General features: G+C 43.2%; 4 protein-coding genes across 6 annotated transcripts in view; 1 reads left to right on the plus strand and 3 right to left on the minus strand.

Annotated features, from left to right (window-relative positions):
• Positions 1 to 5,077: 5,077 nt before the first annotated feature.
• On the minus strand, positions 5,078 to 96,172 carry USP22 (ubiquitin specific peptidase 22). Of its 2 annotated transcripts, none has more exons than XM_065644739.1 (14): positions 96,008 to 96,172; positions 61,643 to 61,775; positions 55,686 to 55,793; positions 55,104 to 55,148; positions 50,205 to 50,306; positions 29,181 to 29,350; positions 22,350 to 22,497; positions 16,911 to 17,016; positions 15,089 to 15,247; positions 12,794 to 12,920; positions 11,038 to 11,129; positions 9,528 to 9,590; positions 7,511 to 7,660; positions 5,078 to 5,695 (listed from the first exon to the last, which is right to left on the minus strand). In XM_065644739.1, exons 1-14 carry the CDS (start codon positions 96,131 to 96,133, stop codon positions 5,653 to 5,655), a joined length of 1,572 nt encoding a protein of 523 aa, XP_065500811.1. In that variant the 5' UTR covers positions 96,134 to 96,172; the 3' UTR covers positions 5,078 to 5,652. The 2 variants fall into 2 exon arrangements, with proteins under 2 accessions (XP_065500811.1, XP_065500810.1); XM_065644738.1 differs by having other exon boundaries at positions 55,686 to 55,799.
• Positions 96,173 to 112,785: 16,613 nt separating this feature from the next.
• DHRS7B (dehydrogenase/reductase 7B) lies at positions 112,786 to 123,791 on the plus strand. Of its 2 annotated transcripts, none has more exons than XM_065644952.1 (7): positions 112,786 to 112,849; positions 118,282 to 118,457; positions 120,122 to 120,237; positions 120,944 to 121,154; positions 121,484 to 121,576; positions 122,522 to 122,674; positions 122,994 to 123,791. In XM_065644952.1, exons 1-7 carry the CDS (start codon positions 112,830 to 112,832, stop codon positions 123,197 to 123,199), a joined length of 975 nt encoding a protein of 324 aa, XP_065501024.1. In that variant the 5' UTR covers positions 112,786 to 112,829; the 3' UTR covers positions 123,200 to 123,791. The 2 variants fall into 2 exon arrangements, with proteins under 2 accessions (XP_065501024.1, XP_065501025.1); XM_065644953.1 differs by lacking the exon at positions 112,786 to 112,849 and adding an exon at positions 113,184 to 114,356.
• A 3,079-nt stretch (positions 123,792 to 126,870) lies between these two features.
• On the minus strand, positions 126,871 to 135,738 carry TMEM11 (transmembrane protein 11). Its single transcript, XM_065644955.1, has 2 exons — positions 135,665 to 135,738; positions 126,871 to 127,766 (listed from the first exon to the last, which is right to left on the minus strand). The coding sequence occupies exons 1-2, from the start codon at positions 135,727 to 135,729 to the stop codon at positions 127,250 to 127,252; spliced, it is 582 nt and encodes a 193-aa protein (XP_065501027.1). The 5' UTR covers positions 135,730 to 135,738; the 3' UTR covers positions 126,871 to 127,249.
• Positions 135,739 to 138,405: 2,667 nt separating this feature from the next.
• Positions 138,406 to 144,179, minus strand: part of NATD1 (N-acetyltransferase domain containing 1) — a 9,455-nt gene continuing 3,681 nt past the window's right edge. Inside the window, exons 2-3 of the mRNA XM_065644770.1 lie at positions 142,157 to 142,275; positions 138,406 to 141,641 (exon numbers count right to left, since the gene is read on the minus strand). Coding sequence (XP_065500842.1) covers positions 141,525 to 141,641; positions 142,157 to 142,275 — 236 coding nt within the window. The 3' untranslated portion in view covers positions 138,406 to 141,524. The remainder of the gene's footprint in view (positions 141,642 to 142,156; positions 142,276 to 144,179) is intronic.

Consider the following 144,179-nt stretch of genomic DNA (forward strand, 5'->3'; position numbering starts at 1 on the left):
CCAGCTTGAAATACAGCTGCTTTGAGGGAAGATTTTTATCTGACCTGGCTTGGAAAGCTACTGTGGAAAAATACGGGTTTCAACACGTAACTTGAAGTTCTCATTTTCACTAAAGGAGAGTATAGGAACATTTTGCTTGGTGAGAAATTACTCCGGGTAGGAGCTCATCCCCTCCACTTTTTCAAACTTCAAAGAATAAACATGAGTCGATATATGCACAAATTTGTGCTGGGAAAGCATACAGCTGGAGGAAGCATGAGCAGGGAGTTACAACAGACTCTGTCTGGTCAATATTATGTATTTCTTTAAATGTCAGTGTTTTCTTATCACTAAAGAAGGCACCACCTGGGGGGTGACCATGACAAAGCCAGTGCCGTGGGTGATGTGTGATGGTCACAAAGCAGAAAGGACCACGTGAAACCTATAGAAGGAGAAAGTGCAAGAGGGGGTTTAAGGTGAGGACTAGGAGCTCACATGTTGGCCCAACGGTTGGTCCAACAACGAGGCAAAGTTTTGCTGTCTTGAATTGCTCCAGGAACCAACCTGGCCATTCTCCATCTCGTTATGTGCTGCCTCTCATCTCTTCCCTCTGTTCAGTGAAGTCCTTATGCTGCCATAGCACGAGGGATGAGTTTTGTATTGCGCTGCATTCATGTTCAAGGGAAGCAAAATTAGCCTTTTCAAACCCAAAATCTCTTTTACTCAAATGGGTCTTCTGAACATAATGGGTGAGCCCTGAAGGCCACCGCCCCACGGAGGGATGGGGAGAGCAAGGGCTTACCCACGTGTGGGGAGAACCAAACACAGACCCCGGCCGCGCTCTCTCAACCTGAAGACCCTCTTGGCCTCCAGCTCCCTTTGGCATCTCCTCTCACAAGGCCACCCCAGGGCCTCCATCTCCACAGCATCACCTTCCACGGCCTCAGCTCCTGTCGTTTCCCTCCTGTGGAATTGGCTCCAACGGCCTCTGGTCTCACGGTGTTGGTTCCTGTGGCCTCCTGCCCCACAGCCTCAGCTCCCATTGCCACCAACACCGCGGCCTCAAGCACCGTAGCATCATTAGCACCCCAATTCCTCCAAACCTCCAAAAATCTTTTGGCCCCTTGGCCTCCACATGTGCTCAGCCTCCACTCTTTTGGCCTCCACCGTTGCTCAGCCTCCACTCTTCCTGCATCTTTGCACAGACTAATCTCTACATCAGCTTCCCCCGGTCTCCCTGTTTCTGTCCCAGCTTGGCCTTAGTCTTTCTTGCCCTCCCACCATCTTTTGGCATCTGCTCTTGCTCTACCTTTTGTCTCCTACACCCTTTGTTCTCCCCGGGGGTCTCCACTCACACTCCTGCTCATCCTCACACTCCACCTCCCTCAGCCTCTTGTCCTGTCCCTGTTCTCCGACAGCTCCAGCCCCGTACCCACCTCTGCCCAAGCATTTTCCAGCGAGGACAGGGGCTCCAGGAGATGGAAAACCCCCGTCGGCAGACGTGATGCCTCATCATGCTGCCCCTTCCCAGCGCGGAGCTCCTGCGGCCATTTGAGCGTCACCTCCTGGGATGGGCGATTGTCACCCACGGGCGCCCCCAGCCCCGCTACTTGTGCAAAGAGATTCAGAACCTTATTTAAAAATAGGATAGGAACAACTGAATATGTGCCACCAGTTCTGCAATCAGGGCATCTCTTGAGGATCAAGAAGCATCAATTATTCAAACGAGAAGCTTTTAGGGAAACATTTATGCCAGCGCGCACCAGAGCTCACCCCGCAGGCACTGGTGACCGGTAGCTCCTGCTCCAGCTGGCCAGGAGGGATGTCCCTCCTGTCACCACAGAACCCGTGTCCCAGAAACTGGGGAAAATGCTCATCAGAAGCCAAGAACTTCCCTCCGGCCCTGATACGCAAGAGGAGCATTCCTCGCCCTCACAGATGTGCCCTCCCCTCCTCCAGGAGAACAGAACTATTGTTATAGCGTAGGAAAGGTAACGAGTAACAACTTGAACACAATAGCAGTGAAAAATAACATACAGGCTCCCAGGTACAACTGTTAGATGTCTGGAGAGGCCAGAGGAATCAATGGATTTGGGCTCACTTTTGCAGCCACTGGCCAACAGCCCTGATGGAGACATCGCTCTGAATATCAGAGGGACACTAAGTGCAAGACACAGGCGCAGCTGGGACAAGTTAAACCACGTGGAATTATGGGCACGGATTTTTCCAGCAAGAGCATCCACCTGGGGGTGTATTCAATTCTCACATTCCTGCTTTTGCTCAGGTTTTCATTAGGCGGCAGCAGGAGGTAAAGCTTTCTCTCTGGTTGAGCGGCTGAGGGACAAGAAAATATTATATGTAAGGTCATTTTCTGGCTATTTTTGTGCCCGTGCAGAGCCGCGTTCACTGCTGGTAGGTAACAGAATATACATTCCAACGTGAGCCTGCAGCACCACACCAGTCCTTGTTTTCAGTCATTTCCGCAGACGCTTCCTTGCAACAAACCAAGCTCTGCTGATACAACTGTGCCTCAGTATCAACAAATCAACCCCAAACGGCTCCTCAAAATGAGGAGGGTCGGCAGGGGAAGGCAGAGGCAGCTGCTTTTCAGTGCTGTCTGCCGGCACACCGGGGAGGCAGCGCTTCATCAGCCCTTCGTTAGCGTCTCGCTGCACGGAGAGGCGTTCTGCGCTCGGCACTTTCCTAAAGGCAATTTGAAGAGATTTCCGAGCAGACAAACCTCTTGGTTTTGCAGGGAATAAACCCAGTGTGTGAGCTGCGCGGCCGCTTCTGAGACGAAGGGTAAGAAAAAGCTGTGTTTTAAGAAAAAGCATCACGAGGGGCAGTGCTGCTCGTATGGCAGCAGCTGTTCTTCCATTTTTTATGGGTAAAGGGAAATGCTCTCTCCTCCTCGAGCAACCTGCGCTGATTCACCGCCACTGGAAATGGAAACGTGGCTGGTACGATTCAGGGAGGGACAAAGGTGGTGAGACAGAGGGGGGAAAGAAAAGAATTAGAGCTTTTAATATACCAGGAATTCTGCTTTTGAAACCACAACATTGCAATCTCCCACCGAAAACCATCTGCGCCGGTGCAGCCGCAGAGAGCACAGCTCTGTTCACCAGCCACGCACGGGAGGGGGAAAATAAAATAAATGAAGGCTATTTATCTGGCTGGCCTCATCCCTAAACAATCTGTTTCTAAAGGATTAACAAAGCAGACTGCATTAGCTCCGGTGGCCAAGTGTGTGTCAGGGAAAGACGGAATTCATTTGTTCAGGCTCCAGCATCAAAAAAAAAAAAAAGGGGAGAGAAGAAAATCAGGCAAAGGCTCTGAGCTCGCATGGCAGGTGCAGGCGTCCCCGCACAGCGGCACTGCGCCGCCAGCACCGCGCCGAGGGGAACGGCAGCCCTGCGAATACCGAGGGGCTGAGCCGCGGCTCCCGCTGCAAGCTCTGCATTATTAAAACACAGCAGAAAGCGTCATCAAGCATCTGCACGATAGCGATTCGGGGAGGGAGGGACTCCCCGTCCCGCGGGTGCACCCTTCCTTCGTCTGCGTTTCTCCAGCAACGTTTCGTTTTTGCGACAAGAACGCTCAGGTTAAATCTTGCAGCGCCCAATTGCAATGGGAAATTATTTCAAGCGTGACAATAGGAAGACTGGTTACAAAACCAGAGTGCGGGATCGCTTCTGCAGAAAACAGGCTGCCGAGGCAACTCCCACACTGTACGGTACCTTTTTTATGTCTGATTTGGTATTCAGGGTGCTTCAATTAGTTGTCCCTTGTTCCTTCCCTGACGCAGAATCTCTTGATGTACAAAACCACCTTGTACTCTTCCAGTTCGTGTATAAGTCAAACGCAATCCCACCACCCTTTTGTTCAGCTGCTCTTTTAAGATGCTCATTTAAAAAAACAAACAAACCTGCTTCCCTTATTTTCCTCCTATTTCTTCTGTTTATCAGACTGCTTTCCACCTCTCAGGCAGGTTAGATACCTATAACTCATTTCTAGAGCACAATCTTAAAGGTTCGAGCCATCCACACCGCTAAATTGTTATGGTTATCTGGATACACACACAGAGCTCACTGACCTTTCTGGTGTGGCTCTTATACCAATTCATAATAAACTCTTACACGTAGCTCCCTGCCGGCTCCATAAGGAAGGGAGGAAAAAAAACCCACCCAGCTATTTTTGCTTTTTTCACCTCTGCGTTCTGAATGGTTTCTCTCTCGGGCTGCAATCCCGATCTCCTGCGAGCGAAAACACCAGCAGTACCCACTCGTGTGCTGCATCTCGACAGGGCAACGAGCTGCCTTCCACCACAGCGGAGGGGAGAAAAGGAGCAAAAGCCGCATTTGCGACAAGGCACGAGTCGGCTGCTGCAGACACTGACGTGGCGGCTGCGCTGCTGCAAGAAGAGCACGTGAGGAGTCAATAATCCATGCGGGAGGACGCAAGGAACCAACAGCAGCCTAGCAAATACCAGGAAAATGTGGTGTTTACTTAAAACCCCAGCGCACTGCAGACGCGCTCAATAGCAGCGGATTCATCGCTCGATGCTGCCCCCAGCAGCAACCGTTTCTAACAGATGGTATATTTGTCAATACTGAGGGTTTTTCCATCCCACCCCCCTCACCCCCCAAAAAGTGTCATATATACGGCTTTGGAAGGCAACAGGAAAAATAAAATGAAAAAACCCCAACAAACAAACCAAAACCAGCAACAACAAAACAAGCAATTTTGAGAAATTTCAAACTTATTCACAAGATATTAAAAAAAAAAAAAGAACCAAGACCACTCTTACAGTATAAACACGCCAATTCATTCATTTTTACTGATGGTTGCATTTATGAATTTCATTCTCGTGAAAAAAGGGAATAAAAGGAAAAAAATTAAGAAAATAGCTATTTATAGAAAACAAAACAAAAAAGGGCTCAAAAAGAAAAGAATCTGTGCTAATGCTTTTGATGAGCAGTCCGATGGCATTGAATGTTACCTGTGCAAGCAGGCATGCTTGAAAACCTGTCTGAGCACTGCAGCTTCAGTTCCACAATCCAGGATTTCTTTTATGGTTGTTGAAAAAAAAAGAGCCTAATAGTTTCATACTGTATTTATTTAATAACTAAAATTCACAAATAAAAAGATACTTGCAAAGTCCTTTAGGTGTATCATCCCTTCCTCCTCCACTCTACTGCGTTCAGACCCATATGCATAAAAAAATGGGCTTGGATTGTTAAATTTTAACTGTTATATGATTGGTCGTTGGAGCTGAAGCACCAAATGGAGAAGATGCTTTATGGAGATGAGGGTATAACCAACCCTTTGCCTTCCCACACACATTTTGGAGGAACGTAGGAGATGTACCAGTGCCCGGACTCCTCTGCTCCCATTTCCCCCACCCAGAGCATTCATTTTATATTTCCTCTGTTAAGTGACTGACTGTAGCCTCTTTTTTTTTTCCCCCCTTTCTGTCCTTGCGGGACTGCGTACACGTTGGACATTGTTCGTTTCTTACTCCTCAGGCTTTGAGTCAGTGTCAAGTAGGTCCTGTTACAGCTCAGTGCTAGTTGGTTTTTAATGCGTCTTTTCATTTCAGGTAGGTTTGTGTGTCGATTCAGAAGGCTTGCTTATTTTCTTCCTTGTTTATATCTGCCAAGCTGCTGGATAAGGCTATTCATACTCCAGGAACTGTTTGTGATAGAACAGCAAATATCTGCAAGAAAGCAGAGGTACAGTTTCAGCTTTCTGCTCGGCGTTGGAGCACATCAGTATTTCCATTGATGCAATCATAAAAAATGAGGACTATTAGTTTTGTTTTTCTTTTCAATTTGAAGCGATTCCAGGGACATGCCAGTTCTCTACAGTAACCATGGGTGAGGAGGAGGGAAGCCAGCTGAAATAATTTTACCAGCGACTCAGGAAAGGGAACAGTTGTACATCAAACAGTCAAACCTTCTTGTTGCACAATTTACTTTGAACCTGAAAGTTCCGCAAGATTAGATCACATTGGTGGCCAGACAGGCGGCATCTGTTTAACACTCTCATGACACAAAATACAACAGAGGTGCTTTAATATGCAAGTGCTGCTTTAGGGTCACATTACCAAAGCGTCAGGATTATTGCAAACTGTCTGCCATTTACTGTTAGAGAAGGAAAATGAAGAACCAGGCATGTGGGTGAAAACTCGCGTCCCAGCCAAATCCAACTCAAATATCTAATGTCTCAATCTGTAGTCAAATCTGGTGTTTTAATAGGATGAAATTCTTCCTGTCCTTAATTACTTTATGTGTACTGCTACATAACGGAGCCCAGCCCTCAAGCAGTTGCATGTCGGAGGGAACTGGACTCATCTCTACCTGCTCTTCTCACTGCATGACTCTTAAAATGCCTCGATGCACTTTTGAGACTTTTCAATTATTATCCTTCCGTCTCACGCCCTATGCAGCTTCCCTTACACGATGCAGATCTGCTTCAGTGTCAGTCTTTATCTGAACCAGGGAAAACGGAGCTCAAACCAGCCCGTGACGAGGCAGATGGGCAGCACTTGTGTCGCGTGTCCTCTCCTCCTTGCCTAGGGCAGCTTCTTCCAGACATAGCCCAGCCGAGGACCAGAGCCAGTCACTTGTTATTGAAGGAAAGAACACTCATTTTTCTGCTGACCTCAAATGATTTGACAAGGTAACTTGTGCTTTAACACTAAAATTCAGATATTATAGGACTTTTTTTTTTTTTTTTTACTTCCTGGTTGAAGTTCAAAAAGAATGATAAAATGAGAAAATCTGTTAAAATAAAATTACAAACTGAACATCTGCGCCTGCAGCAACCCACGGAAATGTCAGGAATAATTAATGCAAGAACAATAAAGGCTTATCTTTCCAGTACCGAGTCCACAGCTGAAGATGCAAAGTGAAGACTAAGTTGAGAATAAGTTACCTTATTCTCAAAATATATACTGGTCCCCAAAGCTTCCCTCAAATGATGAACACCAAGGTGCTTCCCTTGCAAACTACTGCTCTGCACTCCCAATACTTGTCTAATGCGAATATCTGAAACCATAACGTCAATCCGATATCAATTTAAAGCCATGGGCTACGAAACAGCTGCTGTTCTATACCTGCCTCCCACATAGCCTCGTGACTCTGGTTCACAGTATTTTCTTAACAGCGTTTCTTCAAATCTTTTACACATAGTAATCCAAAGGTTCTGTGGACAAAGACTGGATTGTGTCATGGAGGTCAATACTGGATGATCATATAACTTTGGTTGTCAGAGTCCCTTCTATTAGAGCAAGAAAGTTCAGACACGAGCACCAGCGAGAGACGCTGTTGCACCAGCTGCTGCCCCTCACCCTTCCCCTCTTCTTCCTTCAACAAATCCAGGACTATAAAGCAACAGGCTGAAGCACCGAGACATTAAATATTCAAAGAGAAAAAATTAAGTCTTCTCTATGATGAAAGGGTCTTCTAGCTGCAAGTAAGGAAAACCCAAAGGTCAAGATTTCCTTTCCCCTTCCCAGTTCCCAGCTTACCCTTCACTGTCTAGCACGTCCTTAATGCTAGCCTTGGTGATAATGGCATCGTCGCACTTGAACCACTGGTCCTTGTGCTGCCGGATGAAGCTGGTATAGTGCCCACTCTCCAAGGTTCCCTGGTGATTAACTACTGCAAACAAGGAATACCTGGTGCAGAAAAGAGTTAATGAATACACGGATCAAACAGGGAAAAAACAACTGATGTTTTAGACACATCCATAAACACGTGTAGCAATAGTAAAGGATCTGACTCATCAATAAAACACCAGCTCTTAACACTAACTGGGAAGAGGGCATCCTTGCCCAGGGTAAAGAAACACATTTTTATTTTTCTGTCTTGCTATTACTGCAACGCTCCAGTCTGATGACAGCCGTTGGCTTTACCAATACTGGCTACCAAAGATTTTTCTTCTAAAATACATCAATATTGATGTATTCCTAAAGAGGACCACTGATTACCTAGTCTGACTTCTACTTCCCTCAATTACTTCCTCTAGTGAACCAGAAAAATGCATTTGAGGTATGGGGATGGAAAAGGAGGTAATCTTGAACACAGCTAATCTTAAATATTTCTAGTGATAAACTGCTGTACTCATTATCCTTAATCTGCAAAGTCTGTACCTATTTTGAAAGACTGAATATATTCAGCCTCAAATTCCAGCTTTCAGATGCTGTTGTGCATTTGCCTGCTAGCCTGAAAGCCAGCAGACATCTCTGTTCTAAAGAAAGATACCGATAAAGTTGCCCTTTTTCCTTTCCCCTCCTTTCCTTTCCTTTGAAGTCCTTGGCTCTTCTGTTCCAAGGTAAGATTTTGTTTCCAGTCTTAAATATACTTGTGGCTCTTTGTCAAATGTTCTCCACTCTCTTTAACTCTTTTTTAAAATGCTGTCCTCAAAACTGAGGTATAAACACAGCTGCACAATGGTAAAATAAGCTCTCTAATCTCACTTGATGTTCTCCTAATTATGTAGAAAATTCCCAGAGCTCCTGACACAGTGGTGCCACAACAAGGTACCTGTTCAGCTGGCTGTCTAGGGAGCCACTGACTTACCAAGTCACCCTTTTCCCAGTGGAACCCTTTAATCCAGTTCGGATGGACACCACTCTGCTCCGAGGTGGAGGGCTCTAGGATTGCCCCAGCTGTTACTAAGCAGCCCCAATGTCTCTGCTCTCCTTGCCTCGTCCTCTTCATTGTTAACAACTTCTCCAACTTAAATCATGTGCAAACCTCAACAGAGCTCAGTTGTGTTCTCTTCCAGATCTTTACTAACGCTATTAAACACCATAAATCGAATAAATCAAACGCTACAGGACGACATGTAACACCTGCCTGGTATCTGCCTGTATGACAACTGCACTGGTCAGCTAGTTTTTAAATCTATTGTGTGATTCTGGTTCCTTAATGAAATTTTTAGTGCCAAATAAAAGTGCCTTAAAGAATTTAAATATGCATCAGCACATGACTGTAGCAACCAAACTTGTAACCTCATTTAAAAAAAAGGTTTGTGTGACATCTCTACTCCCATAAAGCTACAGATACTAGTTTCAATTACGCTCCCTTTACATTCTTAAGCGAGCCCTGTATCAGCCTGTCATTTATTCAGCCTGGAATCAACACCTGACAGAGAGAACCCAGAATTACTGGGGTGATGTACTTGGGACTTCAAGTGTCAGTGTTCCGTAAACTTTTTGTCGGTCCTCTGGAACTCCCTTTTCTATTGCAATATAAATTGGATTATTTAAAGGAAACACCCAGCCCTTTTTAATACCGTAGCCATAGCTTTTGCTCATAGACCGATTGCTGGGGTTACCACCTTCAGATCTGAATGTCAGCTGCCGCAAAACCATGAAAGGGCAGGTGATTGTAGGGAATGAAGCTTTATTTTGCAACAGTTCAGGCTTTGCTGTCAAATATGGAAATGCACTTTGCGTTGCAGTATATACGGCAGAGACGGTATCTCCTTCTAGAAGCCAACTACCTCGCACAACAGGAGTCACGGAATGAACCACTTACTTATTATCATTGTTTAGACTATCCGTCGGCTGCTGGTACTGCCCGTTCATTCTGCTCTCTTTACTGCAACACACACAAAAATCCAGTCAATTAAAGCGGTGGCTTCCCAAAGCGAGGAAACAGGTTTTACACGACACAGCCTGTTTGCTGAATCCAGGTCCTTATTCAAAAGCATAACGCTGCTGAGCAGCAGAGAAGCGCTGCTGATTAGGATGCTAAAGGTGCTTTATTTGTTCTCACAGTAACACTACATAAGAAACACCATTTCTCCTCCCGGTCAAGGCTTCGGCGCTGCAAATACAGATCTGTCTACATCAAATGTCCTATCTAAAAAGCTTAAAAACAGGTTAAGAAAAGATTTGTAATTTAAACCTGGAAACATATCTAATTACATCAATCCTTTATCCTGTGATGGGTCAATCATCCTGGCTCTGACTTGTAAATTCATTTTGCGTTTTGACAGCAGCAATAGGATTATGCTGTTGATTTTCATAGCCGATGAAATTCAGATTACTGAGTTACGCCTGCTGATTACCCCATCTATATTCCATTATGCTTGATACCTTTCATCAGCAGAGCCCGTTCTATCCAGGGAGAATTCACCACAGAGGAACAAGGAAGCCCCAAAAATCTATGTATTCTTAATATAACACTACTTAACAGAGCTTCAGGGCTCTCCTTTCTCTCCCTCCAGAAGCAGCATCTACTTTTCTCTGGTGTGGGGCAGGAGGGCAGGCAAAGCTTGAAATTACTAGTGAAATTTTAGCATCAAATAGAGCTCCTGTGTTAAGAGATGCCATGTTTTGGGGCTTTCTCCATTGCTTCAAATATAAGTTAAATTTGAATATCCTCTCGTATATTTGAATGGAATACCTGACAAATACTTGTTGACTGCACTGATTAAATTCCATTCATAAAGGTATATTTGTATAAACGTCATGCCTTTCACTACCTGGGAAGTGGGAGAAATCTGTTTCTGTTTAAATCCCAATTAGAAACATTTCTTTTAAATCTGGACTACGTATTTTCTTCTTGCAGTATTCTCTAAACAGAAGTTGAATGTACAAAACAGAAAACCCCTCAGATTTGCATGTGTGCAGGAATAAAGGGCAAGGATTTTTTTAACTTCAGAATTACTAGGTTAGGCATTAGGTTATGTCTAGTCCACCTAATTACACAAGATGACTGGTTGGTGGGCACTCAGGTGACGGGACCAAAGCAGAGATCTGAGTCTATAAATTTAACATGCAACCAGAAACATGACACACTTTAACAAAAAAATATTCATGTTTAAATAGAAAGCCTTTTCTGGCACACAAAATTCAATCGTTTACCTAAAAATTAGTTTAGAAAAGACACACATTTCAAGGAGGAGCTTACGGCAGAGGGATTGTTACACATACTGTCCTATAACCTCGATTCAAGGATGTTCCACGTTTCATGATGCACGTGCATGAACTGGCAACCAGTTCCATCCAGGTCTTTGGGGGGTTTGGAACTCGGTACCCACCTGGAAGCCATGAATGGTGTCATGTCCAGCTCCAGCGGAAACGAGACATACGTAGTGATCTTCCGCCTCAGTTTGGCTGAGTGTTCAAACCGCTGGAGACAAAGCAGAAGAATTTTGGTTTTTCTTTAGAGAAAGGCTAAGTTTTCTGTCTTTTATAAACGTCCTAAGCTTAGGAACAATAACATGACAGCATATTAGCAGTCAGCAGCCAGGGACACTCCCAGATTTTTTTCTACCAACTATCAGGGCTGGGAACCCCCGTGTAAATGCTAACGTATTGCTAGCAGGAAAATAAACTGCAATTTGTGGTGGAAAAATACAGTATTAATTAGATTGTTTACCTTAACATCTATACACACAAACTTATTCCCAACTAACATTAAGAAAAAAATATATTAAACAGAGGCAGCACACACAGCCTTTACCCAACCTTGTGTTCATTTGTACTACAGGCTATTCAAATATTAGATTGCTGCCTACACAGGCACACAGAACTGGTGACAATGAGAGCTTGCCATCAGATTCACACGCTTAATCCACCCATCCAGTCGTCTCCAGTGACGGGAGTCAAGCCTACACAGGAATACCAATTCAAATTAAGGCAAAAATGGAATATGATTTAAAAAAAAAAAAGCTTTGTCCCTCTGCCAAAAGGAGACTGTTATACACAGCATCCTCTCCTCATCTTCTCAATTGAACATTAAATAGAAAGGGGAACAAATAACAGAAAGAGATGAATGAGCTTCTATTTAAAGGCAGCTTCTCTCCCCATTTCTCAGAAATTCTGCTCTATTTACACTTCAAGTTAATTATTTTCCAATTGTGGTGCCATAACAATTCCCTAGCAACAGATCTCGACGTGAAAAGCTGAGACTTCTGTAATTCTTATCTTTTGTGTTTCTTTTTCACTTGAAACATGAAATGAAATTTGCATTTTGCATGGACAGGACAACACAATCACTTAGGAGAAGTCGTTTATTGAAAAAAAAAATTCAGTCATCTGGATAACACAAATACCGAACTGAGTGTAGGAAAGGGGCTGAGCACATTCACATTGACTCGCCCAAAGAGCAGAATCACCCAGGTATATCTTGCCAACTACTCTACAATAATAAACTAAACTAAACTAAAATGCGCAACATCTGAAGTGAACATCTGAAAGCACGATTGTCCCAGCCATTATGGTCATTCGTAAAATGCTGTTTTTCTTTAATGTAGCTTACACGACGTTAGTGTCATCATCAGATAAGCAGTTCCTTGGAACACTGGTCACAGTAAGAGCTGAGGCCAGTGGTCACCGGTTGCTGCTTAGCAATGAGAGGACTTTGCCGTTCTGTCCCAGGAGACACTCACGACCTTAGATCTGCACTTGAAAAGCTCAAGCAGATCAATGACACAGTTAAATTACTATGGTGGCTGATTCTACAAAGGCCTGGGTCCAGTAGAGGTATAGGGTAAAAATTTTACCATGCAGGATGAGCGTTATTGAGATTGGTTTCTACACTGGTTCAGTTATTGTACTTCCATTTTGTTTCTAGATTCTGACAAGTTAAGTTCCCAGAGACATACTGCAATATAGATAACGTAATGCTATCTTAACAAAAAAGCCTAGCTGGGCATGCAAGCTGTTCTTTACATTAGTTTATATCAGAAAAGATTAGTCAGTGAAAGCCAGAAAATACATCCAGGAATGCAGCTCATCCTCTCAGAGAGGAATACGTGCCCTCTGCTCTGCCTGCCCCCTTTGTGAACTTACTTTGAGATGAAAACAGGCCACAATGGGTAACTTCTTCATAGTGAGTTGTTTGGTAGATTCCTGGTAGCTATGGCAACCACTACATTTGATTTTGGCACTGCTTCCTAGATGTTCTGGCCTTGTAAACCTGAAAAAAATATTAAAAAGCAAAGGGATGCACAAAATGATCTGACGATTTTCCACACAGGCTGAAAACCACTTATTTTACTTATGGGTCACTGGCACCACAAGAGACAGAGTTCATGGCTTTTAAGCGTCATTTTGAAAAAAACCCAACACCTATAATAATGTAAAGTGCTCTGGTTCAGATAGCTAAATCTGACAGTTATCGTTGCTCCACTTCGGAACACTGCGCTGAAATGCATCAGTGTCTGAGAAAGGAGCAAAATACTCGTTCATCTCCTGCAACAGGACAGCTGATTTTCATACAGAAAGCAAAGATCTTTTGTTTTCAAAACCAAAACCATTGATATAGAAGTTCTGAAGCAAGAAGACGAGACTTCTGTGCTCAGCTGCATGCGATGTGCAGGACACTGTTCTAGCTTGTAGCCCTCCAGGGCTGGGATCAAAGCTCCGAGATGGAAGGAGCTGTAAACACAAAGCTCTTTTCAAAACACAGATATCTTCCAAGAAAACCCAAGTGTTGACAACTAGAAAAATCCCTTTCAAAAATTTCAGACAAAACTGCCCAAGGGAGCTGTAGGAAGAGACCGTTACAGAATAGGGAACTGCTTAGAGAAAATATACGACCTCTATGTTCTCACTAAGGCAAAATATCTCTCACTTTTTCAGAAACTGTCAGCACAGAAAAGGCGAGGAGGATGGACCGCTAAGTCTTCTCCTCCAAGTTTAGACTTCCATGGGGCAAATAAACCATCTCCCCAGAGGCTGCTTTACAACTAAGACTTTTGAGATGAAATATTTTGAAAATATAATTGGACATTTTACATTAATGCACTCATTGCTAACCCTACCTTGCCTCTTTCTGTCCATGGTCAATGCAGCCTCCAGGATTAAATTATCATCACAGCCTCTTGTTTGATTAACAAGATTTCCTTTACCCAGCCTATATACCACCATTCCCTGGTTTTGTTTTTTTGATTGGTGTTTGCTGTTTTTTTTTCTTCCTTCTCTCTTAAATCTGTAAAAAGTTTTATCAATTTGTTCTTGTCGTTGCCTGGAATGCTTATATCTTCCTGGTTTTTGTCATATTCCTGCTCAATCCTTCCTTCTCCAAACCAACTTCAAGTCGCGTGGCCATGCTGGTTGACATGAAGTTACACATCTCCCTTGTTTGAATCTAATATTCAACCTGCTGGTTAACTTCTGGGTAAAAACCTAGACCCATCCCCTTTTTACATTAGAGTTCAACTTTTTTCCAAAATCCATACTCTTTGAGAGCATCTTTGATCTTGGTTGTTTTTCCTTCCCTATCATAATCTCTCCCTGATTTTACTAACCCCCACGTCAAAGAAAATCACCAAAATTCAACTGGTTTTGCCTCTTGATGCATTCCTGCATCAGCAATTTCTCATTTGTACTAATTCCCTTGTTTTCTTAAAATTATTGATCTTAAAAGTATAGAGAAAGTTAGAAATCAAATGTCAGAGGCTGTGAATTTTTATTTCAGGAAGATTAGCTTTGTCCTGGGCTACACGTAACCTCTTCCTCAGACAAATATCTTTGACAAACATCTGCATTTGCCACAAGAGGATGACTTTTAGATCTGCTAAAAGAGCCAAGTTAACTGTATATGAAGCCATAATATTCTCTCTAGTTAACTGTTTTCAAGATGCCTAAGTTTCCTGCTTAAAATTATCTTCTCTTTCTGCAAGCTCTATTTCTTTGATTCTTAATGCCATCCCCATAACTAAACTGGCAGTAGCTGACCCTCAGCTCTGCTTAGAGCAAATTCGGATTCATACTTGAATTTAGACAAGTATTAAATGCATTGTGAACTCATTTTATGTGCTTGCTTAGCTGATACAACCAAGAACACAGAGACAGACACTAGTGGTTTTGATCTTTTAAAACAACATTGCCTGGCAGCAGCCAATGTCAAATTTGGTTTTGTGTTGTGTGGCAACTGGTTTTGACTGCTTTTTGTTACACCTACTGTTGCACTGAGCCTTCTTTGTGTTCTCACCTTACGTAAAAAACAAAACATGTATTAAAGAAAATGTTGTTTGGGGATAATGCCGTGACGAAGCATCATTGTTTGGTGCCACGTGGAGAACAGAATGAAGCCAAATTCTTTTTGACCCCACCAAAGATTGCATTTGCCTCATTCCGTACCTTCGCAAGCAGTCTGTGAGCGTGGTGGTGCCCGAGACGTGGCTTTCCCCGTTCACGACGCTGCCATCGCTCCCCGGACTCAGCGGCCAGAACGGGGTGGAGGAGCCTGGCAAATCCAAACTGATGTCCCAAAACGGGTCTATCGTTGTGGAAACGCCACTATGAAAAAGAAAGCAGCTTAGTACATGTTTAAAGGAGGTAAAATTAAAAGTCTCTCTCATTCCAGGGGACACACCAGATACTTTAAGAACTATGGGATCTACATCACCCCTAGAGGGCACTCAAAGATGATAGAAAATATAGTTGCTCCAGAGTGTTTTCCCACAACTGTTTGTTTTTCTGAATATTTAAAAGCCCTATGTTTTAGGAAATGTATATGACATACTAAATGCAAAATATAAGCATATAATACATTCTCCCACTCACTGGAGCCCTCTGGCTCAAAGTGAACAAGCAGGGTTACTCAGATAGAGGTACTGGTCATACTACTGACCAGTATAAACCAGTTAACATCTACAGTGACAGCTACAAGCAATCCAGCTGGTTTAGAACCATGTTTCTCTGGTCAAGACATGGAAGACTGTTTGCTATACAGTAATGCACTGAATTAAGCTTTGCAGTTCGGATTAGCATCTCCTACAGCATTTGGAATTTGAGAGGCCAAAGAATAACTGCAACAAGCAGCAGCGCATGTTCTCCATCAGATTTCTCTGCAAGACAGTTGAAGACGAGCCAACAGCTACACTATGGAAAAAAGCTTCTCAAATTTTTCACTTGTATTGACTCCAATATTTTCTCTCAGCGTTTACGTTTTTAAGAGAACTCCAGAACTTCAGAGGTCTAAGCTTCTAGTTTGGAAGCATTTTCTGTCTGTTCTTGTTATGCTTATTTTTTGAGTTCCCTCGTCCTCTAAAACCAGTGTCTTTCACTCTACAATCTCATTAAGCCTACAACATTCCGCCTTTTTTCCAGCTTCATTTGTGCAAAAGTTGTCAATTTTCACAAGAAAGCTTCTTTTGTTGAAGTTTCATCAATGCTAATATTGTGTCATAACACATCAAGCTTTTCATTATCATATAAGGATTCTGTGGCTCTACCAGGCAAAGAACAAGATTTGATACGTCTTCCTTACAGTAAGTCTTCTGCAAATCTCTCCAGGAAAGAGAATAAAGCAGATTCAAACAAGCACAGCATGACAGTCCATCTGCAGGACAGCGTGCGGAATTATAAAGAATGCAAGACAGAACAAAAAACAAGAACTCTTGACTTCTGCACTATGGCAACACCAAACATCTTGAAAGAGAAGCCAACTTGCTCCAGTACACAGAGTAGAACAACAAATATGTTTTTCCTTACTCTTGGAAAACATTCACTTGCTGGTACCTGAGATTACATTAGTATCAGCCTCTTTAAAACCTTTCCTGATGACACACAGGACTCCTAACTGAAGGAAAATACAGTTGCGTGTCAGCTTTTTTCTTCAAATGTAGTGGCAATTACATACTTTCAAAACCAAAGAGATCATAGAAGTCTTTTCCTCATTAAGTTAGAAAAGAACAACCTTTCACAGACTAATAAAAAGTTTATGTCCACAAGCCTGTGATACTTCCCAGGTAGCTTTATATCTTAATATATGACAGTGAACTACTGATTGCTTTTAGTTGGTGCTGTATTTGAACAGCTCTTGTCTTGCTGCAATTTTGTTGGTGTTTTATTGGTATTCAATGAAGATTCAGTCCACTGTTGCACTGGAGGGTCTACAGCTTCAAAGCAGAGTTCAAAATTAACAGAAATTAGCAGAATTATTTAAAAAATTACTTACTGGCAGACTTGACAGGTAACATCAGACTGCAGTCCGCCTGTGAAGATTTGGTCTATGATGCAGTTACAGTGGTTGGGGTTGTTCGCCTTCTTCCCATTATCATCACCTGGAGGAACGCAAATACAGACTCAGAAGTCAAAAAATCCCCTGAGGGAACAGTGGTTTGTCTTGGGCTGTGTCTCCAGTAACTCTTTATAACGCAAACTTAGAAACATGCTGCAAGTTCACATGGACAATATGGAACCCAGAAAATGTCGTGCATTAAAGAAAAACAAGGAAAGAATTCCTAGCGATATAGAAAAGATAAACAGAAGGTGACTAAATGCAGTAAACTGCTGCAGAGGTGAAGTTTTAAGCTGCATCATGTGTCAGCCAACCCCTTTTTCAGGATCTCTCCCCTCGCAGAGATTTGCTTTGCACTATCTGGTGTAAAGATCAGTTCTGAGGACAGAGGAGGTGCCAAGGAGGTTCGTGAAAAAGACGATTTAAACTTCACTTAGAGATCCACCGTGCGACATTTATATCTAAACAAACACCCAACTCTTTACCACAGAAGCACTAATTTCTGCTTAGGCAGAGTATTCAACAGCAAATTATCTTCCTAAATGAACACAGAGGAGAAAGCTCAGCAAACAGTACTTTTAAATTCTATCCCAGTCAACTTTTCAGGGTAGAGCAAGAGGAGGGGGTTTGTTAAGATTCATTAGCCTCCGGCTGGCTGGCTGCACCCTGTCCTTTCAACATAAACAGGCACCTTCCCTTCAAGTTTCCAGCAATGAGAAAAGGCAAGCTGTCCTTATCTGAAGTGGGGAGATAAGTGCTGTGTCCTCCTCCAGCTCCTCCAGAGACACGGCGATCCTCTGTGTTCCCAAGAGACACAACGAGCGCGCACCCATCTTTTAGGCATTATAAACTGTCGCTGCAGGTCTCAGGAGCACAGCAATTCATTTTTATCATTTGAGTGCTGAGATTAGGCCAATCCAGCTCTCTTGGACTAACCAAAGTATTAAATAAATAACCAAAAACGTCTTGGCACAGTTCTCAGCTTTGAAGCCGCACTCCTTCCATTCCCACATGTGAACCAGGAGCCATACGTTTTTCCTTTGGTTTCCAAAGCTGTACTGCTTATTTCCTTGGGCAGGGTAGATGCAGTTGGTTTTGTTTTGTAAACAGAGATGTACACACTATTTCACAGCACCAGCTAATTATTTTGGCTTAAGACGTCTTCCAATCTCCTACAGTAGAAACCACTAAGACAGAATGAAGTTTTGCCAGGTAGCTTTCACTTACTAGGAAGTATTTAATCTCTGAAACTGAAATACTAAGATGCTGACTCCTCAAACACACAGTTATTACTCAAAAATAATCAATTTCTAGTCAAGTATGTCAAAAAAAATCTGAAGAAACTAAAAGCGCAGGGAAAAAACCCACTACTTTTCTTGTGTCTAAGGTGCTCTAGCTGGAGTCTTCTTGCAGCAGGAAGGAATAAATTTTGTTTTTCCAATGAAGCTTTAGAAGTTTGTGGAAAAATATTATATAAACTGACAAAGGTCCACCTGATACTAAGTGTGGAAAAGCAGACATAGGTGGTACCTCCTAAGCTGCACTGGGCCACTTCAGTTAAATTAGATGCTAAATGTCCCCGAAAAGCCCTCGCTCAGCTGCCTGCTATAGAAACTTCTGTTTGAACTGTCAAGAAAAGCACATTGTTTCCTTAAAATGGCTCTTGAACAAAATGCTCTACAATTAGATTTCAAATGTCCAAGGTTCAAGCTGGGGGTTGTAAGACCCTGCGTCTCGGGCACTTCTTGACGGGAATTTCAGCTAAATCTTCCTGAACTTAAGATCCTTATAAGGTCTCAATTATGCTAATGAATAGGGCATACTGTATAAAGACTGTACAAGACATTCTTCACCTTTGGAAAAAGATCACTTATAAGCTTTAAAGACTACACGTGGATTTAAAAAAAAAAAAAATCATGTTTTTTATCCATGTTTTTAAAACTCGTGCTTTTCCTTTTTAAAGAAGCAACACGCAACCGCCACATCCCTGTCATCTCAGCATTTGAAATGTCATCTCTGTTTTGCTTCAAGGGGGCAGAAGCAGAGAACCCGTGTTTGTAGATTGTCCCCGTCCCACAGGTAACGTCCCCTTGGACACCTTCCCCAGCCACCCCCGGGACAGAACAAACACTCCCTTTTCAATTACACAAGTCAATTAAGATCAGTGATGATAGGGTCTCAAAAGAATCCCCTGCGAGCTCATTCCCAGCAAAACAGAAGGGCATTACCCACACTCAGCATTATTTCCCATGACATTTGGCTGGAAAGGAGGAAAAAAAAAAAAGTAAGACTACCACCTACTCAGGCTTGTCAATATGTAACAGATGCTGAGAGGAGGTAAATTGCGCAGCTGAGAACTAGGAGCTGCTAGATTGTTGTGCTCAAGGTTCCCTTCAACATTTCTGTCTTACAAAGTAGGTTTTAGTTTTATACGTTTTTGGTTTGAAAGCTGGTCATAATCCCTACCAGGGACATCAGCAAGTTCTTGTCAGAGACTGGTGAGCATTAGACTAAAACCAAACTTAAAAATACACCAATATATATACAAATGTAATTCAGAGAATGCCAGAAAAAGGAGTTTAGAAGTTTGGGTTCAGATTAAATGCAACTCTTTTTAAAAGAAACAGAAGTTACTACTGCATCTGTACAATAACTAAGCATATTAACTTGTTCAAATATATATGCATTTAATATTCTAAAGGTAAATCATGCATAACTGTACAAACAGCTATACATTACAACATTGCTTTTGGTTTTGAAATAAAAAAAAAGTTTTGCCTCCAATTTCCATTATGTATTTTAAATGAGAAAAAGGAATTTTTAACTTGCTAGATTTTAAAGGGGGCATTTATCAAAACACGACACTATTAACACTGGCTTTTCAGCTTCACTTTGGCCCCCAGTGTTCTGAACTGTATCACTAATAATACGTATCAATAACGAGCATTCACAGCTTTCCCTGGCTCGCACTAGGATGCTGCCCAGAAAGTTGAGTAAACAGAATGGAAAATGGAGAAGTGACCAGTGTCAGCCAAACAAATATCACTGGGTATTTATCCAGTTCTTAGCATGAGGGACACTTTCATTTGCACCAGTGCCTGAAGCCTTGGTGATCATGAATAATGGCCAAAAGCTAAGGCTTTTGGACAAAATTTTCCCCGTGACTTTCTTTTACTTCACTGTGTGTTAATTGTAGAACTTGGTTACTACTGACTGGAGGTTTTAAAAGCTTGTTTGATTCAGTGAAATAAATATTTAATATTGGCAGGGGAGGCATTACTTGCTTACTGTAGCTTTGAGACTTATTCTCACTATTAGTAATAATATTTTTACATAGGTATACTTCACATGTCTGTGTGCATCCAGAAGTATGTAAGTGGGAAAACTTTCTCATTAAATAGCAAAGTATTTTATTCCAAAAGCTGTTTCTCACGATCATACTCGAAATTCTGGTTTACATGAACTAGTTTGGTTCCCACGCAACTGTTCAACCACTTCTTTTAAATTACCTTGATGTGGTATAGATTATTCAACGTAGTTTAATGAAAGTCCATTTCTTCACAAGCAGAAGTTTAAAAACCTGGGTACACCAATCCCAAGGATCTAGTACAACAGCTTAATTATGTCCATGCAAGTAGCTCCAACTTAAGGATATCCATTAAATAACTGGATTTCAGCCCTTGCATTGCCTGTAAATGGTCCCTTTCCCACAACCCAAAAAAAGCTCAGTAGCAAAGGTGCAAAACCCCATAATTCAAGCTGGCCAAACCATTATGAAACTCAATACCAATGCAGAAGTGAATGTTTTCAACATATCTGTGATATCTACCCAGTAGAAAAACAAATTCACACATGTGCGCACACCCTCTCCAAAGAATATCCAAGATAGATAGATAGATAGATTTTCCCTCCCCAAAGTTTTAGGACAGATCAGAGTTTCATTTTCATCCAGGCTGGAAAGAATAACCAAGAATAAAGTACTGAGAGAGCTGGATTTTGTTGGTAATTCCAGAAGACACATCAGCCAGATTCTTCATTTAAAGCCAAGCCGCACTTTCAGGTTGTTTAGCAGTCTGAAAAGAGCGCAGGGACTTTTACTGCTGCAAGTTTTTTTTCTTTACAATTCTGAGAAGAACACACTACTCCTTCATGAACTAATCAGCAAGTACAAGAATGTCATTTTATATCAAAGATGATAAGAAAGCTTCAAGATTTGCTAGATTAGCGGTTCAGAAATATTTGTGTTTGCAGCTGAGTTTACTCAGCGTTAAGAAGTGAGAGCTCAGTATCTGGACAGACTCCATCCTGCAGTACTTCAACACTAGTTTCATTAGGCTCATTGAATTTCGGTTAGTGACTGTCAAGTGAGAGACGACAATAATTACAGAAGAACTGTCCTATGTACTCCTGTCCTTCGAAGCACTCTTTTTGGAGAAGACTTTTTTGGAGGACACCTATTGTGAATCTGAGCAAGCACATCTGCTCCCATGTAAGACCATCTCCAAGATAAAAGCAAGACTTGAAAACGTTTCGGAGCAGCAGGAGCAGCCTTCCCTTTGACAGTCTTCTGATAAGCCAAAAAACTAACCGCTAAGTGCCTTTCTAGGAGCACTAGAGGCAAGTTGAGTGCTTTAAAGCTTATTTTTAGTGACTAAGGATTTGTTTGTTTTGCTAGTATCAACCCTGCTATTTCTCCCTTACAAGAATAGTAAAAATTCCTGTGCTTAGGTGAATCAAGCTAAATCAAACATAGGCAGATTGGGAAATTTTCAGTTCAGATTGAGTTCAGTTAACTAACGTGAAATACATCATTTCATATGAGAGTAGCAAATCAATTCAAGACTTGGATACTTCACCTCTAAAAGCATCTTTTACTGTATTGTACAATTATGTCTTTTTATATACAGATTACTAAAATATACTAAAAATACTTTTCTTTTTTCTTATTCACGTTTCTGTAAGCAATTGGGCACCATAAACACACTAGAAATAATATTTAAGCAGAACAGCCACAGCTTCTGTTATTTTCATCAGTCCCATGACACGCTGAGTAAGAGTTCTAACTACTTCCAGTATAAATAGAATTAAAACGGCAATTTAAAAGAAAAAGACAGTGACTCACAACCAATAAGAGAAGAACACGATGGTGATTCAGATCAATGTACAGGCTTGTCTGCTGCTAACTCTAGGTGATTTTTGTCACTGAGAACGGTTTATTTATTGATAAATCTTTTGCCTTAAGCCCACCAAACATTTTAAAAGGAATTTTTTCAGAGTGCTGTACTGGCAGGCACTACACTTGAGTCCAGAAGAGATTGTTCTACCTCCTTTTGATCCAATATTCCTTGTTGAGCGCAGGCTCAGGACCAGCCTTACCTTTGCAGTGTCTGTGCAGCACATCTAACGCAGCGATGAGGAACTCGTGTGCATCTTGTTGCTCGTACCCTGCTAAATGCCGTGCGTGAGTCCATACCAGGTGCAATAACCTATATGGAATGTGAGGAGATCGGTGCCCAGAGTAAAACTGCTCAAAGCAAAGAAAAGGACATGACTGTTAACAAGTTACACAGCCTCAGTGCATTTAATTATTAAAAACTTAAATGAGTGCAATTAGTCAAATAAATTTAAACCATTTAATTCTGATGGCGTTAATAATAAAATACAGAGACAGCTTTTTATCATGGACTACTGAGGAAGGGATGTCAGAACCGAGCACCTCTGTTTTCTCCCTTGAAATTTCATAATTTTGTGATGATTTGGCCGAAAAAAAGGAGCGGGCAGGGTGGGAAGCAGACACAAAAAACCCTCAAAAATTTCTTATTGATCCACTGGCTTTTATTAAAATAGCCTGGGGAGATTAAAAAAAAAAAAAAAAATCCTACATTTGCGAGAGATCAGCAATTTCATTCACAAATTACATGCCCCCTAAAATCAGGACAAACACTGAAGATGTTAATATTAGATGCCAATCGTCAGCCAGCTGAACCATGGAAACTCTGCATCCAATAGCTCTGCCAAGTCCCATCTTACGGAAAAAATTCCAAGCAGGACAGCAGCTTCATGCCAGTATTTGCCTTTCTTTGTACACCTATAATGGCACAAAGTTTTATAGAAACAACTTTATTTGGCACAGCTGTTTGCAGAGCGGAAGGTCCCATTCATTCATCTGTCCCCAGTGTCAGGGTGTCACTGCCAGAGTCCTGGTCCTGGACCAGCTCCTGCATCTGCTTCTTAATCTGCTTCACTCAGAAATCTGATGAGCTGGCTACTGGAGGGACTGAAATTGCCCTGGGTGATTTTGCCAGAAGCGTATTAGAGACTGCAGAGAAATTATTCAGTCAGCAAAACCGTGAAGGGAAACACCACTGCTGAGCGGTGACACAGCTGGGGAGGTAAATCAGCACGCAAGAGGACAACACATAACTGCCTACAGATTTTTTTTTTTTTTTTTTAAAAAAACCAAACAGGTCCCACTTAAAAAAAAGAGCCCAACCTCCCCCATTCTAAGGGTCTGTGTTTCCATGGGTTGAGGTTCAGCTCCTTGCCTTCCCCCCTCCATTTCCATACACGTGCTACTGCTGCAACTCTTAATTTTCACCTTCCTGGGTCCTCACTTCTGCTGCCAATCCTGACATTCGGAGCCTGAGACTAAAGCCAACAGTCCCTTCTTGCGTAAGGCAACTTCTGTATCTGTTCAAGAAGCCCTGAATCGGTTCCAAAAGCAAACTGGAGATGCTTGTGCTGTCCCTGCAGGGTACCAGGAAAGGCCGAGAAGAGTTTATTCACTTGGCCTTTGGGCTGCATTTAACTTTATTTTTAATAAGTGAAAATTTGGTTTCACTAACCTTTAGAAAAGGTATTTTCCAGTACGGGGTGCCTGCAGCACCACAATTATGTTTTGCCAAGATCCCATCAAATCGATGGCAGTTTGTTTTCAGTTACTCTTCCCAAACAGAGGACAGTAAGAAACAAATACACAGAACAAAAATAAGATTTAAAACCCAATTTCTCACTCTGATTGGAATAGCAGCTTTCCTTCACCAGCCCTAAGTATCTCCCTGCCCAGTCTCTGAGCATTTTAGATCCATGCAAGCACAGGCACTGTGCTACAAACCTGCCCAGATACAACATATTGTGTTATATTTTGAGGGACAGGTAGACTAAAGGTTGTACTCCTCATATTTGTAGGGTTTTCTATATGGTTTCAGTGTATTTCCTGGCAAGGAAATTTCTTTCATTGCAAGCTCTGCTTTTTCCAAACAAGAAGATCTACCTCTGCAGCCAAACAACCCCAAACGCTACTATAAATAAAAAGATCAATAGTGAACTGTGATGCCAACAAGAACAGCACCAAGGGACCGGAGCAGCAGGACGGTAATTGAAATCTGCTGACGCAGCTGCTGCTCAACATAATTCAGGGAACTGCAGCAATAAAACTTCTCTGTTCTGTCACTCCTTACAATTAGTCCCAGAGCTCTCCGGTCATTTTAACCAACAGCACTCTCTGTAATTACTCCACTGCAGACACTAGACCTGCCAGCAGAATTTACATTCTCTGGTGCTTCATTAGGATTAGAAGAATCTAACAAGAAGCTTTATCAAATTATTGGCTATTATCACACAGAAACTAGAAACACACCTAGGAAGAACGTTGAATATACATGGGGGTGGGGAACAGCTTCAGTGTTCTAATAAATCAAAAATGAAACAAAAGAATCTGAGCACACTCAACCACAACATGTAAACTGCAATGTTTCCATCCATCCCATCTCTGACATTTCCTTGTTGCTGGGAAGAGCAGCTTATCAGGGCTGTTCCAAGCCCCAAAAATAAAAAAGTCCATGTGAAGTCTTAATCAATCGCTATTATACAAACTTTTTAATTAAAGTGTGCAAACAATTATGTATTTGCAAGTCACCTTTAAAAACACTTCAATGGCCCAATTCTTCCAAACATAATATTAAACTTTTTTTTTGGTTTAAATTTGTTTTCAATTCAGCAGTATCAGTTGTTTATTATATTGGAGAGAACTAGTTCAAGCAATTAGAAAATGCTTGGTAATACACTGTTTAATTGCTGTTCCAGGGGAAGAGAAAAAACCCCAAGGCGGGGTTGAAAGCTTCCATTTTTACACACAACCCAAATAACAGTAATTCTTTTTTTGCACTTAAAACACTTGCTCTTGGATTCTGAAAGGAAAAATCTATAGGGGACTTAGAGGATTGTAAGCTTGGTAATTTGCATTATTGTTACCAAAAATATACGGATACTATACAGGTTTAAAAAAACCAAACGTGTCACCACAGACATATGTACTTTTCTCCTCCTGCCAAAAACACACACACAGAAGTTTCCCAGTTACGTGAACAAACAGATCCGTTTGATCCATCCCGCATGTGTATCAACTGAACAGTCTCCAAGCTTTGTAATCAAGAACTTATAAGCATAAATCCTGTATCAGGCTCCAGTCCAATTTGAGAAGCTAAAACCTCCTTTTAGAAATTCTCAAGACTTGAAATGTTCTGAAAATTTACAGTGCATAAAGGGAGTGGGTAATATACGTGCCTTTCAGAAGAAAACAACAGCTACCGGAGGTTTCCCAACAAAGAGCAATAGTTCTAGGGGTCAGAAAACACATTTTGCTTGCACACACTCTGTATGTACTATACTTATTTCAGATAAAAGATTTCACTAAATCGGCACAAACTCTGCATTTCCCATTACAAAATGCAAGGCCCCTCTCTATGTAAAGAGCATTAACTACTTTTTCTCCCTTGCACCTTTGCTGTAACTTATTTTATACACAGGCCCTTTCAACAGTGTACATATTTGAGCACCCAAGCCATAAATCATCTCATTCTTTCTTCTTTTTCTCCTCACTTCTCAACTCTCCATGTAGTTGTGCTGTGCACTTTGATAGGCTCACGAGGATGAGTAATGATGGGAATAAAGCAGGTTTTGCTCTTTACATTCTGCTATATACTCCCAGCTGTTCTTGTTATTCCAGTCCCAGAACACACAGAGACACGGACCCGCTAATCCCACCGTCCCCAATGGTCACTCTGTGCAGGATCCAGGTAAACCTTAGGGTGCAGACCATCTTCCAATTAATTTTCTTTGGCGAAGCAAAACTAACACACAAATACCAGTAGGTAAAAAGTAGCGCACAAACCCTTTCAGCCAAAAGGCTCAAGGAACGGATTCTGTTTTTTCTTCCCTCCATCCAGTTTCACCACTATCTGTTATTCCCAAATCCTTTCCATTCTTATGCAGTGTAATTCATGTCATGACTCTATTGAGAAATAGGTTTCAAGTAGCATAAATGAGAATGTTAATTGATGCAGCCAGATATTTTTGAAACAAACAGAGATTCAATGCTTGGCATATTCACAAGAAAAGCTACCAGGAAAAAAAAAAAAACCTTCCGAGAACCATCTGACACTCATTACTCACCATCAACCTACTTTGAGGTAGAACTTTGTAGCTTCCTATTTATCACAGGCAAATCACACGGCCTATATAACTAAATGATCTTTGAAAAGGGACAAGTGTTTTCTGTTTAAGAAGCAAAACTTGCTTATTTATGTACAGTGAGTTTCATTTAATGTTCAAAACAATCTCTTCTTCTCCTGGAGCTTCTTAGTGCATTCGCCAGATCCCCTGGCATTCCATTTGCCTAAGATCACACCTCCAGAAGAGAAGGGTGGAGGGTAGATGAAGTTTTAACCCTTGCCCTGATCGTTCGTCACCGGGTGAGATGCCTTGGGATAACTACATCGGTTAATCCCGGTGGGAAAGCTACGTAAAAACAAGACAGAACCGGAACCAAAGTTTTCCCGGTAATTCAATTAGAAAGGAATTCTTAACCATCGCACTGAAATCTCCGCTGGTCAGCTTTCCTTCATTCGGATCTCTTATCTGCAAAGACGGAGTAGGAATCTTCATCATAACCACCGTGTACAGTTGGGACATGACAGATACCCAGTCTGCTCCAAAGAGGCAATATTTTGGTTTTAATTCTGAATGCGGAGAAATTAAAACTCACTGGGAAACAGAATTTTACAACGAGCGCTGACAGAGCCATAAATGTAACATGGTATTTACTGCTTGCAAGTGAAAAATCTACCGAGTTGGTTACAAACACCACAGTTTTGCTTGGGGAGGACTGAGCGCTAGTTTTACTTGAAAGTGGTCGAGTCATTTTTTGTTGTCCTCCCACAGCCCAGAGCTGCAGTATTTCAATGTGAAATAAGGACAGATCGGTGCGCTGCTGCCTTCAGTCTGCTATCAGATATGGCTCTTCTCTCATTCATTTACCCTCATACTGCAGAACGCTAATTATTAGAACTAATGCAAGCACAGGCAGGAATTTAGATCGGGGAAAACGAAAGCCGAGACTCCCCAAGTTGTGCGTGAAATTAAACTTGATTACAATTGAAACTAATGCGAATGCTGCATTTAAGCCCCATTTTGGGTAACCGCCTGTTCTTCGTTACACGCTTGTTTTCCTTTTGCCAGACCATGTACGAGGCCATCAACAGGGCTCTGCATGCAAAAATGGAAATAAAAATAATTACCTAGACAGGCTCGATCTTTCCTCCAGCCCCTCGATCTGACATGTAACACTCATTTCCCCTTTCCCAAGGGATTTTTAAAAAAATAACGCATGTGTGTAAACCAAACGTGGTGATATTCATCAGAATGAGATTTTATACCACAGTTTGATGAAAGGATATCAAGATTATAATAGTACCTTTTTTTTTTTAAAGTAAGCAAATCAATTTCTATATTAACTGTGTACAGAAACTGGTATTTTTATAATATAGCTGATTTTTTTTATTTAGGCAAAGCGATATTTCTCCATTTAACTGCACATCTGGTTACAATAATCCTGCAGCTGCTACCTATTGGCATTGCCTGCCTTTTGTTTTTACCTCCTCTCCTGACAGACTCAGGAATAACTGAAAAACACAACAAAAAGTTCAAAGTGTAACATACAAAAAATGACTGATAAGCCACATGAAAAATGTTGCAAATTCACATGAATGCTGAGTATGAGCTGAAAACAACTTTGTACTGGAATGGCTACAGGGGATTTTACCTTCCACATATTTTTAAATCATCTGCAATGACCAAAGAGAATCATCTCTGGTGAAAGAGGCACAGAAGTAAAATCAAATTGAAAATCGCAAGATAAAGGTAAAGCTATTTTAGGTTGGCCTCTGTTTGAACAAACTTCCATGACAGCTCATCCACAAAAGACACGCTCTGCGTACAGACATCTCCAGCTATCTTAAATGTTCTGTGACAGCACAGACAAGAGTTTGGTTTTGGGGTTGCGTTTTTGTTTTTCCAACTTACCGAGAAAGCAGATCCATCACTGAGGGAAAGGCACAGGATGGGATTTGTTTGCTTGTTTTTAGAGACTCATCTTAAAACTAGAAACCCACGTCCAGCCACAGTCCTTAGGTTACTGGTGTGGATCTAAGGTAGTTAACAAAGCTCTTCAGCTCTTTGTTAAGGAAAAGACTGTGCCTGTCACATCCAGCCCAGACTCAACCTACAGCAAAAGGCACCTTGCGAAGCCCGTCAGCTGGGCCAGAAAGGGAAAGAGCAGCAACTCTTATGTGCAAGGTACAAACTGCACCAACACATTCGCTTTTCTACATCCTCCCGGCCATTAGTGGGTTTCCACGTAAGAGACAACAGCAAAGATGTTTCTCCCTGTTAGAAAGCACTGAACCGAGATCTTTAAAATATTTATACAGACCTACATAACCCAGTGCTATAAATCACAAAGCTATATATTATTGCTTTATTCTTACTCCCATTATCACCCAAAGAGCCCGTGATACATTTTCCATACAACTTGCACCTTTAATTAAAACAGACATTCAGCTTGAAGACTAAAGACCTTCAGAGCAGTCTCAGAAGAGCAGGCACCACTGCAGTTATTTCCAACATCAGCTTCGCCTAAACAAGGGTGACTTAAAAACAGGCCCTAGAAGACTAATCGTTCCCTTTTCAGCAGTTGGGTATTTTTGACAGTAGGGTCTCACTCAACCTTTGCTGCTCTATTTTCTACACCTTGATGGGAAACATAATTTGCATTGCCGTTATATTTGCACATAGAACACAATCCCTTTCAGGGTAAGAAACCGCCAGCATCTGCGGAAAGCCAATGCTACTGCGGCAGCCAGCACTCACCTCCTGAAAAAGCGTAGACATTTCACAGACCAGACATGAGCTGGGGCTTTGCATTTCACATTTGTGCCTGTCGGAGAGGAAGAAATCTCGCAGCAGTGGAGTGTGGGTAAGTGCCTGGACAATACAGTTCATAAAACATGTGTTCCCAAGATTGATTAGCCCTCGTAGACCTATAAAGACAGAAGGGGGAGGGGATGCATAAGCATTATCAAGTTAACAAAACGGTATATTTGCATTTTGATATAGTTTTCACAATATTGCCACGGATTTACTGTATATGCGTGGCTCCAAGTACACAGTTTTATATTGGGTTAGGTAGGCTATTGGTTTTGATGTACTCAAGTCACAAGCTGCCGCAAGCTTCCGAACTACACTAGGATTTGTTTTTTAAATTCTCAGAAAAAAGGAAACCTCAAAGTACAGCAACACCAACAGCATTATTTTTGCCCCCTCCCCAGCCTGATACCAAAGCCCAATGACAACTGGTAAGTTGCTACAGTAAGAAACCAATACATTCAAATCAATCAATCAATCAATCAGTACGTTTTCAGGTAGTTTAAAAGGCTCACGAAGCCAGAATAAGGTTTTTCTACTGTCATAATGCAATAATAATCTGTTTTAAGATGGGCAGCAAAGGAAACAGCCTCGACAACACAAAGTCAAGCTGCGACACCCAGTGCAGACTTAGCACATGTATTTTTTTTTTTTGTACGAAACCCAAGATCCAAACAAAACAACCTTAAAGAGAAACTCTGAACAATACTAGTTCCACACTTGTTTTAGCTAAGTTAAACATTAATCTACAGCATACATCAAAAAATTCAACTTGGCATAAGAGGATTCATCACACCTTAAGTCAAACGTTCAGTAATGCCCAGAGACGATTTCTTGTGCTTGGAAACCAAGATGTTTAAAGGAAAGCTCTTTTGTTGCACAACAGAAGAGAGGTTAGGAGTGGGGAAAGCTTTTCAGTCATTTGCAAAGTCTAAGCGAGAAGAAAAAACATGCTCAAATCCTCGAGTATTCTTCCAAAATGTTAACATAATACCACCATACAGGAGTGCTAAACAAGAAGAGCATCAGGTGGACAAGAATGCTTATTTTTAATCAAAAACTTACTTTGAAACAAAATAAAATGCACTGATAGATACAATCCGGTATTAACTTAAAATTAACATAGTCCTCTTCTGCAATATAAATGGGATTATTACACAGACACAAATGCAAAAACAGGATTACTTCAGAGAGAATGAAGAATTTCCTTGCCATTCCACAGGAAAGAAAAAAAAAGTATCAGCTGGCAATGCTGTGGTAATTAAAAATGGTGCAGTTCCCTTGCAGTACAGCAGATAGTGCTCAAAGGGCTCTTTAGCATCTTTCAGCAGGAGGAGGTGTGGTCCAGTTGCTACGTTACCAGAGAGAAACGGCACCACATCAGCTTGAACTGCATCACTGAGCTGCAGGCAATGGACACACAGCCCTCTTAATGGTTTTTTCCTGTATTTAATGGAACACCGTCCTCCTTCCAACAGCTTCCTCTTGCTTCTGTTTATTCAAAGTGCAGGACAAAGTTTCTCGTTATACTACAGTAACTTCTCCTGGGCAGAAAGCTTATTGCGATTATTTGCTTTATTTTCATGCTGGGAGGCAATGAGTGTATGCACAACATTAGCAAAGTGTTAAATAGTTAATTTGTTGTAACAGCTTGAAATACGGTGTGATGCTTCAACTTTGTCCACAATCCTATTTAAATCCCCAGTCTCTGCAAACAAAGTCACAACAGAAACATGTTCCTGCTGCGCAAGTAGAGAAATGTTTGGTGAGTACCTCTTGCCTACCTGTCACCTGTATTTTTCATTTAAAACTTACTGGTTTTGTTTAAATCAGACTGTGCAAACAAAGCCTGCAAGGCTCCCTGGAAACGCTTGTGATGCACCAGGGTATTTTGAGAAGCAGAAGAGTCTCTCCCTATTTCTCCCTTGAAAACTTGGTCGCTCCGGCTTGCGCCAGAATTCCAAGTCAGCCTGCACAACACAGAAGACCAGTGGAAAAACCAGGAGGTACATCTAGAGACTCACTCTAGTGCTTCTCAGTATTTAATTGAGCAATCAAAAGTAAAAGCAAACACATAAAGGCAGCTTTTTGGAATAATTTATTAAGCGTCATTTATTACATGCCTGTGGCTGGACCTTCCTTCCCTGTGACCACAAGCATCAAATCTTCTTAACAGTTGCCACCAGAAGACTATAACAGGCGTCAAACACAGACGGCTCTCTCAGTTTACTCTCCTTGCTTGGTCTTTTGGCGTCAGTTTTTCATGGGTCTAAGGCAGCGCTTCACAGGCATCGACTTCACTTGACCGAACCGAGACAAATAACCTGCAAAACAGACAAGGCTGAAATGTGAATACTCCAAACCCTAATAAAAACAAGAAAAGAGGGAATGGAGCAAAACATGAGAACTTACTTGGCTGAAAAGGGAAAAATGTAAAGGAATATACATCAGTCTTATCCTTGCGGGAGCAATGACTGCAGCTGCTATACTGTGTCTCAAACTGATGTTTGAAATGAAATGAGTGTGATGCGCCAAAACGCAGCTACGATACTGCGTAACTAACTGCTGCATATTGGAAAACATCAACATTTGATGTACGTAAACTAAAGAGCTGACAGAACTCGGAACAACACATCCTCTTGTGCTTAACTTTTATGGGGAAAAAATTAGTTTTGTTGAAAAGAAACACAGCTAAAAATGAAAGCCTATACAGCATTCTGGTCAATAAAATACGAATGTAACAAGACTTGTGTCTGCCACACCTATTCCCTCCCCATTAATAAAGTCTGGCAATGTTTACTGGCATAGTCAAGCATTACAACACGTGGGTCATAAATTAACACAAAAATAATATGCCAAAATCTCAAATGCAGCAGTCCACTTTTAGAAGAATCAACAGTTGCCTCTACTAACATCTTATCAGCGGACTGTATTTGTACAGAAGTGAATTAACTGTCCAAGGATTTCCAACAGGATCCAACCTCTAGTAATAAAGCCGTGGTACTTTGCAAACTTCAGCTGTGCTTCATAGTGTTACCTTGATTTCTGCTTCTTAGGAACTGTTTCTGAAATATGCAAGGGCAACCAGTGAGATACTTAATAGATTCTATACACAGATGCGTGCTCTTGTGGTAAGTTAGCAGAAAAGCACTGTTTTACTGCTGAACTTTGCTGATGTAAAGGTAAATAATGGAATAAATGATTGTCATGTATGGTATAATCATACAAAAGGAAATAGCCTTTAATCATCGTGCATGGTGTAAGCAAAGCAGCAAGAAATCCACTTCTGCAATGCCCTGAGCACAGATGAACCCATCTGGGAAATTCTTTTTACATCTGGTATCAAAATGAGGTTCTAAGCAATTGGCTTACCTTTGTCAGCTTCAGTTCTTCAGTCTTCTTCCAGTACCAGTCTTATGTTTTTTCCAACGCTCAAAGTAATAGATCTGCAATAATGGGGAACGAGGCTTGTTGCGATGCTGGGAGATCTAGAACACTGGTTCTGCAAGTCCACCCACGCAGGCAAGATGAAAAACCAAAACAAGATAAGGGAATTCCACTTCTCTGTGAAATGCAACCGTACAGCTATTAAAGGTGGGGAAGGGGGGAAATGAGGGGACCACACGTGAATACAAAATACAGAAAAATCAATTGGGTGCCTGTCTTGTTCTCCTGGAAAAGGTTCTGTTTGCCTCTCAACCTGGGCTTCCTGCTGGGATACGAAAGACAGCAGGCAAACCAGTCTGAACAAATATCACACAGAAACTCTGATTTATTTGAACGAAGGTTCCGGAAGCAAGAACACAGGTCAATATATAATGCAACTCTGTACGACAATCAGGAAATCATTCAGACGCAGTGAAGCACAACCAGCTTGAGATCTTTTTTACATTAAATACAGGTTGGCAACACCTTAGAGCAATTTTTTGTCCCCTGCCCCCAGCCCTCCCAGTTCCCCATCTGGTGTTGATGTTTCCTCAAAGCTCCATCATTCACTACCAGGAGTCAGTGCAAGCCGAGGAAGCGCTCACTGAAATATTTAGCGAGTTCAGCATAACCCTTGGAAACAAACAGCATAGCACAGCAATGAAGATTTCTAGAACAATTCTGGGGTTTCATCCTATGTTCACACAGCAGGAACCGCAACATCAGTCCAGAGCATCTTTCTGGAAATGTATTTCAAGGGAGAACTGCTCTAATTCTTGGCACCTCAAACTAAACCCACATTTTCTGCTGGCTCTCAGGTTTCAGGTGCAGACCATTGTACATCACCAGCCTGTATGTAGTACAAACTCTGGCCCCAGAGCTCCTGTTTCGTTTCCAAACCCAGCAGCGTTTTGCTAACGGGGTTATCAGCAAACATGGGGTTGGTAATGTTTCAGGAAGCAGCAGAACGCAGATACGTGAAATTATGAGCCTACCCAGGAAAAATCGTGACATTCTGTGACACTGCTGATCGTGTGAGTTATCAGAAAAACCAAACGTGTAGCACTGGTGAATTTATTCCAAGCCGCTTGAGTTGAAGAATCTTTTCTCAGTGGCTGCATGAAACCCACATGTAACTGCAGAAGCAGGAATACAGAGTCAAATGTATTAGAAAAGGTTTTTTCAGAGGTTTTTACAGAACGTGTTTTTACACACAAACTTACCGATTACACACTCAGGTATTAAATTATTTTGGCAACAGTTTAAGAAAAAGCTGCATAAACTTTTGCCGCAGCCAAGTTAAGTGAAAAAAAATTCAACCACATGATCTTAAAAACTAACTTAACAATTCAACATCTCTACCTCCAGCAAATACACAGCATGCGATCTACCATAAAAGAAAAAAATAATTGGAGGGCAGGGGGAGGAAGAAGAAAAGGTGTTTGAGCACAAGCTGAGTTTCCAAAAAGGTATAAGTCACATTCCTTAAATTCAAACAGTTTTATAGTTTTGCTGTAGAATTTGTAAAGAATGAATTTCTTTTCCTTTGTTTCTAAAGGGTACAAGCAAACAGTTTGACCACATTAAGTTCATATCTTAATAGGAAAATTTTGATGTAAAAATCTTGAAAGTTATCTTGAAATTCACCAGAGTTCTGCCAAATTTTTCCACCACTTCTACGATAAAGGCAAAAGCACAAATTCACTCCTCCAGTTACAAGCCACTGTACTTAGGTATTACACCTTCTTTATATTGCAGAAAGGTATCAAGACAGAAACTGGGGGGTTTGTCTGGTTTTCAAACACTGCAAAAAGAATATTCAAAAGTAACACAGACCCCAAACAGCTTTGATAAAGAACACAGAAGGATGGAAAACGTTTATGTGACCCGGTACACGACTCAACTGAAATACCTGTCAGCAACAGGACTGCAAAGCGCTGCTGGGAGGGAGCCTGAAGCAACCAGGGGGCTTTGCTACGGGCTCCGGTTTCAGTGGCTGTTAGAGGAGCATATGCGGAATAAAAGCGTATGAAACGTTTAGGGATTTCCCCACTCCCTTTCACATATATTTCAAGAGTTAATAAAAACGCCCACCCAATATTCTGTTGGCTTTTTAGGCCACATCAGCAGTAACGCTTCAGGAAGATGTAGTGAGTTTGAGAGAACAATTTAAGCAAAAAAGTTCTGCAAGTACAAACTTCGAAACATCTACAAAATTTCACAGCATGGTCAAAAACTACTAAAAATAACCCTGAAACGAACACACTCTGCCTAGAAGCAAGTTAAAGGCTATACCTGCAGAGCAGTGATTTTGCAGCAAACTATCTACTCGCGCACAATTTGCTGTTCAAGGGGAATGAAGGTGGCCCCCGGTGACCCCAGCTCTGTGGCCAGGCAGTCAAGAGAACTTTCAGCGTCGTGGGGAGCCTCTTAGACAGGACTCCAGTAAAAAGCCAGCCCGTTCCATCCAGAGGCCCGAACAGACACACACGTGCGCTCTGCAGTGGCTGGAGGACACGTTCCCACCGCGCCTTCTGGGAAACCCCAATATAAGAACTAACGTGCATAGGAACACTGATTTAAAATGCAGAAGGCACTGAAAACAGAACCAGTCTGTATAAGACTACGGAGAATAACTACTATTAGCGGAGAGAAAAGAAATTATAGAACTGTTTTAGATACACTGCATTATGCATCGCGCCATAAACTACAAGATTACCCAACCCTATCCAGACAGGAACGTGATTACATCAGAAAAGGCTTTCTGGAAAGAAAAATGTATTTTAGGAAAAAGAAATATTTGCATTCTAAACGAAAACCCCATCTTTAACCTTTTGATTTCTGGCAAAAGGATTCTGGATCACTGCATTTCTTCCATTGCTATTGAAATAACAGATTGCTCAATAGAAAAAAATTTGCTTATGTGTACAAAAGGAAAGTGTCCTTGAGTTTGTTTCCAGTTGAAAATCCTGAAGTCCAGCTACAAAAGGTGGCACACCGGAGGAAAGAAGTTTATGCCATGAATGACATAAGTAACAGCCAAATCATTAACTGTTTAAAGAATCAGAATAGAGTACGGATTCCTCCCTGCATGTATCACCAGCACCAGAAGACAAAGACTATTTAGATGGATGAATCACCCAAACCCAGAAAGTTCTCAGTTTCACTATGTCACCGCTGCACACAGTAAGTGGAATTAATCCTCGTTACTGATCTGTTCACTTATTAACACAACTTCACGCAGAGGCAAACATGGGTTGGTCAGTCAATTAAAAGAAATTAACCAAACGTGATTTGTTCTATAGCTGAGTAACTGACAACTAAAAAAGAAAACCCCACACCAACAGGAATTATATCCCATGCACTGGATGCAGGTTGTGACCTTAACTAGAGGCTCCATCATTTACTTATTTAAGATATTCATTACTGGCCAAGGGTGGCTTTGCTTTTAGAAAAGAGTCTCACTTCAGCACCTTTCAGATTACCAAGTGGTTCAAAAAACCCAAAACAACATTTCAGTTCATATTTCCCAGTTTTGCTGCCTGTAAGAAAAAAAATCTCACGTTAAGTGTTATGACTTAAACACAACACTTCAGTTTATGCTTAAGTACTTCATTCAGGTTCACATGACAACTCAAGGTATTGCTTTGGTCATTTCTGGTATATTTGTGTGCAGCCAGGCAGTTCTGGAGAGACCTCGACATTCACAGGACACTCCAGATTTCTCCTTTTTTATATTGTGTCAGGACTGCCATTCAAAAGTCACAGTTTTTACTCCTCCCTTAAAATATCAAAAAACCCCATAAATAGTTCCCAACAGGTAACAACCTCCAAACATTAAACTGTCATGATACATGCACAGCAATGTTTGTAGCGTGTGTTCAGCAGCAGAGATGAACTTATTTTCCAACGTGTCTCTGAGGATCATTTAATTCACTCCCAGCACAAGGTAAAAACAAGAGCACCAGCTCCGTACAGGCAAAATTAAGTAGTCCAGACCAAACAAATGTGGTTACGTTCTTTACGCAACCAGATTCCGTGCCTCCGTGCTGCATTCCCCAGTACTGCTTGGAAGGCTCTTCACCTGTTCGTACTGTTTACAGCACATCCACGCTGCTCTGAGCTGAATTTTCATGGAATTAGTGGCGATCGAGACACCAGTTATGTTTTTCCAGCGTTTAGTTTGTCCCCACCCTTCCTAGTTCATGGGGAGTTGATGGCATTCACTATTTTTATTTAATAGCTTCAGCGACATCACATAATATATACTTACAGAAGGGGCAAACTACATCAGGATAGTGCAAACGTAATTGGAAGGCAGAACAATAATTCAAGAGCAACTTGTTAAATGGGAGAAACTATCTGAAATCAATTCAAGTCAATAAAAACAACCGTGAAGTAGGGAACAAGAAAAATTAAGTGGACGAACACAAAATAAGGAGCAATGGCTATAGCAACTCAACTGAAATGACTTGGTGTTCTGTAGTTCTGAGACAAATGGCATTTTGAAACTTAACAGGAATATGAGAAGTTCTGGGAGGTCATTATTCTGCCCTGGCAACCAAGAAACAGCCGGATGATGCCTGGAACTGAGCACCCGTTTTAAAAGAGATCTATGCAAACTGGGGGGAAGTCAAGAACATGAGTGAAAATTTGCATGAAATTAATATTTGAAACTGGAGAAACAACTGAAGAACCCACTGGATGAGTTAATTAATTAAAAAAAGATAGTGCTGATGGAGGAACAGCCAGGCTGACAATTTTCAAGTATGTCACAGGCTACTGCAAAGAGATCTGTAATTAACTCTTGTGGCCTACCAAAGCTAATAATAATAAAAAAAAAAAAAGACTGAGCTTCCAAGAAGTGAGATTTAATTAGGTATTAAAAATAATTGTCTCACAGTTAGAAAACACGGTGGCAAGGGAGTTTGGGAGTCCCCGCTGTTGGAGCAGTTCCAAACACGGCTCCATCAGCGTCAGGACTGGCCTGAAACATCGACCCCGACTCACAAGATGTGCGGAACGCACCCGCCACTTTGTCTTCCCATCACACATCCCAATTAATATTAGAGCACAATGCAGAACGCGGGGACAGGATTTGTCAGGGAGGGAAGGCAGGTGCATTTCCACACGACAGCAAAGCCCATCTAGCAGCTCGCTGATGCCCAAAGGGATGTTCCCCCTTCTGCCCAGCTGGTACCCGCTCGACTCCGTGGTGAATCAGTTCACCCTGCCTGGCCGGCAGAAGAAAAGTCTCACCTCGAGAGGGTGAAACTCGTGGCTGACAAAAAGTGATGAGCCTTTAAGCCCTTTGAGCAGGTTCACCCAGCTCAGGACAGAAGGGCAGCACCAGAACAAGGGAGGGATGCAGGAACTGTCGGTCTCAGACATCCAGCCCTCGCATCCCCTCCGCTGGAACAAACTTCCAGCACAGGCAGTTGCCTAAAAAAACACAGACCGGGGAGCAAAATAGCCACAGCCCCAATGCCTGTATCCCTGTTCCCACCACAGGGCTCTGGAAACCAAATTTAACTGCCCCGCTGCCACCCAGGCAGGGATGGAGAACAGGTGAGAGCTGCTGACTCTTCAGCCTCTTTTTTAGACTACACAGGTGTTCTGTGTATGAGCTTTTGCATTTGTGGTTCAATGCATCATTTGTTCACTTTAGTAATGCAAAAAAAGTCACAGGATCACGCAAAGAGATCACCTGGATCTGGTATTTTGGTTTATTTCCTTGTGTCATACCTGCTAGTGTGGGTTGAGGAAAATTTAAGTTTGCAGCTCTAAATCAATTCTGGAAGAGCTCTGCAGTGTCCCTGTATCATGCTGTACCTTCACTTAAAAGGAATTGCGTAACATTTGAACAACACTGGACTAAAGGCTCAGCATAGGACATACATGTTTGTAGCTTATTTAAATAAAGAATTTCTAGTAATGATACAGAAATAATCAGCAACAAATGGAGATGAGATTGAAGAAAGGTTATGCTTAACTTTGCCAGATTTAGGAGAAAAATGCACATCTTTAAGCAATGACTACCAAAGAAGGCTTTACTGTAGATCCTTCTGCAGAGCAACAGATCAGCCTTTTCACACACACTGCTCAAACTTGTATCATTGGAAGAGCGTAAGGAAAAGTCACATCCTTGGAGCAAATGGATCAAAAAGTTACTGAGAATATGATCAAACACAAGAAGTATAGCATCTTATATTATTATTGCACAGATGAAACAAAACCCCCAAGCCACACGACGATTCCCCAGCGTACACAGTGTGCCAGACACAAAGTGCTCTCTATACTATACTGACAATATGTACATCTCTGAATCAAGTCACAAGATAAGGATGCCAAAACATGAAGCATTCCACAGCCCAGATGAGTTTCCACTCCTTGCCTTAGGGAATGCTCCCTGCGATTTCATGTACCTGTAATCGCCTTGTGAGTTCAGCAAGCACCCTGTGCCCTGATTGTCCAGAACAGCACCGACCAACTACCTTTATTTTTATTTCTGTTTCTCCAGATTTAAAGCACCTCAAACGAGGCAAGCGATCTCTTTTAAGGGTGTGGGCACGGTAAGCCAGGCCGTGAGGTTACATCCCGTCATTTACTTTGCCGTAACTGTACCCTTAGGTTAAAACCACGCACACAGCCGAGGTAGGAGCACTTGATGTCCTTTCTCATCCTTGATTTGATGGTAATTTGCGCATGTGTGCACACCCTCGGCCTGGTAAAATGAGTCAGCATTCCTAAAATATCCGGCAATACAAACAAATAAACCTCTTACTGTTAATTTTGCATATAGCTTGTGTAAACAGAAAAGCTGTTTCAAGCAACAAGGGACTGCAAGTACTTTTTCCCCTGTGAATTTAAATTAAGAAACAAGGTTCCAAAACAAAACGAAGTGAGTGTTTTTGACCCAACCACTGAAAAGTGCATTGAATCTTCCAGTAAAACCACAGGAAACAAAGCTGTAGAAGATCTTTATAAGTAACCTCATCTGGCCCTCTAACTCAAAGCAGAATTAATGCTACTCATATTATTCCTGACAAATATTTCCCTGCATTGTTCTTCAACCTCTCCAGTGATGAGATCCTGCAATATCCAAAATATACTTGTATTCCAGTGTCATCTCATTAAAAAATTAATGCAGAGTTTAAGAACTGGAACAACATTAGTACGGTAGATACAACATACACTATGAAATCTGCAGATAAGCTCCTGTACTAACAGCAGTACACCTTCAGAATTAGACTAATTTTTTTAATACTTCAAATGGCAACAGCTTTACAAAAGCTCCTAAAATGAGGGAGGACAAGTTGTCCAAGATACTGCGGCATCACTTGTCTTCTCCACTAGAAAGTTCTGTGCACCCGAGCAGCTATGACATGAGCCATTTTATTTCCCCACGAGGAGGAAAAGAAACACCTCGACAGAAACCTTCCGCGGCCAAATCCAGCCAACGTGTCTCCAAACTGATCACAATAACAGTGAAAAGGAACAGATCAGAATACAAGTAAAAATACTTTCCTTTAGAGTAAATATTTGGCTGGCTTGTAGCTGCAAAGCAGGACAACAATCCTGAGACAACAGCACAAAGTTTCACGTGACAGGTCCACAAAGGTTGGGTTTTCATCTAGGTAGGATAAAAAAAAATACTCCAGGAGCAATTTCTCCTGGCCAGGATGTGAAGTTGAATTGCTTTTCCTGTTAAAGCAATGGCTGCCCTGTATTTTAAGTGTCAAGAATAGCCTGAATTTTAAAAGAAGGCAAGCCAGGGAAAAGACTTTTCCTAAACTAAGTTGACATAGTTAAATCCACGCCTAAAGACTGTTTTAAAATTTATAAATATAATGGGCACCGATATGAATTTACTGTCTCCCATAGCCAAGGTTAAGTTTAAAATAAACATGGGGAAAGGGGAGCTAAAGCCAAGATCTCTGCAATATGCAAGATTGGGTTTGAACCTTCTGGTAAGTCACCCAGCAGGAGGACTTGTGAGCACTCTGGGCAAATAAAGGCCTTTTTTTTCTCTCCTTCAAGACTATGGAAAATGTCAGGTCTAATATCTGTAATTTCTTACCTTCAGCATTTTTACTGACCACCTGCATTGCAAAATTGTTTTTCTCTCTCAGGTGTCTCAAGAAGAAACCAAGACATCATGTTCTCAAACCCGGAAAGCTACACAGCATGTAATCATCCATGGCAATCGCCTCAATTTGATTCTCTCAGCTGAAATAAGTAAGACTGAAAAAGACATTAAGTTCTGCAGCAGAACTTGTACCAAACTTCTGAATTCCCATCTTGGCACATCAAGACCCACTGAACAAATTTTGTCTGTTGTGCTTCAATCTGATCCAATCTCTGTCAGGATCTCTTAGCAGCAGGTGAACACATTGGGGAACGCACACAGACAATCTGGATCTCCGATTTGCAGAACACGCCCTAGAAATAAAGACATCTTTCATAAACAGCACTGGAAATAATCATATAATGCTTTGATAGTAACAGATTTGATTCTCCGATCCCTGTAACACTTGAAAGTCGATTGGCTGGAGGAGAAAGATGAAAACACGACGCACTTCAAGCACACGGCACATCAAGAACTAAAGAAACAAACCGTCACCTATTTCTGCACAGCAGAAAACATGACATGAAATGCTGCAGGTATGTATATGAATTGCACAAAATGCCTTAGTTTAATGATGAAGCCAGACCCCTTACAACTGTGTTAATGAATTTAAAGAAGCTGAATAAAGCTGGGAGAAGCTCCTGAAGTAACCACATAACCAAGATAGGAGCTGCTCTGTCTTGCACACCATATAAAGCAAATTCAAGACATTAAAGTCCTATGAACCAGAGCATGAAAATAATGATTAATCCGATAACTGCAGGAAGGTCGGGGAGAAGTGAATAGAAAACATCCAACATCAGAAAAGAACAGCAGTAGGCAAAGAACAGGAACTGTGTTTGTCAAAACGACTGAATGATCGATACGGAGCATCGTGAAAACCGGCCTTGAAAAAACTAGTTAAGCTGTAGACATGTCAAGGTATTTTTGTATGGCAACTTGATGGCAAAGGAAAAAAACCCCACCCTTTATATAAAATGTACTACTTCAAAAGGTGGCGCAGAACAACATATTCTCTTTGCCCTCCCCCAAAGCAGCCAAACTTAAAGCTCAGTGAGCTCTTGCCTTATCTGTGCAGCCTTACACGCGATTCCTGTGCAGATGGCAGCTCTAAAGAACAAGAGGTACTCCCACTACACTGACAAAATAAAATTCACACCCGCAGCCATCCTTTCCCCCCAATATCACACCATATGCTGCCTACAAGTTTCTACCCTTCCTCAAAACAGATTTCACGAATTAATAGCTTAAGGAGCAGGCTAACCGCCAGTGAAATTCAATGCATCCAAATATATTAATGTGCACAAATGATTGTTGATGAATTGGCACAGAACTATTCCAACAATCCACAACACACAGACCATGCCACATGCTGTTTATGCATATTCCTAGTTTCAGTATATACTGTATCTACCTTCTGTCCACATAAAGCCCAACTCTAGAGGCAGATACGAAAGAGCAGAATGGAAGGTCATAGTAAATATAATCCAAAAAGTGATCCACAAAAGAACAAAGCTGAGATGAGGATGACTGGCCTTGTTGACAATGCCACACTCCGTAGTGACACATAGTTAACCAGGCTAAAATACAGCGGTAAATCAAAGTTTGTTTCTTTGGGTTGGGGTTTTTTTTAACAGCGAGAAAAATAATCTTGTGCTAAGGGTGCGTCTCTGCCCGCGACAAGATGCCAGGCACACGTTAAGACCGTAATCAGTGTAGCTACATGGGCTAATTCTGAAACTTCCTTATCTGGCTCTTGATTTAGAGTTTATGGAAGTATCTTTGCACTGACCGCACCACTGTGCAGCAAAAATATACCCTCCATTTCAAGAAAGGCTTTGGTTTTTAGAGCATCACTGCATGATAGTGATAAATAGAGCAATAGTTTGTAGCTTGGCGTAGTGTGGTCAAGAAAACAAGAGACATACCTGCTGACCTCGGGGTTTGCTGTCGAAGAAGGGTCAGGTCTGGTGTTTGTTCTGATAGCCACAGAAAGCCGAACACCTTTAGCATATCTGGTTTTCTGTAAGCATCTGCTGCATTTTTTTAAGCCACTTAAACACTAAAGAAGCACCCTGACAAATTGTCTTTATTTTTAAACAAACAAAAAATACTTTATCTAAATAAAAGGGATCTTGCTCAGAAGCCTAGAATCAAATTCTGCCTTTATACTGCTGTTGGGTTTTTCCTGATAAGAAACTTCCCATCCCATAAAAGCCTGTTCAAGTAGACGATGACAAGTGACTAACATGTACTGCATTTTTCATGTTAAAAGCCTAGTGTTTTGACTGCGTATTGAAGTTATAGAAAGACTTAGTGAAGAAAGCACAGCAAAAAAAATTAACTACCATTAGGGAGAAATAGGTAAGACAAATAATTGAGTCAGCAAACATTTTGCACTTAAAAGTTGAATCAGCACCTAGGAGGAGAAAAAAAAGGCTTTTTTTGTGCTGCTACCTACCTGGATCCACATGATGAAGTTTCACTTGAAGAAGTACAGAACACAATTTAGAAAATTTCAAATTGAAATGCTATCTGTAAACTAAAAAAAGAGATGCGTATGGATAAGTAACAACCATGGATCCACTTTAAAAAACTCCAGAGGAGGAAAATCAGGTTTGAGTTAGAAGTCTGGAACACGATCCAAGTCCTGGATTAAGAACCTTGCCTTCTAGGGAATTCCATGTTGTGAACATACACAGCATATCTTCCTTTGTCTCAAACCCCCAAGAGCCACCTAGAGTCATGCAATGAAAGTATTTTCTATGCGAGTAATATGAATGGCAATTTTCCAAGACAGGATAACAGAAAAATTCAACTCCAACTGCAATCTGCTGATTTGATATACAAGTAGTTTTGACTTGGTACAGTCTGCAAGGGTTGTATTTGAGGTAAATATCCCTGGAGATTAGAATTCCAGCTTCACAAACTTTGATGTTTGTGTCAACATTCCTTCATCTGCAATATTTCATATTATTTCAGCTATGCACATGCTTATACGTTGGTGTCTCTCCCTGCTCTTCTTTCCCCACTAACAAAACACATGAAACAAGCTTTACCGGGAAGGAAAGCCAAACCATTAACCATTTTTTAATCTATTTTTTTTTAAGAATTCTCAAACCTGTATGAAAAACCACTGCTCATCAGACAGCAAATATACCCAAAGGTTTACTCAGCTTGCTATTCTGTTTTAAACTGAAGTGCTCCCACATAAAGCCGTGCAAATGAAAACCTTCAAGCAGACTCCTGAACCCAAGAATCTCTTCCAGAACAACATTCAGTGCCATTTCCAATGCCAACCTGCCACGGAGCTCAAGCTTCAAGGTAACCTCTCCTCAAAAGTGGTTTTGACATTTTGCTAATTTTTACTGGAAACAAAGCAAAAACATGGGATTTATTCTGTACACAGATACTGAAAAAAATACAAACCCCACAAACACAAAAACCAATCTCAAAGTATCTTATTCCTAAGAACTGCTAAGAATACTCCTCATGTACAGAAGTTAGATCTGGTGGTTTCTTCAACAATCCATACGCTACTGCAAGAAGATCAACCAAGAAATACTGGGAGGCCTAACAAGGGTAAAAACCAGACAGGAATTCCTTAAATCCATAATTTTATTTTCCAAGCTATCCCCCGACTATTGGCTGATATTTCCTGGAAAAAAAGATGTTCACTGGTCTATAGTTCAACTTGTTGAACAGTATTTTAATTTGAAAGGAGGACTAAACCCTTGGGCAAAAAAAAGTTCTTTGTAAAGACAATCGGGATTCTTCTTTTGTTGATCTTTATAAGCTGAAAAACGTGCCCGGCAAGTTTCAACTATTCTTCAGTCATCCATCAAAACACAGGGAAATGTTTTATATCAGTTACTTTCAAAGAGCTTTTTTTTTTTTTCTCTTGGGGAGGAGGAATGTGTATAAAGGAGGAGCCATAAACTCCGAGGTTATCCATGTCCACTCCAGCAGGAACGGTAAATAGCATAAGCCAAAAAGGTCGTTTGGATTTCTGCCTTACAACTGACTAATTTTATAAGAGAAATAAATTGATAAATACAAGATAACTGATTTTAGATTCTTGGAAGACAAGGAGGAATTAATGTAATTATACAATATTTACTTAAAATATTAAGCTAGATATGGAACAATATAGGCCACATTATCACGGATGCCAGCTTCTCAAAGAGTTTGTCTTCTTCACGTGGGATCCTAAAAAGCCTGAAAAGTTTGTTTTCTGTTTAAAATTAAAATTTAAAACAGGACAACTCATATACTGAAAGACATCAGCTTATGTCTTTTCTGAAAGAGGGCCTGAAATTCAGTCAAATATTGTCACAGTAAGAGCAGAAACCACCTTGTTCCTCAGTGAGGGTCGCCTGGGATCAAATCCACATTCTGAAGTGCTGTTCATGAGTAAACTCTTCAAATGGGAAGGTAAGACGACTCACTTTTCTATAACGAAAGTTCCTACAAGACGTTGCTCACTCCAAGCATCCCTAAGCTTACCCAGGAGCAATTAAATCAGAGAACTCAGGAGATAAACCACATAGACATAGAGAGAAACCACACTAAGGGACACTACAGCGGTGATGCGATTTGCTTTCTGGCACCAGCTTTGGCAAACTGGGTGACATGCTCCTGAGACAACAATACCCTGACACATCAAATCTGGAATTTCTTCTCAAAATGTCTTTTGCAGAGGAAGGCTTTGTATTTTATATTGCTAAAAGAGGTAAACTTTGAAACCTCAGCAAGTAAATCACAGTATGTTTTAGAATTCTCAAAAGATTCACACCCTCTAAATTTTCTAAAAATTCCCTGGGAGCTTTGAGAGGAAAGGGATTTTTTTATTTATTTTTACTATCAAGTTTATTGATTTTTAGACCTAGGAAAAACATTATACAACTCAGTCCAATGGTCAGAACTCATAACAAGCTAAAACAGGAACAGCAGGATCTCCCTTACAGAAGGGTAGCATTTTTGATTTTACTAATCCAGCTTTTCAGGAAACAGTTTTCCAACGTAACCATTCTAATTATGAAGTTAGATGAAAAAAAGCAGTCACAGAGGAACATTCACCTGAGTAGTCGTAAAGGTGGTTTTCCTTCATCCCACAGCAGCATAAAAAAAAATTCAAGAATCACAGGTACTTCTATTCAAGGTGCGCTTTGGTCATGATTTCAAATATAAAGGTATTACTGCCTACAAATCAATAACTTTGAAATTTAAGTTACAGCTAAAAATTCAGTGCTGTACCAAACCATGTTTTTCATTCCACTTTTCCATTTGAGCTGCCTTAAGTAGCATTTGACTAGAGAAAATTCACCAGAAAGTTGGTACATCCACAAAAGAGCTGCAAGTAGTAATTCATCTTCAACACCTTCAAGTTGCTGCTACTTCTGCAGAAGCGGAAATGCTCCTGGTAGCTTGTCTAGACAATCAGAAGTATTTTCCAGGTTACTGTTGTCCTTTCCTTGCCACCTTTCCATGGGAGCTCGGCTGCAATATTTATTCCACTCGTGCTGCTCCGTGTTGCACAGCTGCAAAAACCACCTGCTACTCCCCCAGTCATTGTTTTTCTCTCCTCCCCCAGACCTCCTCATCTTCCCTTCCCAAAAGGATTTGCTCTGTCTCCTAGAAAGTCTAACCCCTCTGCCTTTTTGCGACACTGCAAATGGCAATCCCAGGTGGCTCCTGCTAATTATCCATGTGCCTTGGGAGTCTAATTCTTCCTATTGTTAATATACCGATCTTTAGCCACAAAGTAACTTCATACGCTAATCAGAGTCCAGCTGATCCCAAGCTAATACTTCATGTGCTCAGGAGAGCTGATCTGCTGCGGGTATTAATGACAGCAGAGCAAGGCGAGCTCTGGAAAAGAGTTCCTAAAAGATCCTGAATCGCTTTTGCTTCCAGTAAACCCCATAATAAAAAATTTGCTTGTGAACTTGGAGCTTGGTCATCTACCCTCACCCGTTGAGGATACAGACAAGAAAAGGCTGAAAAATTACATTTTCCTTTCCCACTCTTAGAATCTAATTTAATAATTGTTAAATCTTATCTGATTTTCCATGTAGAAGTTTTGGTGTTCATAGGAAGCTTGAAATTAAAAAAAAAAAAAAAAGACGAGCATTTCTACAATTAGAAATATTCTATGAACGGAATAGTCTACACCACAATTCAGCAATACTGCTGAGAAAAATACACATTAACTTAAAAAAAAAAAAATCTCTACTTTCCACTCATCATCTGCACTCCCCACAATAAGCCATCCCTTCAGCCTGATCTAGTGCACCCAAAACCAACAAACAGCCCTTCGGTGAGACCCCCAAGGCAGGAATCGGCAGTTTCCGTACCCAGCAGCAGACTCTGCCCAACCTGAGTTTCCATCTGAAGAACAATTTGCTCAACAGCAAAATAGCGATTCAAGGAAGTTACCTACTCTGTCTCTTACTAGGAGGAAAAAAAAACAACAAACTATGAGATGGAAACACGTATTGTTTTAAGAGAGAACCAAGCAAAATTTGTGGGGTTTGTTTTGGTTTTTGTTTTGGTTTTGTGAGGCGGTTTCTTTTTTGTCTTTTGTTGTTGTTGTTGTTATTTTGGTTTTGGTGGTTTTTTTGAGGATGTGGACAAGTTCCTTCTTCACTGGGTTTCAAACTGTCACATAAGTGGAAACAATTTCATTTCGCTAAATCAAAATCAAGTAGTTTTGCACAGTATTGCCTCTAATGAACTACCAGCTCAATCCTCTATTAGAACGTATTCATTTCATGACTGAGTGTTCTTCAGATTTAATTTACGGTGCCAACGAAAGACGAAGGATCCTGCAGCTGTATAAAAGTTCAAACAGCTCACAAAAAGTAGGAGACTCATCCAGCTGTTTGAGCAGCATCATGAGATTGCTGCAAATCTGGAATAAAAAAAAACCCCTCTACGTACAAAGAAGGTTCTGTCTTAGGGTAAAATGTTCACCTAAATGAGGGTCATGTAAATAAGTGTAACAGGAAAAGACAACACACTTAAGTGTGTTCTAGATATGAATAATGTCGTTTTAATATATTTTATTATTATGGCTAAAAATTATATGCGAGCCCCTCACATACAAGTTAAGTATAGGTTTCAGAGTATTGTCCCACTTACTGTACTTATAATACTAATACACTTGTCTTACAGAAATGCTGAAATGGGCATTGGCACAATAACCATTTTGGAAGGTTCAATGTGCTGCTCTCAGCTGACATCGCCCATCTCTGGAGGTCAGACAGAAAGCAGCAAACATCCCTAGCGTTCCTCTTCAAACAGCTTCCCAGAGAGCATTTTGTACATAAAAGGCAGCTGGTTATGCTTTAACAGACTCTTTTGTAAACAGAACTGATCAACAGATGTGCAATGCTTATAGATGGTTATCAACGTAATCTTCATTTTCAGAACCAATAAAACTGGACATTAAGCCTATTCTCTGAGCCATTTACCTACCTCAGAAGATAAACCGGATTCACTAATATCTGCTATGGGATTGACAAAAACTTGATGGCGCAAGAATTGAGTATTAGGAAAAAAGACAGAAATGGGAATGTCCAGATAATTGCAGCATTTCAGTCTGCATATGGGCTCCTCACTGATCTGAAACTGCAAACAGACATGTCAGTGTGAGGAAAGTAAAGGGAAAAATACTCTGAAGCAGATATATATTTAGCAGGTTAGATGGAGAGAAAAGGCTCAAGGACAACGGCAGGTCTTTTCTTCCTTCAGCTAAACCCCCAATGTATTTTTGTGAAAGAAAGCTAGTCTTTTGCTTTTTAACTGTAGCCCAAAACTGCGTTATATCTCTTGGGTGCTTTGATTTTTTTTCTCTTTCTAAATCTCAGCACATAGACAGCTCCAGGGCTCAGTAGGAGAAATTATTAAAAGCACGGCCGCAGAAGTAAAGAGATCAGTCATTTCCCTCATCCTCTCTGTTTCGGGAGCGCTCCCCTGCCCGTGCAGCCTTGTACGGGATTTCATGTAAGCAGGCATGTCCTTTTAAAACAGGCTGAAAAATTTCAAATCCTTTAAGAGTAGGCACAGCATTCCTTCCAATTGGAAAAAGAAACACAGAAATGTGCTTCAGTTCTTCAGAAAGGTCACATTCACCTTCAGAATTGTATCCAACTATTTTTTTTTCCCCTCGCTGCACAGTTCTATTATCTTAAGTAATCCGTAAGTGTCTTTACAAAATATACTGGAGTTTCATAAAACACAAAATCCCACTGTGAACATGATACAAGCAAACTTTGCCTAGTTATTTTCTCCTGGGGGCTTGAAAATCCAAATGTTTTTCCAACTTGTCTTTCCAGTTCCGCTCCTGCAAACGCACAGGTCCGTCCTTTAGCGTTACCATTCTAGATGCATTTTCAACTTACTACAATTTAGTCTGTGCTTCTCGGTCTGTTTATCCAAATATATATATACACATATTTTGGGTTAAGTATGACCTACTGTATTAGAAACATTACATTAGAAAGTTTTTGCAATTATATTCCGTGTATTTGACAAAAGCAAATGTGCTGAAAGCATCGTGCGTTCTCACAGAACAGTATGTAGCTCAAAAATTAGGAAAAGACTTTTAAAAGTTTTCTACTTCCAATGTCCAACTTTGTATCTTCACCATTAAAATGTTATTGCACATTTAACAGTATAAGAAAATGCCCAATAAACTTCATTAGAGCTTGTCAGGAAGCTGGCTTTACCTCCCTACTCCCCCAACCTAAAGACAGCAGAAAAAAAAAGTGAAAACTTTTCATTTTCCTCACCCTTGCCCAAATACTCTCCAGCCCTAAGTAGATATGCCCACGTCAGAGAGCTCTTTGCTCCAGACTACTGAACTCTAAACATTGAACATTTGACATGCATTTCAAAACCACTATAGGACACACACTGGAGAGCAAATTACATCTTTTCAGAGTCAATATGAAATTGAAGAGACCCCATTTAGAGTTTACAACATAAAGGAGAAAGACATCACTGTTCTTATTCTGTCTGCTAAAACCAGATTTACCAATAGACTGATATAATTAAAGATAACACAGCAACTACAGGATTTCCCTTCATATACCTGCATGGGATCCCTGATGAAGACTGAGTCAACATCACCGATTTCTGCTAAAGTCTTTTTTTGACAATATGCATTTAAAGTTCTGGTTTGTATAACAGCTGTTACACAGATGAATCATCATCAGTACCTGAAGCATGAGTGCAGATATCCTTCCACAGCAAGAAAAGCAGAGTGTAAAATAAACTTATTTTGTTACCCTAGTGGTTAAGGAAATCCACTACAATTACCTCAGGGTAAAAATATTTATGATAAAACAGCATTGAATTTTGAACATACGAGTGGCTGAGAACTGGCTTCGGAAAGGATTTCTAGAACTTACCTATGGTGCAATTTGTGGTTATTTTTCGCCGCTTGGGGTTGTGTCGTAGCAATTCTAACTCTCGTTTGGTTGGCTCCCATGTTGAATACTTCTCTCCAATGCCTAAGCAGATGAAAAGAAAGTTTCAGGAAGTTGTTTAGTAAAAAGAATTAAAAACTCTGTTCAAGTAAAAACTTCCAACATGCTGTCCATTAAGTTAGATTCAATCTACGTACAACTACAAGAGACTGATTTATTTTTATCACCCCCAATATTGTTCAGAAAGATAACAACCAATCTTCCAACAAATAGGAAAAAGCACTTCTTATAAAGAATATCTAGCCCAAATAAATTTTCTGTTATTGAATTATAATCCTCCTTTCAGTTAGAAATTCCAGCACAAGAATAAACCCACTACTACTCAAAAAAGCATTTCTTTGTGCTCAGAGGAGGTCAAATGACAGAAACACCATATTATTTTAAGAAAAGATCCAGGATAACCAAGAAATCTCATCACCAAACTTTGACGAGTTATTAAAGAAATCAAAACTGACCCAACTTAATGGACAGAAACAGGCTTGAACAGTTGAACAAGAGAATTTAATAATTCGATATACTTAACAGTTACTACATGTCTTAGGATATACAATTAGAGTATCACCTCTCCTTATAACCACTGATGTAGGAGCGAGAATTAACAAGTTCTAACGTTTGAGATTCACTTAAAGTGACATATCTGACATCACCAAAACACACAGTTAGTAGGTTTAAACATAACTCTTCCCCGAACCAAAACCCTCCAAATACTGGTTAAGTAGCTGCACTAAAACCTGTCATTATCCTCTTCAAACAACAACACTGTACTTCCAACACATTTCTTTTGTTCAAAGGAAAGCACAGTAGCAATGAGTCAGGTAAGCAGGACACAGAATAAGCCTTGAGTAAGCACAGAGTCGTGTACAGTGTAAATCTGATACGAGAAGAACACAACAGTGAAGACTCATGTGCTGAGCAGCTCAGTCCTGCTGCAGCATCCCATGCAGCACAGAGAAATTATGACACTGTGCAAGGTCAATTACACTGAGCCACGAAAGCACCTTGGCATAAAAATAAAGAATAATAAGATGACAAGCAATCTATTCTAAAACTGAGGATTAAAGTCAATTAAGAGTTATTTTTCACAGAATGTAGGGAGCAGAAACAGTGCTGTGCTACAGAAAATAAATTATAAATCATACATATGGAAAGAAGAGTAGAAAATATGGCTAGAGGCTTACACATTCTGCATAATATACATTAAATTTTAAGAGCTCTTTGATCTTCATTTTCAGAAATAGCTATGCTTGTCAGAAGCTACCCACCCAAAACCGCTCCGTTCACAGTTACTACTGACCCTCCAGGTTCTAGTAATAAAGGGTCCCAATAAAGGGTCTCATTTTCAGACGCTCGAGGACTAGAAAATCCTTATTTACATGGAGGCCTCCAGCTCTCAGTTTATTTGATTCAACAACAGATTATGCAAGAAGCACAAGAGCGAATACCAGAATCATATAGTCCCTTTATCCAAGGTTCAGCATCAAGCTACACACCCAGGAAAACAGAAAAGGAAACTAATTACTGTGTAACAGATTGATGAGCTAAACCAGCTGCAATGCTTTGAACACGCTCTACAGCAAGCAAACGCACACGGCAACTTCAGGGATGCGCATATGGACAGTTCACATATGACAGAACATTGGCTTGCAACAAGTTCTATATTAGATGCCTTCAGCAGCCCTTTTCATATTTGTAATACTCCCTTAGGAATTTAGATAAATTGGTTTGTAAAACAGCTCAAAATAATTTTCAGCACCGGGTTAGTCCCAGCTATTGCACCGGCCAGCTGTAAACTGGAACTCGTGCATTTGGGTTCACTGGAGTTTAAACACGGCCAAACACGATTAATATCATCTAACAACGGGATGAAATCTCATAATAATCAAACTTGGATATGTTTAAATCCTGGTTTAAATGAGATATAACAGAATTCACACGTGTGCTCAGCTTCAGGCATGCAATAGTTCCACATGTGTCAGTGGGACTATTCCTATATGTCTATATATAACTATATAGCTTAAATGCTTAGACAGGATGGGGACCAAAGCGTTTCACAAGAACAACCCTTCAAGTGAAGTCAAACATGACAGACTGGATTACTTTGCCAAATTCTGGGTGAATCAAATATTGTTCAATTAAAAATAAATTAAACCACACAGAAAACCACGTACAGTTAATGCCACAACACGCACAAAGCAAAACAGATAGAAAACTTTCTTAGAGAAGCCTTTCATTAGAAAGAGCACGAGTCAGAGACAGAAATTTCAAAGTGTTCTGTTCCTGCTATATAATTTAACAAGAATATTGAGGTTTTAATACTCTTGAAAATTTGGCAAAAAAGACAGAACCATTTATTAGGAATGGTTCAATATTTAAAAGTAAAAAAAAATAATCCAACAACAACAAAACAACTCAAAGAAGGAAAAAAGGTTAATAAAAAGTTTAAGAACAACCATAAACATGCCAAAAATTCCAATGTAAAGTACCTTAAACAAATAGTTGCAAAACATGCACAGGTTACCATTTACTATTAAAGGAAATAGGGGCAAAAATTCATCATTTTAAAAATGATGCTATAAAATAGCCAGAGATTCAAGCCAGCAGGTGAAATCTCCATCCGAGAATTAATTTTATTAAGTCAAATACACAAATTGTCATTTTTCAGAGACATTTATCAGGGACATATGGATGAATGAAGGAAGAGGCAATGAAGGCGCTCTGTTATGAAAGTCACAATTTTGCAAGTAATTGTTCATATAAACTGTTTACTTTGCTATAATTCAGAAAATCCCCCTTCTTCCCCTACCAATAATCCAAATATTCATTAGAATGAAGGGCTCCGTGTGTTCTCACCTCCTTCATTAAAGAGTATTCAATACCAGAGAAGAGGGGGGAAAAAAAAAAAAAAGAGGCAGAGTTGCAACTTGTTCAGTGTTATATGATATAACCCTGAACTACAGCTGGACACAGGAACTCATCACACTAAGGGTTAATATTACAAGAGTATGAAATGAATCTCATGATATTTGGGGTTTTTCTTAAAGTTTTTTCCTCCAGGCATCATGTTGTTATGTGAGCATCTATCAAGTATATACTAATTCCCTTCATGCACTATGGATCCAAGTTTGAAAGTACACAACATTAACACTTCAATTTTTAAGCCCATCCCAGTTTTCGCAGGCTGGATTCACTTCTTAAGGTCTTTAAGTCGGCAACACTATCGGAGATAAACTCACTCTGTGGCAGAAAAATAAATCCAAGACACGGAATTTGGGGTTTGCACTAATCTTGACATTCAGTTTGGAGGAAGAAAGGTTCCCTCCTAATCTTTCGGATAACATTAGTGACTACAGGGAGGAGAGGATGGGTTGAAGCAATGGAGAAAGACGAACAAACAAAAGCATAATTCTCTATTTCTCCCATGTATCTCCCTTTTTCACTCCTTCGATAAATTTGCAGGGAAACACACGATACAAAGCCATAAAACAAAAGGTCCTATGCCGTGATTTTAAAGAAAAATGTCTATACTGTGTACTCAAGTAATTTAAAGTGTATTGTTATCTATTCCTTCATGTTGTATCTTCATTGGTCATTACAGATCTGTTCTCTTGAGACAGAAGATGCAGGCATATTCATATAAATATGCATTCATATATATATATTTATTAATAATATGCCAGTCATTAGTCAGTTAACCAGTACAGGGGTTTTCTGACTGGTATTTCCTCTCAGTGATTTTTCCCTTTGCTGCACAACTTTGTTGTTCAAGATGACAAGATGAACAATCGTGCAGCTGTAACTACCCTAGAATATAAACATATATAGAATATATTTGCAGCAGCCTGATGTCCACTGGAGGACAAACTGGCTGCATCTTAGCCCAGAAGGCACAAATATGTCATTTGCTAAGGACATCATTAAGAAATTGCTCTTTGAATTTACATATTCAAAAGGTTAACTGGGCAGCCTTCCTACCCTACAGCATCACGTACGAGTGTCGTGTTGCTGTAGTTGATGGATTTGGTGCCCCAAACATCACAGTTTAGAAGGGTCTGAAGGAGTTTCCAGAAGCCTAAATGAAAGGTTTAGAAACACGTTTCCATTTTGTCTTGCTTTGAAAAGCAGAGCTTTGTGCTACAGCACTTGAAGCTGCATTTCTTGCTCCAGGACCCACCAGCACCCTCACCATCCTCCTCTCCTCTGACTCGACTCCCTCAAAGCGGGGAATAAGCAGAAAGTGGAATGGGATCTGCAGAAGGAACTAAGTAAAAGCAGCTACACTTTTGCTACACCATCAGAAAAGCTCTAGCTAATACGATGGTAGCTGCTATTTTTAAAATTGGAAATGAGGTTAAGAATGGTTTGAAGTCCTATCAGGCCTGACTAAGGCTGTCACATTGAAACAGGATGCCGTGGATTCAGTAAGAGACATTACTAGAAAGAAGTTGCCTGTTTTCAAACACAGACCTTCCCACTTTAAGAAAACATACCCCCTAGAGGCCACTGGACATGGAAGATGACAAGCTTTTATAACTGATGCTTCAAAAACTACTCCGTTAAAGGTGAATGCTACTTCCTTTCAAAAAAAAAAAGAGGGGGGGGGGGGGCGGAGAAAAACTTTGTTTTGGAGTAATTCTATCAAGGAAAGGGCATATGAAATCAAGTCTGCTGTAATTATTCAATCATTGGAACATATCCAAGCGAGAGGAAAACAATTTGCACGATAAAACTGGCATTCTTAACTGTGATTCATGTCTAAAATGGCAGGATAATCAGCAAAGGGACGCTTGTTAGTGAAGTGCGTCGCCAGCCCACGCCTCTTACCTGTCATTGTACACTGGTAGTGAGAAACCACTGTTGGAGTGAAGGCTAAAAAAGAAAAAATTAGGGAAAGCAAACTGAATAAAACAAATGTGTGTACATATTATTTGTGTGTAAATATTTCTACATAGATACTGTGTGTGTACCATGAAAGCACAGGTGTGTAAGTAAGCTGGCACGTTCTATTTAAAAAAAAAATTATCGCACACAAGGGTGACATTTCATGTGAGGGGAACAGATTTATTGCCTTTATCACCTAAATTAGCCTAAAGGAGGAGACTGTTACATTTTACACCTAATACAGATCTGACTCTAATACTATGCACGCTTCGCAGGACTAATGTTAGGTATTTTTATATTTTTTGCAATTAAAAATAAAATACTTTTGCTACCAGTAGGTGTGGTGCACATGTTAAACTAACAGTCTAACTCCTGGAAAGTAAGAGCGAGACATCTCTCTCCCAAGGCCTGCACTACTATCTCTAAAAAGCTCTTTCTTCCCCTTACTGTTTTTTGCCATTGACAAATGGGAGGGACAGGTACGATTAAAAACAGAAACAAGAAATTCAGGCAGGAAAACCAAACCTTGTAATTTCCAAGCTTTTCGTTGTTCTTCTTTGGCAATTTGTTCCATGTCTTTGTCGTATATGTAATCTTGACACATAAAGCAGTATATACCCCCATACAAAAGGTCTATGGCTGCAAAATAGAAGGGAAGATGGGGAGGAGGAAAAAAAATATGAGTTCATAAACTAGAAGACATTTTAAAGCAGGTTTCCAAGTCAGGCACCCTTTCTTCTCAGAAGTCCATAAAAAGTAAAATCTGTACCTTGGAATCTGGAGGAAAAAAAAAAAAAAAGAAAAAAGATAAAGAAAACACAGGGAAATGTTTCCAGTTCCAATCTGAGTTATGCAATTGCCTCTGGCACAGCAAGAAAACTGTGGAAGACAAAGTATTAGCTGCCTTCAAGTTGTTCGTAATTCACAATACACCTTTCAAAGACATAAGTAACCAGAAGACATCATTGCAGTGACTGACTACAATACACACACAACTAGTCCTGTAAGATTTGATACGTATGTTTGATTTCAGTAATTTCTATTCAAAGCCATTTAAGTCAGTAGAAAGCACCTATTCAAATGGAGGCTCAAACACAAGACAGCACCGAAGGCTCAAACATACTGGTCCAGGGGAAGGGTTTGTCCGGAGCAGTTTCTTCCGCAGGTGACACGTCTCACAGTTTTCACGCGCCCTTTTAGAATGCACATACAAACAATGACCAATGTTAAAACTATTTTTCTTACACGCTAAACAAGAGAAAGGCAAGAAACGAAATAAATCAGCTAACTAGGAAATGACATTTTGCTTCAACATATACTGAGGAAGAAGTAAGTGCAAACTAATCGCAAAAAATTGCTGTACGTAGATACGGAAAAAAGCCACAACCAAAGGAAAGTAAAAAAAAAAAAAATTCAGAGGGTACTAACAAATTCTTAGTCAGCTTCTAAAATACAACCTGCATCTAGTAAACAGCTAAGAAACGTATCACCATTCTTCCTCAAGAGTGAATCCTCTATTTATTTTATTTCCAAATTACCTTTATTTCCAGATAAATAGAATGACTAAAATAATCCCACTAGAGTAGAAACCTGTTTTAAGCAAAGGAAACCATTGCCACGCTGGGTGCCTCGCAAGCAGCAGCACCGAGTTACTCTGAAGCCGTAGGGCAGAGCACAAGCCACGCAGCAGGAATTCCGTTGGTCCCATCAGGCAAAAAAAAAGGCGAAGCCTTTGTGCTCCCGTTCATGGGCCAGTGCTGGTGTGAAGCACTTTTGTAAGGCTGGTAAGCTTGGTAAGGTTTCTTTCTAACCACATCTCATCCATCCTTCACAGCCTCTACCGTCTCCCAACCTGCCACCCCTCTCCTTTATTCCTCTGCACCCTTTTTTCCTCCTCCTATTGCAAAATCACTTTTTCAGTGTTTATGCCAAATTGTTTCTTGCTTCTATTATGTATTAAAGAGAACAATTAAAGTTTCCATAATGTCTATTTACTGTCATCCTGCTTATGTGCTTCGTTATTTTGTTTTTGTTTGGTCTATTTGAACCATAGCCAGTTTGCAGAAGAGGATGAGGACTGCGTGCATTACCTTGTGTGATGTCCAAATACCAGAATTTTCACTCTGGTGCCCAGAGGACTTACTAGAACTCCTTTAGCAGAATATCACAAAAGGGGGATAAGAATCTTAGCTGTGGTGGAGATCGGTAACAAAACACTATGCAATTTGGTGGACAGGGGAGGAAAGAAGAAAAAAAAGGAAAAATAATCACAATTAAGCTACAGACTATTAGAGTTATATCATATTTACTCCATTATCTATTGCACTACCAGTTATGCGCAGTTATCAACCAAGAATGGTTGAAAATCCAAAGTACTGGTCTCAAAACACAAAATCAAATATTGTTCTCCATATATTTTTTTTAAAAGATCCCACAAGCAGCCTCTGTTACTCCCAATAATAGAATGGGCCTGGCAGAATATTAAATAAATAGGACCCCCTGTGAACTCTAATATAATAATTTCAATCTACCATCAGAATGGGCCGGCATACGTTGTGCTCAGATTTCTTTTCTCAGCTTTCTGGATTGACCCACATGAGTGATGAAGTATAAATTCCAAGATCAAAACCAACACGAGCCCACCTTACACAAGCCGCTTGCTCAGCGTAGAACGAATTTCTGGTGTAACGAATCAGAAAAGTTTAACGGAAACACTGGTGGAGTGAAAGCTGTAGCCGTCTAGTGCCTGATTAAGGACTCGTGAGAAAAACGTCCTCTCTCCAGCACACTCCTGGAACAATACAGTTGTGCATACGCCAACACTTTTAATGGCATTAAAAGGACTGCAGTGGGTTTTGGGCAAATTATCTCAAGCACCAGTGACAAGGCGGCCGTACAGGCCTGATGGCAGCACAAAAGAAGGGCAGGAATTTCTCGTGAAAGCCAGAACACGGATGCTCGGTTTCAGGATTCTAGGAAGAGAGTCTGCTAGTAAAGGTCACGGGTTAATTGTTGCAAATTACTATAATTTTCTTTTTTCCCTTGAAATATACTTTAACTTTCTTATTCTGGTCATTTTGAGGTGAAAAAGAATGTTACTTTTGAAATTTGGCCTAAAGAAATCACTACCAAGCCACTCTGGTGAGCCATCGTGCCTGCCCCATTTTTCTTTGCTTTTATACCTCCTATGCTGAAAACAGGCTACTATTAAAGTCAGATCTCCTCGTACCCCTTCATATACAAAATTCTAAAGAGCTGCAATGCAAGAGAGAAGGTTAAAAGATCTCATTTTTAAAATAAAGCTATCGGCCTGGAGAAACAATGAGGCATCACAGGAGATCACGTGGGAATGAGAACAACTTTATCTACTGGTGCAAGTGACATTAAGTTTCAAGAGACAACAGCTCAGGGGTGAAAGCTTAAATTTAGGCAGCAAAAGGTCTTCAAACTCTCCATCTGGGAGCCAAGTAAAGTGTTTTGTTTAAAGCTGAGTGTTTTTACTTTGCCAAATATATCCACTTATATCCTTGTGAAAATGTTAAGAGACAAGAGATGATGGGAACAGAACAACATGTAAAAAAAGCAGGGAAGTGATCCACATCCAGAGTGTGTGTAAACGTGTACACATGTCTCATCCAGTTAACAAACTTGTATGTTCAGTTTTCTAAAGACTTGGGTAAACAGAACTAGCATCACTGTTGAAAATGGGACAGTTCACCATAATATATGACAGCCTTCCATCAGATGTGACCTATTTGTGAATCATGTTTTGCTATCATTTTCCTTGAACACTAGTTGTATTCAAATAGAACAAAACATTCAGCAACTCCAAATTCAGGTAATTTTTACATATATTGAAATTAATTCCACTGTGAATTTCTGTGACTCAATCTTGGCATGTTACCAACCTGAAATCAACCCACATTCATATTCTGTGCGAGTCACCTACATTTTGTTCAGCTTCTGTAACAATGGAGATTAAACTGGTAATTCTTTGTCAGTATTCTAAGTCAACATCTAGGCTAATTCACACTCCCTAATTTCTCCTATTAAGTGTTAATCATTAGACTAGTTTCAGATAATAGTCTCAAGCCCTCAAGAAGTGATTTTTCTAAACTTCAGCCAGCTCTCCCCTTGTTCTTCTACCCGATATGAGCACAAACTAATTACCTGATCCCGGTCTTCCTGGCACCTGAAAGTGCAGCACGGATCACAATTCCTGAACTGATAAGATATTGAAGTTTACTGATATGAGTAAGAAAATCTTACTAATCAGTCTCTATCAAGGTGATCACAGCCTTATCAACTCTGCAAGTCATAAAACAAGTATACTTAGTTTTTATTTATTTATACATAAATAAAAATAAAAGGCTAGTCCTGCTTACTGGGGAGCCAAGGCAGCTTCCGCTGGAACCATCGAGATCCGCAGGTACTTACTTGCAGGGCAGGGGCTAGCAAGTGGAACTCTAAACTATCTTCTCTTGCCAAAAACGCAGCATCAGATACCCAGTCTTTTAATACACACTAAAAACAATGGCCACAGTTATGCGTTATCCTTCCCTCCCATATTCAATATTTAAGAGAAATGGTATTTTCTTCTCCTAATGCTTGAGATACAACCATCCTATTCTTCAAGTACTTCTTTTTCTTCTTAACCAGCACCAAAAGATAATAAGTCTGTGGGGGCTGTGCTCTGAAGTCTTCGAGATGCCTACTGGCTGCATATGGTTCTAGAATGTTAATGTTTAAAGGGATTTTGGATTGCGCGCAATCCGAGCATGGCAAGTACCCAACACTATCCTGCAAGCTACTTCAATAAACCGAGGAGCCACAGGGCCAGTCTCCATGCTGTGCACTTGCCTCTGTCATGGTTTAGAGCATCATCCTGCATCAGCCTGCGAGTTCAAGCCAGGAAAGATAAAACAAAGGCAAAATGTTTGAGTATCCCTATGGAATCTAGATACCACAAATGTTTTTAACCGTTAATTCAAGTCTGCAGCCTAAAAGGTTTTCACACCTGTATAAAAATTTTACGTGGCATTAATGATTCCCAAACCTGCCACAGTGATCCACTAACAGAGGGTGTGCAACACAGAGATTAAAAAAAGCAGCTCATATCGCTGGATCTTATCTCACCTACCTGTCACCGACATCCACAACTTAAGGAATATATTAAAATAAGTACAGTATTATTAATATACACTGAATAGGCAAGCAGACGCAAGAGCACAGGTATCACTGTAAGGTCAGAGTGTAAGTGTCTAATTTATATTGCTCATGGAAGCAGAGATAATAAGGGATGTATTTTAAGAACACTCTGGACTATGATCCTGAAGGCTCCTGAAACGTACAGCAGTTAGCTGTAAAAACATCGCTTCCAGTGCTCAGACAGCTGTTACAGCCGAAATCTACGATATTTCTTAGAACTGTGATTAAGTGTGCGGTTCCTGCTGGTCTCCATGGAGACTGATGTTGGCTCAGCAAAAAGTCACCAAGTGTTTTAAAATAATTCCCATTCGTTTTGAAATTTCAAAGCACTTAACTCATTTTTGCCTATCAGATGTTATTTCCCCAATGAGAACTGCAGCAGTAAAAGCAACCAAAAGCACTAGCAAAACTACAAAAATATTTTTACAGCTCGTCTCTCATGCAGCTGGAAATTAGCACCAAAATATACATTAGAAAAAGAAAAAAGGAATCTCCAAAACTAGAAATCAAGCCGTCAGATGTACAATCTTCACATTACATGTATTTGTGCACCGACTACATTACATTTAACTGCAAAGAATACTTTTTGGGATGATACAATACTGTATTCTGTATTTTGGCTTGTATAATTAACTCTTGCCCTTTTTAGCTAAAGGTTATTCCTTTTGGGAAGAACCTTATCTGACATGCTCTTAATTGTCTAGTACCATGACAGTAACTCCAACAGTGTTAAAGCAAGAGAGCACCCTCAAAGTACCTCCCTCCTCTGTTCGGTTTAATTTTTCCTTTAAGGAAAGAGAAGGTATTTTACTAGAGACACCAGCAAATTCCACCTTGCACAAAAATTGACTTGAAGAATTTAAGTTTCCCAAATATGTAGACAAAACAGCAGCTCACAACATGTCCAATTATAAAACTCTTTTAAAGGGTTCTCCATAAATACAGTAAAAATAGTACAGTGCTTACACAGTATCCACAGATAAACAGGCAAATACTTTCTACAGTCTCAGTTTAGCACCGTATTTTTTTAAACCTTAAATCTGGCCATAAACTTGTATTGGCACAAAAGGGGTTTTTAGACATATACACATCCTTAGGTAGTGTTTAGAGTAATTTTTACTTCTGCATTGGTAAAGATTCCTAAATAATTTCACCTAATGAACTGACTTCAAAAGCTTTTCCAGATTACACCTTGTAAAATACTGGCCTGGAACTGACAGGGATAATACAGCGAGTGAAAAAGCACCAGCAAGAACATCAGGAGGGCAGCTTACCTAAATTGTGTCGCTTTGTCTTTGCGTGCTCGTGAATGTGTTTCTTTGTAAAACAGCCAAAGAAGACACAGTAGAGGCAAGAGTGGAGTCTGTTCAGGTGGGCACCACACATATGACAAATGCACGACTTTGCCTGAAATAGAGAAACAGACACAGAATGTGAGTGACAGAAACATCTCTCTAAGTGCAGATAAACGCACGTAGATGTAACTGTGAACACTCCCTTTTACTCAGTGCCCACAACTCAGTGTTGCAGACCATCGATGAAACAGGAGTTGTGCCCTCATGTGACAAAAGACACCAATTAGATGTATTAACGGAGAAAACGTTTCCATTTGTCCAATACGCTTCCAAGTCTTGATAGAGAACAGGTGTCGCCTAAGAGCAGACGACAGTTCAACCCATTTACAACTCTCAACCTGTAGTTTAATGAACATTTCAAGCCAGGGTAAGCAGGCACCGCTGCCAGAACACACAATCCCACCACTCCACCTGCGCATTCCTATTCCAACACCAACCAGGTACCAGCACAACCACCACCAGAGCCATCACAGCTCAAACTGGGACACTGATGTGTTTGAAGTGAATCCGCCACTGCCCACCAGATTAACCTGTAGCAGTTCTCTCCATCCAGCTCACTCTGAGCCACAAACTCATTGGTGGTGCAAAACCATTGGGCATTATGGCCGGTGTAGCACAGACTTCACCTCGCGGCTGCACAGATGCTGATACCAGGGGACCAAGGTCCTGATGCATCAGTTCTTGCTTGGTTCTTCAGAATCGCCCCCCCACCCACGCTCCCTACCTTGAAGCAATGGGCTTTGCTGCTCAACGGCCCCTTCGCCGAGCTGGTTCGGCTTGCCAGTCTAGGAACTGAAGCTACACTAAAACTAATCATCCCTGAAGGGGTTTAAAAGGCATAAAGATGAGGTTCTTGGGGACACAGTTTAATGCTAGAGTTCGGTTATGGTTGGACTCAATGATCTTGATGGCTTCTTCCAACCAGAATGATCCTGTGATTCTAATCTTTTGTCAGGTTAGTAAGTTTGGAGGAGTGATGGGAGATGGAGGAGGCTCAGATGCACATGAGAGGTCAGGGAAAGCACAAGATGCTCAGCAGGGAGGTAAAATGGGTGAAAAGACAGGAGTTTTGGGTGAAGGGACCACAGCACGAACTCTGTTTTCTCACAGCACTGAGCCCCTCGATCCCCTCAAAAGCTGCAATGTAACTTGAACATTGAGATGTCTGTGGGTACATGGCGTTGCATTGCCCTGCTGGGATGATTCTGGTAGATTCAGTCATCAGATTTCTGTGTACCAGCCCACAAAATAGTGGTGCAACATCAAATCTGCGCCAGTCAAAGAGATACAGAAGTCACTTTTGCCACTCTCAGACGGGCTTTGAACCACATGTGGAAAGCGACGTGCTGACTGTTCCCCGGAGCAACCCAGAACGGGGAGGTACGTGATGAAGGTACCATCATTCATTGGGAATTAATAAGCATGTAAGCCTGACAGGATGGTCTGCATTCCTCTAACAATGCATTTCAATAAGCAGGTCTGGAGAAAAAAAAAAGGCAATTAGAAGGTTAAGTAGAGTTTTTGACTCCCAGGCATATCTGAAGCACTCCTGAAGCCAAAGATATCCCAAACTTTCTCTTAGCATTAAACTCAGGTACTTCAGCAAGTCTTTTGAAATATTACTCTGTCTGGTAAGAGACTAAGGAGAATTTGAGGGATAAGTCCTTTGCAAAACAACACCACCAAAACCAATTCAAGTCCAATACCATCTGATGGGAAGATACAACAGGAGAAATTCCTCACAGTAAACCCACTTTTCATCTCAGACAAGAGCAACTGCATTCAGACATCTGTTGAAGAGTAACTGAACTTCTATGACAGCTCAGAGATCACGTACAGAGACGTGTCTTATTTTACACACTAATTCGAAAATACTATTCCTTTGCTTGTCAATATAGAAGCACATTTTTGCTTCATATTAAAAAAGAATTGGAATTACTAAAATACTAAGCTATAATCTAACTTAGGCAGTGCGTTTCATAAACAACAACCTCCGGATTTCTTCAGTAATACTTGTCCAGTCTGCCACAAGTTAAAATTTTTGCTGAAGAAATGATGCAGAATCCTGTTCTCTAGTCTGACATTCTTCTTCCAGAATACTTACGGCTGTTAAAAAAATAATCAACGAAGAAGCCTGCAATATGCTGCACCATGTAATTTATTTTCAAGCTTCTACAAATTAAGACTTAAATCCCGAATCTCACATGTTGTGTATTCAAAGTTCTCCTAAATTCTGTTAGATGCAAATAGATTGGTTGAATCAAAACTCCACACACCTACAGAAAGAAATATTTTAAAGTAGGACCAAAAAAAAAAAATTCGCCATCACCAGTAAAATTTCCATCTTTAGAAAAATACTGCAGAGCTGTCAAACTGTTGCCTAACGGTCGCTCTTTGGCTGCAAATGCTAAATAGGACCTGCCTATCTGTTAAGATTGCTGCTATGACAACAACTCCAGCAACTCGCTATTTTACTTCACCAGCTAAAAATAAGTCTTTTAGCATTAAATGTATTGTAAACAGATGATATAACAAGCGGGCAAAACCTGATGATTTTAGGCTAAAAGGCAGAAAATTCACACCCTAAGACTTTTTATTTCAAAGAAAATTAAGAAGGAAAAAAATTAGTGGTAAAAGAGAAGTTCAATCACTTATTTAAAGGAAGCTATTTATCCATATCCTCTAGTTGTTCAGTGTAGCTCAAGATGGTTTTTCTAAAATTGTATGAAAACAAGGTTGAAAGACAGAGTGAAGAAATCAGTATCAAAAACCACAGTGACTATTCTTAACTAGATTAGCTGTCTCCTTTTCATCTGTCTGTGCTTTTAAACAATTTGCTAAGTTACAACAAAGCTGCCATCATCCCACCCCACCCCAAATAATCAAATTACTTTGTTTCATAATACTCCCAGCCCTGCTCACATCTCTCCAGGCTACAGTCTAAGACAAACCAGAATACTGCAAATGAGTGATCAAAATCAGTTGGATCCATAAAGTCACAAGCTTGCTTTAAAACACGGCTCAACTTATTTAAAAAGCAAGTTAGGTCCAGATGCTTTAGGGAAGTCAACGAGCATTTCGGCTGCAGAATCAACCTGTCACTTCTTTTCTCTGGTAAGTTCTCCTAGATATATGAACTTTATCTTAAGACATAAATGTAGAGTCTTCTCCTTCCTTCATATCCTGTCCCATTATTATCCTACTCCCTCTCTAATTTTACTTTGTTCCCTACCTGCTTCTCTCCTCACTCTTGCATATTCCACTCTCCATCTTTAACCCTGTTCTTTCTCTCCACACACTCAAGTCTCTCATCTTACATCCCCAACCCATCTTCCTTCAGTCCATACAGAACCCCTATCCCTTTCAGTTTTGCTTTGATATTGTAAATAAACTGCACATCAGAAGAGGTCTCGAGTGTTTTCTTTCTGGGAGATTATAATCCATCTTTTAAACGATAAAAAACTAGAAAAAAATGGTCGTGCACAATATATTGCTACTAAGACAGCGGTAACCCACACCCAGACCCCTGACAATGGTTCTGAACCTTCTTTAAAAGACGTTTAAACAGCCTCACAAGCGAGGATGTAAAAACTAGCGCACAACACACAAAAGGGGATTGGCTGTAATCACCTGTGACACGGGTCAATTAGTCCCATCTCTGAAAGGCGACCTGCTCCTGATATTGTTAATAGCCATGTTACAAAGTGAGTTAAAAAGAAAGCAGCAGGTATCAGTAGGTCAAATAAACTAGACTGCTGACACTTCAAGTCTTCCCAAATTGTCAGAATGGTTTGTTATTAGTTTACCATCCTACCATCAAAACAGCGGTGGAGAAAACACGTCCAGCTGGCGTTGATGTGCCCCAGCAGTTCGTGCGACAGCTCCCGGTCCTGCTCCCCTGTCCCGGGCCAGCTCAGGCTCCACCTAAAGCAAGACCACACTGGGCACGCAGCATCAATTCTTCCCAAAACCTGCAAGCCTGTTTCAACTTCATATAATATTGGCTCCTCGAAGCAGGTTCCAGTATAAGTTGGGGAATGACCCGTTGGTGAGCAGTGTAGGGGAAAGGGACCTGGGGGTCCTGGGGACAGCAGGGTGACCATGAGCCAGCACTGGGCCCTTGTGGCCAGGAAGGGCAATGGGACCTGGGGGGGATTAGAAGGGAGGTGGTCAGTAGGTCAGAGAGGTTCTCCTGCCCCTCTGCTCTGCCCTGGTGAGACCGCATCTGGAATACTGTGTCCAGTTCTGGGCCTCTCAGTTCCAGAAGGACAGGGAACTGCTGGAGAGAGTCCAGCGCAGGGCAACAAAGATGCTGAAGGGAGTGGAGCATCTCCCGTGTGAGGAAAGGCTGAGGGAGCTGGGGCTCTGGAGCTGGAGAAGAGGAGACTGAGGGGTGACCTCATTCATGGGGATCAATATGGAAAGGGGGAGTGTCAGGAGGATGAAGCCAGGCTCTTCTCGGTGACAACCAATGATAGGACAAGGGGCAATGGGTACGAACTGGAACACAGGAGGTTCCACTTAAATATGAGAAGAAACTTCTTCATGGTGAGGGTGCCAGAGCCTGGCCCAGGCTGCCCAGGGAGGCTGTGGAGTCTCCTTCTCTGCAGACATTCCAACCCGCCTGGACACCTTCTCGTGTAACCTCATCTGGGTGTTCCTGCTCCAGCGGGGGGATTGGACTGGATGAGCTTTCGAGGTCCCTTCCAACCCCTGACATTCTGTGATTCTGTGAAACTGTGCAGAAGACCCAAGAGGCACACAAGAGACCTTGGCTACTGCAAACCATCCTTCCATATTTCCAGCTATGTTATATGCAGCTTAAGAAGCTCGATTTTTATTTAATTGTAAATGAGAGGAAAACATCTTTTCGAAGAAGTTTTCCATTAGGGTACTTAACGAGTCTGGCCTCTTGTGCTCATGCTAAATATATCCAAGCACTTTGAGAACAGAGCTGTTGTCAGAAGCTTCTAAGCCAAAGACCTCCCACCTTTCACAGTCTGCAAACCACATTCACCACAAAGGTTCAAGGAAAAAGATGAACCAGGTAACACTAACGAGACAGTGGGAGGATCCAGAGGTTAAAAGATCATGAGGAAGCTGTTGCCACACTGTACGTGTTTACAAGAAACTCAAAGCAGCAGATTCTTAAGGTAATTTTAAAGCAAATACAGTAGCTATGGATCCCCAAAAGTGCTTGATCATGCCTGAATTCTTAGGAAAGCAAAAAATTGCCCAATACAAAACTACTTTAATTTCCTCACCTTTTAAAATAAGTTTTTATGTATAACAGACCTAACATTTAGATACATCAGAAACAAGAGGAGAAAGTATTTAATTTTCTAATATGTCGTCATCATTGTTGAAAGTCTTTGGAGGGGTACACTTGATTAGCCAGCCCAAAACCAAGTCTAATCCTTCAGCAAGAATTTTAATATCTCAGTCTACAAAGATTAAGGTGTTTGTTGTGTAGCTCTAAATATGCCTACCTACAGAATACAGGTGTATGTGGAAATTCTCCCTCCATGTGTAAGTCTGTCCCCATGATCTGCTTTGTTCCCAAGAGGCGTTTGTACTCCAGCGGTACTTCAGCTCAGACGAACTGTTCCTCACAAGCCAGGACTTAAGTGGACTTGCAAGAAGGTGAAGTCCAGGCACATGGAGACATTGCGGAGTCCTGCTCCTGGCTGCTGAATTTTGAAGTAGGATTTCTGTGAGAAATTGAGAAATCTATTCCAAAGATAACCTTGGTACAACCACCCTAGCAGTAATTCAACTGCAAGCCCTAACGTCAAGAGGCAAAATATAGCAATGCTGTGAGATGCCTGGAAGCAGAGTATCTGTAATTCTCAATACTTTCCTCTTATGATTTTATGTTTCTATGTTTAAACTTGCTTTGACTTTAAATATTATGAGATAAATAAATACACCCTTTCGAGTCCCATCCCCACTTCTCGGTAGGAGAGAAGAGTATAAAGAAAGCAAAAACTGAGGGTCCACCTGCCCAGAGCCTCAGGAACCTGCAACAGCTCCCATGACAAAACTCTGCTTTCTTGAACCCTTAATCCCTTACAGGCACATGAACAAAAGTGAAGAGACCGACTGAAAGTTTGCAGTGTTCATCGCTTTAACAGCAGAACAGGGAAGAAAAAAAAAAAAAAACCTCAGACTTCTGACTGAAACTTTTCAGGTACAAAGTGCAAATGCCCTCACTGGGCCACAGAACAAGACATTTGAGGGAAATTTAATCATTTCCTCACATACTCAGAGTACCTGGTCTTAATATGCACATTTTAGGTACAGTCAATCCTCTTTGTCCATTTTTGCCTCTCCTGTTCACCTTGCCACATCTAGACCACAGCCTAGGCACAGAGTTTTCTTTTTATTCTTATCCATTGCAAACAATTCTTGTCCAAATGTAACACGGATGCAGCGGCACATGTCGAGCAACAAACAGCGTGCTTCCCTTAGCCTATTTTTGACAGAAAAAAGGACAGATAATCACAAAAGGTCATATAACCAACCGCTGCTTCTTTCTTTGCTGAAGATGGGACCCTCCGGCTCTTCCAACAGCAACGTTTCTCCTGCCTTGTGGGAGGAGAAAGCCAACGTTAAACCACAGCTGACAAGATTTATTACTCCTGAGTACTCTTTGCACCTCCGGAGCAACAAATTTAGGTCAAATCTGCCTTACAACATTTCTACCACTTCTTAGTCCACGTTTCCTTCAAGATTCACTGTACTGCTTTCCTACGGCAGGGGTTCCACAGACCCATCATCCATTAGTAGAGCGGCTGGGGTATTTCATAAATTTAAATACTTAAAACTTCAAAGCCCCATTCTTAGGTTTCAAGAAACAAAAAGAGGCAACTGATTATACAGCTCTCCATGGTATGGCATATAATTGACTCCTCTACATGCTGATAGGGTGATTCAGAGTTACTCCGAGTCAGCGCACATTTCTGACACATCAGCTTTTTTTTTTAAAAAAACAAAAAAAACCCCAAAAAAACCCAAAAAACCAACTTAAGCATTGTTCACCCACTTCCTGCAACCAAGGCTTAGTTATTATATTGTCTGATTAGAATTGCCAATTATTTTTTTTAAATAATATTCCGGTGTGCTTGCTGGCGAAGATGCCTCCACAGCTTTCCCAGTCTGAACAGGACATTTGGTTCGGACCATCTGAGCACAAGTTTGAAGACAACAGTATCACAATTTATAATTAAAGATGAAACAGCCTGTTATTTAACAACTTACACTCAAACTGAGTGTAAATAAAATATACCATTACGGGCATCTGAGCAGCTTGCTGTCCTTCTGTAGTCAGATTAACCCATGGCTAATTCCAACCAATCCTACTTCTGCCTACAAGTGAAAAACTGTGAAACAAGGAAACAAAGTACTGGACATGCTACAAAGAATGTTAAAAAGAAACTTCAGGAAACTTTTTTTTTTCTTCCAAACTGATAAAATTTTTCCATTGCACCTAATTCAAGGTGCTGCATCCCAGCAAGGGCACAATCTCCCTGTCTTCGATAAGGCAAAGTAAAATGTACATTAAACTCACCTGTCTGAACCTCAGAATCATTTTATCTTAATTTAACTCTGATTTTGAAGAAAAGACTAGTTGCACAGTACCTACTACCAGAGAAAGGATGATTAAATATTTTCTACAATTCAAATTCTTAAGGCAATTCCTCTATCCCAGATTTTTTTTTTTTTTAATAACTTTTTCCCAATTTTTGTTCCACGGAAAACTCCACGGCAGCTAAAAACGCTGAAATGAAACTTGGGAGCCGAAAAAAAAAAAGTTGTACAGTTTAAAAAACAGCACAAGCTCAGCAAGGATGCTCTAAAGATGTAATTTCTATTTTCCTATATATAGTCACTGTAGTAAAAAAGCGGCATTTCAACAAGAACAAAGGAATTCTCCCGAATTCAAATCACTATGCTGAAATTGCTTATTTCCTTCTCCTTTGGTAGGTGCTCATCCCCACCACTAACACTTACAAATCCAAATGATTTCTCAAGTACTCTATAAAAGATGCATTTAAGAGCCTATTGTGTTTTGAAACCATTTAAATAATGGATCTTGTTCCAATTAAATCGCGTGTCCTTCTATCGTAAGATCCTTTTAGAAGTGGAAAGCGTATTTGCCTTGTGAAAACATGTAAGCTGCTTAAGGCTCAAACGAATCTCTTTCCCTGAATATATATGATACGTGGATATGTTCTGTGTGTGGATTTTTATCTATTTCCCGCACTGCACCACTGCAGCAGCGATTCCACAGAACAAGGGCCTTGCCAATTCCGCAGGAGCGTATTCTGAGATCTAGTACAAAAACCTATTACTTTACCTCACCATTCCCCCACGTCAGCAAATCGTAGAAATGTTTTTAAGCGTCCTGTTAGGTAATGTATTGATCTAATCTGTAAGCACATGACTCGGGAAGCAATTCGAGGAGCAAGTTAAACAGACAAACCTGTGCGGAGTCTTATTAAACCCTGCCCGTGCTGCAGAGATTGTATTTTGCCCTGCACAAAACTAAGAAATCCGATTTTTCATACGAAAACAGGTTATGCTCTTGGGAAGTTCGCCATAGTACTTTGATGGAAATACTCCAGATAGCAGCCTTGCAGAAAGAAAAGAAAAAAGAAACTTCAGGGTACGTAGGATCAAAGTCCTAACAAGTCCTACAGCCTCATTTAGAAAAGCCCAGATTTTTCAGCTATCTTTCCTTTAACTACTCTAACATGGCCATAAAAATATGTGAACTTAATTAGTCCACATCAAAGTCAAAGCGATTCTGCTAGTAGGGAAGATGGAAGGGATGATGCCACAATGCGGATTCTCTGTGGCATGACTTATTTATGAGAAATACTCTCAGCAAAAAGGAGACTAGTAGAAAATGAGCAGGAACAGAGTGACAGAGTGCATCTATTAGTGACTATTTGTTTCATTAAAAAAACCCCAAACAAACAAAAAGAAAAAGCAATGCCGCACTAAATGGGGTAGATCCAATTGTTGAGCCTAACCAAAACCCATTAGTCTGGTAGAACACATTTCTACTTTTAAAAGCTTCCTATGAGTTACGCACCACTCTGTCAAGACTTTAAGGGTTATTATACATGACATTTTTACATTTACTGTAGCAAAGCAAGCCAACTGGTAGCACAGAAATTAACCCCATTGCTTACTACTTTTCTGACAATTGTGGGTGTCAGTGATGATACATGTAACAAACAAGGCAGACAAGCCAAACTCACTTCTTGCCATAATAAAACTTCCTCTTTGTCTAATACGAGCTGAAGACAAGTTCTAGTCCCCTCACAGTGCCTGCAAGAAAAACTATGACAAAACAATAAAACAAACTTCCCTTTCGGTTTTACAAGAGCTATACAGAACTTCTGCCCATTCTCCTTCCAAAGACCAATTTGCCCAAAGCACCACAAACCATTCCCGAGAAGCACGTTCCGCCTTAAAGACGTGCCAGAAAAACGAGCCGAGACAGAAAAGACCATTTAACCCGTACACACTAAATAGTCTTCACAGAAGTGCATCTTCTAAAATTACAGCGAGTCTCGCAGAGAAAATAAACCAGAACATACATGGGGTCTCAAACAACAGTGCTGTCACTAGCACGAAGCATAAAATGGAACTACAACAGAAAAATAAGAAATTTTGCTTGTCTAGTTCCACTTATGATATTAAGACATCGGTATCTAGGACATACTTATGTCCATCTAGCTGCATATGTCCAGGAATACTCCAAGCCAACCAGCACATTATTGCCTAGAACACCCAGAGAATGAAAGCAAATTCTCAACACGATCGCACAAAACATGCTTTGATATCTAGGAAGCCGAACATCACTATTTCCTCATACCTCAGTACAAAACGAATTAGTAATTCATTTTACTAGAGCAAAACACGAGGTCTTTCATTCACTGAAAAACTTGTATGCAAAACAGCAAACCTAAAGTCATGAAGATAAGGCAGAGGTGATCAGAACTGCAATTCACTCTTTAGAAGATCCACAATTTAGAAAGATGGATATTCTGAACCCTACAGCCACGCAAGTCAGCATAGAAAAACTGTTATCAAAGCAATGTGAACACAAAATACCTTTTGGAAGAGAAAAGGAGTTCTGATTTCTCACACTAAAACTAGTAAGATGAATGAAAGCATCTTCAGGGAAAAGAAAAAGTGGGAAATGAGCATTCTCATGACAAAAATTTATTCCTTCATCCATTTAAAAAGTTTGCAAATTACTGCAGTCCCACAGAATAATCATGATGTGTGTAGGAAGGTGGGTGATAGTTTCTTAGCAAAGAGCTTCTGTCTTTTTACACAGGATGTACAGCCAATTATTATGTTTTAACACTTCATGCTGCATTTGGAACATTAACTTGTTTTGCAAAATAAGTTCATTTGACCTGCCTCTCGAAGGAATAAAATGGGAGGAAATGTGCAGTTAAATAGTTCCTGCCTCTCAAGATCAGGGCACATTAAATTCTAGCTGCTGTTGATCAGGAGCGCTTGAGGAAGGGATGGTTTTCAAGTAGAGAATCTGGAATCACCTAAACAGAATCAAGAAGCAAACACCCCCCCAAGAAACAAAGAACACCCCCAAAATGCAACACAAGATACATCCCAAGATGTTCTCAATTTGGCACTTCACCAATAAAACTCAGTTCTTGGAGCTGAGTTTAGAGCATCTTGTCCACACGTTAAGAAAACAAACACACACCAACACCCCCCACAAAAACCCAACCAACCATGCTGCTATAAGAAATACCTGCCTTTTAGGTAGAAAACATGAAACTATAAAGTTTTAGCTGTCTGCACCTTTTCTAAGATACTACCAAGCACTTTGTTAGTTATCTCAAAGCCAAAATTCCTTTAAGACAAGAGTTTTACATTATATCTGAAGCATCTCTAACCTTGCCTAGCTGTGTTTAAACTGACTGTCTAGTATACTATGCAATCTTTCTGGTTGAAATCTCTATTTCTCCCATGCCACAGAACTTCAAACACACACCAGCAGCAAACTGAAAAAAGCAAGGACACCATTTCTTGATGGTTCGAGTGCTCCTGAGGAGCTGGGAGAGCAACCCTTGGACACATTTAATACTGCGACGGTCACAGTGGCTGTGAGGCACTTTCTGAATTTCCATGACTGATGTCAGGCCTGTTAAAGACGCTACTTTTAAATGAGGTTTCAGTCATAACGCTGAAACCTTCCCCTCCGAAGTGCAGGATGACAACCTCACAGGAGTTCTCATTTCTTTCCTCTTTTTCGTTTGTTGACCACAGCCAAACCGATCTCCTCCTCACAGTCTGATTTTCTTTTTTCCAGCAATACCCAACCACAACAATATTTTGTTGGGATTTTTTTAATGTACCAAACAATAGCATTAAGTAAAAACCCACATATGCCCTTCTCACAGATGCCTATAGGCCATTGAGAGATTACATTTCATGTATTAGTGTCATTGCTTTGTTCAGAAGACCTAAACAAATTTCTGAATTGAGATTTTTTAAATTGAGTGTAGAGATCTTCATCCTGATACTAATAGTCTATTCGGTACATTACTGAAAGGAGTATTATTAGGCAAAAAAAGTGCTTTTTTTAAACTGACATGCAAAAGTTTGCCCTTTTTTATTAATGTAATTACAAATGTAACTATCTGTATCTTTTTGATGTCTCATCATCAGTAGCTTTGACTTCACCAAATTTACTTTGGTTCTGATCAGGCAGAGTTTAATAAAATGAGGTAGACCTGTAAGTGAATGGAGTTGACATCCAGGCCCTAAATCTGTCCACTGATATTTGTGTAAAGAAAAAAAAAAAGGTCTAGAGCCTCCCTGCAAAGCAATTCTTTGAAGAGCAACATGGAGCACCATCAAATAGATGCAAATCTTCATCTTGACCCAGCTCAGACCACTTGCCTGCGATGAATACGAGCACACGAGAGCGTTTCCATGCAGGTCAGATCCCGCTCACCCCGGCAGCAAAGGGAGAAGCTTCTACTCACAGCAGCTTTAAACTGCAGGAATTCATTAAAAGAAAAATGCCTGTTCTTAATACCAGTGAGAATAAACATCCAAACAGGGCAAAAGACAGGTAATTTTGTTGTTGTTGTTTCTTGTTATGGTTGCTGTAGGTTTGGTTTTGTGGTGTTTTTTTTTTTAAAAAAACTTGCAAGCAGCTGTTGCATCTTATTAAAAAATAAATAAAATTTAAAATCTCCTCTGGCATCTAACGGCAGAGTGTGAAGTGGCCAGAGCTTTGTGTATTTGACTGGTTTGAAAAATGTTCATATTCAGGACCAAAGCCCGAGAAGAGACGAGGCTACGTCTGTTGTCCACACTTGTGACTGCACCGAGTGTGGCAACTGCAGCTGTAACCCGGCCAGGCAGGTACAGTCTGGAGGAGAGAAAAAGGAAAAAGGTCCCAAAGAAAAAGAACAGGCCCCAAAGTGCCAGTGAGAAGGGCTGGGGAGGCGAGGGGAGCTGCGCCAGACCCCAAACTGCTGCTCTCGCCCCAAGGCTAGAGGCAGCAGCACAGAACAGCATGACCTAAAAGCACCGAGGACGATGCGCCAGCCGTGGAGCTCGGGCTCTGCATCGCTGTGAAGCCCAGATCACAAAAACAAAGCTATTGCAGATATCAGCCACACTAAGTCTGGCTTTGTCTCCAGCTAAGGACATATGATCCAACGGTCTCAAAGTCTGTGAGCAACCGCTGAAGATAAAGAGCATTCCTTTTCCCAGTGGCCAATGTTTTCCTACCCAGAAAACACCTCCCATCACTAACAACTACAAAAATTGAGACACAAGAACAAAAAAGGCGTAAGAAAAAAAAAAAAATTAAAGCTCCACAAATACATAAACAATCTTACAGCAAGAATTCCAGCGTCACTGTTGCAGACTTATAAATACTGATTCTGTGGCTATTTTGAAACAGAATTTCTGTTTCATGCTTCATCTTCTATAATTTATTCTGCTCATTCATAAGTTGCACGAAACTTGAAAGACACGTGGTTGAATTTCAGGAAGTGCTCAGAACTTTTACCAACTCCAGAGGTGGCTGCAGGATCGCAGCAACCCCGACAATCACCCCCCAGCAGAGTCCAGCCAAGCGCCACATGTTGACCAGACGTGTGATCTACAGCGAAAGATGTGAAGATTAGACAAGAAATGTTGTGCTGACCAGCTAGATCCTGTTCTCTTCAGTTATCTTCTGTATTTACGAGAAGAAGTGCTAAACCCTTAACTCAATACAAACATTCCCTTCAAAGGCTGATGACTTGACTTGAGCACCATTTACACACCACCAGCATTATTTCCACATCTTCCTTTTTAGGAGGCTGCTTGATTACAGAAGGCTGCACATTGAAAACAAAAATTAGCAGATTATAGTGTTTGGTTTCATTTATGGACATTGTGCTTGGTTTGTCATTGAATGCAAAAAAAAAAGTTAGTTTAATTTAAAGCATGGATATAAAAATTAGTTAAGACAAAAAAAATACAGACTGCAGCTCAATAGCTGGGAAAGCTGCTTAGGCAAAGCACAGGCTTTGAGCTACAACACACCTCTGCATTCCAGACAGAAACCCCAGCAGGACGGCAAAGCTTTCGCAACATGGGGAGAAGAAAAGCCAGCAGAAAAATTCCCAGGCTGCTAATTACAGTGAAGGCCTATTTCATAATAACAACAGATCCTTCTTCCCATTTTCTTTGCCGCTTAAAGGACAAAATAAAACAAAACCAAGGCGCCTCTACTTTTGCCATTTTGCTAGCTATGGTTTAAAGAGAAGCCTGTCTCTAGAAAAGCTTCACCTACCCTCTCCTGCTCCAAAGGAAGATGTTGGAAGGGCTGCAGAAGAAAGGGTGAAAATACAATGAAGTGCAGATAACAACATTACTTTCAGGACCTAAAACATCCCCTCCTTCCTTCGTACCAAGCATGAAAGAATACCCAGAGCCACAAGCACTACACAACCTGTCTGGGTAAACACTAGTTTCTTTCTGCATAAATTAGGTTTCAGAAAATTCTAATATCCTTATTAAAATGTGAGAGATGGAAAAGGAAGAAGACATTTCAACCAAAGCACTACCCAATCCTGGCGAGATAAAAACCAACCCACCCTCATGCTCTCAAATACAGCAAATATTCAGTTTCCTTTTATGTGCCTTCAGAAGAGAGTGAAAAGTAAAAACCTCAAACAAATAAAAAACCATAGACAACACAACATTTTTCTGGCATAAGACTCATCTTAGCAACTGAAGAGTTCCAAGAACCATTTCTGGTAGCCAGTTCCAAACTATTGTTAACAACCTTTGGAAAGGAACGTGGTTTTTACTTAACTAATTGAAAAGCTGAAGATGATAACTTAAAAAAAATGAAAAGTTTTTGAGCCTATTCAGAGTTCTGCAGAACAGGAGCCATCGAGACAGAAGCTTTCCACACAACACCATTGCTTCATTCCACGATGCATCTTTCTGACAATACTTCAGAACTCATAATATGCACATTGCTTCACATTCTCACAACAGAACACTTTTTAAATTAAAATACTGGAACTCAAGTTACAAGACAGCAATGAAAAACATTTAAAGGTGCTGAAGAACGTCTTAAAACTATATCCAAAACAAAAAAATGCTTATAAATCTCAGCAAAATACCCGATTTTAAAAAGAAATGCAAACGGATTCACCTTTAGCAGTTTTAATTACTGCCATTACATGAGTCAGATCCATGGAAATATTCCAACACTATATTCTCACCTTTCTACTGGCCTTTCTGCGCTCTGTAAGCAAGAAAAAGGAACATGCTCCATAATACATAACATTTTCCACTTCTTTTTGGTGAAGACATTTAGATTTCTATTAAAGATTTAATTTTGTCCACCAGCAGAGCGCTAGAAGAACAGTCCTTTGATGGAGAAGACAATTTCCCTGTCAAAGTTAATGAATTACTCCAGTTATTCTCTGATTAATCACACAGAAATTAAGAACGCAGAGGAAAGGCTCTCTAAAAGAAGGGACATTTTTCTGAAAGTTTGCAGGCAAGTTCAAGTGGTTTTCATCAGTCTTGGGAATTCACACTCAGGCATTTCTTTCTCAGTAATGAAATGATTCTTGGATTTAAAGTGTCAAAAGACTTAATCAGAGCAGGATTTCCTGACATCCCGTTTCTGATAATCAAGTGGTAACTGATGAGGGAGGTGGGGGAACAGCAGATCTGCAGTAGGACTCCCCAGTTCACCAACCCCAGGCAAAACTTATGTTCTACGAAAAATGAAGAAAAGATTTATCAAATGTATTCATTCTCCACATGACCCTTTGGACAAGCGTTTTTGCACAGCAAATTCATCACTATTGTTTTGCTAGAGAAAAGTCAAATGATGACACTAAGAAGAGACAAGAGAAAAAAATCCACGTAGTTGATGGGTCGGGAACATTGTGGAAAAAGGAGAAAAATAGAACTCCAGTGAATGTGACAACTTATGTATCAGCATTGCAGACATCTCCTTTAGCACTTGGTACAAGAAACATGAAGTATAATATATATATATATATATGAGTGCTGATCTGTGCAGTGTTCAACTACTCCAACATTCAGTGCACCTAAATGTTCTGTCACCATCCATGTAGAGATTCATCTCCAGTTTTACAGAGAGCTTGTCCTCCAAACTTTGAACTACTCCATGAAAACAAAGGCAGTAACCCCCCAAAAACATCCATGATAACAAGTAAGTAGGAACAGCTATTTCATATACTTCATATATTTCATATATTTCATATACATATCCCTTCAAAATCTGTACATCAGCTCACTTTTTATGTTTCAAGAAAAAAAATATATGATTTTCCTCTCTGTATCTTGCAAAACAGGAGTATTACAAATAAGATCTAAACTGTTTCAGCCACTTCATTCACGTCTCACTTTTCCCAAGAGCCAGTGATGGAAATGCTGCATTTTGAGAAGAACTATCCCATATATACAAGTCTTCCCTGTCAAATGAAAATACAACTTATGTACATATATACATAACACGTACATATGTGTTAAAAAAGCGTAACCATTCTACTTAAAAGAAATAAAAGGGAATTTGAGTCTCCATTTCCTGTAGAGATGGTTTCAGAATGTTACTTCATGTACTCTTAACATTGAGAACACATTGAGCTCCAGGAAGACACTGCAAATTTTCAATTCAAAAACAACAGCCCGACATAGGTAGAGTTTGCATGATGGGAAAATATATGGTGTTTGTAGAGGCCTTGCCCTATTTCTGTCTACTTACATCAATGCCATAGCCATTCGGCAGTTGGCATCACACACATGGACAGAGGCACATCGGCTTCTGTAAGAGCAGAGAGACCCTCAGAAAGGGATAAAAGCACAAGGAGAAACTCCAAGACGTTCATCGGTTACAGAGAGCGCTCTGGAGTGCGCAGACCTGGCAAATTAGGAGCATGTGGCAATTTAGTAATAACAACAGTGCCTGCAGAAGCAGCTTGAAAGAAGAGCAGAAGATATTACAGGGGATCGCCAGCGATTCATTCAGACAGGAGAGTCAGAACTGCAGTTACTGTCGCATTTGTCAAGCATAAGACATAAGTTGAATTCTACCTGACGCTAGCAAACAGTGGCCCACAGCACGTCCATTAACACTAATAATTAAGTAGTTTCATTTATCAAAAGAGCATCTGTACAGTAAAGCTGCAGACTGCTTTCAGAAACAAATTACTCACATATAATTTACAGTTTATCTTATCAGAAGAGTTTAAGGGTATTTGGGTGCATACACATTTTTGTGTAAATCAGAACACAGAACAAACAACTTCAGTTGTATAAATATAACAACTGGGTGATTTGGAAAAAAAAAAAAAAAAATCTATTTGGAAAGCAAAAATCATAGAACCGAGGACTCCCAACTGAAAACAGACAACTGAAGATTGGAACATGAATTAGCAGAACAAATCGCTTTTAAACTCCTACAGCAAACACGATCGAGCTATTTGCAGACAGCAAGTGTGACAAAATCAAATCATCTTTTTTTGTCATGCAAGCCGAGGTTGGGTGTCACTGGCACCTGCAAAGCCAGACGGGGCTGTAGTCAGTGACCTTGTAATTCGGTTTAACACAATCAGACTTTGATGTGGCTGCCACGATTCAAAAAAACCTACAAGAAAAGGAATTCTCCTCTTTGCCAGCTAAACTCCCATAATCTAATGCTGAAGCAGAACCCACCGTTCCTCAGGACACAGCTTGAGGAGAGCTGAGCTCGCTTGCAGCTGGAATTAAATACCTGCTGGAGTCTCCAAACAGGAGAGAAAGCAATATCCACACAGACTTCCAAGAGCAGCTTCAGATTTGACACAACGCTCCAAAATCCATCGGAAAAGAAGCCTCCAGCATTCATGTACTTGGAAAAAATTACTGCCGTGTCTACAGCAGCAAATCCTGACATCTTGATGATAATCCCAAAATATGGGGTTTGTGCACGTACGGAGTTAGTTACACCAACAGTGCAACTTTTCCGTGTACCAATGTAAAACTGCCTGCAGTAGGAGATTTTACTGAAAGATTGAAATTGAAAACCAGAGACAAAGCTAGATCAGCAAACCTTATAAATTCTGGACAGAAAAAAAAAAACCAACACAGCAGCTGTAAAGTCTCTCAAACTGCTGTGCAAAGAAGTTGCTCTGTTATTAATATTAATATCTGGTTTAGAATGTAAGGTGGTCATCTGAAACAGAAGGGCTTTTTACAATTCATATAAAAATTATTCCTGCAGTAGCTCAACACTTCTCCCAAAGGTGCAGCTCTTTGAACACCACAAGTTCAAACTCGCAGGTCAATCTGTAAACAAAAAGAGGTAAAGAAAATCTGGTTTCTGGGGGCGTGGGCTGCTGGGGAAAGAGGAGGGAGAGAAAGCAGCTCTGTACAGATGGATTGCAGTTCCCTAAGAGTGCTCGGCAAGCAGATAATGGGTTGAAATAACCACCAGTCCATTTAGAGATAAGAAATCATTCTGCAGTTCTTCACAGAATGGATTATTACCACTCAGGATGTGCAAACATCACAAGATGGACAGCTGCAACACGCTGAAAGAGGAACTGCCACGTTTGATAAATATTCAAAATACAGTCCCATCCTCACAGCCATTGCACTGCGCAAGTATAAAACTGGAGTTCAGAGAATTCACAACAAATCCTCCATCATTTTAGTCACGAATTAACTAAAAAAAAAAAGTGGGTCCTTTCATATTTTACATCTTGGTCAGACTTCACCTCTAGAAGTCAACGGAATACTGAAGATTCTTGCAAACTTGCCTCAAATATGACAAGCACAGGCCTGGAAAGCTCGCCCGCCTCCTTTGTCATTTTTCTTAATGTGTTTTTGAAAGAGCCTGAAGAGCAGCTCTATAGTGACCATCTTTCCACTATTTCCATCATTCTCCAACGAGACTCCCGCGGAGGGAGCAGAGGTGGTGGATGCATTTCCAAGAACACAACCATCTCCATGCACCTGTTCTTTACAGCAGTTTTGTCTTTGCATCTTTCCAGCAAAAGAAGATCCTCTCTCTCCTTGGGCAGCTACATTCTGCTTCTATTACGGAAAAAAAGTCAGGAACAGTAGCTATTTTAAGGGAATGCAGTACTTTATTCCAAAGGTTTTATGTAGCTCTTTTGCTGCCAAGTATTCTCTTAGAAAATGAGGGGGGGAAATTCAGAGCAACTATTAATATTGTATGTAAGTAAAAAACAAAAAATACTACTAAATTCCTCTTTTAATCAAACAAGAGGAGACAGGAACACTGATAGCCACACACATCAAAAGAAATTACCAAAAATTATAAAGGAAAAAAAAAAAGTTATGCACACGGTCTGGCTGTGCTGCTCTGACAAAACACAGCAGATCTTGCATCATCTTTAACTGATCGTTAAATTAGTGAACCCGATCCTTAAAAAGGCAAAGAAGAAACAGATTCTGTACTGTACTGGGCACCACACACCTTGAAGTATCTCACATTACCATCCTCCACTTCTCCTTCCCAAGGTTAAGTAAATTACCAGTGACTATGTATGTTTGTTTGTTTTGTGGGTTTGTTTGTTTTTAATATATATGCAGACACACAAAAACTAATTAAAGTCAAAAATCCATGGCAATGATATTCTGTGCAATGAAGTGTTTAAACCTCAAAATTCAAACTGAGACTTTAAAAAGTTCAGATTTGGAAACGCATTTATATTGGACACCCCCCCCCACACACAACCCCCCGAGCTCTACCCAACAGCAACATCACAAAAAAAAGAAATAAGTGTTCTTACAAGCTTCTAAACACCAAACCACATTTTCTCATCACACAGTTCTGTTCTCTCATGATACGAGAGAAAGTTCAGTAGGAGTCTTTCATGGCACTTGATTGAAATGAGAAATAAAACTATTTGCAATGATTATTTGCATTTTTAGTAAAACAATATCGATGAAGTCACTGTATGATTAACACCAATACAAGAGAACGGTGACTGTTCAGTGTACCCGTCCTTAATAACTGATGTTGACTGACAACCTAAATGACATTTTTCTTCTTTTATGGTTAAGATAATACTGTGAAGAAGGGGAAAGCTTTACTGAGAAGTGACTACTAAACCAGCCTTCACATACATTTTTTAATTTTCAAAAATTAATTACCTACAGATACACATACATCTACATATAAAACACCAAATCAATGAGACACACTGTTTGATAGAGGAGAAGGAACAGTGCAAGAAGTTTAATGAAGCACAGACTTAAGAAAGAACGAGCCATACACTTCAAACAGAGACTGCTGGCAAAACTAATCAAATAAATGCTTTGTTTGTTGATCATACGTTAATTAAAATTAACAGTTTTATTGTTCTGCATTTTGTTCAAATATACCCCAGTGTACCTTGGCACAAATCTACGCTTCAAAAATCAGAGTGATTAGAAAAGCTGTAGAAAATTAGTGGATTGAATAGTACTTCCATAGTTTCTCCTAAGAAATTATTAACAGACCTTATATTGCATTACCAGTGCTTTTGAGGGACATGAGTATAGTTATTTGGTTTTCCAATAAAAAAAAATTATCATTTCCAACTGGCTTCCCATCAGCCAATATAATGTTACTTCACTATTGTCTCTAAAAACAAGGAGTGGTGGTAGAATCAAGAAATGGTACGTGCTACAACAGCACACAAGGGACAGGTTCTCATTCAGACTAACAGAAAAATTTTCTTAAGTGAGGCTTTATTTCCAACTCTTGTACCTTCCCTCACTTTGGATTAGATGTAGTATGGGCATATCTCTCTCTCATTATTTTCAGTTTACTTACAGAAACTTAAGGGTTTTCTCTGTTGTGCTAGAAGGTAATAATTTATATCAAGTGGATTAAGCAGAAGACTGAGTTGCGGAGAAGCCTGAAGAAGCCAAAAGACAGACTGCATGAAGTTTCATGAATTTGAATTTCAGTTCTCTCCTCAAATCAGCATGGATGGTCTGCTGGCATCCACAGCTTCCCCTTAAGCATGGAATCCACCTTATGCAATCTCAGAAGTTACCACATCGCATTCCAGCAGCGAAGTCATCAAAAGGTAGGACTGGACTCCACAAGCTCTGCCCCAAAGCTGCGAATGACTGAGATCTGAAATCAATTGGTTCAAGCAAACAGATAAACTCGATGCTCTTTGTCTCCCAATGGAACAATTGAATTTGGGAGGGGGGAAGAGCTGCTTTGGACTTGAAGATCTGAAACTGTGGTCTGGCTGGGAAAGAGAGAACTGGGGTATTTATCATGAGTCACTTTCCTTGTTCCTTCCCATACTACGGGAACATTAACAGTTTTCAGAAACTCTTAATTATTCATTGCTCCCAACATACTAACAAATATCCTTAGGCAGATGGGGCATACTTCAGTACACCCGCTCTTCCATCCATCTAGCTCGGCCCTGTTTCCAAAACTAAACCAAGACAGACTTCCTAACGCTTTCTGTGGGTTAGGTCATTAGCTGGTACACTAACAGCTCATTAAAGCTCCAGACCCATTACCAAAGTTAGCATAATAGCAGAAGTTTGTGCACGCTCGGCATTGCTAGAAATAAATAGATTATATTTGCTATCAGAAATAACCACAGTGCAATCTGAATTTTGGTAAGAACAAGTATTCATCTGGCAATTTGTTCTAAACAAATCCCTGTTCCTACACTCACAGAAATGGTACCAGTAATAAATTCAACCACCATAATGCATGTGGTGAAACAGATTCAGCCTCACTCTCTCATTCACTCAGGCCAGAAATATGACAGAGAACTCGACCTTTTTCTCATCAGCTCTGAAGAGCCGTGTAGGCTGCTCCACCAGCAGGATAAAGTTGTCTGGGCTCTTGCAGTCCCTGTATACAGAAAAATGAGAGGCTAATATATATGTACAAACCACAGCATTGGGATGGGCCTGACAAGGGAAAACATGGGAGTGAAGGAGCAACTGAATTACTGAGCCTTTTACCTGAGCACAAACCAGAACTGCCCTGGCACACTTCACTTGAAAAACCAGTTAAGGGCTTGAAGCAAAACCAGGGGATTCTTGAGGCAAGAATTACAATTGTAAATCTCCAGTAATCTCACACCGAGTAGAGCAAAAGCATGACATGAGAACCCATACAGATTTCTAGTTCTGATGTCTTGCTTTGTCTCTATGGTTATAAACATGTGCAATGTTTTCTGGACAAATACATGGTCTTTGCGCTTTACAGGGGGATTGGAAAAGAATCAGAGTATTGCCTCAGGCCTTGAGAGCATCTCAAGTTGCTTAAAAGGTACCCCTGCCAAGTACAGAGGTGCTTTACTCAGGTCTAAAACAAGTCCTTCCCAGTTCTGATTTTCAAGATAGTGTTTCCTGTGATCTCATACTGCAAATAATTAAAACACAAAGAATGAAAAGCAGGGAAGGCTGCATGACACACATCACTTGGGTGATACAAGAGCAAACTTTCCTACGCTGCATTTTTGCCTGGATTTTGACTTCCAGGAACACATCCATAATAACCTAACTTCTATGGCAACTTCTCTTAAAACATAGGAGAGGATAAAGTTATTGGTGACACAATGCCTAGCCACTGGACACTATGAGATTCATGCTGGAAATACACTGGGAAAAGTCTATTAGCAAGTTTACGTCTGACAAAACAATCAGTAAATCTTACTTCTCTGGTGATTGACCACCACCATGCACTAAATGTATTTTTTTTCAGAAGTTATCCATTAAATAACTTCCATTTTTCTACAGCATGTGCATGAGGATAAACATTAAGTGTTCTGGGGGACGCTGTACCAAAAAGCCACTAAGTTTTCCTCTTCAGAGCTCTACAACGTCTCAGAGACAGAGCAGCTCCTGATGTGGGGGCTTGCAGGAGTGTGACATGGGACGGATGCAACCAAACAAGAGTGGTGACCTGTACTCTGATCTGGCTTATACTGAGCCCAAATAACAAGGAATTTCTAAGTTAGTCATAAATTCCAGGAGCAGGACATGTATCCTTGGGCATTTAGGGCAGCATAAAGATTCCAAGCAAGGTAGAATTACAACCACCTAACCTAGCTAAAGTAGTTATATCTAAATCAAACAGCATGTTACAGGTCAGTGCCTTGATGTGCTGGGTATTATCAAACAAGAGTTAAGTTTCTCCTTCTTCTGAAAGATCGTAAGGACACAAATGGCAGAAGTAGTTACAGTTCTTCAGAATCAAGCCAATGCGTTCTTAAAGAAAACACAAAACTTCCCAACTATAGCAGAGAACAAAACTAAAGCAGCAAGGGGGACACTGTTTAATTCCTTTTTTAATTACCCTCACCCTACCTTAAAAACCTTCCTTCCTTTTTAACCTGAACGCAAAACAGAACTTCCCTAAGAGGCAAAACCAGAAATATTAGCCATGATCACAAGTTCATTTACCTCTTTACAAGAGCTCCCCAGGAATGTGTTTCACTATATAATAGTTTTTCCTTCCTGAAGTCAGAACAGTCATAAAAAAGGGGGAGGGGAGGCTGATTGCACTAGTTCTACAGCATCTGGCTATGCAATAAGAGACTGAAATAGTTTTTTCTAGTGTAGCATATAGCCAACAAATCTGGCAAGGAGCAACTTTAAGCATGTGTTGATGTGACAGCAATGAATTATCACCCCAGTCTGCAGCAAGATTAACACTTGCAACCTTGGCATGAGGAGCAGTCTGCTCAGATAGTGTATCAGGAGCTGAGATCCGATCAGACCCGAAAGGGTGGGCTCACAGTGAGGAATTTAAGAGCACAGAAATGCAGACATTAGCCTAAGATGTAAACAAACAGAGAGTTTCTAGGGAGAAAAAGGCAATGTACAGCTAAAGAAGTGGGAACACCAAGTGAAACTCAAGGTATGGCAGAAAGAAAAAAAAAAAAAGCCACTGAAAACAAGGTGCTGCTATGATGGAGGACATGCCCCGAAGAACAGTTGCAGAACAGAAACAAAAATTAGAGGACAGCCCACCAGATTTTTCCTCCACCACCTAGGCAAATGCCCCATGACCAGACGCTTTAAACCAACAACAACAAAAAATTAAAACATCTTCATAGAGTTCGATTGTAAAAGATAGAAATCCTAGAGACAGGCCTGTTTAAAGAGGGAAACAACTGGCTCGTAACTTGATTACCTAGAAAAACACTATTCATTTCATTAAATCAAATGTAACATGAAAAGTAGATTTTCTGTAATAGCTGATCACAGATTACAGGCATTCTACACTCCCCGGTTCATTTATTTTTCACAAGAGAACTGGAGTAGAAACAAATTATTTGCATACAGGAATAAGTTCTAACGACTGCAAACAAGACAAGTCTCACGTATCAGGCTCAGCACACCCTGGCACATCTGTGAAAAGATGCAATACTTAAAACAGCCGGTACAATCACACAACAGGAGCAGTAACAGAGGTCTGCCTTCACGGAACCTTTCAAATCAAGTTCAGTGTAGCCACACTTTACACAAGAAACTGTTAGTACATGGAAAACATTCAAATACTGTCAGTCGGTGGCAAAGTCCAGCGGACGGCAGCAGTCGCTATTCAAACTCGGGTCCTCTCCCATACAGCTGGTTGTTCAACCCTCCGTTGACATGGAACATAGAGCCAAGGCAGGTGAAATATTATGAATAGGAGGAAAAAAAAAAAAAATTCGTTTTCATCCTTATCTGTTCTTTCTAGTTCACAGCAAAATCACAGCAACACAATGCGGCGAACGGTATGAGAGCAAGAACACACAGCCAAGGGCTGGTAATTCCTCAGGCTGTTAAGGACAGACATATGTATATATAAATAGTTCTTCAATTTTACTTCAAGATTTTAAAATATGTCAGATTTGCTAACTCGTCCTTTCTCCTTAATGTCATTTTCTTGTGTTCTTTTTCCACTGCTTAAAACAACTTCCCTGTAAAACAGCTTCAACCTACAGGTGCAACATGCTTACAGAATTCAATTGCTTGCTTTATAAAGGATTTCCATAACAACGTAACTCTTCAGGTTAGTGCTGAAGTGGAGTTCTGTTTTCCTACAGACTTTTGCAGCATGCAGCCTGAGACAGACAAATCCCCCCCACCTCCCACTGCCTGAAATCTTTCAATAAGGACCTGAAAAACTTGCATTCCAGTTACGAGATGTCCCTTATATCAGGATCTCTTCCCTCAAGTTTACTTTTTGCAAAATACTTAACCACATGGACGCTTTATGACGCTAAATAAATCTTTTGTCCAATTTCTCCAATGTTCCATGTGTATTTTTTCATTCTCAAACTTGGCACCATTTCACAGGCACACAGTGATATACTCCATATAATTATGAACTTTGGTACCATCCCATTGTGCTTTGGGATTGAAATCCCTTCAATTAACAAACAAGTGTTTGACAGTAACTCTTCTGCATGCGCAAGTCTGAATCAATTCTGATAACTGAATCAATGCAAAATAATCAGTAAGAGATGCAGAAAATATTGGGGCAACTCTAGAACTTGCACATCAAAAAAGCTGTAAGAATTACTGTGTGACAAAAGAAACATCACCAAGTGTAGTAATAAGTAAAATTATGCTGGACAAAGCGTAGGATCAGTTTTGTCAGTGAACAGGCCTTCCTCGTTGCGTTCTCCGCATCACTGTTAAAATCATCCCACAACCAAAAACTCAAAATGTAGTGGCAAATTATTTGATTCAGATAAACACATCCCATAATTAGCTTTTGGAGGGGGACACTTGCTAAGAGATCACGACAAAAGTCCACAATGTACAGAAAACAAGACTATCTGAGAATTTCACCCTAGTTACTAGCTGCCGAGCAGGACAGTGACCCAGTTTAAGAAAGCTGGGCAGTAATATGAAGATAGCAAAGCACACCAAAGAAAAACATAAAACCTTAAGACAAATTTTGCCTTTGTCACGAGCAGCACAGGATCACAAACCTCACCTGACATAAATGAGGTACTGCAATCAGTCAGTGCTCTCAACTGTCTTCACGTATGAAGCCTTCACACATCTGCTGTGCAATAAATCTTACATTTATTTACCAAGTATGTTCTAAAGAATGTCCCTTAAAATCTGACTTGCATGTAATAACAAGCCTGAATGCACAGGACAGAAGCCCAAATTATAATTAGACAAACTTTGTGAAATAGCATTAGGTGGTTCAAAGACACAAGGAGAGGAAGATTAATCTTTAAAAACAAACAAAAACCCAAACACATACACAAAAAAAAGCACAGATAAATTAAGGTGGAGGACACAGCAAAAATAAAGGTTGCTGCTGTTTTCTCTCCTTGTCCTAACACACACTGGAGTAATAGAATTCAAGTCTGTACTTAACGCAAAATAAAAGCCCTTTAAAAACAGAAGCAAAACATACATACAAAAACCCTGGCAGTCAATTCGGTAAGATGAATCCAAAGTCAAATCCTATTTAAAAAAGGTTACTTGGATGCATGAACTTCTGAGTGACAAGGGAGGCAATCACCACAAATGGAACTTGGTGTCACGTCGGTGTTTGATGCTTCATCATCCCCAGCACTGGACTACGTTCAAGCACTACAGGGTCTTCATGTGTTTAGACAAAAATAAAGTTATTACTAATTTGGTAATTTTTACTACTACTACTTTCCAAATTGGGGATTAACATATATATATATATGGATGAAAACAACTTGGTTTAGTATACGAGGGCAAGAGCTGCAACACAGAACTCCAGATTAATACACTAATGAAAAAGAAGAGATATTCTAATAATCTCTTAACTGCAATGTAGATTATTCATCTCTAAATTTAATTCTACATAGATGCAACTCATTGAATTTATGAATAATTCTGGTTTTACATCTTATATGTATGTGCGTATGAGTTCGACTGTGTGTGCAAACCAAGTGTCACACTGCACGTAAAACCCAAGTTAAACTTCGGTTCTCTTTGCAGACTTACTACTAAGGCAATGTCACATTTAGTGAGATATCTCTTGCTACTACTTTAATTATGAGGATATTTAATACATTTGTTACAGGACATAACTGCACTAGCTCCAATATTTATGCTAAAAAGACACTACATTTAAGTGTGATGAAAACAACTTTTGTTACCACGTCCACTACTTTTTTTTGGGGGGGAGTTTCATCTTGTCTAACACCCATTTTTTTTTATTCAGTGACAAACTTAATACACTGTAGACCTTCACGGAAATATTTCCCAGGGAGATGCTGACATCACCAGCGATACTATGCAAAAGGCAGACAAGAAGAGCCCTGCTCATTTCAAGCTCCATTAAACACTGGAAAGAAGAAGAAGAAGGGGAAAAAAGTTATTTTTACCAACTTGGAAAAGCAGCAGAGGCAGAAAAAAACACTAAGAATTTTAGAATAGTGTTGCATTTATCTGAGAGTTTAAAAAAAAAACCCACACAAACAACCTTAAGTAACATTCCAGTTAGGTAGAGGACTGAAAAAAGTGGAATATTTGCTGTATTTCACACACAAAAGAATGTGACAAGACAGACACTGCTAATCAGTTACCAACTGATAAAGTGAATCTCAGGTTACTTTGAGTCTACAGTGTCCGGCAACAGTTCACTTTACTGATCGTCAAATCGAAATAGAGAAATAGAGAAAATAATTCTTAGGTGAGAGAGACCAAGGTGGTAGAAGCTGCTCTATCACTAAAGTAAACCACAGATCCTTCTGGAGTTCCTATGTAAGTTGTATTAATGCGGTAGCACCACTTGGAAAAAAAATGTGTTTTGAACCAAACAGAATGCAGGTTAATTTTGCAATGAGTAACTCTTTACAACATTGATTATATCACTAGCTAATGCAGCAAAGTTCTTACCTTGAATTAAGCAGCACGGACATAAAGGACTGCCAAATCAATATGGAAAAGAATACAACTACCAAGATGGAGCTTTCACCCAGTCAGAACAGATCTATCAGCTGCCAGAACTGCTGCTGCTAAGAAAAGGTTCCCAATTCAGGCCTCTCGGATAACATATGGCTCTCCCAACACCCCAGCACCGCTTGCTGACAACACAGTCCAGGATAACGTAATAAACTGTAATGTCATCGTAGTATTTCACTCACCTAGCTCCACTGCCCATAGGTTAACAAGAAATTGGAGATCGCTGCTCTAGGCAGCTCTTTCCGTCCAAGTCTAGAAAGGCTCTAACAACAATGGCATGGTTAAAAAAAAAGATTACTTTTAAAAAATGCAGTTCTAGTAAATCCAGCAAAATGCATACAGGTCACCTTCAGATTGCCTTTCTTGTGATGCCAGAATAATTGATACATAAGTAAGAGCACATATGTACCTCCTCACCCTACATGCTGCCACGTGCTACAGACATGTTATAAATACTCGGAGAACTACGGGAATACAAGAATTAAAAAACTCAAACCCAACGTTTTCAAGTAGCCATCAGTCAAAGGAAAGGAAAAGGTATGATTGATAAAAAAAGCCATGCATCTACCAGGAAAAAGACATCAAGAAGCTATAGTTCCAAGTCGATCACACATGAACAGGAAAAACTATGCGTGCTAGGTTTAATGTGAGAAACGCAAGCTTTTAAACCGAGTTAATCTTTCTCTGGCTTAAAACAAATCAGCCACCACTGGGAATCAAACTAACATTCTCAACAGCAATTGTTACAAATCAGGATCCCCAGACCATGTCCCAAAGGAAAAGGTCGGGTTTTTTTTTTCCCCTCGGATTCAAGCAGCAGTAAATCAAGAGAAGGGGAGTCAGCAACTCACAAACAGGCAACTTCCACTATCACTCAGTAGCATTTACCCACCGATTTGTTACTGCGCTTGCTAAGACAGAAAATCCTCAAACGAAAGATGAAGAGTAGGTTTGAAACCAATTTGCAGCTCTGGTTTCATGTTAACGCTAAAGATTAAGGCCTGAAACAAAAATGAGGATATCAGCTAACCTTTGTTTGGGGTTTAAAGCTTCGATGGCTTAAAATAAAGCTCAACAGATAGTCCAACAAATCAAACAAAGCCATTCCACTCCGCTCACCTTCACATTACTGGCTGTCATTCTAGTTTGAAAGCTTTCAACATTTTTAACATTAAGCAAATAATTTTGTCTGCAGTCAACGATCTTAAAGAGAAGCTACAACTTCTCCCAAACAACAGTCTGGCTACTGGCAAACTCTGATTGCTGGTAAGACTACAGAAAAAAGAAGCCTTTTTGTCTAGCATATTCCTATTTTTTCCTTCATCAGCTTGTGCAGATCCATCTTCCTTCTCTGCAACAGGGAACAAACAAAAGTATGGGGAAAACTGCATTTAGTGTGGTCATTTGTCTCTGCATCCATATTAAAAAAAAAATAGAGAAGGAAATGGTTCCAAAACAACTACTATTCATAGTCAGCTTCAATGCCAGGGATCTGTGTAACCCCTAAATCAGACGGTGTTGACCTGAGACATACAAGCGTCTGGGTAGGTCCTGATGGTTCAGATCCCACAACTCAAGAATTGCTGTTCGCCACCGCACAGTTCACGGCACGAGACTAATTCCTAACCTTTGGCCCAGAAACCAACCATTTCTTTTAAAAATCATGGCAAAAGACAGAGATTAAGAACAGTTGGAACAGGAGGGCCTTCTATTATATTCTTCTTCGGCACCAAAGACGTAAGCTCAGTGGAGCATTTTCAATCTGGCTTGTCCCACATACACAAGGCTCTGCTGTGTGTGGAGCTAAAATCTCATACCTGAATTTCTCACACCAAAGATCATGTCTTCACGCCAAGAGGAAAGAGAACGTTACCTTCAGCGAGCCTAAGGACCTTTCTACTCCTCAGAGGTTAAGCACTAAGGAAGATTGTTCAGTTATGAAACAGGAGACCTCCTGAACAAAGAAGCTTGCGGTTGATTTTGACACTTCTTATGGGCTTTCAGGGAGAAGGTAATTCCCACAGCACATGGCAAAGAACATCCTTCCTGAGTGAATAAGGCACTTCACATAGGCAGCCAAAGCGGAGTACGCAGCTGAAAAAGAAACGTGCTTCTTGAATCCTGGACTCTTTCAAATTCTCCACAGGATTCGTAATCCAGAAGTTTGGTGTATATGCTAAAAACATTAAAGAAAAACAAGCTAAGATTTCCTTATTAATTTAAGCAATCAAAATACTGAGCCTGAGAAGGCAGCACTGTCTGGTAAGGTTTCCTGCTCATCTGTTACAGTACAAAGCAAATCGCTTAAGCAACACTGCCCTGTTCCTGAATAGGTACATGGGGCAAGGTTTTAAGTGAGAAACACGTGAGCAAGTACAGCTCAACAGGCATGCGATGAAAAGCTCCACCATTAGCTTACCCTGTGAATGCGAGGTCACTTTAGCAAGAACTTAACATCTTGATTTAGACCGTGAACCCCAATACTTGCTACAGAAAACACGACACGGCATTATTTGCTAAGATATTAAGCGTTTTCTGCTTTGAAAGAAAATTGACCCAACCCATTGCAGTTCTAGGAATCAACTGTCAAACCTTAGAAGGAATGAAGGACTGAAGTCACAAATGCATGGGGAGGACACTTGTGGAAAGGTCATCACCTATAAGAGAAAATGTTTCTTCATATCTGAAAGCATCGATCAGTCTGGAGGGTCCACATAAAGACAGAATAATGGAAAAAACAACAGCAGCTCTCAAACAGGAAGAAATATGCCAGAACGCACCCGCTGTCAACGAGAGCGTACAACCCCTGACAGGCAATTATTCTTTGATCTATTGGTAGAAGCACAGAACAAACATTCTGAAATTCCAGATAGGACCTTCTGCATATCGTGACTGTGGCCATGATGAGGACTTTTATCATTGAGAACAATTTCAGAGCAGTGATAATAAGAACCATTAGAACAGAGAAAGACGCTTTTCCTCTGTGGTGTGTAGTGCGGTAAGAAAGAATTTAATTGTGAATTCAGCTGCCCTTCAAGCACTGAAACCATTACTTACCAATTCCTAGACACAGAGATGCATCTACATGTCTAATTGTTCACTGATGGAGACCAAAAACTACACTCAGCATCGCAAACCAGATTTTAATCTGTAATTCTAAAGGAATAAGCAAAGCGTTTGATGTGTGACCCTACGGAAAAATGGACAAAGCTGACACAAAGGGCTGGCAGTACGTCTTTTTAGCATCTTCTGTCTGTTCCATAATTCCTGAATGGGAGGTAGTGGTGCCGAATTTAAGGACCTCTTATACAGCCTTAATTGTGAGCTAATTTTCCCGTCAACATATTCAAGGTAAAGTCCGTGACCTACGGAAACATGAGCTTTGCCATCAGCTTACGAAACAGATTCTGACTATCACAAATTAAAAATCAAGAGTTACAGGTCAAAGTCCTAAAGCCAAGACAGTCAACCCTAATTTCATGCCACTTCACAATCCAGCTTAAGCCCTGAAATCTCATTCCAGCTTTTAATCACAATTACTCCAATTTCTAGAGTTATTCTTTAGATTTCTTCCTCTACCTCTTTTCCTATTCCACTCTTCGGACGGTGTAACAGCCGGGTTTGGCTTGGGCTTCACCATCAGCAACACGTTTACCCCACGGTGAAGCCCTCGCCAGAAGCAGCACACGCTACCTCTGCACTTCGTTCCTTTGGCCAAGATGCAGCGAGGTCAGACAAGCGACGGCCTCGTTCCTCCATGGAGATACGATGCACCAGGACAACAGCTCAAATCCTGGTGTAGACAACGCTTGAGAAGCAAACTTACTCCAAAAACCTTCAGCAGAATCCCAGTATCTACAAGGATATATACATAATTACCTCTTGCTTCTGATTGAGAATACAAATACAGGTTCCAGAGACAGCTTTCTAACTATAAACTGTGCTTTACAGCTATTCTACTGAAAACTCTGGGTGTGAAGCATACTGAACCGAGAGCTGATGCTCATAAAAGCTTAATCGCGTAAAAGGTTTGTATTAAAAATGAATAGCAAACAGCAAGCAGCGTTAAAATGGTCTTCCAAAGCATAATGCAGTGTAAGTAAAGCAGGAGGAACGGACACTTTCTGCCCCCTGCAGTTACCATCGCTATCGAGATTTTTAAGACGGTCTTAGTAAGAATAATATTTGACCATTGTGGAAACATAAAAATTTGTATCTGGCTTTCACCAGACAGCCAAGACGTTTTTTACACCTACGTTCATCTGACTGACAGTTAAATTGACCAACGCTTCCCATTAACAATCAACTACATACCTTGAATGTTTTCTGTAGTAAGTGAATGATGTGATTGTCCTTGATTTTGCAGCAGAAAATAATACCACCTCCTATCAAACCTTTAATTTTCTTTCAGATTAAGAACAAGAATCTTCACCAATAGGTACTCTTAAGCAGCCAGAGCTATGCTCCTGAAATCTATATATGCACATACATAATATATGTATATATAAAATATTAAAGGACAAAGGATTGTTTTCTAGTTGTTACACTATAAACAAGTCTCCAAACAAAAGTCCTGTTTATCAAATTTTACATATAAAACTGTAAGGCACACATACAGACAGAGAATTTCAGTAAAGAAAAATTCTGTGGAAGAAGGTCTCATGTCCATATGCAGGAGAGGTAAGGACCATAACTGTTGTTAGCATACTTGTTTCAACCTTTGTGAATACAGACTGGGAATTGAATCCCAAATTCAGCTAGCCAAAATGTTTCCCTATATATGACCATTTCAGGTTGGCCAAATTCAGGAGTCCAACTATTTTCAGACTGATAACCTGCTTAAAAAAAGGGACAAAAAAAACCCCAAAACACCAACTAATATTTTTAGCATGTATTTGGAAAACTGATGTTTTCCATGAGATGATAATTTTGAAACAATCCTGTTCTGCTCTATGAGCCTGGCTGTGCAAAAGGGAAGTGAGAACAGATTGATTACAATGGAGTATTATTTATTTCCAGATGTCTTTCAGAAAATGATGAACACATCACTACCATTAGATTTCAGAAGAGAAAACCTGAAGTGTTGTAGCATATGAATGGTACGCAGGTTACAAACGATGCTCCATACTAGGGGAAAAGAAGAAAAAGCTAAAGTGTTTATTTTGTTAATGAAGTTTTCATTCTTCCATGTAACGTTTGATTTATATCTGAGACACCTTCCTACCTCACTTGTCTTTTTTTTCCTTCCACAGCAGATGTATAATTTTTTCCTCCATTTAAGCTTTAAGTACCACGTATTAAATACCGGTTTGTATTTTAACACACTAAAGGCTAAATAAAACCAATCCTGACTAATATACTTCCAATATTGACTTGTGGGGATTATAAATACTGAAAACAAGTTTGACTATATTTCGCAGAGCTATCAAGTAACTAAGTAGGTTTAAAACATGTTTCTTCTCAGATTCCATTTTTTCCTCTTTAAGTAAAAAAAAAAGGGAAACTGGATTCTCTTGAGAACAAACTGAACACAGAAAAATGCTCAGGCACCTCAGCCCCGAGGTACATCTTTCATACTCTAGTTCTGTTATGAATAATAAGCTGAGCAGCTTAACGCAAAGCCACTGGGACCAGAAAGTTTTCAATGGGTTGCTTCAACACAAACACAATCTGTGCTGTCCCAAAACCCAAGTTTTGCTACACGTAGGTGTTGCGCTGCCCTCCTCAGTCCTGAACACCACGGCTGATAGAAATCTGCCAAGTCACTTTGAAGCAAAAACCAGTTGATTCTAGGGAAAACAGTAATTAGTTGCATAGTTGAGAAAGAAGCCCTCCAGAAACACGCACTTGGGTAGGGATGTAATTTTAGAAGCTACGTGGGAATAAGCTCTGCTCCCCTCGCGTTTTGCCTCATTAACACGGATTTTTTCCTGATGTTGCCCAACACGCCCTGAGAGCAAACTCCCCTCTCCCCTTCCACGTACTGGGGGCTGAGTCAGTTCCTTTGCTCCCCCCGCCCCACTACGGCAGGAACCCCTTTTTTCCAAGTGGTTTATCAGAACGATCAGCTTTCACTTAAAAAAAAAAAAAGTATTTAAAAAAATAAAAAGCGCCAGTCCCCCCGCAGCCCCGCTCCCGGCCATTGTGCGCTCCCCGGGCACACGCCGCCGCTCCCCGGGCGGCTCCGCCGCAGCCCCCGGGCTCGGGCGCGCCCCCGCGGGGCTCCCCGGCCGCACAAAGCTCCGCCGCAGGCCGGACGTGCCCGTTGCCCCGGGGCCTCCCCTCCCCTTCCCCCCCTCCCGCCACCGTATTCCGGGAAAGCCTCGCTGCCTCCCGCACCTCCGGGAGGAGGAGGCGGCGGCGCTGCGGAACAGCCCCCGCTGCGGAAAGCCGGCCCCGCCGGCGGGGCAGGTGGCAGGGAGGGAAGGAGGCCCCGGCGGGGCTGGATGTCTCCTCAGTCCCGGTTACCGGCCACGCCGTACCAAGCCCCCCGCCCCGGGGGCACCGACCGCTTCCTCCTCCCTCCCCCCACAACCGCGTGCCGGAGCCCGGGCCCCTGGGCTGCCGGCGGGGCGGGGACGGGCCGGGGGAGGCCCGGGCCCACCTGCCCCGTGGGGAGGGAGGGAGGGAAGGAAGGAGGAAGGGAGGGCGGGGGACCCGTCCCCTCCCCGCGCCCGCGGGCAGGCCGGGCCGGCGGAGTGCGTGCGAGCGGCGCAGGGAGGGCGGGCGGCTGGGTCGGGGGAGGGAGGGGAAGGCACGGGAAGGGAAGGGGGGTGGATGCGAAGCCGCCCCCGGTACCTTGCGCTTCCTGGTCTCGGCCGAGCCGCTCCACACGAAGCACTGGTAAATCGCCCGCAGGTTCTGTTTCCAGTTCTCCACCTTGAAGCCGGTCACATGGCAGCACCCGGCCGCCGGCGGACTCATGTCAGACCCCCCCACATCAATCCGCCCGCAGACGGGCCGGGCCGGCGGGCAGCGAGCCGGCCCCTTCCCCCCCTCCGCAGCAACCGCACGGACGCGGGCACGGGCCGGGGCGGCCGCGCGCCCGCCCGCGCGCCCCCCCCGCCCCCCCGCCGCCGGTCCGCCCTCAGGGGCTCCGGCCCCTCACGCCGCCGCCTCCCGCGCGGCCTCCGCCGCCCCCGCGGGCTGCTGTGGGGGTGCGGGGAGCGGCTGGCACATAGAGCCGGGGCTCCGCGCCGCCACGGCCCCCCGGCTCCGAACAAAGCGCGGCGACGGGCGGGCAGCGCGCACTCCCTCTCGCCCGCCCTCTCCCTCACACACAAAGATGGGGCTCTCTGAGGCGAGCAGGAGGAGGAGGCGGCGGCTGTAGCGGCCGCTGCCGCCCCCGGAGTGGCCGCCGCTCCCTTCTACCTCATAGAGGCCGCTGTGGAATCGGAGGGGAAGGGGAGGGGGGCGCTGGCGGCGGCGGCGACCCTGGCCGCGGTGTGAGCGAGCGTGTGTGGGGAAGGGGCTGAGTCTCCGCCCGCCGCCGCTCCTGCTCCCCCAGCCAGCCGCCCGCTCGGCTCTTGTCTCTTTAAACCGCCCCCCCCGCCTCCTTCGTCGTCTCCTTCCTCCTCCTCCTCCTCGCCCGCACCCCCCTCCGCCCGCCGTGTGCAATGGTCCGAGCCGCTAACTCAACCTAGCCTGCCAGGCCCGGAGTGGGACAAACCAACGGGGAAGGGGCGGTAGGTGCGCCCCTTCTGCCCCGCCACCCTTGAGGGAGGGAGCAGGAGGGGGAAGGAGCGCGACAATTGGTCCCCCAGCTTGTCACTCCGCCGTAGAGGTGTCCTTCTGTAGCGTCTCATTGGTTCCTTTCGCTTCTCCCTCCTCCACCCTTCCTACCTAGCATTTCCCCCGCCGGAAAGGGGCGGGAAGGTCTCAGCTGATTGACAGGTAATCCGACCAACGGAGGAAAGGGGCGTGACCTCCGTAGCTAGTCTGCGGCACTATTGGTCTGAGTGGCCGTCAGTCACGTTCCGAGGCGTGAGGTGATTGGGCACGGCCTCCTGAGGGGGCGGTCCCTCCCAGCAGCAGCAGCAGCTTGCGCTTTGGGCGCAGCGCTGCTGTCACATCCGCTGGTCCCGGCTGTTTCGCTGCTCCCTCAGTGATTTCCTGAGGGGACAGGGGCGGCGGCGGCGGCCGGGCCGCTCCCTGGGGCAGGGCTCCCTTTCCTGGGGCAGGGCTGCCTCCCCGCCTGTTCCTCTGTGTGCTTGGCAGAGGCCCTGCCTGGCAGCCTCGGCCTCCGCGCCCGGCGGCTGTGCTGGCGGCCGTTAACGGCTCAGGGCTCCCGCCCGCGAGTGGCTCCGGTAACGCCACAGCGGCCTCGGGTTCGGTCAGTCAGTAATTGCGGGACAAAATCAACGCGAGGGGCAGGCCCGGTCCGCTCCATGTCGTTCAAAAAGGCGGGTGCGGTTTTGTGGGGGCCGGTCTGGGTGTGACAGGCGGTCGGTGGGCTCTGAGGAGCAGATCTGTGCAGTTCTCGGGTTTGTCCCCAGGACCATATTTGGTGCCTCTGTACGGCCATCCCGCTCTCCTGGTGCTTCCACAGGGAAGAAACAGAAGCCGTGTCTTGCCAAGAACTGATATTATTGCAGTTTTGTCCTATGAATGACTATACAAGGAAATGAGAAGACGGTAAAAAAAATTTCGGAATCCATACGTAGTTCTTGGCTCGTGTACCACTGACACTATAGGGTTACACATGGTGGAGCGAGGCAGAAGGATGGGAATTTTGCCATCATTTGTGAAAAGGGGCAGGCGGCTTTGCAAGACCAAGTTCTTACACAAGCCCTGGAAGGACTGTGCCACAAGCAAGGCAGTGGTTAAATACCCCTGCAGTATTTTATCAATCCATTTTTTCAATACATACTATTTACATTCTTTCTCAGAAATGATAACGTTTAAGTTGTTACCTCCCAGACTTTCAGAAGGCTCTGTCCCTGGCCAACTGCTGCAACTTGAGAAATCAAAGACAATTGCAACCATTCCTTTTAGCCCCTTACTAGAACCCTTTGCTTGTATTGGTGGAGGTTATTAGGTACTAAAGTGAAACCTTTTTATGATCCGAGAAGGCTCTCCCAGTGTTTTTTACATGTTTTTTTTTACATGTTTTTTTAACATGTTTTTTACATGTCATGGGTTTGGTGATGATCCTTTTTTGCTTCTAGTAAGTCAATTTTAATTTTCCTTACTGACTTCAGTTGTAACAGAACTGTAAAAGTTTCACACTCCTCATATCGTCACGAAGACAATGCCAAAGAAACCTCTTACATGCCATGATCAGCCACACTCTTTAATATCACTCTGATTTTAATACCAGACACACTCATGTTTCACAGCAGACATTCAAAAGAGTGTTTCACCTAAGAAAATGTCATAAACTGTTTTTAATAACCTTGATCTTAACATCTACCAGATCTTTAGCAATGAAAAACCAGCAGGAAAATAGAGATCTTTTACATTTACTAATCAATTATCTTCTCAAAAGAAATGTGCATAAGTCATGATGATGTTCTGACATCATCCACTAAAATTAAGAAGTAATAAAAATGAGTCCTCTTGTATCTTTCTCATCCAGACACAAAAGGACCATCAAAGGAAACCCCTGATTAGTTTTAATTCAGAAGCCAATCTTCAAGTGGACCCTGGTCTCTGAAAAATCTGTCTTTCCTCTTCGCTTTTACATTACATGTGGTCATTTGGAAACAAGATAAATGTTGTAAAAGCACATTGCCTGGTAGAATGTGACAATGTGATATTATCTCTACATCTCTCTGTGTGTGTCTGTCATCCAGCATTTAGTTCGAGGTTGACAGGTGGGATGGGTGATTAATGTCCTAACAGCATCCACTATTTATTCTATGCGATCTGAGTATTTCCAGTTAAACAAAACCCTTGATATTACTAGAGTCTAAATCCAAGTAGAGAGTTATTCTTATTCTGCAACAAGCTACTGTTACTAATCTTGGGATTTTCTCCATGGCTACCACATCAAAACAGGAGATAAAAGAAAAAAGAGAGAATTTCTGCCAATGAAATTTAAGTCTATCTCTCTGAAAAAAGAGGATACCAAAAAGACAATACATATGCTCAATGCCCTGCAGATTCTGAAATTTTCATGGCAATTTCTGTGCCGCTCTTTCTTGCAGTTCCCGTGTTTACTCAGTGTAGGGTGTGGTGGTGTTTGTCTTACACAGAAATAACAAGAATTGTGAGTTTATAAACAGAATTGCTTTAAGAAACACCTGCATTTGTTACTGTTTCCCTCTCAAAGAAAGATTTCCTTTAGAAAAATCCAATTTTTTCTCTCTGGCCAGTTCAAGAACAATTACAACATTTAACTCTTCCTGCTCGCTGAGGTTTCATAGCCTGCTGAGGATGGGAGAATCATTCTTTGAGACACAGGGAACCCACATGCAGGACACTCATCCTGCTGTCCACGGGCCTGAGGCCCCTCCCAACGGCAAGAATGCAGAAATTTAGAGATCAACTCCTAGGGGACATTTCCAAGTTATGGACATCACCTTTCAAAGTTCCCCCCAGGTTTTCTTGGCACCTTATTCTCCATAAAGAGGGGTCTCTTTAAGCCAGAAATCCAATCTTAGATTCTTGTCAATGAATCATTTTGGAACCAGAGTAAAAATCCACTTTCAAATAGTGTAGAAAAGAATCGTTCTTGAGATTTTTTGAGGCCAGCTCCTGAGCTGGGGAGATTGAGGCAAGCTCTAGAAGAGGGCAGTGTCGTTAAACCCTTCACTTTCTGTCTTGGGAAGGCACCAGAACCTTTCCTGTGAAGTATAAAAACTTCAGACTCTACAAACAACTTCTTGATTGTTCCAGCCCACACAGTAAAGGTGACACAGCAGCACAGAGCAGCAGCCAAAACAAAACAGGAGTGGAAAATAGTGACAACTTTTCTTCAGGTAGTAATTGTCAAATCAGGGCCTGTTTGCCACAAACACACACGCGAGAGTTTCCAAGTTTGCTGTGGTTTAATTTACTCTTGGGCATAGCTTGGGAATGTTTCTAGAATAAAACCTTCTGGCGCAGCAGATAGCTTGGGAAAGGGTTTGCCTCTGGGGGCAGGAAATAGTTTCAATCCCTCCTGTGTCTCTTGGAGGAATTTTTAATTTTAAAGCATTGATGATTATGCTAATTAGTGCTTACCCCCAAATGACAATGGAATATAAATGTTGATTGTAGCTAAAACATACTGCAAATGTGCAGCAAATTCTTCCTCTAGAGAGTCATCTGCGTTCCATGATAGCTCAGCTGGGAAGAAGCAGCAGAGTTCTTTGCATGGAAAAGCAAAGTGACTTTATCTTTGATCCATGTCATCCCAAGGTGGCACTTCCAGACTCGGCTGGATGGCCATGAATCAATTGTTACTTTATCATTTGGGCATGCTTTTCCACACAACATGTGTTAAAATGTCCAATTTAGTTCTCAGGTAAACACGAACCTTTCCCTTAGATCAGCTGTATGAGCAACACCAAGAATTTAGTTAGGACTTCTCAGAAAAACCTGGATTACAAGTGAAGCTGTCTTAAGTTTGAACCTACAAAAGGCTGAATACACTGCCTCCAAAAATGGATTTGAAGGGGGCTATTCAGGAGTTTGCATTGCTTGTTGGCTTGAAACTCACGGACTGAATAGCTTGGAAAGTTCTTAATTCTGCACGTGCTTGGTAGAATTGAAAACGAAACTCAGGAATCTGTTGCCATAAAGTACTACTCTGTGTCATCCCACTTCTGGCAGAGCAATCAAAGCGGACTGCTGAGCAGGCGCTCCTTCGTGTAAAGAGGAGAGAAGCACAGCCTGGGTGTTCTGTGGCAGATACTGGACCTCAGCACTCACCGCTTTTTGGTTTCCCCTGGACCCACGTCTCCAGATACGAATCCCATTCCATCTTGTAGTAAGCGACACAGAGAAGTTACCCTGTGTGCATATGGCTAAAATTCTAGATCCAGTGACAGCATCTTGTTCTCATCACGAAGAGTCTATTTGCTCCTGCAAGCACAAGGACCCTCCGTGCTAATAACCAATACATAATACATGAAGATTCCTCAGTACTTCTCCAGCATTTTTTCTAAAAAACCCAAATTGCCCTACAGTCTACCAGAAAAGAACTTACAGAACAGCTCTGCTTACCAAAGCCCACATGGAAAATTTTTTGAAACCTTAAGCAGAACACTTTTAACATTCTAAAATACTCTATTTTTAAATCATTAGTGATTTTTTTTTTCCTAGCTTAAGCCCTTTTCCCTCTAAGCATTACAAACTTCCATTCAAGCAGTACTACTGTTATTTAATCCAAAGCCTTTAAAGCACATCAGGTTCTGTCTGACCACAGGGCTTAAACCTCTGGAGATATCATAGGTAGGATCTGTTGCATGATTCTGCCAGAAGCTGATTGCCTTTAGTTCCCAATAAAGTTCATCTGAGATACTTCAGACACCTCGCAGTCTGTAGGGAGAACACTGTGTCCCTCCTCATTTATCTCAGGGACAGAGCACCAACCTTGCTACAAAACTGAATTGGTTGTATAGTCCCAGCTACACCAGCTTTTCTAAGTCAAAGTGTTTGTTTTCAGCCCAATCCACTGGTAAAAGCATCCGGTAGGTGCCAGATTAGAGGTTTCCACGTGGCCCAGTCCTAGCACAGGGGACGGAGCGGCTGCTTGAATCCACAATATTCCATGACCAAGGGTTAGTTCAGCTGCACAGCTCCTGCCAGAAGGATGCCTGTTAGTCCAAGGAGTACAAAGACAGGTGGATTTCAATGGATCGACCTGACTTGGAACTTTGTAATCAACTCCTGAAGTTTTCCCTTGGAATCATGGCCTCCCGTATAGCTAATTTCAATCTGCTGACGATAAGCTTCATTGTGACCTTTTGCAGGCCTCTCCAAAGCAATGCACAGAATTCCAAGGATTCGTGGCCTAGAGGTTGAAGAGAACCCTAGAAAAACAGAATTGCCTGCGCTTATTTTTCTGAAGATCATTTGTGAGATTTCCCTTCAGCAGTCATAGGATGAAATCTTGGCCCCAGCTGAACTCAACAGGAATTTTGCCACTGACTTAAATGGAGCTAAAATGTCACTCCTGCCATTTGTCAAGTCGATTACATCCAGACAATACTTTAACATCTGGCTTCAACTGAACACACAGAAAAGTTGCCTCCCTTAGTCTCTGAAGACAACACAGGACACTGGCTATCTCAATAAAAATGAAACATTTGTTCTTGGCAAGCTGCTTGTAATGAAGAGTGGATCCATCCAGTGATGCTACCAGAACCAAATCCCCATTCTTTAGCATATAGTTATTGGCAATAGCATCAACGGATTCTCTGTCATTTTCTGGGAAGAATGTCAAAGCACCCATCTACTGTTGAAAGTCATTCTGTTGTAAAAACTTTGTTTAGAATAATAGGTCTGTCCTTAGCTGTGGTTTCCCACAGATGAGGGGGGTTTTCACCCAATTCATCTTCTGTTTCCCAGGCCACTGGAAGGTCCCATTTTGGGTTACGTAGCAGCCGTTCTATCTAAACCCCTCTTTGAGTATGGTCATCAAAGGTAAAGCTGAAGGATAACTGATTATAGGACAACTGATGTGAGCTCGTTTCCCTCTCTAAAAACCCAGCTGAGACAAAGCATTATTGTTTTATTGCAAAGTATTCAGGCTAGGTCAACCATGAGAGTGGTACATCTTTTTTCAGTAGACAAAAAGTAAATCTATAGAATTATTTGATCAGTGGTGATTTCAAAAATCTGTTTGAATGGGAAGAATCATCTGATGATGTCTGGAAGAAAAGGGATGTAGAAAGAGTGGGGCTTTTATGCTTAAGGTAGACAAGGATCTGCCCGCTGTCGTTCCCTGCTCCAAGTGCTGGTGAGTTACCACACTGCACACCTGTGCAAAACCAGCTTCCTTCCATCTTGTTCCATCCCCTGAGAAGCAAAACCAAAATCAGTTTCCAGTACCTGATGAGCCTTAATTCCCGGCACTTAAATAATTAGCTTCTCAAATGTACAAAAACAACTCTCATTTTCTGGGTTAATGAAGGAAGCCGGGTTCCACTGAGCAAAGCTATTATGGAGCTGCTAATGCACGGTTTGATTTCATCGCCTGCCACTAAACACAGAGCAATGTGGGCTCCTGGGAGAGCGAGAATACAAGGAGAGCAACGCTGGAGGGTTAAAGTGGAAGGCAGCGGGGGAAACCCTGGCAACACTTTGTGGTTTGATGCAGAGGAAGGGCTGGTTTTATCTGTGTGTCTGCCGAGTTTCATCTGGGTTTGTGAAGATGCCATAGAACCCAAAAGAAGGGTAAAGCTCGGGGAGATGCTACGGGGTGGATAGTTTGTGTTACTCACAGAGCAGGCAGTTTCTGAAGTGGGGTAACAGAAATGTAACACACACAGAAGCCAAAACCTCCAGCAGCTTCTGCCCAGGTTCTGCAGCCAGAGCGGTACAGAATGGCAAAGAGCTGTAGTGCGACGTCTTTCACAGCTGGAAGGCTACGGTGCTACTGGGGTGTACTTGTCCTCACTGTTCATTTGCCTTACAAGCTGATAAAAAACTGGTGGCAAAGACTTAAGCTCTTTCTTGGCTCATCTTGGCAGGTACAGGAATATAAACTCTTCAAAACAAACTCCTTTCATATCAGGGCACAGGACTGGTGATTTCATTTCTCCTAACTGGATGGAGCATACGTCAGAAAAGACTGCAAAGGCTGCTTTGCTCTGCCCTGGGAGATTTAAACCTCGGCCATATTCCAGGAACAACTCAACACTATTAGGGCTGTTCCCTTCCCCTCTCTGCATCACTATTTTCCTGCCTTGCCCCAGACTCTACTGTTTCACACAGGCAGAACCTAAAGCCCACACTGAATCTCTCTCTGTGGTCCATCAAATGGGGAACAGAGAATAACTAGAAAATCGGGGCTTTTGAGACATAACTACAGCTATTCAACAAATGCAAAGTCATGCAGCTCTCAGACACCAAGATGGAAAGGCCTAGAGCCTTGATTTCCTTAGATTCTTCAACCACCTAAAAGCCCTTCAGTATGTGTCACTCTCCCCCATCCCTTAGCATATCCAAATTAGTGGACCTGCAGTTCTGGATGTAGATTTGGGACTAAATAGCTTCTTACACTGCAGTTCTTCTAACTGCAGTAACCAAAATGCCCTCAAGCACATAACATCTGTCACACCCTGCAAAACAAAACAGAAAAAAACCCCAACAAAACCAAAGCTTTTGACCTCTCTCAAGAAAAGCCTGAAATTGTCATGGAAGTCCTGGGTTAATAAAGACACCTTAGTGCAGACACGCAGCAGGCATTGAGAGATTAACGAGGAAATCAACGGAACTGTGATGGTTTATGCAGCAAAGTTCGTGCTTCATGGCCAACTTTCAGAGATAGGGACCAAGGACACCAGGGACCTGCAGATCCCTAAGAACCTCAGCACCTCCCCAGACCGGGAGCAGTTTTCTACAGGCCATTCAAAATTCAGCATCTCTGAAAATGCAGAGATGCTGCTTCTTATGTCAGGGCTTGTTGGACCACTGACTTCGGAGGAGTCACCCCCCATGTTAATTTAGCTGAAGCAATCAGGAAATAATTACGTACAGTGGAGAGTTAAAAGATGGTAATTAAACTGTACAAATAAATAACTGAAGTGACTAAAAAAGTCCACCCAAAGCCTACTTTTGGAGCACTATTTAATGTAAATGAATAATCTAGTGGACAATGCAACAATCATCTGTTCAGCTTCTATTCATTATCAAAAACAATACAAAAGGATTGGCAGGGAATAGCCATGTGCCAGAGGGAGCCCTTTAGGAAATACCACAGAATCTGGACCAGCTTTTGTCTGTTCTTCTATTGTGTTCTGACAATGCTTCGCTAATGAATTTCACACGTCATTTCAGTTGTCCCTTTTTTTTTTCCCCCCCAAAACCAGATCAGTAGTAATCTTGGCCTTTCAGAGTGACCTGAAATGTTTGTTCAAGTTAGGAAGACTTCCACACATTATGTATCAGTTTTGTCAAGGCTTAAGAGGCTGAGGATGTGTGGTCTCAGGCACTCTGGGAAATCCCACTGGAGATGATGAGGCAAAAACCTTTAATTTGGGCAAAAATCTAAGTTTTAAAGAAATCATCACCTATCTTTGAAACTTCAAACGCTTACTGAATTCAGTACTTCAGTGAGTTGTAGACTCTGTAGATTAATCTTTTGTTGCTCAGTTTGAAATGACACTAACCTCATTCTAGGAAATAAGCTCCTTTTCAGTAGGATGTATTTGTACAGCATTATCTTGGGAGTTATCTGCAGGACGCTGTAAGCTAAAGGGAATCCCCATCAGGGATCTGGGCAGGTAAACATGCCAGGCAGACAGCTATCCTAGAAGAAACAGAGACTAAGAAGAAAATATCAAGCACTAAAATACTGTCATTATGCTTCAGAACTGACAATCCACTGGCATTCGCGTCTCTTAAGAGTTACTGGTTTGGAATATCTGAAAGTCTAAACTTGATGGCGTAGCAGGTACCCATGGGGGGCCCTTTTCTTACCTGGTTCCTTGGCTCACTCTGCATCGCTGCCACAACTTACGGCTCCTGTAGCGTTTCTAGTTCAACTCTTTGCAGACCCACAGCATAAGACAAATCACAGAAACAGCCCGAGTTCAGGAAAAAAGGGCAACGATACACAAGTGAAAAGAGTGGGGTGGTTATAATACCTTAGAGCAGGAATCCTGAATAATGTTGCCCTTTCATTAAAAATTTTTACCACTGGACAGGGGCCGGGCAGGGAGGGACAACTGCTCAGCTTCTGATAAACAATAGTTCATTTCGCAAGACCATTGCCACCATTTGCACTAATTGAGACTTTTTAATAACAATCTCTGTTACGAGACAAAAGATCCCCAGTATGCCTTTGGAAAGAAAAGAAACCCTGATCATGTTAACACCCAGTGTATTAAAGGCATCATCCTAATATTGGGATATACTGAGAAGAAACTAGAACAATCAACCCTTTTTGTTTAATAAACTTCTCTTAAAATATCACCAAAAATGTATTCAGTAAAATTCTGTTCCTCCCTCCTCTGGTAAAGAGGTTTTTTTCATTGGTCCCTTGAGTGGTTGCTTAAGTCAGGTCTCACTGTAATTACACACCTCACAGCAGTGCGGGGAGACTTAATTAGAGAGTCACTGTAGGTGTGTTGTCAGACAGATACAACCTGGTTCTGTTGGAAGAGGCTCTGGGATGCAGCTGCACTGAGCATATTAAGGAAGAAAATGAAAGTTTGCCAAGGGTTTTGAGCTGCTCCTGCAGAAAGCAGCACGGGCACACCCAACAGCCTTTATTCAAAGCCCCTCAACTCCATCATCAGGGAATCTGTGGTTTAAAAAAGAAAAAAACCTCTCTGTACTCACCAGGAGACACTCTGCCACACAGCAAGATTTCATATTCTCCCCCCCTCCCTCACAAAGTGTGACTCACCAGTTTCAAACGGTGACATTTCATTCCCAAACTATTCCGCAAGCAGCTCCGTAACACGTGGGGATGTGGGGAAAAGGAAGGAGGGAGGGAAGAGCCAGACTGCAAAGTGGAAACCACTCATTCTCTCCCACACACAGGTATGTTGCTTTTACATTTCGGAACCACATAATTTGGGACACGCTGGCAAATCCCATTGGGAGAAAACAATAAACCAAGCAGATTTCAGAGAAAAATATCTGCACGCGCCAGTGACGCAATTCCCCCTCAGCCGAGAGGGACTGGGAGAGCGGTTTGCTCTCCAGATGGAATAGATGTGGGAAATGCACTGTCCCCACTTCTCACTCTTCTTCCGAGTTTGAACCCTGCAGCTCTGGGCTGCTTCTTCCAATGGTTTCTCTGTGATGCAGACCCAGGGTTTAATCATCAGCAATATCTTCCTAACGATGAACAAATGTACGTGCAGTGTGGGAAGATGACAACGGGGGGAACGACAAAGAAATCGCTGTCAGCTCCCAGTCCCGAGAGGAGTTTTGTGTCACACTGCAGTTTAGCGCAGCTCGTGTCCCTGCTGTGGGGACGTCACTGCCATCAGCGCAACATCCAGCACGTGAGGACAGGGCTGCAGCGGCACCGGCCTTGGGGGCTTGTCAGCACACGCATGAAATCGCTGTCATTGCTGCGGTGCCAGAGGCAGAAGCATCATCTCTCCTGACCTCAGACTATAAATCTGTGCATGGCTGACTGGCGTCATAGCAGCAATCCAGCCCCATTCATTAATGTTCATAAAATTCGGCGGGGAGGGAGCTGTAAGTGATGTAACTTCACAGCCTCCTTGATGATGGGAGTGTCTGGATGCACGTTTGCAGCATGCGATGGCACAGGCACGGCGGGCGGCAGGTAACCCTGCAAGTGCATGAATGTGACCAAATGTCATGGCTGCAGGCAAGTGCCAGACGGGTGAGAGCCTCAGCAACGACTTGTCAGGGCTCCAGCACAGGATGGTTATGGTCTGCGTGTGTTCCGTTGGGGTGCTGGGGCGGGTTATCATCTGCATGTGCTCCGTTGGGGTGCTGGGGTGGGTTATTGTCTGCGTGTGCTCCGTTGGGGTGCTGGAGTGGGTTATTGTCTGCGTGTGCTCCGTTGGGGTGCTGGGGTGGGTTATTGTCTGTGCGTGCTCCGTTGGGGTGCTGGACACGCTGTCACGGATGGTGACACCACATCGCCGCACGCCCCACTGTGCCTCACGCTATACGAGCTCGTAGCCGATCCCCAAGCATGTCTGCGCAGGAAATGTTTGATTACAATTTGATTCATCTCCTTTGCTGCTTTTCTAAAGGGAAGGCTGTTCTTGTGGCTTCCTCTACTCAGCGGAGACGCGGGACCTCACACTGGCAGATTCAAGCCTGTTCCCATACTTTACCTGGGGAAGCCTCACCGAAATCGGTGCTCGTCCGAGGAAGAGGAGGCGGCTCGCTGCGGGATACCGGCATGCAGCAGCAATGACCTTGGCTAGGGAACCATCTCCTGAATACAAAGATGGATATAAACACAGCAATTCCCTTTTTAAAAAAACCAACCAATCTTCTGCTAAGGTAGGGAAAGGCAGTGGTTTGTTAAATAAATGCCTCTGTCAGAGCTGTATTTTTTTTTTTCCCCAGCTTCCCTAAATGCCCTTCACCAGCAGAGAGGGGGAGGGGACCCACTCTTTGAAGCCTTTTCCTTATGGGAATAGAAAACACGGAAAGAATTCAATTCTCTGCCACAGCCCAGCAGCACTGATACACGCTTCAAAAACCAAAGCCCAGCAGACAAGCTGGCTGGTGGGTGCGGGTGGCTCAGAGCCTGTATTACCACCAGCTCAGCCTTGCTCAATACCCAGCATCATTAAGTGTTCCCCGTAGTGTTAAAAGCACAGAAAGAAGAGGGGAAGAAATGGAGACTGGGCAAGAAAAATTAGGAAATTCTGTGCAGAAAAGAACTGCAGTTATTTGAATCTTTGATGCAAAGCACCATCTAGTGAAGAAAAGGATCACTGCAGCTGGCATCACTCAGCAGCTGCATCCACGACAAATGGAATTTGACTTTCACCACAGGTTTGCCTACTAAAAAAAACCCAAATATCACCATATGCACAGCCCGCGCTATATCTGAGTGAACAAGAACACATCCAAAAATTGCTACCCTCTGTGTAAATATTTCTCCAGTGGAAATGTGTTCTCCTCCTCCCATCATCTCCCACAGACTCTCAGCCACCCTGAAACCTGCAGGGAACAAGGCACCACAGGAAGAGAATGATTTCCATGTTATAATTTGGGAGCTAAGGAAAAGAAAAGGTAAGTGACTGGTCCAAGGCCATGCAGGAAGCCAGAGGCAGATCCGGGAATAGAGATCTGGCCACCCTGGACCCAGGGATGCCTGAACAATAGCACAGCCTCTCCCTCTGGTGTCATTTAACTCTTTCCTAACCCACCTAAAAGCAGGAGAGGGGTCAGCTATACGCTTCCCTGCATAGGTGCCTGCTGCCCTATAGCTCCTGGGGGCCCAGCCCTCAGACCTTACCTGCTTTTACCACTGTAAAACAAAGAGAGAAGGCAGCAGGGAAAGACAGGGCTGGATATCCTGAGATGAGCAAAGCTGCAGTTAGGAGATATTTCTATACACCAGGCCTGAACTGTCCACTCAACAATTAAAGCAATGGAAATGGTACCTCAGCTTCGCCATATCTCCATTTCTGTGTGTGACAAAGCATCGCTGTGTCCCCTGGAGGCGTTCAGCTCATTAAATGGTTGTGTGGTGGATGTTTTGAGGATCTTTATTTGAAGGAAGAGAGAGGATATTGCTCCCTTTTCCCCGGCTTTTGGGTTAGCTGCAAAGATCAGGGATTTGCAGCACGATCATAGATCAGAAATGCAGTCTCACTACGTCTACACTGTTTTCATACCGAGCTTGGAAATGCTGCAGTGCAGAGGCTGGAGAAAACTAATTATAAAAAACTGGAACCAAACCTCACAGAATCTAACTCAAAAAATAAAAAAAGACTTGGGTGATGCAAAAACCTGTGACCTGAACCTACAGCAATATTTTCCTGAAGAGCTGAGAGACAAGTGACCAGGTGTCCAGCATGAGTTCTCCGAAAGGAGTTCGATGTCCGTGAGTCAGAGCCCAGTTCCAAACCAGAACTAGAACTGGTGCAAAAATCAAGGCCATCTTCTTGGGTCCACTGCCTGGAAGGGACACAGATTGATCTGCACAGAGCTGCAGGGGCAAAGAATGGAAAAAACCCCAAGAAGCCCTTTTTTCTCTATTTTTCTACCTTAGGTCTCTGTTTCTTCCCCTAACTCCCTAGTCTGTTTTCATTCACCCCTATAAACCCAACCTATGTGAGCAGGGAGGGGAGGAGGACAATCTGCACTCTTTCAGAGGCTGAGACAAGAAAATCTTTAATCATGCCCCAGCCCTTTGAACATTTACATTTTCCAGCCAAAGGCACAGTGAAATTGGGAGCTTTCAGTTCAAACTACTTCAAGGATGTTTTTCCCTGGGGAAGGTTTTTGTTACTCTGTGGGGATTTCTGCACAGATCGTTGCTCTCAGGGTAAGCAACCAAAGCTTTTCTTAAGACAGAAGCTCCATCCTATACTCCTTGAAAAAAAAGGTGACAAATAAGAGCCTGGAAGAATTAGAGCACAAAATTGTTGCCCTAGAGAACAGGGTTAAAAGGCTGTAGATGTGCATTCAGTGATGCTTGCACTAAGGCAGATGTCAGCAAACACAAGTGCAAATAGTTCCTTGAGTCTGGAGATTTTTTTTTTCCCCTCAAAGAAGAGCTCCTACACTTTGGCGATAGAACAGCAGGATGGTTGTCAAGGAAGTGTTAAAATGCTAAAAGGATTCCAGCCCTTTGCAGTTCTGGCTTGACACAGTGAGAATGAATGAGACTGAGCGCTAATAGAAACAACAGGCGGTGTTTTAGAACACTGGACTAACATTTACCAGTATCATCTCCAAAACAAAAGTCCTCGATTTAGGACAGACTCCCCTGCAATGTTGCTGTGAACAAAGGCACGTTGTCATAACTCAGCCACCCAGCTGCCCTCCAATGTGCAACGTGTGAATCAGCAGGTTTAAATCGACGCTGAATTTGTTGCTAATTACACTGGGTTAACCTAAGAAAAGAGATTCCTGATCAAAGCAACTAAGTCAAGCCTCAGTTCAAAGAATTTCCTCCTCTAATTGCAACTCCAGCCTAACCCTTTGCTCTATGATTCACTGCTCACACAGTCTCTGCAGGGCACGTGGTTTCAATCGACTTTGCCAGTCCAGTGACAGACTATTCCCTGTTAAAATAAACAGGCTGGCAGATACCAGGTAAATAACCACAGGAGCTTGGACAGAGCTCGTGGGCAACAGTTGTCCTGTAAGAAAGAGAATGCACCAGGCTACAGCTCACCCTGCCCTGCTTTGGTGGGAAAAATGGTCTGAAATGGCTTTTTTCAGCTCTGATTTTCAGAAGACTGAACTGACTACAGCTTCCAGTAAGGTCACCATGACATAAACTACCTGCTGCTGGGTTTTATTTTTCAGTTCCATTTGTGTAAATAAAATTATTGATTCTTCCATTTCATATTGGTTCTGAAGCCAAAAAAGGGCATTACCATAAGACTTTCCAGAATGTGATTTTTTAGGAAGATCTTGAATTCTTTTCTACTTTTTCCTGAAATATTGATGGCTTACTGATGACGAACTTACAATGAAGCTGTGAATTCATTTCAGTGTTTTTCCTGTTAGAAGAGAGGAGCAGAACACTGTTATCATAAAAATTTGTGATAAAACTGTCTTTTAAATAGCCGTGTGAGATCCTTTATCTTGCTGCTGTTCAGAGGGAAAAGACATCTGGGATTAACCACTTTCGTGTCTGGATAACGCTAGAGTATTTCCGACTCCTTCTGTAAATGTATTTTCTGCTCACGCACATCATAACAAACAGGTGGAAAAGCTCCCTGTGCTGGGATGAAACCACACGCCCTTTCCTTCCTCAGGGCAAAAGCTCCTTCAACCACTGAGTCCATTTGGACTTCGGGCTTTTGGGATCATTGGGGCCTTGGAAACGCTGTATTACCCTTATCAGAGCCATTACCTCAACCAGGAGATTCAAAGCTACAGAACCTGCAGCACATTCAGGCCCCATTTTATCACAGACAAACTGAAATGTTTCCAAACCACCACAAACAGCTCAATTAAAACCTGAGAAATCAGGCTTTGAAAACCTGATCACGGCTTCGAAAGGGACCCTGCGGGAATGCCTCTTTTTCTCCTTTTACAGGAATTCACCCGTCGTTCCTCGCAGTCCCGTATCGCGCACGGTCCCGACACGCGCGGCTTCTCCGTCTCCAACTTCCGCGCGGAGACGTCGAAGAAAACAACAGAATTTAGGCCACTGCGACCAGCAGCGTGCACACACGAGAATGACCATTGCAAGTGGGAAATCTTCCGAGCTCACCAGAGGCCCCGTCTGGAGGACAAGTTGGCCATTCATAGAATAGAATCATTTTGGTTGGAAAAGCCCTTTAAGATCATCGAGTCCAAACGTTAACTGGGAATTATGGAAGACTCCCCTAAAACAGGCCACAGATGCACCCTGCCCAGCACAACCGCTACGGAACAGCCACATTTCTGCATCTTGACTCTGATGGTAAAAACGAGCCTCGGCTGGGGGTGTCTGGCTGCACCCACCGCAAATCCCGGCCTCCCTCCCCCCGGCCCCTCAGCAAACCCCGCCGAGCAGCTCGGCCAGGGCCGGCCCGGGGCGGAGCCACGAGAGGAGCGATACCCGTTCGAAGGGCTGGAGTCCCGGCTCACGGTGACAACCCTCGGCCTCGGCGCTGTTCAGGGTGGGCCAGGCCGCAGATTCCCGGCGGAACCGCAGCCCCGGAGCCGCCGCTCCCCGCCCGGGCGGCACCTGCGGACGGACCGGCGGGAACACAACCGCCCGCCGGCTGCGCTACTTCCGGTTGAGAGCGAGGAGGGGCCGCCTGTCATTGGGCGCCCTGGCGCAAAGCCCGCCTCTGTCCTGGCAGTGCCTCGGGCGCATGCGCACGCCGCACTTCCGGCGGTGGCCATGGTGACGGCGGTGGGCAGGTAGGGCCCGGCGGCCTCTCCCCGAGGCCTCTCGCCTTCCCCGGCCTTTCCTCCGCCCTTTCCCGGTCCCCCCTGTGACCCTGCGGGCTCAGCCCACCCGCCGCCGATATCTCCCTGGGGAAGCCGCGGGAGGGCCCGGGGCTGCGGCCCCTGAGGGCTGGAGTGTGGGAGATGCGGGAGGGGTTGGGGAAAGCGCCCCTGGGCCCTCGAGTGCACGTAGTTCATCACTCTCGCAGCTCTTAAATACGTATTTATCTATAAATCAAGGCGGGGAGAGACATGACGTCAACTTTCATTTTCTCACTGTGTTTTAGGTGATTCTTTATTTGGTCAATGTCTGCAAAATGCTGCCTCCGGCACTGCAAATGCGTTAATTTTCTAACGGTGCCACTTGGATTTACCTTTCTTTGTGTCCCAAACACCAATCGAGAATTTTCGAGTGGAAGGGCTGGAAATGAAGCATATAACTGGATAAAAGTGGCAGGAAGACAGAAAATTATTTCTCCAGTCTAGTCTGGTTTCGGGGTATTTATTACATTATTTTTTTGTGCATAAAGTTTGGAGTGAAACCTGATGATGAAAGCGCACAGTGGCATTTGAGCAACTCAGTTGTTTGAATCAATGTAACCAATGTTTTTTTCTCACTGGATTTTGAGTTTTTTGAAGTTTAACTTACCACTTATGGGGATCTTGTGCATCAGAGAAATTGTCAGCAGATTTCCCATTGGCTTATATTAATTCACTGATTTTACAGACAATGCTAGATGACTTTTTTTTTTCCTGGCTTAGATGCCTCTAAGTTTGATTTCAGTTTCTTTCCAAAGCAGTTGAGTCAGTAAAACTATTTAGCTGCTATAAAACACAAGTGATGCTCCCTTCTCTCCCTGTCAAACGTGGCTTATAATTTGGTCTGCTGGTCTGTGGAATGCGCATTTCCACAGTAAATACCGCGTTTTGATACAGTGTGAGGAGAAACTCATCTGTCTGTTCAGTTGTGCTCAAAGTTCTCAAGAATCCTACAAAAGGAAAAAAAAAGTCTGTTTTCTTTTAATTAGCATGTTGCCTATTTTAGAGTGCAGTATAAAATCAGAGTATGCCCCAAAACAAATTACAATAATAGAGAATTGCAACTGATTCACAGGTTGCCTTTTTTTTTTTTCTATCTAGAGTGTGGAAATACTAGTGTTGGACTTGATGGATGCTCTAGATTCAACACTATAAATTATTCATTTAATACTAAAAATAATCACAGGGTCACTGCAAGTTTTGTATAATTTTGAATTCATGTCTCTCTTTAACCTGGGGGTTAAATTCCCCCCACATTTCAAAGGTCACAGGCTGTATTCCCGAGGTTTGTTTTTAGCAGCAGCTCTTGGCTGCACTGACGTTGGACACAGCGTGTTTGCTCGGATCGCTGCCACTTCCAAATTTAAGTCAGGTCTGTCCCGTTAAAAGACCAGAGGGAGACACCATCTCAGAGTCACTGGCAAGTCAGTTCTTTCCAAAGGTAGGATATTGTGCTTTCTTCACACTAAAGTCGGTACCTGATCAAGCTTAGAGCTGCTGTGCTTCTGCGCAAGGGTTTCCTTAGAAAAAAAGGATTTTTTTTTTCTTTCCTCTTATCCCCCTCACCTTTTAAATGACACCTTTTGATTTCTGAAAATAGCCTCCCAGTTGCTGCCATTTGTCACATAAAGGACAATGTGATTCTCAGTGGCTGAAGCTGAAGGGGAATAGGTGTTGTTTAGGGAAATTGTCACAGTTTTAGTTTCTTTTAGGACTTGATCTTTGCTGCCTTTAGTGCACTCTTGACCTTATTAACTAAGATCCTTGTTCCTTCAGAAATCATCCTGGCTTTTACAGGATAACATCCAGTTTTTGTTCTAAGGGGAAGGGTTTGGTTTTTTTTTTTCAACTGGATATATGTGATTTATTTTACAGTATGTCTTTCAAAAAGTTTCCAATCACCTGTATTTGCTTACATTATCCATGTTTTTATTTCTGCTCTCTAATAACCTGCATGTTCCAATCCTGCCTTTTGGGATGGAGAACTGAGAATTACAGGACTTTATTTGAACCAATTACAAGCAGTGGCTTCTCTCCTGCGGGTAACCTGATGTCATAAACATTGTCTGTCAAGAATTAGTAAGTTTTTTTCAGCATGAATAGCCAAATGGTTGAACAAAGGTGACAGTGGGGTCTCACACCTTTGAGGAGGAGGTCTGAAGATATCCAGGTCATCTCAAATTAGGTGTGGAAACGCACGTGTTCCCCACCCGTCCCCATGTTTTTAATCTGTCCTGGGATGTCTGTAGCTACTTCCAGGTGTTCTCTAGCTTAAGTTGGGTTTTATGCTTTTTATCTTCCTTTCCCAGTCTCGCAACTTCACATTTTTGTTGATGTGAATCAAGTCTTTTTTATCTATGATCTATCTCATTCCCCTTCAGAGCACGGCAGTTTTTTTCCTCTGGCTTTTGCAGCAAATAACCCCAACGCACAACAGAATGGAACTTCTCTTTCAGGTTGCAGCAATTCTTCCCTTCGGCCTTTTCACCCAATAACCCTCAAAACTGAACAGAACGTAAGTGCCACCCTGTTGTGTCAGTAGCCTCGCGCTGGGCTACGGAAAATGGATATTGCTGAACATCCTGCAGTGTGGCTCTGTGGCTTGAACCCATTTCCATGTTCTGTTCCACAGATATTTATTTCATCAATGCTTTTTTTAAGCGTTGAAGGGATTGATTCACATTCTAGCCTGGAAGCTGCAAAAGTGGGTTGTTGCTGCTCACTGGGTTCTTGGGTTGCTGCAGCCTTACAGCAGAGATTGGGGCATTTTCCTGCATATAATATGGAGAAGAAGAAAAAGAAAGAGAGAAAGAAAAAGAATAAAAGACTTGGAAAGATTTTTCGAATGAAAAGAAAGATTAAAGGCAGATGGTAAATGAATAATAGTTGCTGTGATTAAAGAATAAGTTAACCGGGCATAACGGGTTCATACTGAAGAGCAATGGGTGCTGCCTGACTTTTAGCTGGGAGGTGTGGGGGCTCTTTTCCCCCAGCCCCTGTGGCAGAGAGTTCAGTCCTTGCAAAGTCAACATATATTTTTGCCAAATAATACGATAAAAATGTGCTGTAATCAAACATGGGAGTCCCTCCCATCTCCTGCTGTGGTTCAGTTAGAAAATGTGTCAGAAAAGCCCCTCTTCCCAATTACCTTTTCATCTGCTTTACGCTGTCATCTGCATTTTACTGACATCAGAAGAAAAGCTGGTCAGGGCCAGATTTTAAAAATGTCTCAGCTTCAACCTGGGCTCGTAAAGGAAGCACCATTCCAGCCGTCAGCTCCTGCTTTGGAAGTAACAAAAGGTCCTAAATGGGTGGTGAAGATTTTTTGATTCCAAAATGTCCTGTAAGCCACGCTGCTCAATGTCAGCGCAGCACCTGTTGTTCCTGCCCACATCTCGTCTTCTGAATCTCAAGAGATCTTTGAGAGCAAAACAACAACAAAAAAGACAACATAAAGAGGGCAGCTGCTTTAAATGACTCGCTGAACATGAATGGGTAAGGAGAACATTCTTCTCCAGCCTAAAGAAGGCCAGTGGCCTCATGTCTAAACAGCTCTTTCCCATGCATTATTTTACACGGCCTTATATTAAATCAACTTGCTGTAAATCAGTGTAAAAGACACATTTTGTCTGCACTCGGCACAAAGAGGTGGAGGAATAAGCCGCTGCTCTGAGCAGCTGGGTGCTGTGCTCACACTGCTCTGCAGCAGAAGGAGCTGAATCCTTTTGGGTTTCTGATTTCCCACTTTGGGAATATTCCCTGTGCCCAGGGGAGCTTGTGGCCTGGATGTTGACAAAGCATTTTGTAGATACATGAATTAGCTCAGGAATGGGAAGGTCCTTCATACCTTGAGAAGAGCCGTGTGCTAACGTGATGGTTTTATTTTTAGACCTTGTTGAGTTTACTTAGAGCTAGCTCAGTGATCTGTATGTGTTATTGTATTGTGTTCTAGCTGTACCTCCAGAAATACTTATTTTATATAGTTCGCTACTCCTTCCACAAGCTTGTCTGTTCACTGACCAGCTGCTTGAGGAATTCTGTCCAAGCCTCTGGTGGAAATCTGGAAGAGCTGATATTTTCCACATTAGCTCTGTTCCACAGCATGTAGAGCCTCTGTCATCCCTTCAGCTCCACACAAGCTCAGTCATACTTAATGCCACTGAATTCTAGCTTAGAATTATTAGTTACCTCTTGTTTTCTGCTTCTCATGCTGCCTTTTCTTTGAAGTACTATATGAGTTGTGTGCCCAGACCTTTCCGGTGTCTTCCTGGTAAAGATCTGTCCTGCAAGTCAAACTGTGAGAGTTCAAACTCTATCTGCACAACAGGGAAGACACACTAATATTTGGGTTTGACTGTATGTGCAACCCAAAAGTTGTATAGATTCCAGGAAGGGGCTGTAACTGACTTTAATGTGACATCAAGGATAAAAGCTTGGGGGTATATGCAGCGAGAAAATGAGTGATGTTTTTTAACAGCACAAGTATCACTTTTTGACCATGTAGTAAGCTGGTACATAAACTACTCCCTTGAAGGCAGTGGCTTAGCAAGGAGATTAGAGCCATGCATGGGTATCAGAATCTGATTCCAGGCTGAGCTAGGCCTTGTAGATACCTTTAGCTTGGGTTTTGTTCACAGGTTTAACTTCAGTACATTAGAAGACAGGTTCATGTTGTCAAACTGCACAATTAATGTTGGCGTAAAAGTAAAGAGCATGAAGGTGGCTGGACTATTAGATTGGACATGTGGTTCATTTAAATCAGATAACTTGTCTTTGCTAATGGGTGGGGAAAGACACTGGAGAGGGAAGCACAGATTTCAGTGCATTAAGCAAATAACATGCTCAGAGAGAAAATTCACTCTACATCTCCAGCAGACAGACTGACTTATATTCATCTGGGATAACACACAGTAACTGGTCTCTGGCCTGTAAGTACTGCGGTACTGGCAGTTCTAGAGAAATCTAAGAGGTTTTATTACAATCAGAAGAATGCAGAGACATATCCCAGCCCTGAGGAGCCTCCGCTCTAAATACACTTTGTACAAGAGAGTGAATCTAGAGCAAAATGGAAAAACATGAGGAACGGCATCTCTGAACCTGAGTTGTTTGTGGCAGTGGACAAGATCCAACAGCAAGCGTCCTGCTGAGATGTTCAGATTAGCGTTTAAATGCTTCAGATTGGGTGCTGATGTGAACTTTTGAAAGTCTAAATGAAGGGGAGGGGAAATCTGTTGAAGATACCTCTGTATGGGATTTGGTTTACTGATGGTCTAAGGCAGAGTTAAGAAAAATGAGTTCCCTACTTTTCAAACCTCTGCTAATTTTCTTGATGAAATGCTATGTTTCCTTTCATCTTCTACCTCTAGGAAGACGGTTCAGAAAGGAAAACTCATGGATTTCACAAGTACAGTCATCATCCCGCTGCTTTTTGGCAGCTTGGGGATCTTCGGGCTTTTTCGGCTCCTGCAGTGGATGCGGATGCGAACTTACCTGCAGGAAGCTGTGGTCGTGATCACTGGGGCCACCTCTGGCCTGGGAAAAGGTAGGTACCGAAAAAAGGACACCAAAGGCAGGACAAGCAGAGGGTTGTGGAAGTGGCATCTATTGGAATACAACACTAATGAGCAGAAAGTTCCTATTGCTCTGAATTTTGAGAGGCATAGCATGCACAGCTGTATCAGTTATAACTATTGCCAGCGCAAATTTTGATGCAAGAAAGTCTCAAATTTTGTTAAGGAAAACTTTAATCATGGTCTATAAACTGGAGCTCAAAGCAAGGAACAGGTTGTGCTGTTCTTGTGCTGGCAGGATCTTTTCTCTAAAACCCGAAAGAGCCAGGGAATCAAATTGTTTCTTTAAAACTTCCCAGAACTGATGTTCTGGATTTTGTTTGTTTTATTTCCACATACTCTGCCATACTTTCCACTCCTTCTCCCTGTCCCTCACCTTCAACTTAAGGTACCTTTTCTCTTGTGGTACAAATCCACCCATTCTAAATTCAAACTCTTGGCAATACTAACACCAGTGAGGGGTTGTTGTTGTTGTTTTTTAATAAAAACACACTCTTTTTCCTCCAAATAAAATCTGTTATTTGTTTGAGTGAATACATTCTCTAATTCTGCTTTCTATAATTGCTTTAAAAGCTTCTTGAAGAGAAGACAAGGTGCTCTCTGCTATCCAGGCCTTTCATTAGGATGAGTACATTTATAGAACAAAGAGCTTAAATTGATGCTGTCTTTGCATGTGAGTTTGTCCTTAGCGATAGGGATGTTCAGTAACTGAATGGCCAAAGGAGATGAAGTGATCCTCTCTGCCTGTCACAACCAAAGGGCTGGGAATGGTAAAAAAAATTGTATTTCATATCAAGAAACAGAACTAGTATCTCAGAAGAGACCTTCCAGCTGTGTTAAGCTGGGCAGATGAAGCTCCGTGTTGGTGGGTGTATAATTTCCACCATTGTACAGTGAAGTCTCCTCCCTTATTGACACACTGTCAAGATTTTATACTATCCCACTCCCAGTTATTAATATACTAGACCACCTCTAATTACTGTGTGTTCTTAAACACCCTTCGTTACTGTCATCTCTTGCACAAATAAGCCATTTTTCTTGCTGGATCACAGAGGGGAAGGGTAGAAGAACACACAATTGCCTCAGCAGCTGGTAGCACTGAAAGGAGGACAACAACATTGTTTCTGCGGCCTTTTCCTGATGAAGGGGATCACCTTGATGAAGCCATTAGCTCCAAGGCTTCCAAAACCTCTGGAGGTGTTCAGTAAAACTGAAACTCCTAAGATCAGACCCCACTGCACTGACATTCACAGGGTAACTCTAGTCCCTCTTAAGAAGGGCGGATAGTCAGAAATTAAGAGGAACAGGCAAATTTGACCAGCTGATGGGGAAGGATGCATAACCAGCACAGTGGCTGCATAACCAGCACAGTGGCTGCATAACCAGCACAGTGGCTGCATAACCAGCACAGTGACTGGGAGCACACCAGCTGCCTCACCGCTGTCACGTCTGTCAAAATCACAGGAAAATGGCATCTTGCTGTGACTTCACTGTAAATCAGCTCAGGAGTAATAAAACCACCTTAGATCCTCACCAGCTAAAAGAAGTTTTAGCTTATCACAGGTATGATGTGGATCTGCTGTTTGTCTCTGGCGTTCAAATATTTACTCTTCTCTCTTCCTTGCTTACTCCGAAGAATGTGCGAAAGCCTTCCATACAGCTGGCTGCAAGCTGGTGCTCTGTGGCAGAGACAGCGAGAAACTCAAAGACGTGGTGCGGGAGCTTTCTACCATGACCAATCACCAGAAGAACGTAAGTGTGGGAGAAGGAGAGGCCTGTTGGCTCGTGCGGCTGGGATTTCTGTCGTGTTATTACCGAAGTTACAGAATTGCTTGTGGGTTATTCTTTTGAGCAACAGGAAAAATACGACTCTGTGGTTAGGGATAGATGTTGCTATAGGAGTACTTTGAGTTGACGTGTTATATCTTGTAAAAACCCTACAAAAATAAGACAGCTGAAAGACTCCTTGCGTTGTAATGGAAGTGAAAGAATGAGAGTGCAGAGTGGCCAGTCCCCTTTGCATCTGTATGTCATATGTTGAATTGGAAAAGTCACTTTCCTTGCGTTGGCTTTTATTTTTGATGTCTAGTTCTGCTGACAGTGGCTAAAAAAGCTATTTCTGGCTTCTGAAGAAGACATGTTGGTTAAGGTTTTTACTATTTCAGATATATTTTCTTTAATAAGACAATAGCAAACGTTTGTACTTGAGGAAGGTCTCGCTTGCTCCTTTCCTAGGATCTGGTCTAAGGAACAGGCTACAGTAGCAGAGAAGGATGAGAGCACAACCTGCTTCTGTCCTATATTCCTACCAAATAGAATTACTGTGCTCAAATTGCATGAGGTGTGGATGTCCCTGCCTCTGGGCTTCCAGAGCTGGGAAATCCCATCACAAACATTGAAATTCAGCACATTCAGCACAGCCTGAACTGGTCTTTTGCCAACTTCTGTTTATTCACAGACACACAAACCTCACACTGTGGTATTTGACCTCTCGGATACTAAAACTGTCCTAAACGCTGCTGAAGAGATCCTGAAGTACTTGGGTCACGTGGACATACTGATCAACAACGCGGGCATCAGTTTCCGAGGCACAATTGTGGACACAGGGCTGGATGTGGACAAGAAAGTGATGGAAACAAATTACTTTGGTCCTATAGCCCTCACCAAAGGTACCCATGAACCAGATGATGGGGGACAATGGATTTGTCCAATACCTTCTGCAGGCCAGCACAACTAAGCACAGCTTAACTAATGTTTGTATTTGGTACAGTGCAGTGTAAGAGGGGAGAAAAGTTTAATGGTTGGACTCGATGATCTTAAAGGTCTTTTCCAACCAAAATTATTTTATGATTCTAAGCACTATCCCTTAACCAACCCCTGCACTGAGTGAGGATCTTGTAATTCACTTAAGATCTCTGAATGCCTTGAAAGCATCAATTCTCGACAGCAGCAATGGCAGGACTGTTTTTCTGAATGGGTCTTTTCTGTCTCTTGCTAGCACTTCTCCCCTCTATGATCAAGAGGAGACAAGGCCACATTGTGGCCATCAGCAGCGTTCAAGGCAAAATAAGCATTCCTTTCAGATCTGCGTGTAAGTACCTCTGCAGAAGATGGGGAAGACATATTTGGGGCACCAGACTGAATGAATACTTGGCTGCTGCTTCCACATTGAGCTCTCTGTAGAGGTGGCTGCATGCAGGGAGGCAGAGCTGTGCATCATCCTTAGTGTGGTCACAAGTCACTGAGAGCTGTTAAGGAAGGCACTCTCAAATACAAAATCTTAGCCATGTCCTCAAGTTGTTAAGGGATGGGGAAGGAGAATATGTTTACAATGTCTTGGAAGCAGCTTGATATTCCCATCTTAACACTTGAGAGTCCCGATAAACTTTCTGATTAATTCCACAATTTTATTGCATTTTATCCTTGCTGTTTGCTTGGTTTTTCTCATATAAGAAACTAGGAAATTTTTGTTTTGATGAGTTGCGAAGCACCATAGTACAACTGATGCCAAAATAAAAGCCTCAACACCCACTTGGGTGATCAGGTTTTGACTTGTGTGCAGCCAAGCTCTGAACCTGCTCTGCAAATCCACAATGCTCAGTCCACGTAGCACAGCGAATGTCAGCTCTGCTCTCCTGTCCTGCCATTGCATTCCCCCAGCCTGTCTTATCAAATGCTTCCCAAGCAGGACTTCACGTCTCCTTTATCACAAGCGGGAGGCAGCTCGGGCTCGCTCCGTAGTGCTTTGGCACAGCTGTGATGTTAAGCTCAGGATCCTAGCCAGTTTCCAACTTTAATATTTATATTTTGCCTTCCTAAATTGCCTCTCACTCCCACTACCTGTTGCTGCCACTCACTAAAAAAAAACCAAACAACAACAAAACCAAAAACCACCCTCCCTGCACAACCTAAAATTTAGAGAAGAGGTGTTGTGTTCTTGCTGAGAAGTGGCTGCATTGCAGTCAAAAACCCAGTCGGAGTGAATCTTCAGCCCTACTCCTTCTTCTTAATGCATAATCCTTTTCCTGATTTTCAGATGCTGCCTCTAAGCATGCTACCCAGGCTTTCTTCGATTGTCTACGAGCAGAGGTGGAGCAGTATGACATTGATGTGACGGTTATAAGCCCTGGATACATTCAGACAAACCTCTCTCTCAATGCTGTAATGGCAGATGGATCTCGCTATGGAGGTGAGATACGATTTTGTGCCCTCTATCTAAAGCATCTCCACCTCACTGTGTTACTAAAGGGCCTCTGGTGGGGACACAAGTTAGCCCTGAAGTATCAAAGTACAACTTTGGATACAGGGTGGGAACAGTAACCCTCAAAGTTTAGCCTTCCTAGACAGCAATTACTGATTTCTCGCCCAGCCATGAATTATACTTGCCTGTGCTCCCATACACAACTGGTGTGAAAACCAGAACAGCAACAGTTAGAACAGAGCATTCCTAGGAAAGGTACTTAAGTGTGAGCTTACCTGCTGGTGCTTACTGGGCTTTCCTTTGGCAGTTATGGACAAGAACACCGCCGAGGGACAGACGGCCGCGGAGGTCGCTCAGGTGGTTCTCAGTGCAGTGGGACAGAAGAAGAAGGAGGTACTTGTGGCTGGCCTGACGCCCTCCCTGGCTGTCTACCTGCGAAACCTCTTCCCCAGTGTCTTCTTCACCTTAATGGCAACTAGAGCGAAAAAGGAGAGAAAAGCAAAGGACTCTTAGAGCTCAGCTCATGTGAGCGGTAACTGCAGGGAGAGGCTGAACCCCCTGCAGTTTGGCTGGGACAGCAGTGGAAGTGCTCCTGCAGGAAAAAACTTTCTCAAAATGCTGCAATTTACCAGTGTATGGAGAGTGGGAAGCGGTTTTCCCCCATCGGGCTGGGCCCATGTGCTGGAGATCAGCACCTAAACCTCACCTGAAGAAAGGTGCGTGGACAAGGCCAGAGGGCTGAGGCTGCAGAGAAAGGGAACTGCAGCAGGAGACACCATGTGCGGGAAGGCAGCACCTCACCTGACTCCAGGCAAACTCAGCTTTGCTGGCCTGCTGCAAATAAAACCCATTTTGCCTTCACACAAGCAGATCTTGGCTTTCCCCAGCTCACAGCCCCTGTGAAACGCAGTCCTCAGCTGGGATTTCTCATCATCAGTGTCTCCTTCCCACTCCTTCCAGTTTGGTCTAGAACATGTTGCTTGAAGTGGAAAACTTCAGAGCCTCTGTTTGTTAACGTGCCATATCATGTGATGCGTTGACCTGAAGTCCAGTGCCACTTTTAAAGAAGTAACTGATGTAAAATATAAATTTTATTTGGCAATTATTTTATCTGAGTCATGCCTTACTGATGTACAAAGACATTTAACTCTGCACTACCTGACAGTGCAGTATTAATCCCAGCACAAGTAAATGCAGGAGAACCACTGAACATATTAAAAAATAACACAGCAAGGCAAACTGTTGTGTGTAAATCCTGTGTGGCAATAACACAGCAGGTCCCCGCTCAGGGCCAGCACAGGTGCGATTCTGTAGGTGCCAGAAACCATCTCCTGGTGTGCAGAGAATCGGTGTGCATAGGGTGTGCAGTACAGGAGACAGACTCTTAGCTCTCATCTGTGTTAAAGCAATCACAGGTGCTAATTAGGATCACACTGAGGAATACCAGCACCACTAGGAAAAAAAGAATGGCTGCACAGAGTTCAATAAGGACAGAAATAATATTTTTTTAGCTTAGAATTGAAATAAAGCCTCCTAGTAGGAACCAAGGTCCAGAGCACCTCCGTGCATTTACCAGCATTCTCCGTGTGTGCTGCCTCCTGTGTCCTGCCCCCTATGTCCTGCCTGTGGGTGCACAGCTGATGAGAAATTACATTACTATGAAATTAATCTTTTGTTCTACTGCAGCTCCTCACAGCAGGTGATATTAGAGGAAGGGAAAGCAGGAGGGCTTTTCTTTTTTCTTTTCTTTTTTTAATTTTTCCTTTCTCTTATTTTCTTTTCTCTCTGCAAGGTGCTATTCTACCAGTAGTAGTTGCAGAACAACATACATCATCCCAGCCCTCTTTACATCACCTGCTAGTTTACAGTAGACAGTGTGAATCCACACAGTGGATTAGTCACCGCAAACCTATACAGGTGTACGGGCTCAGCAGGACCTTCTCCTTCACAAAGGCTTTTCTTGACCACTGCAGATTTATAAATGATCCCTGAGAATCCATCCCAGATGATGCCAGGACATGTTTAGTAATCACAATGCTGCTGCTCAGTTAGGACATGCTCTACCGTTCTCACTGACGCTGAGGTTGAAAATTTGTTACATAAAGGCCTAAAGCTGAAGTTACAAGTTAAAGCTTTCAGGTTTATGTATTTTTTTCTTGTTAAGACAGGAAACCAAAGCCTTACCTTCTCTCCCTCTCCACACAGGGAGCTTCTCTAAGTGGTAGTTGTGGTTTTTTTCCTGTTGTGCTTTCCATGTTCAGGTTGTCACCAAGCATGTTACCTGGATGATCACCAATATCAACTGGAAAACAAGCTCCTCCACCCCTATCTCTGTCCTCTACACCTCAGACTGGAGTGGAAGGTGTGGTTTTAAACCAGACCTACCTGTTGTGACAGCTGACTTTTCACCTTTTCTCCTGCAGTAAGAGACCACAGGAAACCTGCTCATTTTTAACTCAAGTCTTTGATGCCAGACGTGTATTTAGGGAGCCTACCAAGGGTTAGTCCTTCTGCCACAGTGACCATTACAGCCAGAGGAAAGCTTAACACACAAAAAAAAAGCACCCAGGACCACAGAGGTTTGGTGAACAAAATGAACAGCCTTGACAATTATTGTGCATAGATTAAAAGAGAGCAGGAATGTCTTTTGCGTGGCTAGCACAAGGATATTTGTGCTGTTGCCGCCTTCTGCAGCAATAAAGCACATATTAGCTACGGCAGATCTGCCACCAATTTAAAATTCATCCACTAGACGGGACTTTAGGAACAAACAACGTCAGAATTGAAAGGCAGCCTGCCCAGTAGTCCTGGCCTAACCACATGAAGATGAAGTAGTTGCATTTCTTCCCCTCCTCTGCCAAGGCAACTGTACATTGTTGCTATAAATAGAGACGTGCTGAATCCAGCTTCTTTTAACCTTGGAGGGAGACAACTTGGCCACTGTACCAGCAAAAGGGCTGTTGCCACCTAGAAATGTCTGGATGCCACTGGATTGTCCCCCAGCCCATGTGCCTGCTCAGGCACCGCTGCCTGGTCCGAGTACTCGCACAGAGCTCCCAGCAAACCCCGTTTGCCCAGCAGACACAGAACTGGGATTCACCCCGCGCCCGTCCAAAAGCTGCATCAGCAGAAAAGCACAAGTTGGAAGCGCGGCCAGAAGCGCCTGCTGCAGGCTGGAGGCAAGGGGGGGCAGTTTGGAAAGATAAAGATAGAACTACTGAATTGGGTTTCTGACCTCGTGGGACTCCGGTCCAAGGTCAGTGCTTCAGCCGTGGGGGCTGAGACTGCAACTACCACCAAAGTTAAGTGCTATGCCTGCGTGCAGGCAGGTTTTATTGCGGGGCTTTGCTCTTGCGTGCAGATCATAACACTTGAGGCTGTGCCAAGCTGGCCTTGAGAATGCAAACCACACCTATTTTCCAGCTGGTAGGCGGAGATTATAGAAAACAAGCCCCTATCTTTTCAAAAAGTAACTGGCGGATCTTGCAAAACAGTAAATGCTTCCCATTCTAAGAACAAGATTGACAGTTCTGAGCTAAAAGATGAATTAACGCACAAGACTGAATTCTAAAATTCCAGATAACACAGTTAGAAGATAAAAATCACGTGGATGCCTCACATCAGTAGCAGGCGGCTCCGGACGCGCGTGTTCCCAGCAAGAGCAGCGGAATTGGGCAGCAGGAACAAAGCTGATTTCCCCCTCATTTCAGTGGAAATGTATCCACCTAAGGAAGAACTTGTACAGGAACTGAGCGGAATGTGTTTGTAGCTGGAAACTTAGCGTGTGATCTCCGTTGTGCAGAGAAGTAACGGTTGGAGGAGGCAGGGGAGCAGAGGATTTGGACCCCTTTAGCCCCAATCAACATTTAAGCAATTACCAAGAAGATATAAGCACCGGGGTAACAAGTAAGCCCTTTTTGAGGAAACACAACTAGTCAAGCATGAGGGAAAGCAGCGCTCTACAGCTATTCCTGCAACAGATGGCTGCGGTTAAGTAACATGGATGCTGCTGCCATGCGCGATGGACAAGAGGAATATCAGGTCTGTGTGAGCATGCATGAATACACAAATAATCCCCATCACTGGCCCTCTCATAGCAAAGCCTCCAGCCTCTGGAAGCTCATTATACAAGGGAACTATGATAAGAGTAACAAGAGAGCAAAAGCATTTGAAATTCTCATCCTTTAATGGTCAATGATAACTTCTGGCTGGTTCTGTGTAATACAATTAAACAACATACTTAAATGTTTCCCAAAAAAAAAAAAAAAAAAAAGCAGCTCTCACACCCCCTCTTTCTTTAGCTTTCTTTCACCGACATTCCGCTGCTGGATTGGACTCCCACGGCCTAACGTACAGCTCTCAAGTCACCACACATCCACATCTTAAGTGTAACGAAGAACTGAAAAACCTTGGTGCACCAGTGATGTGTTATTTTAAAAATAACAGCTCTATTAAACCAAATCCTTCCCAGTCTCCACTGCTTCTCAAAGAGGAAAAAACAAAATGTTACTGCGGGAGTCTTAATACACTTGTCTTTGTGGGTTTCTCTCTTCCCTGCTCAAGTCATACGGCGTAGAGTTCGTAGATCTTCTTTACACAGTACACCAGGGCAGCGAGTGCTATCGTGTTGTGCAGTCTCTTTCTGTGCAGGTCGTCCTTCCTCACCAGCACCACCGGAGTGGAGGAGGTGAGCGTATGCAGGGGCAGCCGGGAAAGTTTATAGGCATCGTACTCAACTTGGTACTTGCAACAGGGATCGAATTGCCAGGAGATACCATAAAGGGTGCAGCACGCCACGCTCAGCACGCCAGCAGGCAGGGAGATGTAGTGAGAATAATCTACTGGAAGTGCCAGAGGGGTGAAGAGACAAGTGGTGCCCGCTAACACGGCCGTCTTGTGCAGGCAGTTCCCGACAGTGATCCAGCGAGCTGTCTCGTCCCCGATGCGAGTGGGCTCTATCACGATGTATTTGTACTGTGCTTCCAGGGCCTGCTCCAGCTCATACTCAAACTGGTCCTGAGCGTTCTCTCCGTTGTAGATCTCGTGCACAATGTAACAGTCCGTGGAGGACAAGGTGACCCTGCACACAGGAAACACGGAATTAAAACTACAGAGCTTAAAGACAGACTTTTCAGCCACCCAGCTGTGAGAACAGGAGAGAAAAATTCCCAAAATTAGGTCAGCCCCTCAAGGTCAGTCATTGCCTCTGCTCACCAACAAGCAGCTGTTTCAAATCAAGATTCATTTCACATCAGCTAATTATGCCTGTGGTACATGAAGTCATCCCAAAAAGAGGCAACTGATTTTTCCTTACCTTTTCCTAACTTGAAGGAATTAGAACATTTAGAGAAAATCGGATCTCGTTAACAATCCTGAACTGGTTCCTCACACCAATACCTAAGGGCTTTCTCTAGAGATACTGGAAATGTCACACGTTAGCGACCACACCGCAGCAATGAACCATACAGACTTAGGGAGTTTTCACAGAAAATAAGATGACCAGCTCATCCACCAAGAGGGCAAGTTGCACTGGAAGGTTTTTGAGAGAGGAAGCCTCTTCACATGAAGATGTTTGGTTTCTCCCGGCAATAACTCTCTGCCACGGATGCAGCTTGCTATTTAGTCCTCCATAGTATATCCAGCCTAGTAAATCCATAGTAAATCCAACAAGGATGGCCAAGAAACACTGCGGAAAGGTAAAAAAAGGTAGCAGAGCACTGAGACAGAACGATTCGCTCCCTCTGGTGAAATAGGGCACAGCAAGGCAATAAAGGAACATTTTTTGAACCCAGACAAGCTTGTTAAAGAGCTGCTCGCTCTACCTGGGAGCACGCTCGCTACTGACAGGGGATTCTCAAGACTTGTACATCTCCTGTTTGAGCAGCAGCTTTTTGCTACCTAAACCCACACTGATTTCCACCTTCCCTCCACCCGCTTCACACACATCACCTTAGCTGCAGCTACATTATTGTAACAAGACTGCTACGAAATACGATAACGACCAATTACGTACACTGAAGGTAAAAACTGAACCATTAGAAGAAGGCAAAATCCTCCCTCCTGAGCAGAAGAAATAACTATTTCTGACATACTCATGCTTAACCAGGGCAACACAGAGCACGTGGCCTCTGAAGGATAAAAATATCTAGCAGATTCCTTTAGCAGAAGGAGAACAATTTGCACACACATTTGACCCAAGCACAGTAGACAAAACGACCTCATCCCAGCAGCATTTAGATCCTCCTGATATTGGAAGACGAGACACGGCTGAAATGGAGAATGAAAATAGCACTTTTTGCTCCATTAGTATAATGGTACTTATGTGCATGCACTGGAAAACAAGGGAGAGAAAAATACACATTCGCAAGCTGCTGCAGTACCAGACATTACCCTTCATGTGCAGCTCCATCCGTGCTGCAAAGGGTATCGCGCAGTGACCATCTGTAATCAAGAATATTGTTACATTTCAAGCTGTTGCCAGAAGTAGCTGCTTTTGTGAACAGCAGCAAACACATCAAACCGCAGGACCCAAGATGCACCAGCCTCTCTCAAAGCAGAGTAATAAGCAGTTTCATTAGAAGTCTGGCTGGAATTTATATAAACTACAAGGAAAACTCAACTTGCAAGCTAGTTATTGAGTTCTCCACAGTGCATTTCCCCCTTGGCCTGTTCATAGGTAGAAAGAAAAATAAAAATCCACGTGAATGCTCTGTTTGCCAGGGGCTTCTTTAAGGCCATTACCTTGTCAGACATTGTTTGGAAAATTAACTCCTCAGCACAGGATGTGGTGGGCTCTGACATTCTATGGTGAATTCACAAGTATTTAAAGAAAAATTTTGAAAGACAGCACCTATATAAGAATTTAACTGAGTACTACATCTCTAATATAACTAAGTGCATCAGCTAACATTAAAGAGTTCTTAACAAAGAACCAGGTAACCAGGTGTTGCACTATGTTAAGGACACCGCTGGTAATAGTTTCTGCCAAGGATTTTTTTTCTTGATCACGACTGTACCAAGTGCAGCTTCTTCCAAATCAAAAATTCCAATTTCATTACAGATAACACCCTGAGACTTAAGGTAACTCTGTAAACCAACACCAACAGACTACATGAAACCACTGACTAAGGCATAATGACTTCAGGCAAAAGCTATTGCTGAAAGGCATTTGCAAGCTGGAAGTTGACCCAGACCTAACACAACCCTCCAGATAAAATTAGTATTTCCTACCAAGGAGCACATTCAGCATTTTGTAACTGCTAGGAACATGCAGCGTGGGTCTGAAAAAACAGAGAAGCAGAATCCAAATTCAACTAAGAACTCTGCAGAGGGTTCAGAAGAGCGCAATAGCCTCATCACCCTGGGATCTCCCTGTCAACAAGTGAAGCAAAGCCATTTCTTCTCTGTCTGTAGAGAAGCCATGGGGAACTGAGCTTCTAACTCCAGGAGTTAAGTTAAATAATACATTATGCAGAATTTCTCCAGGCTCAGCATCAGGATAGGTGGCACTACCAGCCTCATTTCTCCTCGCTCACATCTTGCTGCTCTTCCCTCGGAATATCCCTTCTTGCCTTTCACATGCGCACAAGCAGAACTACAGCACAAGCAACAGCCACCTGTCCAAGGGAGCAAGAATCAGGCTCTGGCCAGAGGCAGCACTGTCCGTCTCTTCTGGAATCTTTTGGCTTACCAGGCTCTGGGGCTTTGTAACAATAAAGTCAAGAAAAGTGCCATCATCCTAAGCCAAAACAAGCAGATCTTAAAATATGCCCTGTGGAAGAAAAATCACTGGGAAATGAGCAGCACAAAGGCTTCATCCCTGATAGGCTCTGGCCCCTTAACTATGCTGTTTCTCTACATCGATCCTCTAATATTGGAATAAATCTCCATCACAGCACTCAAGCTGCAAATGGTAAAATGGGCAATCCAAAAACAAAGGACAAAGAATGAAAAACTAACTGCTCAAACAACAGGACACGTAAAGAATCAGTAACGTAAGCAGAAAGTCTCCATTTCTGTACCAGAGGAAGTGGAGTTTATCGTGTTTTATTTCCACACAAGAACTGCTGGCCCCAGAAGGATGGAAAGCTGAAAAGTGGTTTGGTTTTCAGATGATATAGAGACACAGATGAGATGCGTGGGCTTGAGAAGGTTTTAGACCTCGCTGGCACACAGAGAAGGACCACGGACCTCAGTGCGCAGAGGCAATCTCTCCTGACACAGCCTGTCAATTGAACACGGCAGCTGCACATGAACAAATCCAGTCACAGCAGTTGGATTTGCTCAAACACTGGAGGCTACAGAGCTCTTGGAGCTTGTCCCCCACTCCCCAGCGATGACAAACAAAAACGCAGAGCTATGCAATCAACTCCACACTGGCATCCACCGGTTACGACGTGTGGCGATTTCATTAAAAAAAAAAAAATCCATTTTACTGAAAGAAAATAGTAAATAAGCAGTGTCAGAGAGAATCTAGTTCCAGAAGTCATAAAATGCTGCCACATGTTCAGAAGCCCAGCACACCATTTACTAGCCAGACCAGAACCTAAAATCAATTGTTTAATATTATTCAATCAAATTGTTTTCTAGAACCCATCTCCCCACCTCAAAAAAGAGCGCCAAGTTAAAAAGTTGTACAGCTGTTTTGTTAAGAATAGTTCTGGACCTTATATCCAAATAGTTTATTCTATTGGAGATTCGTGCATTCTATCCTTGAGAAGTTTAAAATTTCTCATTCCTGGTGCCAACTAGATGGGTAATGTCCCAGTACTTGCAACTATTCAGCACAGCAAGATGAAAATCACTTAAAAGATCATTGACGTAAAATTTTGGTATTGCCGAAGTTATAAATAAGGAATCAGTTGTTACCAGAGCTACCACCAGCAGGAGGGGCAGAAGTGTCTGTCTTAGCTATAGGGCACGCTTCAAATTACATTTGGATTATCTTCCTAACATGGGAATATCGGAGCACGGCGGGAGCGGGTGCTGCGGGTGCCTCAACAGCAACTCCAGCAGTTTCCCAGTTGCAGCCTCAAAGCAGCTCCACTTGTCTGCCTCCAGCTCAGACGCAGCCTCACAGCTGCCTCATGAAACAAGCAGCCTGTTAAAAATAAATTACAATTGGAGACTCTTTACAGAGGAAGAAATAAATAACTTCAAAGAGGAGGCACAATGCCACTCCATGCGAAAAAAGCTTCAGTTTTGCCAGGTGCTAACTGGCAAAAAGAGAAACACACACAGGCCTGAAAACAGGGCAGGTGACAACCGCCCGGGAGAAACCTCAGCATCCTTGTACCGCTGTCTGCTTGCAGGGGAGAATGTCTGAGCCTCCCCAGCGTGCTGCCCCCAGCCTAACGGTGTTCCTCCAGCTGCCACAGAGACTTTCGGTGAGGATTTCAAGTTGTCTAACTACCTCAGTTCTGCAAGAAGTTCAGAATCACAATTAGAAACAATCTGCACAAAGCACAAGTACAGTTCTGTGCAAAAAAAAGTTACTTTAAAACCCCTCCCATAACACGTAGGTCAAGTTTGCTGGGTTTTTTTTAAGAAAAGAATGTTCCTGGACAACAGTATTGCTCAGGGCACCAAACACATTCAGATTAAGTGTAAATGAAGACCAGTCTGATCAGTAGTTTAAAAAAAATAAGAAAGGGGAGGCTTGCAGTAGTGTCTTAATGCCCGTCAAGAGCAGCACACACGCGCTAAATCTGGTTTAGCAATGCAGAGGGATTTCACGCTGGCTGCGCAAGTGAACTGCACAAAAAGGACATTACAGATGGCCAAAGCACGGTGCCCGGGGTCGTTATTAGCAACTCAGCCAAGCTTGAATAAGTCAATAAAGTCAAGGCATAACAAATAAAACACTAAACATCTCTTCTCCCACATAAATCCTTCTTGAAATTTAATTTAAAGACTAAGGAATGAGCTGTGGTCTGGCATTAATTCTCAGTGGAAATACTCTGCCTTGATGTTACATTCAACAGTGTATTTTCCTACTCAGGAGAGCTCCAGGATAAGTACGAACACATCCGAGCTTAAACACCCGAAGAATTGTTTCTCTGCTGAACATCCACATGATCTACCAGTCTCAGGCCATTCACCACAGCTGTCAGGCCTACAGCTTCTTAAAGGTTGTCAACACACGCAGGGGAAGAATGGAAAAAGCGTAGCAATAAAGCAAGACTTTCATTCCAAAAATGTACCTTAAATACAAATAGGAAAGAGAACAGGAGAACATAGGTAAGAACTTCAAGCAGGTTCGGCAAGGGAAGGCAACACTAAGGAAAACATCACCAGACCATAACAAACTCCAGAGCAAAAAGAGGTGTCAATTTTAAGTCAACTAATGATTAGCCAGGCTAATGGAAATAGGTCAATCATTGCTGTGAGCAAACAGAGTACCAGAAATCTGAGCAGCACAGGTAGCAAAAGGAGATATCTCTGTGAGGGCGCAGAGAAGCCAAGACAAGCAGTGGTGATGACATTAAAGCTGCTCTTTCTGGGGTTTGTTAGAACATCTCCCGGGGGAACAAATGGCATTTTGTCCTGTGCTCTGGCAGTCATCGTGCTGAATTTTACACAAAACACTAAGTACAATTCAGTGTCTGTTCTGTATAAAAAAGTTGTTTTGGTCTACAGATTAACAATTCCCTTTAGACAGTCTCCATTAATGAGTCTATCCAGAATGAAGAAAACCAAATATTTAGTTGGTTCTCTTCAGTGTTTTGGGTTGTTTTCTTTAACCTTATTATTTCACCACCAGAGCACCAGCTGGAGTTCGCAGCCAATATCCTTTGAAATTCATGTCCTTACATTTTGCCCTATTGAGGAAAGCACTTTTTGACCAATGACGGACTTCCTTGTATCAATAAAGTCATTTATAAAGGGATACAGTCTCCACAGATAGAGTTGCTGGATTTTTTTTTTTTTTAATGAAAGCTGGTCTAGTCTAATGGCAGACAGTATTTTATTCAGTACTGCATCTCCTCACACCACCTCCCAACACACAGATGCCTTTTAAACTCACTGGCTGACAACTCCAAAAATGCCTTGAAGGAGCTCATTTATGCAAAATGCTGGATTAGCATATTCGGTTTAAAGGAATGTATCTTTGGACAAGAATCCTGCCCGGCACAAGAAAACCGTATTCACCGTCTAAAAAGCAGATGTCACCATTTGATGACATCAGGTCTCTCAGAACTGCCTGTTACACAGCGAGAGTCGCCAGCAGCCAAAGAGGCGGGTGGGGGTGATTTAGGATCAGCCACCCATCCAGAGAGACAGAGGCTTGGTCACACCTATCTCCAGCTCTGCAGTTGCAAGGAAGGAGAAGAACCGGGCTGACATCACCCAACACCTATTAGAACCATGATCTCCCGTCACATTCGTACGGGATGACACCAAAAAGAACCACCATCTTCTGACAGGGATGGTGAAACTTTGGTCAATGTTGTATCTGTCCTTCTGCTACTGCTGTGATTTCTTACACTTCGCTACATAGTTTTCATTGCCAAGGGAAAAATAATACATGCTGCAGGTTCATGAAGTAACTCATGTTTATGAATAAGTATTTTTGATCATAAGATCAGGAGTAATCACTGCTTTAAAAGTCACCTCAAATTACTATTCTATTATTGTACAGGTCGCAGTTTAAGTTAGAGGGTAACAACTCAGTTTTAAACCTGCATCGATTTTCATCCTGGTAGAACAATTTTCATTGAAGTTATTAAGTGCTCTTTTCCATATTTTTTTTTTCCTCCATTTCTGCTGGCAGGACAGGTCTACTGCATGAAAACTCCACCGAACTCCACACCTCGTGTGTTAGCACTGGAGCAGGCGCCAGCACAGGGTGCAGACAGCTTTACCAGCGAGCCGGGTGGTATTCTTAGTTGTTTATGGAACCTACACTGATGCAGTAATTCCATTGGCTCTTTCAGTTCAATTACTTTAAAATTCCCTGACCACAGACAGCATTCCTGCAATTCACATTAGCACCAGAATTTTAAGGGCTGCTTGTGGCTCTCCCTGGCTACGTAGATTCAACAGCATCAAAAAGAACGGCGCTGAATTACAGCAAGGGAACAAAACGTGGCAAAAGCCACAGCAAAAATTACGAGAGATACTAGAATCTCTAAGTAAGGCAGCAGGACAAAAGAAAAACCCTCACAACAAAAACGCAGCAGCTTTCAGCAGCTGCTGGTTGCATCAGTCAGCCCTGGGGCAAAACAGGGAAAATGCCGACATAAGGAAATACAGGATTTAACTACACATTTAAAGTAGGTAAAGAACTGTGCATACAGATTTTTAAAGTAGCTCAACAAGATTTTCCTCTGTCTCTTTTTCCTTTTTTTAAAAAAGTTACGATTCGCGAACTTCTACAGCTACTCGGCGGGCAGTTCCAGCATGTCCTGGCTGCTCCTCCGGCCTGGCAGAGGCAAAGACGGAGCGTTACCGAGCGCTACCGAGCGGCACCGAGCGCTACCGAGCTCCCGGGCCGCAACAGCCGCCCGCCCCGGCTCCGCCGACCGGGGTGAGCGCGGCGGCTCCGGGACCGCCCGCAGAAGGGGAGGTCACCCTGGAGGACTCGTCGCTGCCCTGACCGCCTTTAAAAATAGCCGTGGAAGGAGCCTCCCCGGGGCCGGCCCTCCTCCTCCCCTCGGCCCCGAGCGCCGCATCCCCGCGGCGGGAAGCGCTGCGGCCGCCGCCACCCTGCGGGGCCGCGCTGACCTTCCCCGGCCCCGGCTCCGGCCCCATCCCCGCGCCCGCCCGCAGCGGGACACCCGGCGAGCCCCTCCGGCCCGGCCGCCCCTCAGCGCGGCCGCCGCCCGCCCTGCCCGGCCACGCTCCCCTCAGCGCGGCTCCCGCCCTTGCCGCGGGGTCGCGGGGAGCCCCGGGCGGCTGCAGCCCATCTCCTCCCCCTTCCCTGCCCGCCCGAGGCGCCCCGGCAGCCCCGCAGCCTCCAGCCCAGCCACAGCTCACCTCTCCCGGCCGCCCCCGCTGTTGGTGCTGCCGGGGCCAGCGCGCCTCCTTCCCCACGCCGCCATCTTGGAGACACTCGGCTCGCAAATGTCTCCACCAACGGACCCCAGGCCCGCCGCGCTGCCCGACGGGAAATGTAGTTCGCGGGGGCTGCCGGGACCGCGCAGCGGGCGGGGGCGCGTCCACGCACGGACTACAAGTCCCACAGTGCCCCGCGCCGCCGCCCGGCCGCGGGGGCTCCTGGGACGCGTAGTCCCCTGGGCGGGCGTGGGGGTGGTGGGGCCGGACGGGGACCGTGGCGGGAGCTCGGGTGGTGCCCCCGGCACCAGCGGCGGGCAGAGCAGCCCCACGGCCCTTGTCTCGGCCTCTGCCGCCGAGAGGAGCCAGCCGGCCATGGGAGGGGCCCCGCGGCGAGTCCCGGCCTGCCCCGCGGCCCCGCCATGAGGGGGGTGCGGCCGGCGGTGCGGCCTCCGCCGCGGGCGGTGGGGCCCGGCCCGGCCCGGGCGGGGAAGGGGCCGTGGGCAGGAGCGGGGACAAGCCGGGGCAGCTCTTGACTTCAGGGCTCCAGAGCCGGAGCGTTGGCCTGTTTTCTTGCTTGAAAAGGAAACACGATTTCTGCTCGCAGGCGGAGGCCTGGAGAACCGCCTGAGAGCAGCACCTCCCTGGGAAGATGTGGGGTTTTGTTGGGGTCAGTTTAGCGCCTTTAGGCAATTCTGAAAGAGGAGCAGGGAAGGGGGAGGCTCCAGCACGGCTGCTTCTCTGGGGAGGAGCAACAGTTGATAGCCAAACACTTTACAGTACATGAAATGGAGGTTTCCCAGCTCCCCTGGATCCAGCAGCGGTTGATGCTGAAGGTTTCGGGGGGGTGTCCCAGGACCCCCTGCCCTCAGCAGGGTCACCCATGGACACGTGTATCAGCGTTTGGATGCTGCATCTTGGGGGTCTTTGTGCCTCTTCAGGGCCCGCTCTGGCTCCCAGTTCTGACGTGTCTCAGCAGATGAGCCTTTTTCTCAGGAATTCATTTTCCCTCAACAAACGGCAACTCCCAGCTCCGCAGCCTCCCCGTTCCTGGAGGCACTGCTATGCTGCCCGCTGACCCGTCGGAGAACACAACCAGCACGACCGGGTGTTTCAGAAGAGCGCAGGGCTGACTTTGCATCTCCCCTTCCTAGAAAATGCCTCTTTTTGACATGTTATTTCCAAATGACGTAACGTAACCAAAGAAAACAAGCCCATGGCTGCCTCCACATTGCGAGGCTGCGCTCCCAGACTGCAATGACCCCCCACACACACACCTCTGCTTTCTCAGCCATAATTTGGGGCTCAGATGTTTCACTGGAGGTAAATGGTGCATTTGCACAAAGAGGCATTTGGGAAGGGTGCCCAGCCTGGCAGAGCATCGGCCTGTCTGGAACGTGGAATGTAAACAGAGTGTGTTACCAGCAACAGCCCGGCTTGGCGCTGCCACCCAAACCTGCCGCTGTCTCTGGGGAGGAGCAAAACCCACGCTCCTGCCGGCTCAGATTGCAGCCCAGGGGCCACTTGTCACGTTGAATCAAGTTGTAACTGTAAAGAATCTGTGCCCCTGCTCCCCACCATTTCACCCAGCCCTGGCATTTTCAGCTATGGAAACTCTGGCCTCGGCCTGCGTAGCTCATACCTGGCTTTAGGAAGCGATGTAAACTCGCTTGGGCTGTGCTCCCAGGGCTGAGGAGCGCTGGCACCGGGAACGAAGCACCTTGTGTCTCTCCAAGTGACCTGGACAGCAACAACTCCACCGGCTGGCTATTTAGATGTTGTCAGGACTTAATGTTTGCAAACGTCCACCGATGAACAGGAGCGCTGAGCACCAGCTCATGAGAAGCTGTATTGGCACGATAACTCCTGAAGACTGTTCGGCCTGAAATCTCGAGGTAGCACTGGTGAGCGTGAGCACGGATAGATCAGCCAGCAAAGGAGAGGAACCGGTTGTGATCCTGCTCGCTCCAAGCTCTGCACAGTCATCACGGCGTCAGCCAGCCCTATGACCTGAAATAACATTCACCAGCTTCAGCCCCTGCCTCCCTGTTTGTTTGCAGCAGGAGCATTGGGATCTGGTGCTCCCTGATGAGAGACGGGTGCTGCAGGGAGCTGGCAGCACCCAGTGTAGGTGACGAAAAGACAAGAGAAGCTGCCTGCAGGTCACAGGGAGCTGTGGCCAGTACCGGGACTGGGAGCGGGGTCCCTTTCTCCTGAACCGAGCAAGGGTCTCACAGACCCTCCATCACCTTCACTGCCTGGATGGTGTCCTTCTCGCACAAGATCCTCTTCCTCACGAGGGAGAGAAGCAGCATTTTCTAATTTTTTTGTAGGGGAACATTAGGCAGTAGGAGAGTAGCTGCCAAGTGCACTCGTGCAGATCTGCCAACTTCTGCCTTGTCTCTCACCTCTGTGATACCAACAGATGCACAGCCATCACTGCCTAAGAGCTTTGGGGTTAGATTTGTTAGAGTATGTTTTTTTCCAGGATGAGAAAAAGACTGTTTGCATTTATCTAGAAAATTAATATACAGCAAAAATCATACCCTGGACATGGACTGAGAAAAGAGCTGTTTGGCAGGACCTGTGAAACAGTCTCTGCTGAAGTGACCCACCCCAGCGGTGACAGAGCTGGGGGTGCCCAAAGTCCCCTGGTTCTGCAGGCACCTCCTCCTGCCTCCCACCCAGCACAGCAAACTGCTGCGGGTCAGTTAAACCACACTTTTTATTGTATTGTATTCCATGCAACATATTCATGTTTTATAGTATGACAGAGGGAGGGGTAAAGATAAATGTTAGACATAAACAAAAGCAGAAAGGTCTTTTGTAACAGGTCCTGAGAAGGAAAGGCACATCGTAACCACCGAATTCAACAGAACAGAAACTTCGGACAGAGGAAAACAATGCTGGAAAGCAGACGAGGGAGGGGGTGTTTCAAGTTAGGCGATGTGGAAGCAGGTTTGACAGCAATCTGTGTTTCCCCACCCACCAAGGTCTGTAGTTCAAATGGGTTTGGGGAACCTCAATATTCAACCAAACCACTTCCACGCTGCCATCGCTGGAGAGAGTCCAGGATCCCCAACTTCTCCAGGCTTAAGTCAGCACCAAGGGGCAGCGCAGGACTCAAAGCTCCTTCCTGCAGAGACGAGCTGGGCAAAGGCGGCTGGTGGAGAGGCAGGAGGGACGGCTGCCCAGTGCCAAGGGACCTCGAGCCACCTCCTGCCATGCACAGGAGCACCGTGGCACTGCTGGTGACCTGTGGGTATTGCTATTCACCGACATCAGAGACCGCGAGGGAGGGATGGCTGAAGTGAAACGGTTGGCACGGATGCTGGCACACGTCTCCATCAAGTCAGACACTGGAGGGATTGTAGCACCTCAAAGGGAAGCAGCAGCAAAACAGTGTGCTGTGCCTGATTTAAGGCAGCAATTGCCACTTGGAATCCAGCACCAGGAAGCACGAGGGTCTTGCCAGAGCAGCATGAAGGGCTCCAGGGCCGACGTTGGATGCTGGGACCCTGCCCGTGCAGTGACCACAGCACAGCTCTCGGTGAGCCGCTCTCATGCAGCAGACACAATGGGGATACTTCTGGGAACTGCCACGCAGTGGAAATGAGCACAAAACCAGGGCAGAGGCTTGCATATCTTGGCTTGCAAGAGAGGAGACGGTTCAGCTTCACTTTGGGATCAAGAGCAGGGATGGTTCTCTCATCACTTGGCTGTAACAGAGCCAGCCTTGCTCCTGTAACTAGATGAAGTCTGTTTTGCTAAAGAGCAAACATTTACAAACCCAGATTTCTTCTTGAGCCTTTTTTCTATAGTTTGTTACCTGCAACCTTTTCCCAGTCCCTCTAAACCATCCTGAAGGTCACAGCCAGGCTGAGCTAGGGAGCAAAAGGGCAGAAACACGAGGCAGCAGCAGGGCTGATGCTTTTCCTGAGCAGCACAAACCAGAGCTCACTCTGCAGCTGGACAGGGATGGAGTTTGGGAGGTTTTATTCAAGGCTGCGGGCAGAGGGCTGCGTTACGTTGGTGGTGGGCAGCCCGCAAACACAGGCAAGCAGCAAGGCTTTGCCTCAAGCCAGGAGGAACAGCTCAGGGCCTCCACGGCTGAGATCAGGCACAGGGTCTCCATCTCCAAACAACACAAGCAGGAGAAAAAGTTGTAGGAGCTTTTGCCCTTGCTGCCATGGACTTTGCACAGGGCGCTGGAAGAGACCTGAGCTGCCCCTTGTCTGGGGCTTCACTCGGTCCGTGGCACAGATTGTAAACTTTAGTCCCTGCTGAGAGATAAGCTAGGTCTGGATTTAGCCTCCAGGTGAAAGGTTCTTTATCTCATTCTGCCTGGCTGCAGCCCCCAGCAGCTGCCCAGGGCAGAACCATGTCCCCCACCGCAGCCCAGCCCTGGGACATGGCAAAATCCCAAGAGCTCAGGGGAGAAGATGCTCTCGGGTCTAGCTCAGGCCTTGGTAAACCTGTGCAAGGCAGGACAGGCAGCAAGCTGGAGCCAGGCAACGCTCTGCTGTCATGGTATCACCTCTACATCTGACTGTGGCAACACTGAGCTGCGCTACGGGGTCATCACCCGCAGAGGTAACAGCACAAGGCGAGGGTGCTCTCCCTGCTGCTGGTGGGGACCCCACGACGCTGCCAGTGCCCGGGGTTCGGAGCTGCGAGGAGGCCAGCAAGCCAACAAGCGATGCCTCAGCCAGGGCTTCTTTCCAAAGGCCGTACAGAGAAGCCATCAGCATCCAGGCAGAGGCAGGCGGCTCCAACAGCAAACCCTGGAGATGGGCCAGGACCAGGAGGCCTTATCCTCGTTGCTCTTGGGATGTGATGAAGGCTCAAGCCTTATGATCTGGGGCACAGACAGGTGAAGTGCTGGAGTTGAGGGAGATGGGGGGAGCCTTCCTCTTCGGCTGCAGGAAACCACCCTGGTGCCTGCAAAAGCATTGGGATGTCCCCTCATCACTTAGGCCAGACTGGCCATCAGGCCTGGTGCTCTTCTCCTGAGCAGGCTCTGTCCACAGCAGCGTGGACAACTCCAAGAGCAGGGAGCAGAAGCAGGAACAAGGGCCCACAACCCTGAGGGGATGCCACGCCAGGGGTCTGTGCAGAAGGCTGAGCAGGAACTGGCATCTCCAGGGAGTAGCATTTGTGACTCTGCCACCTTTCTTCCTCGGCACATTTGTGCTGCATCTGCTCTGCCACAGCCTCAAGGCCGAATCCTGCTCCTCACGTGGCTCCTGTCTCAAGACTAAAGTGTCACTGTCCCAGTGTTTCCACAGCTGGTGCAGCAAAGCCCCCAAGGCACTGCCACGGCCCACATCTTCTCACCTGTGCCCCACATGGGCTTGGGCAAGACCACGGGGCTGGGGCTCCTCCAGCACCTCCTTCTGTCCCATGAGGCTTAATCCACAGCATCTTACCCAGCAGCCGGGAGGAAAGGGGAGCTGGTACCCCCTGACCACCCTTAACCAACATCCCCTGGCAAGTTCACAGCTGGTGATGCAGAGGGGAGAGGATGAGGCACAGAGCAAGTAGTCTCCTGGTCTTGTGATGGAGTTTGGTGGAAAAATCATCCTCTTCCACAACCTGGCTTGAGAAGAGCACTCGGGGGCACCGCGTGTGCCCGGAGCCAGCCTGGCCCAGGGGCCACAGCCAAGCTCACACGTGGGCAGAGAGGAGGAGGTTGTGCCCACACTCATGCACCACATGGACGTGCTTAAAGAAAAAAAAATTGGAATTGTGAGTGTGGGATGGGGGGTTTCCTGAGACCACAGAGAAGCGAAGGCCGCGTTGAACAGTCAGGGACAGATGCCGGTGTCAGAGCTGTCCTGCCTTAAGGCTGCAAGTGTTCCAGGTACTGCGGGAGCGGGTTCTCCTTGACATATTTCTGAATGTACCAGCACGTCAGGTGAGCTTTCAGGTCCTCCTCCACCACGAAGTCCAGGGCTGCCTGCAACCAGCCAGAGAGGAAAGATGGGTTACAGCCAGCACCCCCAGCCTATGCTCTCCTCTGAAACCTCCCAGGGGTCCGGACTCCCGCACCCAGCGCACAGCTGGAGGAAGCAGCAGGTTATCACAGAATCATAATTTTGGTTGGAAGAGACCCATAAGATCGAGTCCAACCATTAACCCAACCCTGGCACTGCCCCATGTCCCTGAGAACCTCATCTCCGTCTGTTCAACCCCTCCAGGGATGGTGACTCCACCACCGCCCTGGGCAGCCTGTTCCAATGCCCGACAGCCCTTTCCAGGAAGAAATTGTTGCCAATATCCAATCTAAACCTCCCCTTGTCCTCATGTACCACCTGCATGAGGCAGGTGGGGGGAGAAGGAAGTAGGGAGAGCATGGCCATGCTGCCACAGCATCCCCATGCATGCAATGCCGATGTGACGGGGCCTGGCACCAGCCAGGGTCTCTGGCCACGGCCGGGATGGTGACAGGGGAAGGCGTGGCTGGGGCTGTACCTTTGCGAGGTGCTTGGCGATTCCTCTCCCTCGATAGGCGTCCGGCACTTCCGTGTGCTGCAAGTCCACGATTCGCTTCCCCACATACTCATAAAGCAGAACCGCCTTGTCGTGGCAACCTGAGGGATGTAAGAGAGGGGTGAGGCTTGGGATGTCCCCAGGGAGCTGGGGACAGGCAGCTTTGGGATGGCTGTGCCAGCCCTGCACAGTTCCTGGTGCCTGCGGGAACAGCTGCGGTGCTGGGTGGTCTCATGTAGGAAAGTCTCCGAGATTTTCCTTCCAGTGACATTTAGAATCACAGAATCACCTTGGTTGGAAAAGACCCTCAAGATCATCAAGTCCAACTGTTACCCCAACCCTGGCACTAACCCATGTCCCTGAGAACCTCATCTCTGTCCGTTCAACCCCTCCAGGGATGGTGACTCCAGCACTGCCCTGGGCAGCCTGTTCCAATGCCCCACAGCCCTTCCCAGCAAGAAATTGTTCCCAAGATCCAACCTCAATCTCCCCTGGCGCAACTTGAGGCGGTTTCCTCTGCTCCTGGCGCTTGTTCCTGGGGAGCAGAGCCTGACCCCCCCTGGCTCCAAGCTCCTTTCAGGCAGGTCAGAGATCAGAAGGTCTCCCCTCAGCTCCTGTTCTCCAGCCGAACCCCCAGCTCCCTCAGCCGCCCCCATCACACTTGTGCTCCAGCCCCTCACCAGCTCCGTTCCCTTCTCTCAACTCGCTCCAGCACCTCAAGGTCTCTCTTGTCGCGAGGGGCCCAAAACTGACCCCAGGATTTGATGCCCATGTTGGTCCCCCTGAGGAACGAGCAAGATCTGCTTGGCTTTTCCAAGCCCCTGGACCTTTTCTACCCAGCTCTGGATCAAGGGCCGATGTGCCAACACACCTTTAGGGTAGGAAAGCACTTGGGACAGGTGGGATGTGCTGATGTGGGAGTGAGGCAAAAAAAAAAAAAAAAGGAGGGGGAAGAACAGGACAAAGCCGATCCAGGTAACAGCCAATTCCTTTCTCTCTACAGCACTGAGGTTTTTGCTGTGGCATATAAAACAGGACAAGACTTCTTGGCCTGGTGTTGCAGCATTTGGACAGACACATTTTGGGGAAGATGCCGGGAGAGATGAGTCCCACATGCACACAGGAAAGCGCAGACGGGCGTGCAGGGGGGTTCTGCCCACACATTTTCATGCAGACACACACACAGGCTTCCTGTTGCAACACCCTGACCTTTCTCACAGCAGTTCAGTTACAGGAAAAAAAGAAGTTTCAGCACACGTGTCAATCTGAGAAGAGCTAAAAGCATCCCTCATCCGCAGAACCTGAGCTGCTGTTTCCAACGCAAAAGCAAACATTTCAAATACAAAAGCCTGCTAGAAATGAAAGCGAGTTTCAGAAATGCCAGCTTCCAATCAAAGAGACAAGCTTGATTAAAATAATGGAAACCTTCCCATTCCCTCCAGTGGTTATCGGAGGGTGAAGGTTCACCTACATGTACTATGTGTTTACCTGAGCTCAGTGTGCTGGAGGTGGGAAAAAGCCCTGAAACAAGCCAGGATCCCAAAGGATTTCAGTTCTGTGAAACAGCATCCTGCCAGGATTCTCCGCTGCCAGGCTGTGCCCTTGCGGCAGCCCTGGCCCTGCGGTGACACCAGCTCAGGGCACAGGTCCTGCAGGAACAGCCTCTCCTGGAGATCCAGATCCCTCTGCTGAGCGGGGCTCAGGGTGGCCAGCAGCTCCTGAAGGGAGGGGAAGGACCAGCCAGCGGCAAGCCTGTTTCCTTCAAAAACAGCTGCTCTGCACATCCTCTCCTCACCGTGGCCCAGAAACTCTGGGAAAAGGAGGGTGAAGCGGGTTGTACCCCCAAACCAGGACTGTTCCTGGGCTCTCCGTGAGCAGCTCCAGGCACAACCCTCCACTTCTCACCATAAGATCCCTCTGGCCCCAGGGAGGCAAGACGAGGGAGCAGAAACCCTTCACTGCGAGATGATGCTGTAAGAAGCCAAAATTTCTGCTACGTGGTACC

This window comes from Caloenas nicobarica, chromosome 14 (assembly GCF_036013445.1).
Source record: "Caloenas nicobarica isolate bCalNic1 chromosome 14, bCalNic1.hap1, whole genome shotgun sequence".
NCBI lineage: Eukaryota > Metazoa > Chordata > Aves > Columbiformes > Columbidae > Caloenas > Caloenas nicobarica.

What these genes read in the sequence shown, in the direction of transcription:
- USP22 (XM_065644738.1), bottom strand. Translation starts at nt 96,133, where the DNA reads ATGAGTCCGCCGGCGGCCGGGTGCTGCCATGTGACCGGCTTCAAGGTG. An exon ending in TGTCTACGCTTTTTCAGGAG is followed by an intron (nt 22,498 to 29,180) that starts GTGAGTGCTGGC and finishes TGCTTTGAGCAG; the next exon opens with TTTTACTCTGGGCACCGATC. An exon ending in GACGTGCTAGACAGTGAAGG is followed by an intron (nt 5,696 to 7,510) that starts GTAAGCTGGGAA and finishes GCTTTCTTGCAG; the next exon opens with ATATTTGCTGTTCTATCACA.
- DHRS7B (XM_065644952.1), top strand. Translation starts at nt 112,830, where the DNA reads ATGGTGACGGCGGTGGGCAG. An exon ending in ATGGTGACGGCGGTGGGCAG is followed by an intron (nt 112,850 to 118,281) that starts GTAGGGCCCGGC and finishes TTCTACCTCTAG; the next exon opens with GAAGACGGTTCAGAAAGGAA. An exon ending in AGATGGATCTCGCTATGGAG is followed by an intron (nt 122,675 to 122,993) that starts GTGAGATACGAT and finishes TTCCTTTGGCAG; the next exon opens with TTATGGACAAGAACACCGCC.
- TMEM11 (XM_065644955.1), bottom strand. Translation starts at nt 135,729, where the DNA reads ATGGCGGCGTGGGGAAGGAGGCGCGCTGGCCCCGGCAGCACCAACAGC. An exon ending in AGCGGGGGCGGCCGGGAGAG is followed by an intron (nt 127,767 to 135,664) that starts GTGAGCTGTGGC and finishes TCCTGTGTGCAG; the next exon opens with GGTCACCTTGTCCTCCACGG.